Source organism: Cetorhinus maximus, chromosome 36, assembly GCF_964194155.1.
Source record: "Cetorhinus maximus chromosome 36, sCetMax3.hap1.1, whole genome shotgun sequence".
Taxonomy (NCBI): Eukaryota; Metazoa; Chordata; class Chondrichthyes; order Lamniformes; family Cetorhinidae; genus Cetorhinus; species Cetorhinus maximus.
In genome coordinates this window covers 5820011-5942301 of record NC_135914.1, presented here as the reverse complement: position 1 = coordinate 5942301, position 122291 = coordinate 5820011, and the positions used below count along the sequence as shown (strand labels likewise).

Genomic DNA, 122291 nt, shown 5'->3' with positions numbered 1-122291 from the left:
TGCCCTATCCCAGTCTCAGTCCTGCCCTATCCCAGTCCCAGTCCTGCCCTATCCCAGTCTCAGTCCTGCCCTATCCCAGTCTCAGTCCTGCCCTATCCCAGTCCCAGTCCTGCCCTATCCCAGTCTCAGTCCTGCCCTATCCCAGCCTCAGTCCCGCCCTATCCCAGCCTCAGTCCCGCCCTATCCCAGTCCCAATCCCGCCCTATTCCAGTGCCAGTCCCGCCCTATCCCAGATCCAGTCCCGCCCTATCCCAGTCTCAGTCCCGCCCTATCCCAGTCTCAGTCCCGCCCTATCCCAGTCCCAGTCCCGCCCTATCCCAGTCCCTGTCCTGCCCTATCCCAGTCTCAGTCCTGCCCTATCCCAGCCTCAGTCCCACCCTATCCCAGTCCCAGTCCCGCCCTATCCCAGTCCCAGTCCCGCCCTATCCCAGTCCCAGTCCCGCCCTATCCCAGTCTCAGTCCCGCCCTATCCCAGTCTCAGTCCCGCCCTATCCCAGTCCCAGTCCTGCCCTATCCCAGTCTCAGTCCCGCCCTATCCCTGTCCTGCCCTATCCCAGTCCCAGTCCTGCACTATCCCAGTCCCTGTCCTGCACTATCCCAGTCCCAGTCCTGCCCTATCCCAGTCCCAGTCCTGCCCTATCCCAGTCCCAGTCCTGCCCTATCCCAGTCCCAGTCCCGCCCTATCCCAGTCCCAGTCTCAGTCCTGCCCTATCCCAGTCCCAGTCCTGCCCTATCCCAGTCCCTGTCCTGTCCTATCCCAGTCCCTGTCCTGTCCTATCCCAGTCCCTGTCCTGTCCTATCCCAGTCCCAGTCCTGCCCTATCCCAGTCTCAGTCCTGCCCTATCCCAGTCTCAGTCCTGCCCTATCCCAGTCCCAGTCTCAGTCCTGCCCTATCCCAGTCCCTGTCCTGCCCTATCGCAGTCCCAGTCCTGCCCTATCCCAGTCCCAGTCTCAGTCCTGCCCTCTCCCAGTCCCTGTCCTGCCCTATCGCAGTCCCAGTCCTGCCCTATCCCAGTCCCAGTCCTGCCCTCTCCCAGTCCCTGTCCTGCCCTATCCCAGTCCCAGTCCTGCCCTATCCCAGTTCCTGCCCTATCCAAGTCCTGCCCTATCCCAGTTCCTGCCCTATCCCAGTCCCAGTCTCAGTCCTGCCCTATCCCAGTCCCAGTCTCAGTCCTGCCCTATCCCAGTCCCAGTCCTGCCCTATCCCAGTCTCAGTCCCGCCCTATCCCAGTTCCTGCCCTATCCCAGTCCCAGTCTCAGTCCTGCCCTATCCCAGTCTCAGTCCTGCCCTATCCCAGTCCCAGTCTCAGTCCTGCCCTATCCCAGTCTCAGTCCTGCCCTATCCCAGTCTCAGTCCTGCCCTATCCCAGTCCCTGTCCTGTCCTGTCCTATTCCAGTCCTATTCCCAATTCAGCCTCTATCCCAGTCCAGACTCTCTGTTGCTCTGTTTCAATCGGGAGCCTGTCTTGTCTTGTGTCCCAGATCCCCTCCGCTCCCGGGAAAACCCTCACCAACTGAGCAGAAGTAACGATTCTGCGAATAACACTTTGCCACAGGGAATGTCTCTTAAAGTTCCGGAAACAAAGTGGACGCAGCACCCCGGAGCGATGGGTGACTGTGGGGCTCCCCTCTCCCTGCTCCGCGATGCTGTTCCTCCCGCTGCTCCGAGCCTCTCCCGCTGCTCCCACTGCCCGGGCCACACACACTGCAGCCGCTTCCCTGCAACCGGCCAGAGTGACAAATCCAAACCAGGAGAGAGACTCAAAGCCACACGGAAGCAGGGGAAGGGGCTGGGTCCCAGCTTCTCCACAATCACATCCTGTGCTCGGCTCACAGGCAGCACACACAGGGCTCAGGGACAGCACACACAGGGCTCAGGGGCAGCACACACAGGGCTCAGGGACAGCACACACAGGGCTCAGAGACAGCACACACAGGGCTCAGGGACAGCACACACAGGGCTCAGGGACAGCACACACAGGGCTCAGGAGAGACAGCACACACAGGGCTCAGGGACAGCACACACAGGGCTCAGGGACAGCACACACAGGGCTCAGGGACAGCAGACACAGGGCTCAGGGACAGCACACACAGGGCTCAGGGACAGCACACACAGGGCTCAGGGACAGTACACACAGGGCTCAGAGACAGCACACACAGGGCTCAGGGACAGCACACACAGGGCTCAGAGGCAGCACACACAGGGCTCAAGGGCAGCACACACAGGGCTCAGGAGAGACAGCACACACAGGGCTCAGAGACAGCACACACAGGGCTCAGGGACAGCACACACAGGGCTCAGAGACAGCACACACAGGGCTCAGGGGCAGCACACACAGGGCTCAGGGGCAGCACACACAGGGCTCAGGGGCAGCACACACAGGGCTCAGGGACAGCACACACAGGGCTCAGGGACAGCACACACAGGGCTCAGGAGAGACAGCACACACAAGGCTCAGGGACAGCACACACAGGGCTCAGAGACAGCACACACAGGGCTCAGAGGCAGCACACACAGGGCTCAGAGGCAGCACACACAGGGCTCAGAGGCAGCACACACAGGGCTCGGAGGCAGCACACACAGGGCTCAGGGGCAGCACACACAGGGCTCAGGAGAGACAGCACACACAGGGCTCAGAGACAGCACACACAGGGCTCAGAGGCAGCACACACAGGGCTCAGAGGCAGCACACACAGGGCTCAGGGGCAGCACACACAGGGCTCAGGAGAGACAGCACACACAGGGCTCAGGGACAGCACACACAGGGCTCAGAGACAGCACACACAGGGCTCAGAGACAGCACACACAGGGCTCAGGGACAGCACACACAGGGCTCAGGGACAGCACACACAGGGCTCAGGGACAGCACACACAGGGCTCAGGGACAGCACACACAGGGCTCAGGGACAGCACACACAGGGCTCAGGGACAGCACACACAGGGCTCAGGAGAGACAGCACACACAGGGCTCAGAGGCAGCACACACAGGGCTCAGAGGCAGCACACACAGGGCTCAGGGGCAGCACACACAGGGCTCAGGGGCAGCACACACAGGGCTCAGGAGAGACAGCACACACAGGGCTCAGAGGCAGCACACACAGGGCTCAGGGACAGCACACACAGGGCTCAGGGACAGCACACACAGGGCTCAGGGACAGCACACACAGGGCTCAGGAGAGACAGCACACACAGGGCTCAGAGGCAGCACACACAGGGCTCAGAGGCAGCACACACAGGGCTCAGGGGCAGCACACACAGGGCTCAGGAGAGACAGCACACACAGGGCTCAGAGGCAGCACACACAGGGCTCAGGAGAGACAGCACACACAGGGCTCAGGAGAGACAGCACACACAGGGGTCAGGGACAGCACACACAGGGCTCAGAGGCAGCACACACAGGGCTCAGGAGAGACAGCACACACAGGGCTCAGAAGAGACAGCACACACAGGGCTCAGAGACAGCACACACAGGGCTCAGGGGCAGCACACACAGGGCTCAGGGGCAGCACACACAGGGCTCAGGAGAGACAGCACACACAGGGCTCAGGTACAACACACACAGGGCTCAGGGACAGCACACACAGGGCTCAGGGACAGCACACACAGGGCTCAGGGACAGCACACACAGGGCTCAGAGACAGTACACACAGGGCTCAGGAGAGGCAGCACACACAGGGCTCAGAGACAGCACACACAGGGCTCAGGGACAGCACACACAGGGCTCAGGGACAGCACACACAGGGCTCAGGGGCAGCACACACAGGGCTCAGAGGCAGCACACACAGGGCTCAGGGACAGCACACACAGGGCTCAGGGACAGCACACACAGGGCTCAGGAGAGACAGCACACACAGGGCTCAGGGGCAGCACACACAGGGCTCAGGGACAGCACACACAGGGCTCAGGGACAGCACACACAGGGCTCAGGGGCAGCACACACAGGGCTCAGGGGCAGCACACACAGGGCTCAGGAGAGACAGCACACACAGGGCTCAGGGACAACACACACAGGGCTCAGGGACAGCACACACAGGGCTCAGGGACAGCACACACAGGGCTCAGGGACAGCACACACAGGGCTCAGGGACAGCACACACAGGGCTCAGAGACAGCACACACAGGGCTCAGAGACAGCACACACAGGGCTCAGGAGAGGCAGCACACACAGGGCTCAGAGACAGCACACACAGGGCTCAGGGACAGCACACACAGGGCTCAGAGACAGCACACACAGGGCTCAGAGACAGCACACACAGGGCTCAGAGGCAGCACACACAGGGCTCAGAGGCAGCACACACAGGGCTCAGGGACAGCACACACAGGGCTCAGGGGCAGCACACACAGGGCTCAGGGGGAGCACACACAGGGCTCAGGGGGAGCACACACAGGGCTCAGGGGCAGCACACACAGGGCTCAGGAGAGGCAGCACACACAGGGCTCAGGGACAGCACACACAGGGCTCAGAGGCAGCACACACAGGGCTCAGGGGCAGCACACACAGGGCTCAGGGGCAGCACACACAGGGCTCAGGGGCAGCACACACAGGGCTCAGGGGCAGCACACACAGGGCTCAGGGACAGCACACACAGGGCTCAGGGGCAACACACAGGGCTCAGGGACAACACACAGGGCTCAGGGACAACACACACAGGGCTCAGGAGAGACAGCACACACAGGGCTCAGGAGAGACAGCACACACAGGGGTCAGGGACAGCACACACAGGGCTCAGAGGCAGCACACACAGGGCTCAGGAGAGACAGCACACACAGGGCTCAGAAGAGACAGCACACACAGGGCTCAGAGACAGCACACACAGGGCTCAGGGGCAGCACACACAGGGCTCAGGGGCAGCACACACAGGGCTCAGGAGAGACAGCACACACAGGGCTCAGGTACAACACACACAGGGCTCAGGGACAGCACACACAGGGCTCAGGGACAGCACACACAGGGCTCAGGGACAGCACACACAGGGCTCAGAGACAGTACACACAGGGCTCAGGAGAGGCAGCACACACAGGGCTCAGAGACAGCACACACAGGGCTCAGGGACAGCACACACAGGGCTCAGGGACAGCACACACAGGGCTCAGGGGCAGCACACACAGGGCTCAGAGGCAGCACACACAGGGCTCAGGGACAGCACACACAGGGCTCAGGGACAGCACACACAGGGCTCAGGAGAGACAGCACACACAGGGCTCAGGGGCAGCACACACAGGGCTCAGGGACAGCACACACAGGGCTCAGGGACAGCACACACAGGGCTCAGGGGCAGCACACACAGGGCTCAGGGGCAGCACACACAGGGCTCAGGAGAGACAGCACACACAGGGCTCAGGGACAACACACACAGGGCTCAGGGACAGCACACACAGGGCTCAGGGACAGCACACACAGGGCTCAGGGACAGCACACACAGGGCTCAGGGACAGCACACACAGGGCTCAGAGACAGCACACACAGGGCTCAGAGACAGCACACACAGGGCTCAGGAGAGGCAGCACACACAGGGCTCAGAGACAGCACACACAGGGCTCAGGGACAGCACACACAGGGCTCAGAGACAGCACACACAGGGCTCAGAGACAGCACACACAGGGCTCAGAGGCAGCACACACAGGGCTCAGAGGCAGCACACACAGGGCTCAGGGACAGCACACACAGGGCTCAGGGGCAGCACACACAGGGCTCAGGGGGAGCACACACAGGGCTCAGGGGGAGCACACACAGGGCTCAGGGGCAGCACACACAGGGCTCAGGGGCAGCACACACAGGGCTCAGGAGAGGCAGCACACACAGGGCTCAGGGACAGCACACACAGGGCTCAGAGGCAGCACACACAGGGCTCAGGGGCAGCACACACAGGGCTCAGGGGCAGCACACACAGGGCTCAGGGGCAGCACACACAGGGCTCAGGGGCAGCACACACAGGGCTCAGGGACAGCACACACAGGGCTCAGGGGCAACACACAGGGCTCAGGGACAACACACAGGGCTCAGGGACAACACACACAGGACTCAGGGGCAGCACACACATGGCTCAGGGGCAGCACACACAGGGCTCAGAGGCAGCACACACAGGGCTCAGGGGCAGCACACACAGGGCTCAGGGGCAGCACACACAGGGCTCAGGGGCAGCACACACAGGGCTCAGAGGCAGCACACACAGGGCTCAGAGACAGCACACACAGGGCTCAGAGACAGCACACACAGGGCTCAGGGGCAGCACACACAGGCCTCAGAGACAGCACACACAGGGCTCAGTGGCCTTGGAGGTTTATATGTCAGAGCTCCAGGAGCTGGGACAGTCAGACAAACTTACTCTCCTCTCTCTCCCGCCTCCTCCTCCTCCTCAGCTGGAACCTTGAATGTTTTCATCCAAAACCTCCAGCTCAGATTCCACATCCACTCTGCTGACCTCCGGTCCTCGCCCACCGCCCCCCACCCTCTCCGATGTGTCTGACTAGCCCACAGGCAGCACCAGGTGCGCACAAACTCCCTCCAACTATCAAAATCTCCAACCCGCCCGAATCCATCCCTCTCCCTGGCCACTGTCTGAGGCTGAACCAGGCCGTTTGCAGCCTTGCCAATTGATTTGACCCTCACATGAGCTTCTGAACACATATTCGTCCCCGGCACTGAGGCTGTCTGCTCTCTCCACACCCGCCTCGGCCCAGTTGCTGAAGCCCTCACCTGTTCCTCTGTGACCTCTAGACCTGACTATTCCAACACAATCCTGGCCTGCCTTCCATTTTCCACCCTCCATAAACTGGAGCTCATCCGAAACTCTGCTGCCCGTCTCCGAACTCACTCCAGTGCCCTTCACCCACTGTGCCCGACATTGGCTCCCGATCCAGCAACAACTCAAGTTTAACATTTTCATCCTTGTTTTCAAATCCCTACATGCCCCTCATCCCCTCCCTATCTCTGCAACCTTGTCCAGCCCTTCACCCCTCTGAGGTCTCTGCACTTCTCCAATTCTGGCCACTTACATAAGAACATATGAATTAGGAGCAGGAGTAGGCCATTTGGCCCCTTCAGCCTGCTCTCCCATTTGAGAACATCATGGCTGATCTGATTGTGGCCTCAGCTCTACTTTCCTGTCTATCCCCAATAATCTTTCACTCCCTTGTCTATCAAGGATCTATCTAATTCAGCCTTAAAAATATTCAATGACCCTGCCTCCACTTCTCTATAGAGGAGAGAATCCGACAGATTCATGACCCTCTGAAAGAAAAGTATTCTCCTCACCTTTGTCTTAAATGGAAGACCCCTTATTTTTAAACTGGATCCCCTAGTTCTAATCTCTCCCACAAGGGGAAACATCCTCTCAGCATCCACCCTGTCAAGCCCCCTCAGGATCTTATATGTTTCAATGAGATCACCTCTCATTCTTCTAAACTCCAATGGATACAGGCCCAATCTGTCCAACCTTTCCTCATAAGATAAGCCCTTCATCCCAGGAATCAGTCAGGTGAATCTTCTCTGAACTGCTTCTAATGCGATTATATCCTCTCTTAAGTAAGGAGACCAAAACTGTACATACTACTCCAGCTGTGGTCTGTCCAATGCCCTGTACAATAGTAGCAAAAATTCCCTACTTTTATATTCCATTCCCCTTGCAATAAATGACAACATTCCATTTGTCTTCCTAACCACTTGCTTCATACTAACCTTTTGTGATTCATGTACCAGGACACCCAGATCCCTCTGTACCTCAGAGTTCTGCAATCTCTCTCCATTTAAATAACATATTGCTTTTCTATTCTTCCTGCCAAAGTGGACAAGTTCATAATTTCCCACATTTTTTCCATCTGCCCACTCACTTAACTGATCTGTTTCCCATTGCAGACTCCTTATGTACACTTCACAATTTATTCTCCTACCTATCTTTGTATCATCACAAAATTTACCAACCATACATTCAGTCACTTCATCCAAGTCATTGATATAGATTGTAAATAGTTGAGGCCCCAGCACTGATCCCGGTGGCACTCCACTAGTTACAGCTTACCAACCTGAAATTGACCCATTTATCAGTACCCTGCTTCCTGTTGGATAACCGATCCTCTATCCATGCTAATATGTTACTCCCTACACCATGAGCTCTTATTTTGTGTAGTAACCTTTCATGTGGCACCTTGTCAAATGCCTTCTGGAAAACAGAGTATACCACATCTACAGGTTCCCCTTTATCCACGTTGCCCAGGACCCTATCCAAAGGGCTACCTATCCTCTCCAAAGGGCTACCATGGCTATCCATAAGAATCCACCAGGTTCAGACCTCTTCTTACCTGATCTAATCTACACACTATGAATTCCACACTCCTGTTCTTTCAAACTCCCACTTCAGTGGGGGCAGCTGGTGATTTAAGTGGCCAGCTGCCTCCACGATTGGCACATGCGTGAACCGTGGTCCAACTCCAGTCCTGTCCTGCGAAGATGGGAAATGCCAGGTTTGGGGGTGGGACCAGAAATTTCAGCCATTTGCGGGATTTTCACCATGACAAAGAGGCTCTCCAACGTGGCTAAAGTCCATGCCAAACTACCAATTAAATGCATCCATCATTTCCTTATTTTCCTCTATTAATTACCCAAACTCACTCTCTAGAGCACCAATGCTTACTTTACTTACTCTTATCCTTTTTAAATACTTGTAAAAACTCTTACTTCTGTTTTTATATTTCTAGCTAGTTTTCTCTCATACTCTAATTTCTCCCTCCTTATTACTTTTTTAGTCATTCCTTTCTGGTTCATCTGTCCAGGCCCAGTGTGATCTCAGCAGAGTGCAGCAGTACGAGGGTTGCCCTCACACACTCGACAAGAGTTAAAATAACAAGTGGATAGAGTACCTCAAATATTACAAGCAGTACAATCATTTGAGGGACTTCCTGATTCTCAAGGTGAGAATCATTGAGGTTGGTAACAGAAGTCAATGACTCTCTGTCACAGTGATAACTGAAGACAATGACTCTCTCTGAGGTTGGTAACTGAGGGCAGTGACTCTCTCTGAGGATGGTAACTGAAGACAGTGACTCTCTCTGAGGTTGGTAACTGAAGACAGTGATTCTCTCTGAGGTTGGTAACTGAAGGCAGTGACTCTCTCTGAGGTTGGTAACTGAAGGCAGTGACTCTCTCTGAGGTTGGTAACTGAAGGCAGTGACTCTCTCTGAGGTTGGTAACTGAAGGCAGTGACTCTCTCTGAGGTTGGTAACTGAAGACAATGACTCTCTCTGAGGTTGGTAACTGAAGGCAGTGACTCTGAGGTTGGTAACTGAAGTCAATGACTCGCTCTGAGGCTGGTAACTGAAGACAATGACTCTCTCTGAGGTTGGTAACTGAAGGCAGTGACTCTCTGAGGTTGGTAACTGAAGGCAGTGACTCTGAGGTTGGTAACCGAAGGCAGTGACTCTCTCTGAGGTTGGTAACTGAACACAATGACTCTCTCTGAGGTTGGTAACTGAAGGCAGTGACTCTCTCTGAGGTTGGTAACTGAAGGCAGTGACTCTCTCTGAGGTTTGTAACTGAACACAATGACTCTCTCTGAGGTTGGTAACTGAAGGCAGTGACTCTCTCTGAGGTTGGTAACTGAACACAATGACTCTCTCTGAGGTTGGTAACTGAAGGCAGTGACTCTCTCTGAGGTTGGTAACTGAAGGCAGTGACTCTCTCTGAGGTTTGTAACTAAAGGCAGTGACTCTGAGGTTGGTAACTGAAGGCAGTGACTCTGAGGTTGGTAACTGAAGGCAGTGACTCTGAGGTTGGTAACTAAAGGCAGTGACTCTGAGGTTGGTAACTGAAGGCAGTGACTCTGAGGTTGGTAACTAAAGGCAGTGACTCTGAGGTTGGTAACTGAAGGCAGTGACTCTGAGGTTGGTAACTGAAGGCAGTGACTCTGAGGTTGGTAACTGAAGGCAGTGACTCTGAGGTTGGTAACTGAAGACAGTGACTCTCTCCAATGATGGTAACTGAAGACAATGATTCTCTCTGAGGCTGGTAACTGAAGACAATGGCTCTCTCTGAGGTTGGTAACTGAAGATAGTGACTCTCACTGAGGTTGGTAACTGAAGATAGTGACTCTCTCTGAGGTTGGTAACTGAAGACAGTGACTCTCTCCAATGATGGTAACTGAAGACAATGACTCTCTCTGAGGCTGGTAACTGAAGACAATGACTCTCTCTGAGGTTGGTAACTGAAGATAGTGACTCTCACTGAGGTTGGTAACTGAAGATAGTGACTATCTCTGAGGTTGGTAACTGAAGACAGTGATCCTCTCAGTCGCTGACGACACTGAGTCTCGCTGAGGTCAGTTTCTGAAGACAATAACTGCCATGAGGTTGGTACCAAAATACAAGTCTTACTAAATACAGAACAGGATTAGTCCCTAGGAGGTTCCTGCATTGAATCTGTAAGAAATAGATTTGGAACTAAACCGTGACACAGCTTTGAACATGATATATTCTGTATAGATATTGATTATCACAGAAACCATATGGGTAGCTTCAGACAGACCTAAGTCCTACACACCAGGTATTAGTTATATTCACTCCTTTCTGGTACTGTGCAGTTCATGTGTGTGTGTCAGTGTTAGCTCCTAAGAATATACAGAGATATCAGGATAGCTGGCTAAAAGCTTGTTAAAAGTGATACCTTTTAAGAAACATCTAAAAGGGGGAGAGGTTTGTTGGGTGGGGGGCGAGGGGATTTCAGAGTCTAGGGCCCAGCTGGATGAAGGCTCAGCCACCAACGGTGGAGTCAAAGAAGTCAGAGTTGCACAGGGAACCAGGACTGGAGGAGCGCAGAGATCGCAAAGAGTTGTAGGCAGTTACGGAGATAGGGAGGGGCAAATCCATGGAGGGGTGAGGAAGAAAATGGGGGATGAGAATTTTAAAACCAGGACATTGAAGGATCAGAAGCCAACACAGATCAGTGAGCACAGGGGTGATGGGTGAACGAGACTTGGTACGGGCAGCAGAGTTTTAGATGAGCTCAAGTTTGAACAGGGTACAAGAGCACACACAGATCATGATTTAATAAATTATTCCAATCACCAATGCCTCCTTGGGATTCTTACAGTAAGATTTGCCAGGACTTTGACTTTTTTTAATTTGTTCATGAGATGTGGGTGTCACTGGCCAGGCCAGCATTTATTACCCATTCCTAGTTGCCCCCTGGTTCAGAGGGCATTTAAGAGTCAACCACATTCCTGAAGTCACATGTAGGCCAGACAAGGACGGCAGATTTCCTTCCCTAAAGGGGCATTAGTGAAGCAGTTGGGTTTTTACAACAATCGACAATGGTTCCATGGTCATCATTAGACTTTTAATTCCAGATTTTTATTGAATTCAAATTCCCCCATCTGCCGTGGTGGGATTTGAACCCAGGTCCCCAGAGCATTATGCTGGGTCTCTAGATTACTAGTCCAGCAACAATACCATGACACCATCACCTCCCCCGTACTGTCTCTATTAATAACTCCTCAGTCTGGGAAATGAAATGGCAGCATCTAGCAATTCTCATTTTTGCTGCAAAGAGGTATGGCTATGACTGGGGTAGGAATGCAAGGAAAGAAGATTCAATGCTCAAAAGTGTTCAAGTTGCATTTGAAGTGGCAGAACCACTCGTTTTTGACTGTGAGGATTGTTCAGCTACTTGCCACATTCACAATAGTGAATGAAGCTGGCCTTTCCACAATGCCGGAATTGCTTAGCACCTATGCACCTCGGTACCAGCCAAGCAGCAGCAGACAGGGGGGCACATGTATCTCCAGTCTTGATTAACTGGTCTGGCTGGCTTCCCATCTTACACCTAGTCTATGCAACCTGACCTTGTTATTTTATAAACGTAACCTTTCAGAGTCAGGTTGATTCACAACCAGGATTGTGATTCGCGTGATCCTGGTGAGTCTGCAGGTTGGGAGATACCAAGCACCTTTGTCAGAGACTCACGAGGATAATTATAGCCCAGTTATTCACTGGCAACTGAAGGGTTGCTGTGTGCGGTCAAGCCCTGCAGCCCGATTCTTCCCTCCTAACTCTCCCCCACAGAGCTCAACAATGACATCGATGATTCACGACAGACAACGTTTCCCAACAAGAGCTGGACCAGTCGACCGTGATGAGAAGCAGGAATTTCCGCTATACTTTCTGCACCTCCCCACCCCTCCCCACATCTTGAAGTTATTTCTTTCAGTTGCATGTTAGTTGCCGCAGCTTCCATTTCACATTGAGCAGAGTTCTAGGTTCCATAATGCTGCTCATACTCAAAGCAGCTGCTGGAGGGGGCATGTTTTAACAATGATTGTACAGCCTGCCCCTATAACATACATGAAACAATGATGCAATCTGTACATGGGCTTGCTGAAGGGTTTGATAGGGTAGACACAGAGATGTCTACTTGTTTCCCCTTGTGGGAGAGACCAACACTAGGAGCCATAAATATAAGAAATCATTAACAAATCCAATAAGCAATTCAGGAGAAACTTCTCTAACCAGTAAGTGGTCAGAATATGGTACTTGTTACCACAAGGTGATTGAAGCAAAAGGCATGGATGGATTTAAGGGGCAGCTAGCTAGCTAGGTACATGAGGGAGAAACAAACAAATATAACGTGGACAAGGCGAGATGAAGTAGGGTGGGAAGATGCTCATATGGAAGATGTGGAATATGAAAGACTGGCATAGTTAGGTCGAATGGCCTGTTTTTGCCTTGTACATGCCAGGTAATTCTATATAAGTAACAAGGCCCCACAGGAATCAGTTCACCTGGGAACCACTGTTCTAAGCAGAGCCCTCTCTGGAGTATCTTTCCCAATTGGGGGTCAGTGAATCAGCCATGGGGAGTGGGGTCCACACCTTGTGAAGGAAGGTCCACTTCCTAAATCAGCCATCACATGGTCTTTCTCAGTCAGATTGCCAGTTTACTGCTGAATCCGGGAGAGACTTGCTGCAGGAGCCCTGGCCCACTGGAGAGTGACAATGAGAAGTTGCATTTGGATAGCAGCGTGGATGGTCTGAGCTGGATGGAACACAAGTCCCAGAGGTGGTAGGTCAGTATGCACCTGTATCTCACAGTCAGGGATCTGGGCCTCGTTGGCATGGCTATGTGTGTTCACACTCTAGGTCTAGGTTCAGAAGACTTTGGCCTCAAGTTGAACAAGCAGAGGCCACATTGTCTTATGTGGTACTTGCTCATGATACCAGGGAGCTGCCAGAGGCGGTGGAATCAGGAGAGGAAGAGAGCACACTCGGAGAATTCTGGGTCGGCACAGAGAGTCCTGAAATAACTATCTCCACAGCACATCTGGGAACACTTTCCTTAACCCTGCTTGACCTTTTCCTAATGAAAATAGTGAGATCGGCTCAAGTAACACCAGCCTGCTTCATACTCCATCAGCCAGAGAATTCAGTGCAGATGATGAGTTTTGCAGCACTCTGACCTCCTGCCCCCATCTATAGAGGGAGGTCAGGTCTCAGTCAGAGGGGGGTTCACAAGCTGAGGCAGAAAAATGCAAGTCTTAAAACTTAGTAAACTACAAATCAGGGGCTGTGTTTCTCTCTCCCCCAAAATTCACATCTGATGGGACAGTGTAGAGGGAGCTTTACTCTGTATCTAACCCCGTGCTGTACCTGTCCTGGGAGTGTTTGACGGGGACAGTGTAGAGGGAGCTTTACTCTGTATCTAACCCCGTGCTGTACCTGCCTTGGGAGTGTTTGATGGGGACGGTGTAGAGGGAGCTTTACTCTGTATCTAACCCCGTGCTGTACCTGTCCTGGGAGTGTTTGATGGGGACAGTGTAGAGGGAGCTTTACTCTGTATCTAACCCCGTGCTGTACCTGTCCTGGGAGTATTTGATGGGGACAGTGTAGGGGGAGCTTTACTCTGTATCTAACCCCGTGCTGTACCTGTCCTGGGAGTGTTTGATGTGGACAGTGTAGAGGGACATTTACTCTGTATCTAACCCCGTGCTGTTCCTGTCCTGGGAGTGTTTGATGTGGACAGTGTAGAGGGACATTTACTTTGTATCTAACCCCGTGCTGTACCTGTCCTGGGAGTGTTTGATGCGGACAGTGTTGAGGGACATTTACTCTGTATCTAACCTGTGCTGTTGGCAATTGCACAAAAACTTAATACGCCTTCCAAAACCTAAAGTGCCTGCAATAAAAATGAGGTACCGTTTCATTGTAATGTTCACTACCTTTATCAGAAGCTGCAATATTTAGAAATAGTTCATATAACAGATTCCTCACACACATACTGGTTGGACGAACGAGAGCAGTCAGGTTGCACTCTACTAAAACCCATTCTTCTAAATTCCTACACACTCCTGTTCGCTGACCTCTGACATCTCCTCGTCAGTTGAAAGCGTGATGAAGTAATTTACCACACTCAGCACAAACACTGTCCAAAATCACTGCTCTGAAACCTATTTCAGTAGCCTTTCCTTGGGTTCCCTGCATTCCTCAATCCCAAGACCTGACCCTCTGCTAGCCCAGGTCACTGCTTTTTAACCTTCGCCCCAGAAGAACACAGCTTTCGTGGCCAATGTACAGCTGATGAATAATCAGCCTTCCTGAAAGGTCAGGAGAGGCTCCAAGCAACTGTGAACCATGCTCCAGGATCTCGAGTGCCTGACACCTCTCCTACTCAGCAGAGTCTGAACAAAGGCTCCTGCTGTGTACTGCGCTGAATGAGGTCAAAGGATAATGGGCAATGGCTCAAAACATCCATTTGAAAGGATTTGCTCTCAGGGCAGCACCGGACACAGAGAAGGGCTTTTCCGTTTGAGTTTATGTGTGTGTGCAAGAGGAAAAGATACAGTGGAATTGTCCCAGACGTGTACAATGTGCGTTAGCGGGCAGGAAAGAAGTCGTTTTACCTGCCAGTCGCAATGGTGGGTTTTCGCTCCGTGTCATCCCATTTCTACCTCATTAATTGTGCAGCCACAGGAAACACGCCAACTCACAGGTGGGCGGCCTCCAAGTTGCCCGCCAGACCGCTTCCTCTTGCATGGCGCCACATTTAAACTGCAGCCGTGCGCACACCTCTCAATGTTTGCAGCCCAGGGCTGTTCCAGTGAAGGCATGGCCCCAAAAGCCAAGAAGAGTGCAGCCCCCGATTCAGTGACATCTTCTGGATGCCGTGGAGGCCCGCTGTGATGTCCTCTGCCCCCGCTCTGGCCGCAGGAGGCCCAGCAGCCTCACCACTCCGGCTTGGCAGGCGGTGGCAGTGGTGGTCAGTGCCAACGCTGCACAGAAGAGGTCGGCCATCCAGTGCAGAAAACGGATGAGTGATCTCATCCGTGCCACCAGGGTAACGCAACCATCTCATCACTCTAATCTCACACACTAACAAGGCCATCTCATATTCACTGGCATCTCACTCACTGGATGGTCAAGAGACACCACCACTCACTTTCTCACACACACCCTCACATCTCCATCTGGCCTCATCTCCTCTGGAGACTGCCGCCTCAGCCCTCTTGATGTCACTTGCACTGGTCAACATGTGCCCCCATACACACCCTGGGATACCACCCTCCCCCCTACCCCAGTACAGCCCTCACCCTGCAGCCTCTTCCCTTGCCTGAGGCCACTTCTCCCCCTTCTCCAAGCAAGTCCTAGCCCTGCAGCTATTGAAAAGCCCCCCCCAACATTACGGCTGGTCTGGTAGGTAGAGACCTGCCTGTGAGCCCCCCCCCCAAAATGTGATGTGGTGCTGCCTGCGGAGCCTGGCACTGATGACCGCGAGTGATGCCCGAAGCCCTGAGTGAAGTGCAGCTCGCCAGGCGCACGTCGCTTTTGTACAGTTGTGAAACAGGTCGGCGTGGGCCTGGATGATCCAGCATTGGGGGGATGATTCCAGCCAGCTGGGCATATCATGAGATGCTAAAGTATTGAAATGAGGTTTCTGACAAGCAGTGGTGGGAAACACGGCCCGTCACTGATGGATGGAGCGGACCATCACAAACTGGTTTCATAACGACATGAAACTCATTTTTGGCCTTCTTACCATATTGTGTCCCCCCTCCCCAGTGCCCACCATACACCCGACGCCAATGGGGCCAGAAAATTCCAGCCATTGAGGGAGCACAAGAGCAGAGAGAGAGAGAGCCTATTCACTAGCACTGGAATGCTGGCAAATTTACTGTTAATATGGAATCAGCTGTCCTATCAGCTTTGTGCAGCACTCTGTCAAATCCCTTATACACTTAGCACCTTATCACATCCCACAATGTAGATGGGCTTTCAGTTAAAGAATCCCTGAAGCTGTAGGGCCATATCTGGTGACTGGGGCTATAACAGAGGGGCTCGGGAAAAGAGGTGATTCTTTTTAAGTGAAAATCCAGGGTTGGGGGCACCAGCAGGAGGAAGGAAGACAAACGGAGTGCAGATAAGTGACAGCAATGCTGGGTTTTAAAAGATTGTGGGAGGACTGAAGGAGGCGAGCAGAGAGGATGATCTAAGAGTAGGAGACAGTGTAGTGGGTTTTGATTTGAACACAAGTAAGGATGCAGTGGGGAGGCAGAGTGCCTCAGACAGGGAATAAGCAGCAGAGTTCACAATATTAGTAACAGAATAGAGAGAGAGACAAGATAAATTGGAAGGGAGTGGCAGGCAGTTTGGAGAGTCTGGTATAGAACTGTCTGCAGCTTCCAGGCTATCTGGGACTGTCTAATCTGAATCCTGTACACAGCCTATCACCGACTCTGATGGAGTTAATGCCCTGAAGCTCAGCCACTTTAGGAAAGGGCCATTTTCTCTCGATACACTTTAACTAATCTGATTTAATAATGGTCACAGCACTCAGGATCAAAGCCAGGTCCCACAGCTGTGGCCTCTCGAGACTCATAGGGTCAGATTTTGACCCTGCTGCTTTCCCATGCGAAACATAAGCCCAGACGAGATGTGCGCCCAGGCAGAAACTGCCACTCAGTGTCTCTCCGTGCAGCCCAGGCAAATCTGTGATTGAGTCTTAGAGGAGCCAAAAAGATTCACTGCTTCCATCTCAGGCCTGCTCTGGTGTCAATTCTCAACAGCTGTAGGGAAGTGTGCAACATTTTTGGAGTAGAGGGGACCCATATCCCAGTGAGAGTCAGCACCTTCAGGAGAGGAGGGGGACCCGTACCCCAGTGAGAGTCAGCACCTTTGGGAGAGGAGAGGGACCTGTACCCCAGTGAGAGTCAGCACCTTCAGGAGAGGAGGGGCACCTGTACCCCAGTGAGAGTCAGCACCTTCAGGAGAGGAGGGGGACCTGTACCCCAGTGAGAGTTAGCACCTTCAGGAGAGGAGGGGCACCTGTACCCCAGTGAGAGTCAGCACCTTCGGGAGAGGAGAGGGACCCGTACCCAGTGAGAGTCAGCACCTTCAGGAGAGGAAGGGACCCCGTACCCCAGTGAGAGTCAGCACCTTCAGGAGAGGAGGGGGACCCCATACCCCAGTGAGAGTCAGCACCTTCAGGAGAGGAGGGGGACCTGTACCCCAGTGAGAGTCAGCACCTTCAGGAGAGGAGGGGGACCTGTACACCAGTGAGAGTCAACCCTTCAGGAGAGGAGGGGGACCTGTACCCCAGTGAGAGTCAGCACCTTCAGTAGAGGAGGGAGACCTGTACCCCAGTAAGAGTCAGCACCTTCAGGAGAGGAGGGGGACCCATATCAAAGTGAGAGTCAGCACCTTCAGGAGAGGAGGGGGACCCGTACCCCAGTGAGAGTCAGCACCTTTGGGAGAGGAGAGGGACCTGTACCCCAGTGAGAGTCAGCACCTTCAGGTGAGGAGGAGGACCTGTACCCCAGTGAGAGTCAGCACCTTCGGGAGAGGAGAGGGACCCGTACCCAGTGAGAGTTAGCACCTTCAGGTGAGGAAGGGACCCCGTATCCCAGTGAGAGTCAGCACCTTCAGGAGATGAGGGGCACCTGTACCCCAGTGAGAGACAGCACCTTCAGGAGAGGAGGGGGACCCTGTACCCCAGTGAGAGTCAGCACCTTCAGGAGAGGAGGGGGACCCTGTACCCCAGTGAGAGTCAGCACCTTCAGGAGAGAAGAGGGACCCTGTACCCCAGTGAGAGTCAGCACCTTGAGGAGAGGAGGGGGACCTGTACCCCAGTGAGAGTCAGCACCTTCAGGAGAGGAGGAGGACCTGTACCCCAGTGAGAGTCAGCACCTTCAGGAGAGGAGGGGGACCCCGTACCCCAGTGAGAGTCAGCACCTTCAGGAGAGGAGGGGGACCCCGTACCCCAGTGAGAGTCAGCACCTTCAGGAGAGGAGGGGGACCCCGTACCCCAGTGAGAGTCAGCACCTTCAGGAGAGGAGGGGGACCCCGTACCCCAGTGAGAGTCAGCACCTTCAGGAGAGGAGGGGGACCCCGTACCCCAGTGAGAGTCATCACCTTCAGTAGAGGAGGGGGACCTGTACCCCAGTGAGAGTCAGCACCTTGAGGAGAGGAGGGGGACCTGTACCCCAGTGAGAGTCAGCACCTTGAGGAGAGGAGGGGGACCTGTACCCCAGTGAGAGTCAGCACCTTCAGGAGAGGAGGGGGACCTGTACCCCAGTGAGAGTCAGCACCTTCAGGAGAGGAGGGGGACCCCGTACCCCAGTGAGAGTCAGCACCTTCAGGAGAGGAGGGGGACCCCGTACCCCAGTGAGAGTCAGCACCTTCAGGAGAGGAGGGGGACCCCGTACCCCAGTGAGAGTCAGCACCTTCAGGAGAGGAGGGGGACCCCGTACCCCAGTGAGAGTCATCACCTTCAGTAGAGGAGGGGGACCTGTACCCCAGTGAGAGTCAGCACCTTGAGGAGAGGAGGGGGACCTGTACCCCAGTGAGAGTCAGCACCTTGAGGAGAGGAGGGGGACCTGTACCCCAGTGAGAGTCAGCACCTTCAGGAGAGGAGGGGGACCTGTACCCCAGTGAGAGTCAGCACCTTCAGGAGAGGAGGGGGACCTGTACCCTAGTGAGAGTCAGCACCTTCAGGAGAGGAGGGGGACCCCGTACCCCAGTGAGTCAGCACCTTCAGGAGAGGAGGGGGACCCCGTACCCCAGTGAGTCAGCACCTTGAGGAGAGGAGGGGGCCTAGGAGGGCTCAACTCAGGCTTTTGTAATAGCATTGTCAGAGAATGAAAGTGATTTTGGTGTTTGCTTATCCAGTTGTGATAAGAATTAGTGACTGAGAAAGTGGCTGTGAAGCATCTTTGATGTGATATCTGAGGCTGAAAGGAAGCACTCCCCTTCACCCGCTCTAACATGATGGAACAGGGCCCCTGACATCTGATCTCCAACAAGGTGACAACTGTGACCCTTGATCTAGCATCAACAGTCACTCGCTCGTAACCCACTTCTCCCCTGAAAATCTGCCTCACCAAGAACAATGTCAAATACTGTTCTGGCTTGCACACCTTCAGTTACTTTCTTCCCGTTCTGGAACTTTCCTTGATCCGCATCTGGAGGGTCCGTCGGGGGACAGGTGATCTGACAACATTGAGGGATGCCTGCAGGGTGGTGTGTGTGCCCAGGATGGAGGGGTACTCGGTCCGATTCTTGTTAGAGTGTAGGATTCACAAAGGCTGAGTGATCTCTGCTACCTCACTCCAATGACCTTTCTGAAGCGTGTGTACTGAGACAGTCCTGGTGGGAATATTTCACCTGGGTATATGGGCCACACCTTATGCATACCCAATCCCGATATTCACACAAACACACATACCAGCTGCAGTCTCCAGCTAGTGTGATCAGGAGCAGGAACACTCATCGTTTTGCTTGCCCCACTCCCCCCACCTGCCCTGTAAACCTTCCCTCTACGTGGTTCAACTCCCTGGGTCAGCTCATCCCCAGGGAACAAAACCTTCCCCCAGTGCCCCAGGGAGAGCTAGCTCGTGGGGCAGAAGTCGAACTTGAGTCCTCCCAAATTTATAATGAGAAACACTGAGTCACCTCTCCCCCCGTCACCAGCCCATCAGATACTGCTGTGTACTTCCATAATTCTCTGTTTTTATTTGGGACAGACTCTGGTCTCAGTGAGCCCCTCTGCCCCTACCCCAACATGCAAAGCCCTGCCTTCAGGAATAAGCTGTCGGAGCGTCTGCTACGTACATTCAGGTCAACAAATTCTTGGCACTTTAGATTATCACCTGATGATGGATGGTTAAGTTTGGCGGAGGTGGGGGTGGGGCACGTTTTGCCCCTGGGTGTTGCAAGGAGGATCTGTGACGGAGAAAAGGGAGCAAAATGTGCGCACGTCCTGTTTGGTGCCCCCACTCCTTCTCCCTGCGCCCCCCCACCTTGGTGCAGTGTCACATTCCGCACTGTACATTCATGGAGCCACAGGGTTGGAACAATCTGTTCAAAGCCCGATTCATGCTGGCGTAGCACAGGCAACTAAACAAATGCCAGGGCCTGCAGGCAGACCCAGGACTGACCCTCAACTCCAGTCCTTTGCTCATGATTCAACTTGACATTCATCATTAACTCCATTCACATCAAACACACACTCAGTGCTCATAACCTCCGGTCCTGTCATCACGCAATGTCCTAATCGAAGGTTCTGCTGATAGGATGTGGTGAAGTAGGGTGGGAGGAAGCTGCGTGTGGAACATAAACACTGGGACAGATCAGTCAGGCCCTATGGCCTGGTTCTGTGCTTCCATTCTCTATTATTTAAGTCACATCCTCAAGTCTGCAGATCCCTCCGCCAGGCAATGGAAACCCGGTGGCCAGAGCAGGTTTCCAGATCCCTGGCAGCACAGATGGTTGGCAGCTCTCTGGAGGGGGGTGAATGTACCGAGAAAAAAAGCTGTATGGGCCTCAGAGACAGCAGAAGTGACGCCCACATTAGGGAACCTCTCACCGCGGAAGACGGTGGTACAATCTGATGTTTCCAGTAGGCAGGAGGTAGGTTCCTCTATAACAGCCCTGCCCACTGACCCTGGTCACCAATGCTGTATTGCAAGGTCTCCGAGTGATGCAGATACCTGCCAATTCTGTGCAAGTAAGGTTACTCTCACTGTGCCACTGCTGGCCAGGATCCCAGTGTTGTGACTGAGTCCCTGGTGGTTGTTTGGACCCTGAGGCCTTTCTGTTCTTCTAAAAGCTCAGTATTTTCCTGTGTCTCACGTCAGCCCATGAACTCTCACTGGTGGCTCTGGTCCTAGAATCCTAGAAATTTACAGCATGGAAGGTGGCCATTCAGCCCATTGTGTCCATGCTGGCTGACAAGTAGCCAGCCAGCCAAATCCCACTTTCCAGCTCTTGGTCCAGAACCATGTAGGTTATGGCACTTCAAGTGAAATGGTTATGCTGTGGTGCTGTTCCCATTACACTTGCCTTCACCTCACCCCATAGGCACATCCTATGGACAAATCCTGCATCGGTGTCCTGTGGAGCGTCGGGGTTAACCTTCAACTGACTGGGTGCATTCCACATTCTCCCGACCACACACATCTATTCACAGATGAAGGAACAGACCAAAGGAAAAGGACCCAGGACAAGACAAGGCACTGAGGCAGCAAGACTGAGCCTAACTTAATGCATCAACTAGGGCATGTGCAATCAACTTGAATTTGGTGCAGATTGTGTGGAAATGACACCGCCAGTCTCCTCAAAGGTTGCCCTTTCTCCACATGTGTGTACACGGAGCATGAGGTGCCTGGGGTTCCCATTAACAAGAGGTGACTGCAGTCTGCCTGAGATCTTTGTAATGCTGGTGGTTTTCGGGGGGGAGGAGGGGGATGGGAGCCGGTACGAATGAACACATGAACGTCTGTCACAGAGTGACCCTGGGCACTGCAGCTTTGAGAAACAGCAGTCGAGAGAGCAGAATTATTTCTGTGCAGTGTTTTTTGCTGCGTTGCCAGACTGGATTAATCGGATGGGTGGGTGCAGACAAACTCTCACTCTCCAGGCCCACAAGGGGAAGGTCGCACTCGTGTTACACCAAAGCACTCTTCCTAATGAAATGTGCTGGCCTCTGTATCGCAGTGAGAGGTGATAGGCCTGAACTAACAGCCCTGGAATCACAAGCGCAAATCCCAGTTCACTGAGCTGTGAAACTCCATTTAATAAAAGGTCAGAAATGTCCTTCATGAAAAGGAACAAGGAGCCCCCGAGATGATCTGCGGCCATGAAGGAATCCAGTCCCACATGACATACTGACTCCAAATGGAAAGCAGGATGGGTATGAAACCCAGCACCATCAGGAAGATACAGACAGGGCAAAAACAGAGAATCAAACAACTGCTGCTGTTAGGGAGCCAAATATTAATGTGAAATTCACAGGAGTGCATCAAACCTGCAACAATCTGCTCCGGGAGTGAGTCACTCCGGGTACAAGCCGCTCCGGGAGTGAGTCACTCCATGTACAATCTGCTCCGGGAGTGAGTCACTCCGGGTACAATCTGCTCTGGGAGTGAGTCACTCCGGGTACAATCTGCTCTGGGAGTGAGACTGGCCGCGTACAATCTGCTCCGGGAGTGTGTCGCTCCGGGAGTGTGTCACTCCGGGTACAAGCCGCTCCGGGAGTGGGTCACTCCGTGTACAATCTGCTCCGGGAGTGAGTCACTCCAGGTATAATTTGTTCCGCGAGTGAGTCCGGCCGGGTACAATCTGCTCCGGGAGTGAGTCACTCCAGGTACAATCAGCTCCAGGAGTGAGTCTGGCAGGGTACAATTTTCTCCGGGAGTGAGTCACTCCGGGTACAATCTGCTCCGGGAGTGAGTCACTCCGGGTACAATCTGCTCTGGGAGTGAGTCACTCCAGGTACAATCTGCTCTGGGAGTGAGACCGGCCGCGTACAATCTGCTCCGGGAGTGAGTCACTCCGGGTACAAGCCGCTCCGGGAGTGAGTCACTCCGTGTACAATCTGCTCCGGGAGTGAGTCACTCCAGGTATAATTTGTTCCGCGAGTGAGTCCGGCCGGGTACAATCTGCTCCGGGAGTGAGTCACTCCAGGTACAATCAGCTCCAGGAGTGAGTCTGGCAGGGTACAATTTTCTCCGGGAGTGAGTCACTCCGGGTACAATCTGCTCCGGGAGTGAGTCACTCCGGGTACAATCTGCTCTGGGAGTGAGTCACTCCAGGTACAATCTGCTCTGGGAGTGAGACCGGCCGCGTACAATCTGCTCCGGGAGTGAGTCTGGCCGGGTACAATTTTCTCCGCAAGTGAGTCACTCCATGTACCATCTGCTCTGGGAGTGAGTCACTCTGGGTACAATCTGCTCCGGGAGTGAGTCACTCTGGGTACAATCTGCTCCGGAAGTGAGTAACTCCGGGTACAGTCTGCTCCGGGAGTGAGTCTGGCCGGGTACAATCTACTCCGAGGGTGAGTCACTCCATGTACAATCTGCTCCGGGAGTGAGTCACTCCGGGTACAATCTGCTTTGTGAGTGATTCACTCCGGGTACAATCCGCTCCGGGAGTGAGTCACTCCGGGTACAATCCGCTCCGGGAGTGATTCACTCCGGGTACAATCCGCTCCGGGAGTGAGTCACTCCGGGTACAATCTGTTCCGAGAGTGAGTCACTCCGGGTACAATCTGCTCCGAGAGTGAGTCACTCCGGGTACAAACTGCTCCGGGATTGAGTCACTCCGGGTACAAACTGCTCCGGGAGTCAGTCACTCCGGGTACAAACTGCTCCGGGAGTGAGTCACTCCGGGTACAAACTGCTCCGGGAGTGAGTCACTCCGGGTAGAAACTGCTCCGGGAGTGAGTCACTCCGTGTACAATCTGCTCCGGGAGTGAGTCTGGCCGGGTACAATCTACTCCGAGAGTGAGTCACTCCGTGTACAATCAGCTCCGGGAGTGAGTCACTCCGTGTACAATCTGCTCCGGGAGTGAGTCACTCCGGGTACAATCTGCTCCGGGAGTGAGTCACTCCGGGTACAATCTGCTCCGGGAGTGAGTCACTCCGGGTACAATCTGCTCCGGGAGTGAGTCACTCCGGGTACAATCTGCTCCGGGAGTGAGTCACTCCGGGTACAATCTGCTCCGGGAGTGAGTCACTCCGGGTACAGTCTGCTCCGGGAGTGAGTCTGGCCGGGTACAATCTACTCCGAGAGTGAGTCACTCCGTGTACAATCTGCTCCGAGAGTGAGTCACTCCGGGTACAATCTGCTCCGGGAGTGAGTCACTCCGGGTACAATCTGCTTCGTGAGTGATTCATTCCGGGTACAATCCTGCTCCGAGAGTGAGTCACTCCGTGTACAATCTGCTCCGGGAGTGAGTCACTCCGGGTACAATCTGCTCCGGGAGTGAGTCACTCCGGGTACAATCTGCTCCGGGAGTGATTCACTCCGGGTACAATCTGCTCCGGGAGTGAGTCACTCCGGGTACAATCTGCTCCGGGAGTGATTCACTCGGGTACAATCTGCTCCGGGAGTGAGTCACTCCGGTACAATCTGCTCCGGGAGTGAGTCACTCCGTGTACAATCTGCTCCGGGAGTGAGTCACTCCGGGTACAATCTGCTCCGGGAGTGAGTCACTCCTGGTACAATCTGCTCCGGGAGTGAGTCACTCCGGGTACAATCTGCTCCGGGAGTGATTCACTCCGGGTACAATCTGCTCCGGGAGTGAGTCACTCCGTGTACAATCTGCTCCGGGAGTGAGTCACTCCGGGTACAATCTGCTCCGGGAGTGAGTCACTCCTGGTACAATCTGCTCCGGGAGTGAGTCACTCCGGGTACAATCTGCTCCGGGAGTGAGTCTGGCCGGGTACAATCTGCTCCGGGAGTGAGTCACTCCGGGTACAATCTGCTCCGGGAGTGATTCACTCCGAGTACAATCTGCTCCGGGAGTGAGTCACTCCGTGTACAATCTGCTCCGGGAGTGAGTCACTCCGGGTACAATCTGCTCCGGGAGTGAGTCACTCCTGGTACAATCTGCTCCGGGAGTGAGTCACTCCGGGTACAATCTGCTCCGGGAGTGAGTCTGGCCGGGTACAATCTGCTCCGGGAGTGAATCCGGCTGGGTACAATCTGCTCCGAGAGTGGATCACTCTGGGTACAATCTGCTTCCAATTGAATGGTGAAAAACTGGTTCTATGAAAGAAAGCACTGACCACACTGCCACCCCATGGCCAGTGTGAAATTCAATGCCAAAAATCCAGCTGCCCAGCAATGATCCATCCTCTCTCAAACCTAAGCTGTTTTATTTAACCTCGGACTGAGTGTGGCAGTTGTCGCGTAAGAAAGTGTAAATTTTTGATTCGTAGGAACACAATGTAGTTTGTTGTTGGCATTAAACTGAAATCTACAGTGTAAATTCTGTAGTTGCCAGCCTTAAATGGGTTTTCTCAAGGGTTCCAGTGAAAGAGCAGCTTCATGAAGAGGTTGCTGAAACTGGATCCTCATTAAGTGACTCAGATAGGCCTTTTGCGTTAGGAGCATATACGTGTAGCCGACTTAGTGCGACTTACAATAGAGTGCCGGAGTTGAGCACTTTAGGGAGATGAGTGGAGGAAGGGAAAGAGGTGTTTGGCTGCTTTTGCCTAAAGTTTTTCAGCCTCCAGGAATTGATTCTTGCTATGCCTCCGGAGAAGATGCTGACTAATTGGTGAGTATCTGGTAAGCGATTAAGGTTTATTCTATTCCTAAGTCTCAAAATAGTATATTTTGAGTAGGAGGGGGGCGGGAGAGGATAAAAGCCGCGGATCGAGAGGCCTACCCGCAGTGAGACCAGCGGCGGAGTGAACCACAACGTGATGCGAGTGCAGGGAAAACAGCTGATTGGTGGGTAGGATTGGTGAGTATTTTTAGTCTTTAAAATAAAAGGTCTTTAGTGTGTGTCTAGGTCCCTAGTCCTTTTTCTCTCGTTTTCTTAAAAATAACTTGTTAAATATAAGATCGAAACTGGTGTAAAAAAAAAATTAATTACAATAAAGTGCGAAGAGCAGGGATACTAGAGTAGTTAATGAATAGATTAAATAAAATAAGATGGTGATGGCAGGTCGGGCGATGTGGTGCTGCTGGACACCAAGATGATCCAGAGCGAACACACCTGTATTAAGTGTTTGCAGCTCGAGGAACTTCGGATCTGAGTTGAGGAGCTGGAGTCCGAGCTGCAGACATTGAGCCACATCAGGGACGGGAAAAGTTACCTCGACACTTTGCTCCAGGGGGCGGTCACACCCCTCAGATTAGGTCATTCAAATTTGGTCTGTGATCAGAGACAGGAGTGTGCGGCTGCAGGTGAGGCAGGTATGGGGACCCAGGGGGTAGTGTTCAAGGAGGCTCAGACCCTGTAAATGTCCAACTGTTACAAGATTCTTGCAAGTTGTGTGGACGATGGTGGGGAATGCAGGGAAAGTGAGTGAACTGACCACGGCACTGTGGTACAGGGAGCCATTGATGGGGGCGGGGAATAGGAACGTAGTAGTGGTTGGGGACAGTATAATTAGGGGGGTAGATACTGTTCTCTGTAACTGTGAGCGTTAGTCCCAAAGGCTGTGTTGCCTGCTTGGTGCCAGGGTTAAGGACATCTCCTCAGGGCTGGAGAGGAACTTGGAGTGGGAGGGAAGGGATCCAGTTGTTGTCATCCACGTTGGTACCAACGACACTGATAGGACTAGAAAGGAGGTTCTGCTGAAAGAATTTGAACAGTTAGGAGCTAAAAAGCAGAACCTCCAAGGTAATAATCTCAGGATTACTACCTGAGCCAAGGGCAAACTGGCATAGGGTAAATAAAGTCAAGGAGTTAAATGCGTGTCTCAAAGATTGGCATGGGAGGAATGGGTTTCAGTTCATGGGGCACTATGATACCCAGAGTGTGACAGGAAGGGGCAGAATGTACAAACGTAAAAAAAAAAGCAGCAATTAGGGTCAAGGGGGGGGAAAAATGGTGAAAAGGCAAAATTAATGGCTCTTTACTTAAATGCACATAGTATTCGGAACAAAATAAATGAATTAATGGCACAAATAGAGGTTAAAGGGTATGACCTTATAGCCATCACGGAGATACGGTTACAAGGAGATCAAAGCTGGGAACTAAATATTCAGGGGTATGTGACTTTTCGAATGAACAGGCAGGAAGGAAAGGGTGGTGGGGTAGCTTTGTTAGTATGAGATGGATTAAGTATGATAGCAAGAAATGATCTTGGATCGGAAGATGTAAAATCCATATGGGTGGAGGTAAGAAATAACAAGGGGAAGAGGAGAATAAATCAGGACATGTAAAAAAGGCAGTACATTAATCATGGGTGACTTTAATCTACATGTAGGCTAGGAAAATCAAATTGACAGAGGTAGCCACGAGCAAGAATTCATAGTGTATTCGGGAGAGCTTCCTAGAACAATATGTTGTGGATCCAACCAGGGATCAGGCTATTTTGGATCTGGTAATGTGTCATGAGGCAGGCTTAATAAATGATCTCAGAGTAAGAGATCCTCTAGGAAATAGTGACTATAAAATGGTGGAATTTAGCATTCAGTTTGAGAGTGAGAAACTTGGGTCGGAAACAACTGTGCTAAACCTAAATAAGGGTAATTACAAAGGAATGAGAGCAGAGTTGGCTGGGGTGGACTGGGAAAGGAGTTTAGCAGAAAAGACAGTTGATGAACTATGGCAGATGTTTAAGAAAATAGTCCTAACTCACAACAAAGATATATCCCAGTGAGGGAGATAGACTCTAGGAAGGGGATAAACCAACCATGGTTAACCAAGGAAGTTAAGGATAATATCACATTAAAAGAAAAACATACAACATGCCAAAGATTAGTGGTAAGCCAGAGAATTGGGAAAGTTTTAAAATCCAACAAAAGATGACCAAAAAAATAATAAAGAGGGAGAAAATAAACTTTGAGGGTAAACTAGCAAGTAATATAAAAACTGACAGTAAGGGCTTCTTTAAATATGTAAAAAGGAAGAGAGAGGCCAAAGTGAACATTGGCCCCTTAGAGAATGAGGCTGGGGAAATAATAATGGAAAACCAGGATATGGCAGAGGAGTTAAGTAAATACTTTGCATTAGTCTTCACAGTAGAAGACACTAATAGCATTCCAATACTAAATAATTAGGGAGGGAGGAAATAAATACAATAACTATCACTAGAGAAAAGTATTAGGGAAACTAATGGGGCTAAAGGCCGATAAGTCCCCTGGACCTGGTGGGTTGCATCCTAGGATATTAAAGGAAGCAGCTACAGGGATAGTGGATGCACTGGTAGTAATCTTCCATGAATCCTTAGATTCTGGAGAAGTCCCAGAGGATTGGAAAACTGCCAATGTAACACCCTTATTGAAAAAGGGAGGGAGACAAACAACAGTTAACTATAAAAACAAAAAGCTAAAAGCTACTGCGGATGCTGGAAATCCAAAACAAAAACAGAATTACCTGGAAAAACTCAGCAGGTCTGGCAGCATCGGCGGAGAAGAAATCAGTCAACGTTTCGAGCCTTCATGGCCCTTCGGCAGAACTGAAGCATAGTTACAAGAAGGGAGAAATATAAATAATAACCCATTTATATTTCTCCCTTCTTCTAACTATGCTTCAGTTCTGCCGAAGGGCCATGAAGGCTCGAAACAGTTAACTATAGGCCAGTTAGCTTTGGCAAAATGTTAGAGTCTATTATAAAGGGTGTAATGTCAGAGCAATTTAGAAATGCATAATATAATTAAGCTTCATGAAGGTGAAATCATGCCTTACAAATTTATTAGAATTCTTTGAGCAGGGAACAAGCAGGATAGATAAAGGGGAACCAGTAGATGTAATGTATTTGGATCTTCAAAAGGCATTCAATAAAGTACCGCACATTAGGCTACTTAATAAGATAAGAGCCCATGGTGTTGGGGGTAGTGTATTAGCATGGATAAAGGATTGGCTAACTAATAGAAGACAGAGAGTTAGAATTAGGGGGGCATTTTCAGGATGTCAACCTGTAACTAGTGGAGTGCCACAGGGCTCAGTGCTGGGGCTGCAATTATATACAATATATATTAATACTTCATGAGGGAAGTGAATGTACCATTGCCAAGTTTGCACTTGACACAAAAATAGGTGGGAAGGCAAGTGGTGAGGATGACAGAGTCTACAAAGGGATATTGACAGGTTAAATGAGTGGGCAGATGGAATATAATGTGGGAAAATGTGAGGTTAGGCACTTTGGCAAGAAGAATAGAGGAGCTGAATATTATTTAAATGGAGAAAGACTGCAGAAAGCTGCAGCGCAGAGGGATTTGGGGGTCCTCGTGCATGAATCACAAAAAGCTGGTGTACATGTTCAGCCGGTGATAGGGAGGCAAATGGAATTTATTTCAAAGGGAATGGAGTACAAAAATAGGGAAATCTTGCTAAAACTATACAAGGCACTAGTTAGGCCACACCTAGAATACTGTGAACAGTTTTGGTCCCTTATCTAAGGAAAGATATACTAGCATTGGAGGCAGTCCAGAGAAGGTTCACTCGGTTAATCTTGGGAATGGAGGGATTTTCTTATGAGAGGTCGAGTAGGTTGGACCTGTACTCATGTGAGGTTATGCACTTTGGCAGGAAGAATAGAGGAGCTCTGGATTACTAGTCCATGACAGATGGTGGAATTTGAATTCAATAAAAATCTGGAATTAAAAGTCTAATGATGACCATGGAACCATTGTCGATTGTTGTAAAAACCCATCTGGTTCACTAATTTCCTTTAGGGAAGGAAACCTGTTGTCCTTACCAATTCTAGCCTAAATGTGACTCCAAGCCCACAGCAATGTGGTTGACTCTTAAATGCCCTCAGAAATGGCCTAGCAAGCCACTCAGTTGTAACAAACTGCTACAAAGTCACAAAAAAGGAATGAAACCGGACGGACCACCCGGCATCAACCTAGGCACCGGAAATGACAACGGCAATCTCAGCCCTGTGGCCCTGCAAAGTCCACCTTAATAACCCCTGGGAGAAAGCACCAAAATTGGGAGAGCTGTCTCACAGACTAGTCAAGCAACAGCCTGACATAGTCATCCTCACAGAATCATACCTTACAGATAATGTCCCAGACACCACCATCACCATCCCTGGGTATGTCCTATCCCACCGGCAGGACAGACCCAGCAGAGGTGGTGCCACAATGGTATACAGTCGGGAGACAGTTGCCCTGGGAGTCCTCAACATTGATTCCAGGCCCCATGAAGTCTCATGGCATCAGGTCAAACATGGGCAAGGAAACCTCCTGCTGATTACCATTGCCCCCCCTCAGCTGATGAATCAGTGCTCCTCCATATTTAACACCACTTGGAGGGAGCACTGAGGGTGGCAAGGGCGCAGAATATACTCTGGGTGGGGGACTTCAATGTCTATCACCAAGAGTTGCTCAGTAGCACCACTACTGGCCGAGTCCTAAAGGACATAGCTGCTTGACTGGGTCTGTGGCAGGTGGTGAGGGAACCAACAAGAGGGAGAAACATACTTGACCTCATCCTCACCAACCTGCCTGCCGCAGATGCATCTGTCCACCACAGTGTCGGTAGGAGTGACTACCGCACAGTCGTTGTGAAGACGAAGTCCCAACTTCATATTGAGGATACCCTCCACCGTGTTGTGTGGCACTACCACCGTGTTAAATGTGATGGATTTCAAACAGATCTAGCAGCTCAAGGCTGGGCATCCATGAGGCGCTGTGGGCCATCAGCAGCAGCAGAATTGTACTCAAACACAATCTGCAACCTCATAGCCCGGCATATCCCCCACTTTACCATTACCATCAGGCCAGGGGATCAACCCTGGTTCAATGGCAGGAGGACATGCCAGGAGCAGCACCAGGCATACCTAAACATGAGGTGTTAACCTGGTGAAACTATAACACAGGACTACTTGCGTGCCAAACAGCAAGTGATCTCACAACCAATGGATCAGATCTAACTCTGCAGTCCTGCCGCATCCAGTCGGGTGGACAATTAAGCAACTCACTGGAGGAGGAGGCTCCACAAATATCCCCATCCTCAATGATGGAGGAGCCCAGCACATCAGTGCAAAAGATAAGGCCGAAGCATTTGCTACAATCATCAGCCAGAAGTGCTGAGTGGATGATCCATCTTGGCCTCCTCCGGAGGTCCCCAGCATCACAGGTGCCAGTCTTCAGCCAATTCGATTCACTCCACATGATATCAAGGAACGGCTGAAGCCACTGGATACTGCAAAGGCTATGAGCCCTGACAATATTCTGGCAATAGTACTGAAGAGTTGAGCTCCAGAACTTGCTGCACCCATAACCAAGCTATTCCAGTACAGCTACAACACTGGCATCTACTTGGCTATGTGGAAGATTGCCCAGGTATGTCCTGTACACAAAAAGCAGGGCAAATCCAACCCGGACAATTACCGCCCCATCAGTCTACTCTCCATCAAGTGCTATCAAGCGGCACTTGCTTAGCAATAACCTGCTCACTGACGCCCAGTTTGGGTTCCACCAGGGCCACTTGGCTCCTGACTTCATTACAGCCTTGGTTCAAACATGGACAAAAGAGCTGAACTCCCGAGGTGAGATGAGAGTAACTGCCCTCGACATCGAGGCCGCATTTGACAGAGTGTGGCATCAAGGAGCCCTAGCAAAACTGGAGTCAATGGGAATCAGGGGGAAACCTCTCTGCTGGTTTGAGTCATACCTAGCACAGAGGAAGATGGTTATTGTCGCGGAAATCGGAGTGAACACTCAGACCCAGGAGGTTTGTCTCGGAAGCCTTTATTAATCGTGATATCATGGAGAGCCCAGCAGCATACAACGGAGCTAGCTGACACTCTGAGGAAGCATCAGAGCACACACGTATTTATAGTAGAAGTTGTACATATCAAAGAGCTTGAAGGTGATAAGGCTGTCTAACTTTCAATGATCAATTACATTGAGAATCATTGTCACACAATTAGTCTATTCTAAGTTTATGACTATACAGGATACTGGGGGAAGCTCACGTAGTAATAAAAGTGAGACAGAGAATAGATGACCATTGCTTGATCCTGGGGGCAGACATCCCGTCTCAAGGACTCCAGGAAGCCTGCCCATGACACTCCCCTTTCTCCCCTCCTGCTCCATTAGCTGGCAGCTGCAGGTGTGCCTGCTAGAATAAAAGAGGGAACTGCGCTGTAGTATTCCACCATGGTGCTAACGAATGAGGGAACTAGTATTCCACCATGGTGCTAACTGTTTAACCCTTAGTTGACCTGTAGATGTATTTTATTCTTCCACAGTTATGGTTGTGGTTGTGGGAGGTCAGTCATCCCAGCTCCAGGACATCACTGCAGGAGTTCCTCAGGGTAGTGTCCTCAGCCCAACCATCTTCAGCTGCTTCATCAATGACCTTCCTTCCATCATAAGGTCAGAAGTGGGGATGTTTGCTGATGAGTGCACAACGTTCAGCACCATCGTGATTCCTCAGATACTGAAGCAGTCCATGTCCAAATGCAGCAAGACCTGGACAATATCCAGGCTTGGGCTGACAAATGGCAAGTAACATTTGCACCACAGAAGTGTCGAGCAATGACCAACTCCAACAGGAGAGAATCCAACCATTGTCCCTTGTTGTTCAGTGGCATTAGCAAATCACTGAATCCCCCACTATCAACATTCTGGAGGTTACCATTGACCAGAAACTGACCGGACTAGCCATATAAATACTGTGGCTACAAGAGCAGGTCAGAGGCTGGGAATCATGCGATGGGTAACTCACCTCCTGACTCTCCAAAGCTTGTCCACCATCTACAAGGCACAAGTCAGGAGTGTGATGGAATACTCCCCACTTGCCTGGATGAGTGCTGCTCCCACACACTCAAGAAGCTCGACACCATCGGGACAAAGCAGCCCACTTGAATGACACCACATCCACAAATATTCACTCCCTCCACCACCAACGCACAGTAGCAGCAGTGCGTACCATCTACAAGATGCACTGCAGGAATTCACCAAGGCTCCTGAGACAGCACCTTCTAAACCCATGACCACTACCATCTGGAAGGACAAGGACAGCAGCCACATGAGAACACCGTCACCTGAAGTTTCCCTCCAAGTCACTCACCGTCCTGACTTGGAAATATATCGGCCGTTCCTTCACTGTCACTGGGTCAAAATCCTGGAACTCCCTTCCTATCAGCACTGTGGGTGTACCTACACCACATGGACTGCAGCGGTTCAAGAAGAGAGCTCACCACCACTTTCTCAAGGGCAACTAGGGCTGGGCAATAAATGCTGGCCTAGCCAGCGAAGCCCACATCCCATGAATGAATGTTAAAAAAAGCCCCATCCTCTCTCTTTTATTTCTCTCAGCTCCATCCCCTCTCTCTGTTTTATTTCTCTCAGCCCCATCCTCTCTCTCTCTCTGTTTTATTTATCTCAGCTCCATCCCCTCTCTCTGTTTTATTTCTCTCAGCCCCATCCTCTCTCTCTCTCTCTTTTATTTCTCTCAGCCCCATCCTCTCTCTCTCTCTGTTTTAATTCTCTCAGCTCCATCCCCTCTCTCTGTTTTATTTCTCTCAGCTCCACCCTCTCTCTCTCTTTTAATTCTCTCAGCTCCACCCTCTCTCTCTGTTTTATTTCTCTCAGCTCCACCCTCTCTCTGTTTTATTTCTCTCAGCTCCACCCTCTCTCTATGTTTTATTTCTCTCAGCTTCATCCCCTCTCTCTGTTTTAATTCTCTCAGTTCCATCCTCTCTCTCTCTCTGTTTTATTTCTCTCAGCTCCACCCTCTCTGTTTTATTTCTCTCAGCTCCATCTCTGCCTTTCAAGCGCCGCCCGCCCTCGCGCCTGCGCACAGATGCCCCGATGATCGTTATTGCGCAGGCGCACTCTCCCCCACCGGCGCGCGGAGCCGCCTCTCGCGGGTCACTGCGTGCTCCGGCGCAGGCGCGCTAGCGGCCTGCGGCTGTTGGGTGCGGATTGGTGTCGGTGTTGGGTTGAGTTGTGCAGGGCCTGAGGGGAGCCGGCAGCGGGACACATTGGGCTTTTACCAGGACTTCAGCGACTCCGTCTCCGCGGTCTCATCCAATGTCCAACGGAATCACGCTTCAGAACCGGATCATCCTGTAGCGAGTGGCCCAGGTAGGAGGGTCAGTACTGAGGGAGTGCCGCACTGTCGGAGGGTCAGTGCTGAGGGAGTGCCGCACTGTCGGAGGGTCAGTGCTGAGGGAGCGCCGCACTGTCGGAGGGTCAGTACTGAGGGAGCGCCGCACTGTCGGAGGGTCAGTACTGAGGGAGTGCCGCACTGTCGGAGGGTCAGTGCTGAGGGAGCGCCGCACTGTCGGAGGGTCAGTACTGAGGGAGTGCCGCACTGTCGGAGGGTCAGTACTGAGGGAGTGCCGCACTGTCGGAGGGTCAGTACTGAGGGAGCGCCGCACTGTCGGAGGGTCAGTACTGAGGGAGCGCCGCACTGTCGGAGGGTCAGTGCTGCGGGAGCGCCGCACTGTCGGAGGGTCAGTGCTGAGGGAGCGCCGCACTGTCGGAGGGTCAGTACTGAGGGAGTGCCGCACTGTCGGAGGGTCAGTACTGAGGGAGCGCCGCACTGTCGGAGGGTCAGTACTGAGGGAGCGCCGCACTGTCGGAGGGTCAGTGCTGCGGGAGCGCCGCACTGTCGGAGGGTCAGTGCTGAGGGAGCGCCGCACTGTCGGAGGGTCAGTACTGAGGGAGTGCCGCACTGTCGGAGGGTCAGTGCTGAGGGAGTGCCGCACTGTCGGTGGGTCAGAGCTGAGGGAGCGCCGCACTGTCGGAGGGTCAGTGCTGAGGGAGCGCCGCACTGTCGGAGGGTCAGTGCTGAGGGAGCGCCGCACTGTCGGAGGGTCAGTACTGAGGGAGTGCCGCACTGTCGGAGGGTCAGTGCTGAGGGAGTGCCGCACTGTCGGTGGGTCAGAGCTGAGGGAGTGCCGCACTGTCGGAGGGTCAGTACTGAGAGAGCGCCGCACTGTCGGAGGGTCAGAGCTGAGGGAGCGCCATTCAATTAGATCATGGCTGATCTGTTTGTGTTTTGAATTCCATATTCCCATTCCCCCCCGCAGCCCTGATGACCTTTCAATCCCTTGCCCAACAAGAATTTATCTCCGCACCTTCTGAGACAGAGAGTCCCAAAGTTGCACAACCCTCAAAGAAAAAAAAATTCTCCTCATCTCTGTCCTAAAAGGGTGACCCCTAATTTTAAAACTGTGGCCCCTAGTTCTGGACTCACCCACAAGAGGAAACATCCTTTACACATCCACCTAGTCAAGGCCGTTCAGGATCTTATATACTTCAATCAAGTCACCCCCTCACTCTTCTGACCTCCAGTGGAAACAAGCCCAGACTGTCCAACCTTTCCTCATCAGACAACCCACTCATTCCAAGTATCAATCTAGTAAACCTCCTCTGAAATGCCTCCAACGCATTTACATCCTTCCTTAAATAAGGAGACTAAAACTGCACACAGTATTTGAGGCACAGTCTCACCATTGCCCTCTATAACTGAAGCATAACATCCTTACTTTTATGTTCAATCCCTTTCCTAATAAAAGATAACATTCCATTAGCCTTCCTACTTACTTGCTGTACCTGCATACTAACTTTTTGTGACTCATGCACTAGGACACCTAGATTCCTCTGCACCTCAGAATTCTGCAGTTGTTCTCCATTTAAGTAATACTCTGCTTTTTTATTCTTTCTGCCAAAATGAACAACTTCATATTTTCCCACATTATACTCCATCTGCCAGATCTTTGCCCAGTCACTCAACCCATCTATATCCTTCTGCAACCTCCTTATGTCCTCTTCACAACATACTTTCCGACCTATCTTTGTGTCATCTGCAAATTTAGCTACCATGTCTTCACTCCCCTCACCTAAGTCATTGATGTAAATTGTAAAAAGTTGAGGCCCCAACACAGACCCCTGCAGGACTCCACGTGTCACATCCTGCCAATCAGACAAAGACCCATTTATGCACACTGTCTGCTTTCTGCCAGCCAGCCAATCTTCTATCCATGCTAATATGTCACTCCCTACACCATGAGCATGTATTTTCTGTAATAACCTTTGATGTGGCAACTTATCAAATGCCTTCTGGAAATCCAAGTTCAGTAGGTCTACAGGCTCCCCTTTATCCACCGAGCATGTTACTCCTTCAAAGAACTCCAATAAATTGGTTAAACATGATTTCCCTTTCACAAAACCATGTTGATTCTTCCTGATTGCCTTGAGTTTCTCTAAGTGCCCAGCTATAACCTCCTTAATGATCAATTCGAACACCTTCCCCATGACAGATGTCAAGCTAACTGGCCTATAGTTTCCTGTTTTCTGCCTCCCTCCTTTCTTGAATACAGGGGTTATAGTTGCTGCTTTCCAGTCTGATGGAACCTTTCCAGAATGTGGCGCATTTTGGAAAATTAACACCAACACATCTACCACCTCATCAGCCACCTCTTTTAAGACCCTAGGATCATCAGGATCCAGAGACTTGTCAGCCCGCAGCTCCATCAGTTTGTTCAGTCCCGCTTCCCTGGCAATTGTAATTTCACCAAGTTCCCCTCCCCCTTCTACCTCCTGATTTATAGCTGCTCAGGGAGAAGTATTTGAAGCACCCAGTTATTTTCCTTCATGAGTTTTTGGCCTGAGTAGTGTCTTGGAGTTTTTAACTCTTTCACAGGATATGGGCATTGTCGGCAAGGCTGGCATTTATTGCCCATCCCTCCAAGGTGATGGTGGGGTCTGTAGTCAGCTGAATTCCTGGAGACTGCAGGAAATGATCATGGAGGGTTAGCAATCTAAGGAGACAGTAATGTTGGTTGTGGGTGGTGGGGTTGCGGGGGGGAGGTGGGATGTAGGGGAGGTGGGATGTAGGGGAGGTGGTATAATGAGTACACTTTGCGTACGTGCTACACTCGCATCCTTGGATTGCTAACCATACTTACTGCTTCAGTCAGCAGGTAGTGCAGGCAGCTTGGATGAGTTTCTTGGTGAAGCTGCTTCGTTCTGTGCCGGTCCTCAGCTCAAGAGCAGTGACGACGACACCAGCAGCCTGTGCCATGGAGAGGCCAGTGGAGAGCGCCATCCACACCAAGCTGGAGCAGTGCCTGGCACCCACGTACCTGCAAGTCATTAATGAGAGCCACATGCATGCAGTACCCAGAGGCTCAGAGACCCACTTCAAAGTGGTGGTGGTCAGCAAACGGTTTGAGGGAGTGCCCCTACTCCAGCGGCATCGGTTGGTCAATGAGGCCCTAAAGCAGGAATTGGAGACCAGGGTGCATGCCCTCTCCATCCAGGCCAAGACCCCCCAGCAGTGGGGAGCCGAGCCGCACGTTGACAGGAGCCCGGCCTGTCTGGGAGGATCCAAACATGACCGGCACATGGCAGTCAAACAGGGAACACTTTCAAAAGACTGAGTGGTGCTGGGCTAGCTATGCTGGCCCCTAGAGAACAACCTACAGAACAGATATATAGACAGCGGGAATTACTGTCACATTATGAACCTGTAGAATGTCTGACAAGACAAAGCTTTGTCGGGTGCTGCTTTTTAAAATGGCACTTTGATCAAGAAAATAAATCCGATTGCTCTGCAGTTTCAATATTTATCACATGGAATGATAGAGAACAGGAAGTGGTCATTTGGCCCATCGCACTTGTACTGGTTGTTTGAAAGAGCTATTCAATTAACTCCCACTCCCCTCTGCTCTTTCCTTGTAGCCCTGCAAACTTACCATTCTGATTATTTCTCCGATTCCTTTTAAATGTTATTATTGAATCTGCTTCTGCTGCCTGTTCAGGCAGCACATTCCAAATCACAGCAACTCGGTGTAAAAAAATCATCTCCCCTCAGGCTGTTTTGTGCATCACCTTAGATCTGTGTCCTCTGATTACCGACCCTTCTACCAGTTTTTCCCCATTTACTCTATCAAAATCTTTTATAATTTAGAATACCTCTTAAATCTCAATGCGAAGGAGAACAATCCCAACTTCTGTAGCCTCTCCACGTAACACGAGCCGGCCCCTTGTTGAAGAATTTTCTTCAGCATTGAATTTCTCCGATGGATGATTTTTATTTTTGTGCTTCGTGTACCAGGACACCCAGATCGTTCTGTACCACCATCTTCTACAATCTCTCTCCATTTCAAGAGTGTACTGCTTTTCTATTCTTCCTGTCAAAATGGACGAGTTCACATTTTCCCACATTATACTCCATTCGCCAATTTTTGCCCACTCGCTCAAACAGTCTATATCCCTTTTCAGACTTTCTACCTTCTCTCGACAACTCGCTTTCCTACCTGTCTTGGTGTCATCAGCAAATTTGGCTACTATACATTCGGTCCCTTCATCCAAATCATTGATGTAGATTGTAAATAGTTGAGGCCTCAGCACTGATCCTTGTGGCACTCCACTAGTTGGAGCTTGCCAACCTGAAAATGACCCATTTATCCCTACTTTGTTTCCTGTTAGTTAACCAATTATTTATCCATGCCAACATGTTACACCCTACACCATGTTCTCATCTTGTGTAGTCGCCTTTGATGTGGCACCTTATCAGATTCCATACCTACAGGTTCCCTTTTATCCACCTTGCTTGCTACTCCCTCTAAAAGCTGTCTATTTCATATTTTTATATTTCATATATTTCAGCCATGATCTTACTGAATGGTTCGAAGGACTAAATGACCTACCCCTGCTCCTAACTCCTATGTTTTAATGTGTGTATCGAGACGGATTGTGTCAGTAAGATATTTGACTGTAGGACATACAGTCGTTCTTTATCCTGTCTTCACCCAGTGATCAATAGGGGTTACAGGAGGCAGAATCTGATTCTTCCCTTAGAGACCCTGGGTAGTGAGGTCCACTGTAGCTCCCCCTCTCCCAGGGCAAGACAAAGACACTCCAGGAAGATTGATATATTGAGCATGCCCAGTGACAGATGGTCCACAGTTCATTTTATTTATTTTGTTACAGCTTGGAGTAGTTTTTCGCCAATGATAGGTCTCTTTTTCTTTTAATATAATACAAAACAGCTAAAATTCAGACACGCTACAATTATACTCTATTAAATCTGAAACTATACAGATAACCTCCATCTATCACAGGACTTTACACAGACAGACAAGGCAGCATCCAGGTACAAGGAATAGTGGTACAACTGCACAAAACCATTTATACACACACACACACACACATTCTAAATCTACAGCATTCACAAGTCTGAACAAACCTCTCACCAGAGAATTAAAACGAGACACAGTAGAAAAATATTTGGCGATTGACAATGTTTCACTCCGTACAACCGCCACAGTGCCACTGATTGTCACCACATTGGCCGACAGTCGCTTAAGTGAGCACCATGTATGGGGGAGAGGTGCAGGAGAGGAGGTTTGACTTAGGATTGCATCAATAGGATTCTGATTTTGAAATTTTCATTCGTAAATGATTATTTTTCTCTCCTGCCCTCAAGAAACAAACATCCGTAGCAGGACGGTCGGTGCTGGTGCAGGGCTGTCTCCAAACCAGACTAGAGGCTTAATGTGTGTGCTTAGGTTCATTCGTTGTGTCTGGTTCAGAATTGATCAGTGACTGCATTCCCACCCCCCACCACCACCCCACCACTCCCTCACCCACCTTACCAAGTCATAGTAACCACCAATTAGAAATGGAGGGGAACTGATTCTCACTCTGCTCCCCACCGCACTCAGCTGGCCCTGTGCTTCACTCTCAGACTGGATTATTGGACTGAATCTAACAGGAAAATGTCACTCTGGATACCTACACCTAAAAATTGCACAAAATTTGTCTGATACCAGAAAATGGAAAGGTTGGGTCACTGTACAGATCACATGATCAGGGCCTAGCAAACTCTGCCTCAGAATTGGACCTGGATCCTCAGCCATATTTGACTGTAACATGCTGTATTTACAGTTAGAGAATGGTTCAGGAAAGACGTACAAACTGAGACTGCTGCCGTTGCTGGGATGACACACTAGATGATTTGTGCAGTAGATTTGTGCTCTAGAGGTGGTTGGGTCACTATAGTCTATGGAACCTGTGCTCCTGAGGGTCCTGACTTATGTTGGACTCACTGTGGTCTGTACAGTGAGACTCATTATACAATACCAGAAGGGTTTATTTACATCTGCATAATGAGTGCAATAGAATTTCATTTCTTTTCCACACGGGAAGACATACAAGAACAATATGAAAAAAAGGGGAGAAAGATGAGTCACAGTGTCTACTACTACAGGGGCTCAGCTGGAGCCAGACTCACTGCAGCACCTGGCCGCGAGTCTCTGGGAGTTTTAGAGCCAGGTAGCTGCCCACTGCCAGGGCGACGGAGGCCAGCATGATGGGCACCGCTCGCGTCACTCCCACAAAGGACTGGAATATACTGATGCCCAGCACAGCCGCCAGCTTACACAGAGCATTGAGGAATCCAAAGGCCGTGGTCCTGCCAGGATGAAAAAGAAACACTGGTTACCGATTTAAACAACACCATAGAGACCAGCAGCACTGGAAAACAGAGTGGCAAGGGACCAAGAGCACCATAAACAGCAAGACACAGAGCACTGGAACAAACAAGAAAATGGAGCGGAGCGAGACTAAGAATACCAGGAAAACAGAGTAGCAAAAGACTGGGAGCACCTGAAAAAGGAGGAAACTGGAGCAGTGAGACCGGCAGCGCTGGAAACAGCTCGAAAACAGAGTGGGGAGACACCGGGGGGCACGAGAAAGAAGCAGGAAAACTGAGCAGGGAGAAACCAGAACAGCAGGAAAACTGAGCAGTAAAAAGCTGAGGGCACTGGAAACCGTAGGAAACCAGGGAGCACCAGAAACAGGAAAACTGAACGCCGGAGTGACTGGGAGCGCCAGAAACAGGAAAACTGAGCACCGGAGTGACTGGGTGTGCCTGAAACAGCAGGAAAACTGAATGCCGGAGTGACTGGAAGCGCCAGAAACAGCAGGAAAACTGAACACCTGAGTGACCTGGAGCGCCGGAAGCAGCAGGAAAACTGAACGCCGGAGTGACTGGGAGCATCGGAAACAGCAGGAATTGAACGCTGGAGTGACTGGGAGCGCCGGAAACAGCAGGAAAACTGAACGCCGGAGTGACTGGGAGCGCCGGAAACAGCAGGAAAACTGAACGCCGGAGTGACTGGGAGCGCCTGAAACAGCAGGAAAACTGAACGCTGGAGTGACAGGGAGCGCCCGAAACAGGAAAACTGAACGCCGGAGTGACTGGGAGCACCAGAAACAGCAGGAAAACAACGCAGAGTGACAGGGAGCGCCCGAAACAGGAAAACTGAACGCGGAGTGATTGGGAGCGCCGGAAACAGCAGGAAAACTGAACGCCGGAGTGACTGGGAGTGCCAGAAACAGCAGGAAAACAACGCCGAGTGACAGGAAGCGCCCAAAACAGGAAAACTGAACGCGGAGTGATTGGGAGCGCCGGAAACAGCAGGAAAACTGAACACCAGAGTGACTGGGAGCACTAGAAATAGCAGGAAAACTGAACACCGGAGTGACTTGGAGCATCGGAAACAGCAGGAAAACTGAACGCGGAGTGACTGGGAGCGCTAGAAACAGGACAACTGAACGCCAAATGAGTGGGAGCAGCGAGAGACTAGGATGCTCGGCCGCATGTTAACCTGGAGCATAGCGCCTGTGCCTAACGGAGAAAAGTTAAAGGAACAGGGCTGGGCAACCAGAACCCCTGAGAGAGGCTCACTCATACCGTTTATCAGATGGATACAGTTCCACCGTTATGACGTCTAGTGCGTTCCATGAAGCGATGCTTACTCCCCCGAATAGACAGAGCAGTGCAATCATCGCAGACTCATTGTTACCGAAAGACACAAAGAAGCAGCTGATACAGGAGAGCGTGCTGGAGCCGGCTGGTGGGGGGCGGGGGGAAGAGAGAAAGAGAGGGAAAGGTAGTTACGCACAATAGAACACTGAAAAATCTCCAGCCTTCTGGATTACATTGTATAATTCAAGCAGCCCAGTACAAGGCCAGCGACAAGATATGGGCAGGAATTTCCACGTCCATTCCCAATCAAAACTCCTAGATCCCTGAAGAATCAGACACGTTCCCCAGACCCCCATTCACTGCTGCTGCCACTCACCCAGCATCCTAAGTCGTCCAATCTTGTCCAGGAGGAGGGCAGACACAATGTTTCCAGGCAGCACAGCCAGAGATCCCAGGAAGCTAACGAAGTAGATCATGTAGGCGTTGTTATCATCACTGAAGTCAAGCTGACAGCCCTCCTTACTGTGTAGGAAGGTGCTGTTTACCAGACGGCAGCCCATCAACTTATAGTCAAAGAAATCTGTACACAGACAGTGACACAGTTCATCACCACAACATTGAAATGACACCTCACCTCCCTGTTCAACCACAGGTCCACTGACACGCACACTCCCACATTCAACCACAGGTCCACTGACACGCACACACACACTCCCGCATTCAACCACAGGTCCACTGACACACACACACACACTCCCGCATTCAACCACAGGTCCACTGACACACACACACTCCCGCATTCAACCACAGGTCCACTGTCACTCTCACACACACTCCCGCATTCAACCACAGGTCCACTCTCACACACACTCCCGCATTCAACCACAGGTCCATTGACACACACACACACTTCCGCGTTCAACCACAGGTCCACTGACAGTCACACACTCCCGCATTCAACCACAGGTCCATTAACACACACACACACACACTCCCGCATTCAACCACAGGTCCACTGACACACACACGCTCCAGCATTCAACCACAGGTCCGTTGACACACATACACACACTCCCGCGTTCAACCACAGGTCCATTGACACACATACACTCCCGCGTTCAACCACAGGTCCATTGACACACATACACACTCCCGCATTCAACCACAGGTCCACTGACACACACTCCCGCATTCAACCACAGGTCCACTGACTCTCACACATGTCTGCTAGCACTTATGCACGCTCCCCCATTTAACAGTAAGGACAACCCTAGACCATTATCTTTCCCACCGCGTGCGTGCACATATGCATATGTTGCTGCAGATAAAAAAACAAACACAATCAGACCCTCATGCTCACAGCCTCCCACCATCCGCTAAGACATTGAAGGGGAGGGATAAAAAGAGAGCAGGTGATGGAGACAGGAAGTGGGAAACCAAGCTGGTGAACCTGTATTGTAGAAGAGTGTTGAGATAAAGGTGCAGTTCTTGAAGAAACTATTACTGGAGGTAATGTCTTCAAAATAACATTCTTCAAAAAGAGAATCCTCAAATATCACTGATTTCAGCTTCATCCCAATAAACCTGCCCAGAACAAAAAGGAGATTGGATCTTAACAACAGGGACCAAAAACATAGCCCAAGGAAGATCATATCTTTACTGCGCCTTAAAAGGGACCATGCTAAAAATCGTCACAAGAAACCAAGAGCAGACAGCTAGATAATGACCGCAATGTGTAACTGAGTTTATACACACCACACTGACTGGCAACTGCCTGTTCCCTAATCTCAGCAACAAGTAGACATCAGCTCTCAGAGAGCAAGAGATCAACCAGGATTCCCTGAACTGATCACCAGCCTAAGAGGTCTGCCGAGTCAAGGATCCAACAAGGAAGTAATGCCCATTCACCCCTCCCCCTCATGGTGGAACTCCGTTAAGAGGGCAACCAGAGCCCACAGCTGGAGGGCAGGTCATGTATCCTTAGTGACCCAATAATATCACTCCTCGAAACCCCATCCTCTTTTATGTAATTCCCTGGACACTCACTTGTCATTGTAGTAATCCCCATTCTTGTGAATTTGATTTTCCAGTGTGAAGTTGAAGGTGAAATGTTCAACCTTCTCCTTGTAGAAGACTTTAGTGCGCGAGGAATACTCCATCATCTGCAAATATTTGATCATATCCGGGAACCACACAGTCAGCCCGTAGTAACTGAGGAATAGAGAGCTTAGATCAGCAGGGTATGGGGGCAGTCACTCTGAGTTTTCATTTCAAAAACATCAGCAGGTTAGATACAGAGTAAAGCTCTCTTTACGCTGTCCCTTTAATCACTCCCAGGGCAGGTACAGCACGGGGTTAGATACAGAGTAAAGCTCCCTCTACACCGTCCCCATCAAACACTCCCAGGACAGGTACAGCACGGGGTTAGATACAGAGTAAAGCTCCCTCTACACCGTCCCCATCAAACACTCCCAGGGCAGGTACAGCACGGGGTTAGATACAGAGTAAAGCTCCCTCTACACTGTCCCCATCAAACACTCCCAGGACAGGTACAGCACGGGGTTAGATACAGAGTAAAGCTCCCTCTACACTGTCCCCATCAAACACTCCCAGGGCAGGTACAGCACGGGGTTAGATACAGAGTAAAGCTCCCTCTACACTGTCCCCATCAAACACTCCCAGGACAGATACAGCACGGGGTTAGATACAGAGTAAAGCTCCTTCTACACTGTCCCCATCAAACACTCCCAGGACAGGTACAGCACGGGGTTAGATACAGAGTAAAGCTCCCTCTACACTGTCCCCATCAAACACTCCCAGGACAGGTACAGCACAGGGTTAGATACAGAGTAAAGCTCCCTCTACACTGTCCCCATCAAACACTCCCAGGGCAGGTACAGCACGGGGTTAGATACAGAGTAAACCTCCCTCTACACTGTCCCCATCAAACACTCCCAGGGCAGGTACAGCATGGGGTTAGATACAGAGTAAAGCTCTCTTTACGCTGTCCCTTTAAACACTCCCAGGACAGGTACAGCACGGGGTTAGATACAGAGTAAAGCTCCCTCTACACTGTCCCCATCAAACACTCCCAGGGCAGGAGTGAGAAATTTGAGAGTCAGCACAGGGCTGAGTTCTTTGTTTTCCTGAGAGACGTTAATGATCTAGACCTCGGTGTCCAGGGCACAATTTCAACGTTTGTGGATGATACAAAACTTGGAAGCATTGTGAACTGCGGGGAGGACAGTGTTGAACTTCAAAAGGACAGGAACAAGTTGGTGGTATGGGCAGACAGGTGGCAGATGAAGCTCAATGTGGAGAAATATAAGGTGATTCATTTTGGTAGGAAGAACATGGAGAGACAATATAAAATAAAGGGTACAATTTTAAAGAGGCTGCAGGAGCAGTGGGGCCTAAGTGTCTATGTTATTAAATATTGAAGATGACAGGACAGGTTGAGAGAGTGGTTATTAAAGCCTAGAGTATCGTCAGCTTTATTAATAGAGGCCTATTAGCGTACAAGTTCCAAACCCACAACCTCTAGAAGGACAAGAGCAGCAGATACATGGGAACACTACCACCTGCAAGTTTCCCTCCAAGCCACTCACTATCCTGATTTGGAAACATATTGCCGTTCCTTCACTGTCACTGGGTCATAATCCTGGAACTCCCTCCCTAACAGCAATGTGGATGTACCTACACTACATGGACTGCAGCGGTTCAAGAAGGCAGCTCACCACCACCTTCTCAAGGGTCAATTAGGGATGGGCAATAAATACTCACCTAGCCAGCAATGCCCACATCCATTGAATGAATTAAAGAAAGTGCAAGGAGGTTATGTTGATCATGTATAGGACACTAGTTGGGCCTCAACTGAAGTATTGCATCAAGTTCTGGGCACCGCACTTTAGGAAAGATGTGAAGGCATTGGAGAAGATGCAGAAAAGATTCACAAGAATGGTTCCAGGGATGAGGAACTTCAGTTATGAAGATAGATTGGAGAAGTTAGGACTGTTTTCCTCGGAGAAGAGAAGGCTGAGAGGAGAGTTGATAGAGGTGTACAAAATCATGAGGGGTCAGGACAGAGTAGATAGGGAGAAACTGATTCCACTCCTAAAGGGATCGAGAATGAGAGGGCACAGATTTAAAGTAATTAGTAAAAGATGCAAAAGCGAGATGAGAAAAAGTTTTTCATGCAGCTAATGGTTAAGGTCTGAAATCCACTGCCTGAAAGTGATGGAGGCAGCTTCAACTGAAACATTCAAAAGGAAATTAGATAATGATCTGAAAAGGAAGAACATGCAGGGTTACAGGGGGAAAGCGGGTGAATGGCACTAAGTGAATTGCTCATTCACTGGACAGCAAGTGCAGACACAATGGGCCAAATGGCCTCCTTCTACACTGTGACAATTCTGTAACTGTGATGGAAAGGGGTAACTTTGATGTGTTTGGGGAAAGTGAGTCAGCGACAATCTATGCCATCTACCAACTCTAGGTTAATGAACGAGTTACTTGGCTGCGTAGCAAACATACCTGAAGGCCATCGTGAACCAGACTGCCATCATGAGCAATGTTGTGCGACGGTACTGCATGGAGAAACACTGCAGGAAGTTGTTCCGAACCTGCAAGAACAGAAAACAGATGTTAGCTGAATGCAATACACTCAGTCCTACACTAGGTCTGTGTCCATGCTGCTCCTTTACACACCCCATAGGAGAAAAGTTTTAATGATGCACATTCTTCCCCATCATTTGATGTATAATGTCTGTACCTGTTGAAAGATATTGGTGAAGCGGACTAGCCAGCGTCGGTACCAGGTGCCTGTATCTGACTGGATTTCGATCAGCTCGTCCATCTGTTTGGGGGTTTTAATGTGAGTTACCTGCGGAAACACAAACAGCTTCTAGAGGAAACATGATCCAGCTCAATGGAACACTGACTTATCATTACCTCTACTTCAACTCATGCCCTTTGCAGCTCAGCCTGCAGCGTCCAACCTGTTCTCTGAATGCACTGAATGTGTAAAAGATGCAGAAGAGCAGATCAATGGCTGAACAGATCCTGCACAGTTGGCATGCACCATAAGATAATTAACCATGGTACAATCTTCGTCGTCCAAAGTGTATGGAAAGATTATGAAGCTTGAGAAAAATAATCAAACTCAATTTATTGTAAGAAGTATCACTATAAATGAGTAAATCTGCAGATCAGGCATCAATCAGCAGTTCATTTTCAAACTGTTCGCTGAGCCTCTCCACCACCTACAAGACAAAGTCAGAAGTGTAGTGCAATACTCTCCCTTTCCCGAGATGAGTGTAGCTGGCATAACACTGAGAAACTTTGACATCATCCAGGACAAGGCAACCTCTTTGATCAGCAACCCCTGTCTTAGACATCCACTCCTTCCACCACCAGCGCACTGTTGCTGCAGTGTGTACCATCCACAGGAAGCTCTGTCCTGACACATTAGTTAGGCAGAGGGGAAACCAGCCAGGGTTCCTGCTCCTGATCACTGTTCAGAGACCCCTGGGTTAGAGAGACAGGGAAATCAGCCAGGGTTCCTGCTCCTGATCACTGTCCAGTGATCCTGGGTTAGAGAGAGAGGTGAAATAATCCAGGGTTCCTGCTCCTGATCATTGTCCAGTGACTCCCGGGTTAGGGAGTGGGGGAATCTAATACTGGGTCAGTGAAGATAGTCAGCTTTGTCATGACTTTACAAGACTGATCATTGAGTCAGGAGTTCAGTGAAAAGAATTGTGACCAAATTAAGATACTCACAGAGAAGACCCTCTCCGGGAAACCTTTGGCTCTCATGTTGGTGTCATGAACCTGTTTAAGAATCATCCAGCCTTCATCGTGTTTCCCATTCTGTCAGAAGAAAATTCTCCATTACACACACCTCTCTTCAGACCGTTCAGGTTGATCACTATCTCTGCCTGGTAGTTCCTTCAACAGGAGCTCTGCAGACTCCTCTCCAGGGCTGCACCACTTAGGGCCTAATTACCATCCGCTCCAGTGACAGCATGTCCAGTGCTACCCAGCTATAAAACCAAGACCGACATCAACACATAATATCACTCAAGACTCTTCAGGATAGAAACAGAATCCTCTTCTTCTATTTCTATTCTTCAGTCCCTTCAATACAGAATAAGGCTCTCTCTAGACTCTACGCTGTCCCCATCAAACACTCCCAAGACAGGTACAGCACGGGGTTAGATACAGAGTAAAGCACCCTCTACACTGTCCCCATCAAACACTCCATGACAGGTACAGCACAGGGTTAGATACAGAGTAAAGCTCCCTCCACACTGTCCCCATCAAACACTCCCAGGACAGGTACAGCACAGGGTTAGATACAGAGTAAAGCTCCCTCTACACTGTCCCCATCAAACACTCCCAGGACAGGTACAGCACAGGGTTAGATACAGAGTAAAGCTCCCTCTACACTGTCCCCATCAAACACTCCCAGGACAGGTACAGCACAGGGTTAGATACAGAGTAAAGCTCCATCTACACTGTCTCCATCAAACACTCCCAGGACAGGTACAGCACAGGGTTAGATACAGAGTAAAGCTCCCTCCACACTGTCCCCATCAAACACTCCCAGGACAGGTACAGCACGGGGTTAGATACAGAGTAAAGCTCCCTCTACACTGTCCCCATCAAACACTCCCAGGACAGGTACAGCACAGGGTTAGATACAGAGTAAAGCTCCCTCTACACTGTCCCCATCAAACACTCCCAGGACAGGTACAGCACGGGGTTAGATACAGAGTAAAGCTCCCTCTACACTGTCCCCATCAAACACTCCCAGGACAGGTACAGCACGGGGTTAGATACAGAGTAAAGCTCCCTCTACACTGTCCCCATCAAACACTCCCAGGACAGGTACAGCACGGGGTTAAATACAGAGTAAAGCTCCCTCTACACTGTCCCCATCAAACACTCCCAGGATAGGTACAGCACGAGGTTAGATACAGAGTAAAGCTCCCTCTACACTGTCCCCATCAAACACTCCCAGGACAGATACAGCACAGGGTTAGATACAGAGTAAAGCTCCCTCTACACTGTCCCCATCAAACACTTCCAGGACAGGCACAGCACGGGGTTAGATACAGAGTAAAACTCTCTATACTACTATAAGCCTGCCAAGACTCATGCCTCATAGCGGTTCTGAGGAATGCAAGCAAGTGTGTACTGAAGCAGGGGAAACAGCGGGCAGTTACCTCTAGGTAGAAGCGAGGACTTTCAGGCATAAAGTTGAGGGCCACAATCGCAGAGACGGAGGGAAAGGCACAGACAAGGACAAAGACTCGCCAGCTGTGGAACTGGTATGCTGATCCCATCTGGAAACTCCAGCCTGGAGGGAAAGGGGAAGCAAGAGAGGGGTAGGGAGGCAGGAGAATGGTGGAGGGGAAGTGGTGAAGGAGATGGGGAAGAGGGAGGGAGGAGTTGGGAAGGTGGGAGTGAGGGGATTGAGTGGATGAGGGGGTGAAATGGAGAAGGGGAGGAGGTAGAAATGGGGTGACAGATGAAGGGATGGGGAGGCAGGGAGGTGGTGTGAATGGGGATGGAGGGGAGTCAATGCGGGAACAGGAGTGAGGGCAGGGGAGTGATTAAGGCAGGAGTGATATTAAAATGGGATAAAGGAGAACAGAAATGTTGATATGAGAATGAAAAGCCAGTGGAAAGGAAGATGGTAGCAGTAAAATAAGCAGAAAAGTAGATCAGAGAGGAGAGAGCAATGGATGGAGAACGTTCAGAGAAAGGAGAGACAAAGGGTTACAGAAATACCAATAGAGTTACAATGTCATCACATTTTACAAGGGATCTTGTGTTACAACAGTGCAAACCTGTACTTACCATAATCGAACAAAACTCAGGCTGCAGTGATTCAGTCTCAGATATCCCAACGCCAATTAGCAGCCCAGGACAGGTACATTGCAGGGTTAGATACAGAGTAAAGCTCCTTCTACACTGTCCCTATCAAACGTTCCCAGGGCAGGTACAGTGGAAAGCAAGATACAGAGTAAAGCTCCCTCTACACTGTCCCCGTCAAACACTCCCAGGACAGGTACAGCACAGGGTTAGATACAGAGTAAAGCTCCCTCTACACTGTCCCCATCAAACACTCCCAGGGCAGATACAGAGTAAAGTGCCCACTACACTGTCCCATTAAACACACCCAGGGCAGGTACAACACAGGGTTAGATACAGAGTAAAGCGCCCTCTACACTGACCCCATCAAACACGTCCAGGACAGGTACAGCACGGGGTTAGATACAGAGTAAAGCTCCCTCTACGCTGTCCCCATCAAACACTACCAGGGCAAATACAGAGTAAAGTACCCACTACACTGTCCCATCAAACACACCCAGGGCAGGTACAGCACAGGGTTAGATACAGAGTAAAGCTCCCTCTACACTGTCTCCATCAAACACTCCCAGGGCAGACTCATTAACTCATTGATGTTTACAGTACAGAAGGAAGCCATTCGGCCCATTGTGCCTGCACCGGTCAACAAAGATCTGACTACACTAATCCCATTTCCCAGCGCCTGGCCCATAGCCCTGGAGGCTATGGCAACACAAGTGAATATCTAAATACTCCTTAAATGTTACAAGAGTTTCTGACTCATCCACCCTTTCAGGCAGTGAGTTCCAGACTCCCACCACTCTCTGGGTGAAAATAATTTCTCCTCAACTCTCCTCTTAGCCTTCCAACTCTTACCTTAAATCTATGCCCCCTGGTTATTGACCCCTCTACTAATGGAAAAAATGCCTTCCTATCCACCATATCTATGCCCCTCACAATCTTATACGCCTCTATCAGGTCCCCTCTCAACCTTAGCTGTTCCAAGGAAAACAACCCCAGCCTATCCAATCTTTCCTCATAGCTCAGACCCTCCAGTCCAGGCAGTATCCTGGTAAATCTCCTCTTCACTCTCTCCAGTGCATAACATCCTTCCTATAGTGTGGTGACCAGAACTGCACGCAGTACTCCAGTTCTGGCCTAACCAGTGTTTTATACAATTCCAGCATAACCTCCCTGCCCTTGTATTATATGCCTCGGCTAATAAAGGCAAGTATCCCATATGCCTTCTTAACCACCTTAGCTACCTGTCCTGCTACCTTCAGGGATCCGTGGATATGCACAGCAAGGTCACTCTGATCTTCAGCAATTTCCAGGGTCCTACCGTTCATATTGTAATCCCTTGCCTTGTTAACCCTCCCCAAATGCGTTACCTCACACTTTTCCGGGTTGAATTCCATTTGCCACTGCTCTGCCTGCCTAACCAGTCCATTGATATCCTCCTGCAGTTTACGACAGTTCACTATTTACCACCCGACCAATTTTCGTGTCATCCACAAACTTCTTGATCATACCCCCTACATTTAATTCCAAATCATTTATGTACACCACAAACAGCAAGGGCCCCAGCACCTGAGCCCTGCGGAACCCCACTGGAAACAGACTTCCAGTCACAGTAACATCCCTCTACCATCACCCTCTGCTTCCTGCTTCTCAGCCAATTTTGGATCCAACGTGCCACTTTGCCTTGGACCCCATGGGCTCTTACTTTCTTGACCAGTCTGCCATGAGGGACCTTATCAAAAGCCTTGCTAAAGTCCATGTAGACCACATCAAATGCATTACCCTCATCAACACTCCTGGTCACCTCCTCAAAAAATTTGATTCAATTTGTCAGACACGACCTTCCTTTAACAAATCCATGCTGACTGTCCCTGATTGATCTGTGTGTCGCCAAGATATATTTTGACCCTCAGAATTCTTTCTAGTAACTTCTCACCACTGAGGTTAGACTGACTGGCCTGTAATTTCCTGGTCTATTCCTTCCTCCCTTTTTTAATAATGGGACAATATTAGCAGTCCTCCATTCCTCTAGCACCTCACCTGTGGCCAGATAGGATTTGAAAATTACTGCCAGGGCCCCTGATATCTCTTCCCTTGCCTCCCTCAACAGCCTGAGAAACATCTCATTCGGGGCTGAGGATTTATCCACTTTTAAGGCTGCTAAACCTCCTCTCCTCTACTTTCCTCTAATATTTCACAGTCTTCCACCCTGATGTCTATACCTGCGTCGTCCTTCTCCATTGTGAAGACCGATGCAAAGTATTCATTGAGGACTGAACCCATGTCTTCCGTGTCCACACACACATTACCTCTATGGTCCCTAATTGGCCCTACTCTTTCTCTCATTATTCTCTTGCTCTTTATATATTTAAAAAACCCCTTTGGGTTTTCTTTTATTCTACCCACCAATGCTTTCTCATGCACTCTCTTAGTTTTCCTAATTTCCTTTTTAAGTTCCCCTCTGCACTTTTTATACTCCCCTAGGGACTCTGCCGTATTGAGCCCTTGGTATCTGCCATAAACCTTTTTTTCTTAATCCTAGCCTATATGTCCCTTGATATCCAGGGTTCTCCAGGCTTGGTCCCTGCCTTTGTCTTTACGGGAACATATTTGCCGTGTACTCTCGCTATTTCCTCCTTGAATGCCTCCCACTGCTCTGACACAGTTTTATCTGCAAGTAGCTGCTCCCAGTCCACTTGGGCCAAATCGTATCTCATCTTAGTAAAATTAATCTTTCCCCAGTTTAGAACTTTTACTCCCAGCCCAACCTTATGGTTTTCCATAACTATCCTAACTCTAACTTAGTTATGGTCACTATCTCCACAATGTTCCCCTCCTGATACGCCTTCCACCTGCTCGGGCTCATTTTCGAATATTATGTCCAGAACTTTCCCCTCCCTTGATGGGCTTTCTATATATGAGTTAAAAAAGTTCTCCTGGATGCAATTTAAGAATTTTGCTCCCCCCCTACCTTCACACCAAAACTATCCCAGTTAATATTTGGGTAGTTAAAACCCACTACTATTATTCTTACACTTCTCTGAAATTTGATTACATATTTGATCCTGAATCTCTCCCTGAGTATTTGGGGGCCTATAGCACACACCCAACAGCGTGTTTGCCACTTTTATGTTTTTTATGTCTACCCATATGGCCTCATTTGATGATCCTTCCAGGATATCATCCCTCCTCACTGCTATAATGATTCCTTGATCAATATTGCAACCCCCCGCACCCTCTCCTCTTCTATCCCCCTCTCTATCTCGTCTGAATGTCCTATAACCAGGAACGTTGAGCTGACAATCCTGCCCTTTTAGCCAAGACTCGGTCATAGCTATGGTATCATACTCCCACATACCTATCAGTGCCCTCAGCTCATCTGCCTTATTCCTCAGGCTCCTTGCATTAAAATATATTCAATTTAGCCTTGCCAAACTCACTTCTTTCTTATCTAGCCTATGTTTCCTCTGCCTTCCAGACTCACTAGTGTTTTAACTTCTAATTCCATCTCAGCTTCTCTCCCCTCTGAACTACTTTTCAGGATCCCATCCCCTGCCAATTTAATTTAAATCCCCCCAACAGCATTAGCAAACCTCCCTGCGAGGATGTTGGTCCCGTTCCTGTTCAGATGTAACCCGTCCAACCTCCCCCAGAAACGGTCCCAATGCCCCAGAAACCTAAAACCCTCGCTCCTGCACCACATCTCCGGCCACGCATTCGTCTGCTCTATCCTTCTGTTCCTATACTCACTACTGCGTGGCACCGGGAGTAATCCGGAGATTACTACCTTTGAAGTCCTGCTTTTCAATTTCCTACCTAACTCCCTAAAGACTGCTTGCAGGACCTCATTTCTCGTTCTTCCTGTTATTGGTCCCAACATGGACCTCTGGCTGTTCACCCTCCCCCTTCAGAATGCCCTGCAGCTTATCCGTGAAATCCTTGACCCAGGCACCCGGGAGGCAACTGACCAACCTGGAGTCACATCTACAGCTGCAGAATCGCCTGTCTACTCCCCTCACTAACGAATCCCTTACCACCATTGCCCTTCCTCATTTCTTCCTTCCTCCCCCCCACCCCACGTGGTGGCTCTGGTTGGCCTCAACAGAGGAACCGTCACTCTCACCGTTTTCCAAGGCCAAGAAACGATTTGCAAGCGAGATGCACTTGGGGGAATCCCTCACGACCTGCCTGGTCCCCTTCTTCTGTCTGGCGGTCACCCATTCCCTCTCTTGCACTTCTATAAGCTGCAGGGTAACTACATCCTGAAACGTGCTATCCACGAACCTCTCAGCCTTGTGAATGCATCGTAGTGACCACAGCTGCTGCTCAAGCTCCAAAACCCAGAGCTTGAATTGCTCCAGTCAGAGGCACCTCCTGCATACATGGTCATCCAGGCCACCAGGAGCGTCTAGGATTTCCCACATAGCGCAGAATGTGCAAATCACGGAACTGAGCTCCCCAGACATATCTTAACTAAATAGAATATGGACTCTTGTTTTTATTTTACTCTTACCCCTACTTGAGTATAGATGAGGTGCTAGATCCTCTAGATAGCCTAGATCATCTAGGTGCTGCTGACTGCCTATACCAGGGTCCTACTCTCACACTCTCCTGGAGTAAAGCTCCCTCTACACCGCCCCCATCAAACACTCCCAGTACAGATACAGCACGGGTTAGATACAGTGTAAAGCTACCTCTACACTGTCCCCATTAAACACTCCCAGGACAGGTACAGCACGGGGTTAGATACAGAGTAAAGCTCCCTCTACACTGTCCCCATCAAACAGTCCCAGGACAGGTACAGCACAGGGTTAGATACAGAGTAAAGCTCCCTCTACACCGTCCCCGTCAAACACTCCCAGGACAGGTACAGCATGGGGTTGGATACAGAGTAAAGCTCCCTCTACACTGTCCCCATCAAACACTCCCAGGACAGGTACAGCACGGGGTTAGATACAGAGTAAAGCTCCCTCTACACCGTCCCTGTCAAACATTCCCAGGGCAGGTACAGCATGGGTTAGATACAGAGTAAAGCTCCCTCTACACTGTCCCCATCAAACACTCCCAGGACAGGTACAGCACGGGGTTAGATACAGAGTAAAGCTCCCTCTACACTGTTCCCGTCAAACACTCCCAGGACAGGTACAGCAAGGGGTTAGATACAGAGTAAAGCTCCCTCTACACTCTCCCCATCAAACATTCCCAGCACAGGTACAGCACAGTTCACCTGTATTGAACACGCTGGTCGCATGTCTGATACCCATGAACTGCTGCTGGGTTTCTAAGCTTCGTTTTCAAACTGTGACTGCTACATTGCCCTTGACGTCCCTTTATTATCAGGCTCTTGACCCCTTCTCAATGCTTCCTCTTGAGCATTGCAGTCTGGTATCCCAGGCCTCATGTTGATGTCCTTACCATAGTGTGGGATGATGGCCCAGGCCATTGCTGAGGCATAGATGCCTCCGATCATCCAGAACAGGCAAAGCCAACTCAGGTGCTCCCCTCGCTTCTCCTGGGCCAGGAACTCCGAGAAGTAAGAAAATACAATGGGAATGGAACCTCCGATTCTGGAGCGAGTGAGAAAAAGGCCTGGTTACAAAACAATCTACTCTGCCTCTTCAGGCTTGTCATGACATCATACAATCTTAGAATGATACAGTCCAGAAGGAGGCCATTCAACCCATTGTACCTGTGGTAGATATCACAGGATCTATTCAACTCCTTCAAGGACTTTGCACTCAAACATGAACCTGCCCTGTCCTCAGCAGACGTACACACAGACATACATACATAGATGGTGTCCTAGTGGTAATGTCATTCGACTAGTAATTCAGAGACCCAGGCTAATGCCCTGGGGACATGGTTCAAATCCCACCAAGGCATGTGGTGGAATTTAAATTCAGTTACAAAAAAAATCTGAAGTTGAAAGCTGTTCTCAATAATGTTAACTATGAAACTATCATTGATTATCAAAAAACCCATCTGGCTATTTTATGGGCCTACCTTCAGGGAAGGAAAGAATTCTGATAGACAGAATATCTCTGCACTTGGAGAGACACAGATTAATCAGGGATAGTCAGCATGGGTTTGTTAAGGGAAGGTCGTGTTTGACAAATTTGATCGAATCTTTTGAGGAGGTGACCAGGAGTGTTGATGAGGGTAATGCATTTGATGTGGTCTACATGGACTTTAGCAAGGCTTTTGATAAGGTGCCTCATGGAAGACTGGTCAAGAAAGTAAGGGCCCATGGGATCCAAGGTAAATTGGCACGTTGGATCCAAAAGTGGCTGAGAGGCAGGAAGCAAAGAAAGTGATGGTAGAGGGATGTTACTGTGACTGGAAGTCTGTTTCCATTGGGGTTCTGCAGGGCTCAGTGGTGGGGCCCTTCTGTTTGTGGTGTACATAAAAGATTTGGACTTAAATGTAGGGGGTATGATCCAGAAATTCACGGATGACACGAGAATTGGTAGGGTGGTAAATAGTGAGGAGGATAGCCATAAACTGCAGGAGGATATCAATGGACTGGTCAGGTGGGCAGAGCAGTGGCAAATGGAATTCAACCTGGAAAAGTATGAGGTAATGCGCTTGGGGAGGGTTAACAAGGCAAGAGATTACACTATGAATGGTAGGACCCTGGAAAGTACTGAAGATCAGAGGGACCTTGGTGCACATATCCACAGATCCCTGAAGGCAGCAGATAAGGCGGTTAAGAAGGCATATGGGATACTTGCCTTTATTAGCCGAGGCATAGAATACAAAAGCAGGGAGTTATGCTGGAACTGTATAAAACACTGGTTAGACCACAACTGGAGTACTGTGCGCAGTTCTGGTCACCACATTATAGGAAGGATGTGATTGCATTGGAGAGGGTGCAGAGGAGATTTACCTGGATGTTGCCTGGGCTAGAGGGTCAGAGCTATGAGGAAAGGCTGGGGTTGGTTTCCTTGGAGCAGTAAAGGTTGAGAGGGGACCTGATAGAGGTGTATAAGATTATGAGAGGCATAAATCGGGTGGATAGGAAGGCACTTTTTCCATTAGTAGAGGGGTCAAAAACCAGGGGGCATAGATTTAAGGTAAGAGGTAGAAGGCTAAGAGGGGAGTTGAGGAGAAATTTTTTTACCCAGAGAGTGGTGGGAATCTGGAACTCACTGCCTGAAAGGGTAGTTCAGTCAGAAACTCTTGTGACATTTAAGGAGTATTTAGATATTCACTTGTGTTGCCATAGCCTCCAGGGCTATGGGCCAAGTGCTGGAAAATGGGATTAGTGTAGTCAGATCTTTGACCAGCGTGGACATGATGGGCCGAATGGTCTCCTTCTGTGCTGTAAACGTCTATGAGTCTATGAAATCTGCCAGCTCGACCCAGTCTGGCCTACATGTGACTGCAGACCCAATTGAACTTTAACAGCCCTCTGAAATGGCCTAGCACGGCACTCAGTTGAAGGGCAGTTAGGAACAGGCAACAGTGACACCCGCGTCCCATGAAAGAATAACAAAAAACATGGAGACAGAGAGGCACATTCAGATAGGGGAGGCGGTGGCCTATTTGTAATGTCACTGGGCTGGTGATCCAGAGACCCTGGCTAATGTTCCAGGGAATGGGTTCGAATCCTAGCACAACAGCTGGTGGAATTTAAATTAAATTAATAAATTTAGAATTAAAAGCTAGTCTAATGATGATCACGAAATCATTGACGATTCTTTAATTCGTTCATGGGATGTGGGCATCGCTGGCTGGCAATTATTGCCCATCCCTAATTGCCCTTGAGAAGGTGGTGGTGAGCTGCCTTCTTGAGCCGCTGCAGTCCACGTGGTGTAGGTACACCCACAGGACTTTTAGGGAGGGAATTCCACGATTTTGACACAGCGACTGTGAAGGAACGGTGATATATTTCCAAGTCAGGATGGTGAGTGACTTGGAGGAGAACTTTCAGGTGGTGGTGTTCCCATGTGTCTGCTGCCCTTGTCTTTCTGGGCGGTAGAGGTTGCGGGTTTGGAAGGTGCTGTCTAAGGAGGCGTTTTCAAGATTGTCGTAAAAACCCATCTGGTTCACTAATGCCCTTTAGGGAAGAAAATCTGCCATCCAGCGGTCTGGTTTATATGTGACTCCAGACCAACAGCAATGTGGTTGATTCTCAAATGCCCTCTGAAATGGTCTAGCAAACCATTGTATCAAACCGCTAAAAAGTCCAAAAGGAATGAAACCGGATGGACCACCTGGCATCGACTAGGCACCGGGAATGACAATGGCAAACCCAAGCCTGTCAGCCCTGCATAGTCCTCCTAACTAACATCTGGGGGCTTGTGCCAAAATTGGGAGAGCTGTCTCACAGACTAGTTAAGCAACAGCCTGATATAGTCACCCTCACGGAATCATATCTTACAGATAATGTTCCAGACTCCACCATCACCATCCCCATCCTTGGGTATGTCCTGTCCCACCAGCAGGACAGACCCAGCAGAGGTGGCGGTACAGCAGTATACAGTCGGGAGGGAGTTGCCCTGGGAGTCCTCAACATTGACTCTGGATCCCATGAAGTCTCATGGCATCAGGTCAAACATGGGCAAGGAAACCTCCTGCTGATTATTACATACTGCCCCCCATTCAGCTGATGAATCAGTGCTCCTCCATGTTGAACACCACTTGGAGGAAGCACTGAGGGTGGCAAGGGCACAGAATGTACTCTGGGTTGGGGACTTCAATGTCCACCATGAAGTGTGGCTCAGCAGCACTATTACTGACCGAGCTGGCCGAGTCCTAAATGACACAGCTGCTAGACTGGGTCTGCAGCAGGTAGTGAGGGAACCAACAAGAGGGAAAAACATACTTGACCTCATCCTCACCAATCTGCCTGCTGCAGATGCATCTGTCCATCACAGTGTCGGTAGGAGTGACCACCGCACAGTCGCTGTGGAGACAAAAGTCCTGCCTTCACATTAAGGATACCCTCCATCATGTGTGGCACTACCACCTTGCTAAATGGGATAGATTTCGAACAGATCTAATAATTCAGAACTGGGCATCCTTGAGGCATTGTAGACCATCAGCAGCAGCAGAATCATATACAACAATAATCTGTAACCTCATGGCCCGGCATATCCCCCACTCTACCATTACCATCAAGCCAAGAGATCAACCCTGGTTCGATGAAGATTGCAGGAGGGCATGCCAGGAGCAGCACCAGGCATACCTAAACGTGAGGTGCCAACCTGGTGAAGCTATAACACAGGACTACTTGCGTGCCAAACAGCATAAGCAGCAAGTGATAGAGCTAAGTGATCCCTCATCCAATGGATCAGATCTAAGCTCTGCAGTCCTACCACATCCAGTCGTGAATGGTGGTGGACAATTAAACAACTCACTGGAGGAGGAGGCTCCACAAATATCCCCATCCTCAATGATGGAGGAGCCCAGCACATCAGTGCAAAAGACAAGGCTGAAGCATTTGCTACAATCTTCAGCCAGAAGTGCCGAGTGGATGACCTATCTCGGCCTCCTCCGGAGGTTCCCAGCATCACAGATGCCAGTCTTCAGCCAAGTTGATTTACTCCACGTGATATCAAGAAACGGCTACAGGCACTGGATGCTGCAAAGACTACGGGCCCTGACAATATTCCGGCAATAGTACTGAGGACTTGTGTTCCAGAACTAGCCGTGCCCCTAGCCAAGCTGTTCCAGTACAGCAACAACACTGGCATCTACCTGGGAATGTGGAAAATTGCCCAGGTATGTCTTGTACACAAAAAGCAGGACAAGCTCAACTCAGCAATGACCATCCCATCAGTTTACTCTCAATCATCAGCAAAGTAATGGAAGGGGTCATCAAAACTGCTAGAAAGCAGCACTTACTCAGTAATAACCTGTTCACTGATGCTCACTTTGTGTTCTGCCAGGGCCACTCAACTCCTGACCTCATTACAGCCTTAGTCCAAACATGGACAAAAGAGCTGAACTCCAGGGGTGAGATGAGAGTAACTGCCCTTGACATCAAGGCCGCATTTGACAGAGTGTGGCATCAAGGAGCCCTAGCAAAACTGGAGTCAATGGGAATCAGGGGGAAAACTCTCTGCTGGTTGGAGTCATACCTAGCACAAAGGAAGATGGTTGTGGTTGTTGGGGGTCAGTCATCTCAGCTCCAGGACATCACTGTAGGAGTTCCTCAGGGTAGTGTCCTCAGCCCAACCGTCTTCAGCTGCTTCATCAATGACCTTCCTTCCATCATAAGATCAGAAGTGGGGATGTTCACTGATCATTGCACAATGTTCAGCACCATTCACGACTCCTCAGAGATTGAAGCAGTCCATGTCTAAATGCAGCAAGACCTGGACAATATCCAGGCTTGGGCTGACAAGTGGCAAGTAACATTTGTGCCACACAAGTGCCAGGCAATGACCATCTTCAACAAGAGAGAATCTAACCATCTCCCCTTGACATTCAGTGGCATTACCATCACTGAATCCCCCAATATCAACATCCTGGGGGTTAACATTGACCAGAAACTGAACTGGACTAGCCATATAAATACTGTGGCTACAAGGGCAGGTCAGAGGCTGGGAATCATGCGACGAGTATTTCACCTCCTGACTCCTCAAAGCCTGTCCACCATCTACAAGGCATAAGTCAGGAGTGTGATGAAATACTCCCCACTTGCCTGGATGAGTGCAGCTCCCACAACACTCAAGAAACTCCACATCATCCAGGACAATGCAGCCCGCTTGATTGGCACCACATCCACCACCTTCAACATTCACTCCCTCCACCACCGACATGCATATGATCCACAGCAGCAACTTGCCAAGGATCCTTCAACAGCACCTTCCACCACCTAGAAGGACAAGGGCAGCAGATGCATGGGAACACCACCAACTGCAAGTTCCTCTCAAAGCCACACACCTTCCTAACTTGGAAATATATCGCCGTTCCTTCACTGTCGCTGGGTCAAAAACCTGGAACTCCTCCCCTAACAGCACTGTGGGTGTACCTACACCACATGGACTGCTACGTTCAAGAAGGCAGCTCACCATCACCTCCTCAAGGGCAGTTAGGGATGAGCAAGAAATGCTGACTTAGCCAGTGATGCCCACATACCATGAAAGAATTTTAAAAAAGGATAGGTTTGCACGCAGATACACGAGCAGATGTACAAACAGAAAGACATGGATGCCAAGACAAATATACACACAAGCACACCTAGACACACACACGCTTTTTTGTAGGGGGTGACTGGACAATAATCAGGAGCAGGAATCCTGGCTGATTTCCCCTCTCTCTAACCCAGGGTCTCTGGACAGTGATCAGGAGCAGGAGCCCTGGGTGATTTCTCCTCTCCCTCTAACCCAGGGGTCACTGGACATTGTTCAGGAGCAGGAGCCCTGGGTGATTTTCCCTCCTCCCTAACCCAGGGATCACTGGACAGTGATCAGGAGCAGGAGCCCTGGCTGATTTCCCTTCTCTCTCTAACCCAGGGATCACTGGACAGTGATCAGGAGCAGGAGCCCTGGGTGATTTCTCCTCTCCCTCTAACCCAGGGGTCACTGGACAATGATCAGGAGCAGGAACCCTGGCTGATTTCCCCTCTCTCTCTAACCCAGGGATCACTGGACAGTGATCAGGAGCAGGAACCCTGGCTGATTTCCCCTCTCTCTAACCCAGGGATCACTGGACAGTGATCAGGAGCAGGAGCCCTGGCTGATTTCTCCTCTCTCTCTAACCCAGGGATCACTGGACAGTGATCAGGAGCAGGAACCCTGTCTGATTTCCCCTCTCTCTAACCCAGGGATCACTGGACAGTGATCAGGAGCAGGAACCCTGGCTGATTTCCCCTCTCTCTCTAACCCAGGGGTCACTGGACAGTGATCAGGAGCCATGGCTGATTTCTCGTCTCTGTAACTCAAGGTACAGAGACTAAGTGTAGACACAAGAGCTGTTCTTGGCTGGAACCTGCCCCCTCCCCCCACCCCACAGCAGCTGTGGCGGTGAATTTGTGGAGTCACTGGGATTGACCATTAACTTTGTAAACCAATTATGAACCTTCAAAGTGCCACTGCAAGGAATAGTCCATTCACCTCACCTCAGCCTGCGTTCTCCCGGAAGTTAATTCCCAGAGAAAGCAGGCTAGCACAACACAGCTTTCAGCTCGAGGAACGGAGCGAGGAAGCAGAGCAAATCTACCTTACCCAACACCAGAGAGAAGCCTGCAGAAGAGAAAGGTCCCATATCCTTGCACAAAGGATGAGAAGAAAGCGCAGACACTGTTTACCGAGAGAGAGATGAGCAGACACTGCCTGCGGCCCATTCTGTCTGCGAGACCTCCCCAAAGGAAGGCCCCCACCATCATCCCCAAATACACAATTAACCCTGTAACAGAAGCAGAGTGAAGGTCTAGTGAAACACTTGGTGCACACCCAGCCACCCAATTAGATAAACCTCTTCACACCCTGTGCTCTAACCTACTCACACAGGGGTGACCTGTCCGACCGACCAACCCCACCCTTTACTATTCTTCCACCTAACTTGGTGACCAGTGCCCATTTGCCTTTCACTCACCACCCTGTCTTTACTGACCTACATTGACTATTAGTCCCAACGCCTCCAAATTAAGTTGGGTCTTAAAGGAAAGGAGGACAGAGAGTTTTGGGCACATGGTCAGATGGGCAAGGGAAGGGTAAGATGCAGCAGAGGCCAATGTTAGAAGGGTGTCAAGATCTCAGAGGGCTGTAAGGCTGCAGGAACCAGAGTCATTAGGGCACAGAAGGAAGCCATTCAGTTCTCTGTGGAGCAATCCAGTCACTCTCCTGCTGCTCTCTATCCCTGTAGCCCTGCAAGTTTATTTCCCTCAATTTCCATTTGAGATCATTGATCATCTCCGCTCCCATCACCCTCGCAGGCAGAGTGTTTCAGATCATCACCATTCACCACATCCCCCACATCTCTTATCCAAACCTTCAATCTGTGTTCCCTAATCAGCTAATGGGAACAGTTTCTCTTTGTCTACCTTATCTAAACCTCTCATAATCTTGTTCACCTCTATCAAATCTCCCCTCAACCTCCTTTGCTCCAATTTGTCCAACCTAACCTTCCAGCTAACATGTCCCATCTCTGGGACCATTCTGGTAAATCTCCTCTGCATCCTCTCAAGGAGCCTCACATCCTTCCCAAAGCGTAGTGACCAGAACTGGATGTAGAACTCTAACTGGGGCCTAACCAGAGCTTTATACAGGTTCAACATAACTTCCCTGCTTTGGTATTCAATGCCACTATTTATGAAGCTCAAGATCCCATATACTTGCTAATTAACCTCTCACTATGTCCTGCCACCTTCAAAGATCTATACACAGGAACCCCCAGGTCCCTCTGTTCCTGCACTTTCTTTAGAACTATGTCATTAGGTTTATATTGCCTCTCCCCACCCCTCCTGCCAAAACATATCACCTCACACTTCTTTGTATTAAATTCCATATGTCACTTGCCTGCCAATTCTGCTGGCCTATCTATGAACATATGAATTAGGAGCAGGAGTAAGCCATTAAGCCCCATTAGTTTGCCCCACTGTTCAATAAGATCATGGTTGATCTGACTGTGGCCTCGACTCCAAATTCTGCCTACCCCCATAACCTGTGACTCTTTGTTAGTCAAGAATCTATCTACCGCTACCTTAAAAATATTCAATGACCTTACCTCCACTGCTCTCCAGGGAAGAGTGTTCCAAAGACTTCCAACCCTCATAGAAAATATTTCTTCTCATCTCCATCTTAAAGACCCCTTATTTTTAAACTGTGTCCCCTGGTTCTAATCTCTCCCACAAGGGGAAACATCTTCTCAGCATCCACCCTGTCAAGTGCCCTCAGGATCTTATATGTTTCAATAAGATCACCTCTCATTCTTCTAAACTCCAATGGATACAAGCCCAGCCCATCCAGCCTTTCCTCATAAGATAACTACCTCCCCCCAACCCGTCCCCCCGCCAATCCCAAGCATCAGTCAAGTGAGCCTTCTCTGAACTGCTTGTAATGCATTTATATCCTTTCTTAAAAAAGGAGATCAAAACTGTTCACGGTACCCCAGATGTGGTCTCACCAACACCTTGTACAACTGTAGCAAAACATTCCCCTTGCAATAAATGACAACATTCCATTTGCCTTCCTAATCTCTTGCTGTACCTGCATACTAACCTTTCTGATCCATGACTCTTTGTTAGTCCCCTTTCATATGGGGAACTGGTGGCACAGTGGTATTGCCACTGGACTAGTATTTTAGAAAGCCAGTGTAATACTCTGGGGACCCAGGTTTGAATCCCGCCATGGCAGATGGTGAAATTTGAATTCAATAAAAATCTGTAATTAAAAGTCTAATGAAACCATTGCTGATTGTATTAAAAAAAAACCCATCTGGTTCACTAATGCCCTTTGGGGAAGGAAATCTGCCATCCTTACCATGTGACTCCAGACACCCAGCAATGTGGTGACTCTTAAAAATGCCCTCTGAATGAGGCCAGCCAGCAATGTCCACATCCCATGAATGAATTTTTAAAAATGTACCAGGACGCCCAGATCCCTCTGTACCTGCAATCTCTCTCCATTTAAATAATATGTTTTTCTATTCTTTCTGCCAAAGTGGACAAGTTCATTTTTCCATTTGCCAAATTTTTACTATCTATGTCCCTTTGCAGACTCTTTATGTCCTTTTAACACCTTACTTTTCTACCTATCTTTGTCTCATCAGCAAATTTTGCATCCATACATTCATCTAAGTCATTGATATAAATTGTAAAAAGTTGAGGCCCCAGCACTGATCCCTGTACTCCACTCATCACATCTTGCCAACCCAAAAGTGACCCATTTATACCTACTCCTTGTTTCTTGTTATCTAACCAATCCTCTATCCATGCTAATATGTTACCCCTACACCATGAGCTCTTATTTTGCGTAGTACCCTTTGATGTGGCACCTTGTCAAATACCTTCTGGAAATCTAAATACAGCACATCCACAGGTTCTCCTTTATCCACTTTGCTTATTACTTCCTCAACACCAATAAATTAGACAAACATGATTTCCCTTTCACAAAACAATGTGCCTGATTGCATTGAGATTTTCTAAGTGCCCTGCTATAACCTCTTTAATAATAGAATCCAGCATTTTGCCTATGACAGATGTTAAGCTGACTGGCCTGTAGCTTCCTGCTTTCTGTCTTACTCCTTTCTTGAATAGAGGAGTATCGTTTGTTATTTTCCAATGTAATGGGACCTTTCCAGATCTAGGGAATTTTGAAAAATTAAAACCAATGCATCTACTATTTCAGCAGCCACTTATTTAAGACTCTGGAATGAAGTCCACCAGGACCTGGGACTTGTTAGCTTTTAGTTCTAATAATTTTCTTAGTACTCTTTCCCTGGTGATATTTTTAAAGCTCTTCTCTCCTTTTCACCTCACTTTCACCTCTGATTCACAATTATTTCTGGGATGTTATTTGTATTCTCTACAGTGAAAACAGATGCAAAATATCTGTTCAATTCATCTGCCATTTCCTTATTTTCCATTATTGATTCCCCACATTCACACACTGGAGGATCAACACTCACTTTACTTAGTCTTTTCCTTTTTAAATAACTGTAGAAATTCTTACTGTTTTTATATTTCTAGCTCGCTTACTCTCATACTGTAATTTCTCCCTCTTTATTAATCTTTTAGTCATTCTTTGCTGTTCTTTACATTCTGTCCAATTACCTGACCTGCCACTCATCTTTGTGCTTTTTCTTTCACTTTGATATTATCTTTAATTTCCTAGTCAGCCACGGATGATGTGCCTTCCATTACTATCTTTCTTTCTCACTGGAATGCATCTTTGTGTATTCTGAAATATGTCCTTAAGTGTCTGCCACTGCATCTCTACTGGCCTATTCCTCAACTAATTTCCCAGTTCACTTTAGCCAGCTCTGTCTTCATGCCCTCATAATTGCCCTTATTTAAGTTCAAAACACCAGTCTTAAATCCACTCCCCTCTCCCTCAAATTGAATGTGAAATTCAATCATATGATCACTGCTACCTGGGGGCCCCCTCACTATGAGGTCATTATTTTATCCTGTCTCATTGTACATTACCAGCTCTGGTATAGCCTGCTCTCTGACTGGTGCTAGAATGTTCTGCTCTAAGAAACTGTCCTGAATACATTGTGAACACATCATCCAGGCTATCTTTGCCAATCTGATTCGTCCAATCTATATGGAAATTAAAATCACCAATGATTATCGCTGTAACTTTCTCACAAGCCCCCATTATTTCTCCATGTATGGTATGGTTACTGTTATGGGGCCTATAAATCGCTCCCATAAGTGACTTCTTAGCTTTACTATTTCTCAAATCTACCCAAACTGATTCTACATCTTGATCTCCAGAACCAAGGTCACCTCTCTCTTTATTGTACCAATGTCACCCTTAATTAACAGAGATACCTCTCCACCTTTTCTTAGCTTCCTGTACTTCCTAAATGTCATGTACCCTGGAATATTCAGGTCCCAGGCTTTGTCATCCTGCAGCCATGTTTCTGTAATGCCCATCAGATCATACATATGTATTTCTATTTGTGCTGTCAATTCATCTGTTTTGTTACAAATGCTACATGCAGATACAGATACAGAGCCTTTAGTTCTGTCTTTTGACTATTTTTGAAGCCTCTAGCCTTATCTGGACACGTCCCTTCCTGCCACACTCTGAACATCATTTCCCTTATTCCTACCTTTTTCTTTTGCCTTGTCTTTTCTATTTATTTATCACATCTTCCCAAATTTGATTCCTTGCCCCCTCTATTTAATTTAAAGCCTTCTCTACCCCCCCACCCCTTAGTTATACGACCCGCCAGACATGTGTCCCAGCATGGTTCAGGTGAAGATTGTACGGGTCCCACTTTCCCCAGTGCTGGTGCCAGTGCCCTATGAATTGAAACTCATCTATCCCATACCAATCTTTAAGCCACGCATGTAACTTTCTAATCTGATTTATCGTATGCCAATTTTCTCATGGCTGAGGTAGTAATCCAGAGATCATTACTTTGAGGTTCTGCTTTTTAATTTAGCCCCCTAGCTGCACATACTCTCTAAGCAGAACCTCGTTCCTAGTTCTACCTATCTCATTGGTACGTACGTGGACCGCGACCACTGAATCCTTCTTCTCCTCCCACTGTAAGTTTCTCTCCAGCCCAGAGCAGATGTCCTGAACCCTGGCAACACAGCCACCTGGACTCCTGCTCTTGGCTGCAGAAAATGGTGTCTAACCCTATGACTATACTGTCCCCGACTACCACTACATTCCTATTAACTATCCCCTCCCCTCACTCAAATTACTTCCTTTACCATTATGATAGACAAGAGTTATGGGGATCAGATGGCAAAGCGGAGTTGAGACCTCAACCAGATCAGCCATGGTCTTATTGAATGGCAGGGCAGGCTTGAAGGGCCGAATGGCCTACTGCTGCTGCTCCTAAGTCCTATGTTCCTACCATGGCGCCATGGTCAGTTTGCTTATCTACGCTGCAGCCACTGTTTTAATCCATAAAGGATTAACCCATTGAGAAACTCAAAACTGTTGGACAATTGCAATGGCTGAGGCTGCTCCACCTTCTGGGTCCCCGATGCTGCCTCACTCACTGTCACACCTGGATTAGGTCATTGTCCTATGCTCTGTGTTGGTTTCAAGCTGAATGAGGTTCCTCTTACACTATGTGACTTGGACATGGGCTGTATTAAATTTTTCTTAAACTACTTATTTACAACTATTTACAACCAAGGCCGCATGGTAAGAAATATTACTCTCTTCACACAGCCTGTTCTGTGACCTGCTCCTTCAGAGTCCCTTGGTCATCTGATCTGATGTCATGCTCACATCATCATTAACATCATTATCTAATTAACATAAACCTTAACCCTTTACAACACCCTCCTATTCCTGACCACTGACCAAATCAGAAGACCCTATCTTAAGGAGTGTGATTGCCTCCTGGTACAAAGTATCCAGGTAACTTTCTCCCTCCCTGATGCCTCACATTGTCTGCAGCTCGGCCTCCTGCTCAATGACTCTGAGCCAAATCTCTTCAAGCCACAGACACTTACAGCAAATGTATTTGCCCTGGATCACACAGGTGACCAGGAGCTCCCATATTCTGCAGTCACAACACATTGCCTGCACTGCCATCTTTATTATGTGTTAATTAATTTATAATTAATAAACACTGCTACTCCCATCCATGTCCTGTTGCAGTCAAATAGATCCATCCTCACTGCCATACCTTCAAGTTTGGTATCATTGGCAAATTTTGAAATTTTACTCTGTATTCCAATATCTAAGACATTTAAGTATATAAATGGGCACTTAGGGATGGGCAATAAATGCCGGCCTGGCCAGCGATGCCCACATCCCATAAATGATTTTTAAAAATCTAAAAAGGCTGTGGTGCCAGCACTGACCCGAGGGAAGATTGGAAGATTATGACAAGCCCTTTTGTTATCTTCACCCCCATTTCCTTTAGCAACTGGGATGCAAGCCATCCGGACCAGGTGACTTATCCACTCAAAACATAACCAGCCTTTCCAGTACCTCCTCCCTATCAATTTTCACCCTATCCATTACCTCTGCCATCTCTGTTTCTATCTTCCTTAATAAGCACTGATACAAAGTGCTCATTTAGTATTCCAGCCTTGTCCTGTGGCTCTAAGCATATGTCACCCTCTTTGTCCTGAATAGGACCCACCTCATCTGCTTACATCGCACTAGAAGATTTTTGGGTTCCCTTTTATTTGAACTGCTATTCTGTTGTCAAATTCTCTCCTTGCCCATCTTATTTTCCTCTTCACTTCCTCTATTAACTTATTGTATTTGGCCTGGCTCTCATTTGAAGAATTCACCTGATATGCATCATACAATCTCTTTTTTTGTTTCATCATATTCTTTTTCCCCTTGTCATGCAAGAAGCCCTGGCTTTGGTTCCTCTACTGGATGGAGAGAGTCTTCCTTCAATTAAATATTGGAAAGACTGAAACCATTGTCTTTGGTCACCAGCACAAACTTTGCTGTCTAACCCCCACCTCCATCCCTCTCCCAGGCAAGTGAGGCTGAACCAGACTATTTGAAACATTACATCATATTTGACCCCGAGACGAGCATCTAATCACTGATCAATGGGAGGCTGAACTATGTGTGGGTGCCATTGGATTGCTCTGATTTGGTGTGTCCCCTATTATTGTAGTTCCCTGAAGAGTGGGTCACTCTGTCTTTGTGAGATGTAATACAGCTGTTTGCAATCTGCAACACCAACAACCTCTAAAACACCTTGAGAATCTGCATAGCCTCAATCAGTGCTGCAGTGCCATTTCCCTCTACAATTACACCCACCCAGAATAACTAGAAGCTCAGTTTGGACTCCTGTGTCTTTGTGAAAGGGAATCATTTTAAAATAATGCCTGAGGGAGCAGTGAAAATAATAGACAAGGAGGGGGCCTAGCACCAGTAGACACAGAGCGGGACACACAGGACCTGGGGTAGCATGAATGCAGAGCGGGACACACAGGGCCTGGGGTAGCAACGCAGAGTGGGACACACAGGGCCTGGGGTAGCAACGCAGAGCGGGACACACAGGGCCTGGGCTAGCACGCAGAGTGGGACACACAGGGCCTGGGGTAGCAACGCAGAGCGGGACAGGACAGGGCCTGGGGTACCAACGCAGAGCGGGACAGGACAGGGCCTGGGGTAGCAACGCAGAGCGGGACAGGACAGGGCCTGGGGTAGCACGAATGCAGAGCGGGGCACACAGGGCCTGGGGTAGCAACACAGAGCGGGACACACAGGGCCTGGGGCAGTACACAGAACGGGACAGGGCCTGGGGCAGCAACACAGACCGGGACAGGGCCTGGGGCAGCAACACAGAGCGGGACAGGGCCTGGGGCAGTATGCAGAACGGGACAGGGCCTGGGGCAGCAACACAGAGCGGGACAGGGCCTGGGGCAGTATGCAGAACGGGACAGGGCCTGGGGCAGCTACACAGAGCGGGACAGGGCCTGGGGCAGTATGCAGAGCGGGGCAGGGCCTGGGGCAGTATGCAGAGCGGGACAGGGCCTGGGGCAGCAATGCAGAGCGGGGCAGGGCCTGGGGCAGCTACACAGAGCGGGACAGGGCCTGGGGCAGCAACACAGAGCGGAACAGGGCCTGGGGCTGCAGGCAGAGCGGGACAGGGCCTGGAGCTGCAGGCAGAGCGGGACAGGGCCTGGGGCAGCAACACAGAGCGGGACAGGGCCTGGGGCAGCAACACAGAGCGGGACAGGGCCTGGGGCTGCAGGCAGAGCGGGACAGGGCCTGGGGCAGCAACACAGAGCGGGACAGGGCCTGGGGCAGCAAGACAGAGCGGGACAGGGCCTGGGGCAGCAAGACAGAGCGGGACAGGGCCTGGGGCAGCAAGACAGAGTGGGACAGGGCCTGGGGCAGTATGCAGCCGTGAATCCTTAGGCCCCAGTTATTATTTAATGGTTTGTGCGTTGAATGTTCCCAACACTTACCGAGCATGCCCTTGTTGGAGTCAGATAAACACATGTCCTTCTCAGCACTGGGCAGTACAAACCCAACCACAAAGACCTCGACCCCGTCTGCCATGAGAGCCAGGCCCAGGACAAAATAGAGTGTCCACTGGAAGCGGCCGTGCCCACACTCCTGCAGGATGAGCTCATACTGCTGAGCAAGCTGCTCTTTCTCTTTCTCCCAATCATCTTCCATCTCCTCGTAGTCCCTGAACTCATCCACCATGGGCTGCGTGCTTGCCATATGGTCGTCCACCATCTTGTTAGCATGGGGGATGCCCTGATATTCCCCCTCATATATCTCATCCTCCTCGTCATGGCCCTCAGTGGCATCGCTTGAGCCTCCCTCTTCGTCATTTCCACGTGAGTAGCTATGTTGTGGCTGGAAGTCATCATCATCGTCGTCCTCCTGGAATCGTGTGTAGGATCGCCGGCTGTACTCGTCCTGGATCCGGTCTGTACCTTTGGCTACCTTCTTGGCCGCCTGCCGCTTCACCTCCTTGGCGATGTCCTTAGCTCCTCTGATGAAGGCCGTCCGGTCTTTGAAGTTGTCGTCCATGGCGTCCTGGCTCAGGGGCTGGGCGGAGATTGTCAGGGGAGATTGGCAATCTATCACATCCAGGAGTGGAACCCAGAGGTGTAGTCCCAGAGCACACAGGCTCCAGACGGAGAGTCGCAGCAGAAATCAGACAGGGACTGAGCAGGGAGAGCGAGTGGAGAGTTCTGCTGGAAAGAGCAAGCGGGGTGTGCTCATGGGAATTGAGCGGGGAGATGGCGTGGGAATCAAGTGCAGACAGCACGAGTGGTGTTCAGATGGGGAAAGGGAGATATCTGCAGGCAGGAGATTAGGAAGTAGAGCAGGATGGTGGCTTTGTGATATACCCAATCATGCCCACAGCCAGGAGCACTCAATCGCTGGTTCGGCAAAGCCTGAAAGAGAAAAAGCAGTCAGTCAGTCTCATTGGTGCACAGTGAAAGCAGTACAGGGTTCGAAGAGTTTGTCTGCAGAACCGTTTAGCTAAACGAGGCAGGAGTTGCTGAGCCATGTCAGGTAAGGGTTCACATTGAGTAGTCCATCATACTCTCATACAGGTCCCTGTGAACAGCTCCATCACACCAGAGTGAATGACACTCTGGAAAAGTGAGGGGTGGAACGATTCACAAACATCTGTCATGTCTAAAGATTAGACTCTTTAGATAGTTAACAAGTTCACTGCACTAGACAAGCAGTCAATGGGTGAGTTAGGGACAATGTGCTGGTAGCTATCCAGAACTTCTGGAATTTCTACTAGCTTGTTCTCATGAGCTGGATGGTAGACCAAGGTGACTGCCTTCACCATACTGTGATCTCAGTCCCACACTGGGGGACAGAGTCAGGGAGAGAGAATCATTGAATAGTTACATTCAGCCTTTCACATCGGTGCTGATTTCCTGCAAGAGCAACTCAGACCCACCCCCCTCTGCCCCTGGCCTTGCCCTGTGGCCAGACACATTTTCTCTCTTTAGGTGTTTATCCAATTCCCTTTTGAAAGCCACAATTGAGTTTCCTCCACCACACTCTCAGACAGTGCATCCCAGACCCTAACCACTCGCTGCATTAAAAAGCTTCATTTCACTGTAGGCTCTTTTGCCATTTGCCTTAAATTGGTCTCATCTCATTCTCAGCCCTTCTGCCAACAGAGACAGTTTCTCTCTATCTGCTCTGTCCAGACCCTTCATCGTTTTGAACGCCTCTATCAAATCTCCTCCCAACCTTCTCCGAGGATAACCCCAGCTTCGCCAATCTATCCATGTAACTGAAAGATTCTCGTAAAACTTTTCCACTCTCTAAAACCTTCACCTTCTGCCTAAAGGAAAGGGCCCAGAATTGGAAACAAAACTCCAGTGAAGACTGAACCAGTGTTTTAGAAAAGTTCGTCTTCACTTCCTTGCTTTTGTGCTCTATGACTCTATTTTAAAGCCCAGGATCCCATTTGCCTTTTTAATCACAGCGAGGGAGACGGGGGCGGGGACGGCGAGGGAGACGGGGGGCGGAGACGGCGAGGGAGACGGGGGGCGGAGACGGCGAGGGAGACGAGGGCGGAGACGGCGAGGGAGACGGGGGCGGAGACGGCGAGGGAGACGGGGGGAGCAGAGACAGGTACAGAGATGAGGCAGAGAGAAGGGGGCAGAGAGAGAGATGGGGAGAAAGAGAGGGGCAGAGAGATGGCAGAGACCGAGAGAGGAGGGGGGGGGAACCGGGAGAGGGAGCAGGGAACTGGGGGAGGGGTGGGGGGATGGGGGAGGACAGTGTGGGTAGGGTCAGGGGGAGAGACGGCGACAGTGGGAGAGGCTGAGGTGCAGTGGGAGAGGGGGAGGGACTGGGAAAGGCCGAGGGACTGGGAAAGGCCGAGGGACGGGGAAGGGCCGAGGGACGGGGAGGGGCCGAGGGACGGGGAGGGGCCGAGGGATGGGGAGGGGCCGAGGGAGGGGCCGAGGGAGGGGGAGGGGCCGAGGGAGGGGGAGGGGCCGAGGGAGGGGGAGGGGCCGAGGGAGGGGGAGGGAGGGGCCGAGGGAGGGGGAGGGGCCGAGGGAGGGGGAGGGGCCGAGGGAGGGGGAGGGGCCGAGGGAGGGGAGGGGCCGAGGGAGGGGGAGGGGCCGAGGGAGGGGGAGGGGCCGAGGGAGGGGCCGAGGGGCCGAGGGAGGGGCCGAGGGAGGGGGAGGGGCCGAGGGAGGGGGAGGGGCCGAGGGAGGGGGAGGGGCCGAGGGAGGGGGAGGGGCCGAGGGAGGGGGAGGGGCCGAGGGAGGGGGAGGGGCCGAGGGAGGGGGAGGGGCCGAGGGAGGGGGAGGGGCCGAGGGAGGGGGAGGGGCCGAGGGAGGGGGAGGGGCCGAGGGAGGGGGAGGGGCCGAGGGAGGGGGAGGGGGCGAGGGAGGGGGAGGGGGAGGGGGACGGGGTGGGTCAGGGGGAGGGGGACGGGGTGGGTCAGGGGGAGGGGGACGGGGTGGGTCAGGGGGAGGGGGACGGGGTGGGTCAGGGGGAGGGGGACGGGGTGGGTCAGGGGGAGGGGGACGGGGTGGGTCAGGGGGAGGGGGACGGGGTGGGTCAGGGGGAGGGGGACGGGGTGGGTCAGGGGGAGGGGGACGGGGTGGGTCAGGGGGAGGGGGACGGGGTGGGTCAGGGGGAGGGGGACGGGGTGGGTCAGGGGGAGGGGGACGGGGTGGGTCAGGGGGAGGGGGACGGGGTGGGTCAGGGGGAGGGGGACGGGGTGGGTCGGGGGAGGGGGACGGGGTGGGTCGGGGGAGGGGGACGGGGTGGGTCGGGGGAGGGGGACGGGGTGGGTCGGGGGAGGGGGACGGGGTGGGTCAGGGGGAGGGGGACGGGGTGGGTCAGGGGGAGGGGGACGGGGTGGGTCAGGGGGAGGGGGACGGGGTGGGTCAGGGGGAGGGGGACGGGGTGGGTCAGGGGGAGGGGGACGGGGTGGGTCAGGGGGAGGGGGACGGGGTGGGTCAGGGGGAGGGGGACGGGGTGGGTCAGGGGGAGGGGGACGGGGTGGGTCAGGGGGAGGGGGACGGGGTGGGTCAGGGGGAGGGGGACGGGGTGGGTCAGGGGGAGGGGGACGGGGTGGGTCAGGGGGAGGGGGACGGGGTGGGTCAGGGGGAGGGGGACGGGGTGGGTCAGGGGGAGGGGGACGGGGTGGGTCAGGGGGAGGGGGACGGGGTGGGTCAGGGGGAGGGGGACGGGGTGGGTCAGGGGGAGGGGGACGGGGTGGGTCAGGGGGAGGGGGACGGGGTGGGTCAGGGGGAGGGGGACGGGGTGGGTCAGGGGGAGGGGGACGGGGTGGGTCAGGGGGAGGGGGACGGGGTGGGTCAGGGGGAGGGGGACGGGGTGGGTCAGGGGGAGGGGGACGGGGTGGGTCAGGGGGAGGGGGACGGGGTGGGTCAGGGGGAGGGGGACGGGGTGGGTCAGGGGGAGGGGGACGGGGTGGGTCAGGGGGAGGGGGACGGGGTGGGTCAGGGGGAGGGGGACGGGGTGGGTCAGGGGGAGGGGGACGGGGTGGGTCAGGGGGAGGGGGACGGGGTGGGTCAGGGGGAGGGGGACGGGGTGGGTCAGGGGGAGGGGGAAGGGGTGGGTCAGGGGGAGGGGGAAGGGGTGGGTCAGGAGGAGGGGGACGGGGTGGGTCAGGAAGGGGACAGGGTGGGTCAGGAGGGGGACGGGGTGGGTCAGGGGGAGGGCGGGGTGGGTCAGGAGGGGGACGGGGTGGGTCAGGGGGAGGGCGGGGTGGGTCAGGAGGGGGACGGGGTGGGTCAGGAGGGGGACGGGGTGGGTCAGGAGGGGGACGGTGTGGGTCAGGAGGGAGACGGGGTGGGTCAGGAGGGAGATGGGGTGGGTCAGGGGGAGTGGGGAAGGTGAGACAGAGACTGGGAAAAAGGGGCAGAGAGCGTGAGGGAGGGTCAGAAACACCACCTTTCAGGCAGTGCATTCCACACCACAAAATTCACCCTGTAAAATGAACGTCCTTATCTCACCTTTGATTCTTTTGCCAAGCATTTTAAATATAAGTTTTCCGGTTACCGACTCTCTGCCCATGGAGAAAGATTCTCTTTATCTACTTGATCATGAAGCAGTAGTACCCATACCCAGCAAGCCCTGGACATCATTCAGGCTTGGGCTGATAACTGGCAAGTAACATTCGTGTCACACAAGTTCCTGGCAATGACCTCACAGAGTTTGATATCATCAAAGATAGAGCAGTCCTGACACCAAGTTTACTGTCCACCCACTCTAATACCAGCACAATGTGGCTGGAATATGTATAAACTGCAACAGCACAAGGTTACTTGGACAACAATTCCCTCCCCATCCCAGAAGGACAAAAGAATGTCAAGTTCCCCTTCAAGCCACACCACCTTGAATTGGACGTATACCATAAGATCCTTCATCATCACTCGGTCAAAATCCAGGAATTCCCCACCTAATACTATCAGCAAGGACTGCAGCAGTTCCAATAGAAGGCCCACCATCACCTCCTCCTTCATGTCAGTCCAGCTGTGTACTCATGATGCACACATCGCTGCCCTGTAACCTGCCATAGCTTACAAAGTGGCAAGTTTTAAAGTAGGAACTCAGCGCATCTCGGATCCTGCTCCAAATTCCTCTCTCCGTTGCAGATACTGACTTCTGCACTTCCCAACTATCAATTCAAGGTCTTTTGTCCTTAGTGTTAGCCCTTGTTTTGGTTTCTGTTGCTCCCTGTCTAAGAAATAACAAGTGTAATGCAGGGTCCCCTTTAAGCATCATGAAATTGTAACCTGGCCATTAAAATTCTTGCAGACGTCTCCATTTAATTACCTGCTTGTTATTACGCTTAGCATAAGGTCAAAATGCCCAACTTTGTTTTTTTATAGAAATGTGTGGAGAAGGCGGGAGAAAGATATTGAGTGCGTTGCTCATTCAGAGAGCTGGTGCAGACATGATGGGCCAAATGGCCTCCCTCTGCTCTGTAACAATTCTGCTATCTCCAAAAGAGACAATCTAACCAAAGATAAAGTACTGCAGATGCGGGAAATCTGAAATAAAAACAAAAGGTGCTGGAAATGAGGAGAGAAACAGAGTTAATGTTTCCAGTCAATGACCTTCCATCAGAACTGAAGATAGAAAGAAATGAGAGAGTTTTTAAGCCAGTAAAAGGCAGGAAGAAGAAAGAAGTCCTGTGATGGGGTGGAGGGCAGGGAGGGTATTAAAAGACACGAGATCTTCTCATGAAACAGCCAAAGAGAGTGGGAATGGATTTACTAACGAAACAAAGTTGTGTCCAAATGAGGTGTGAATGGCAACAATCTGAATGCAACATGAAGGGGATAAATACAGAAACGAGACAAGACCAACCCAGGAAACAAATAAAAAGGAAGAAAAATACACATTGAAACAAGATGGAGCCGGAGGTTATGATCTAAAGCTGTTGAACTCAATATCGAGTCCAGAAGGCTGTAGAGTGCCAACTTGGAAAAGAAGATGCTGTTCCTCGAGCTGGTATTGATCCTCACTGGAACACTGTAGCAGGCCATGGACAGAAAGGTCAGAGTGGGACCCGTGGTGGAGAATTCCAATGACAAGAAACCGAGAGCTCGGGCTCATTCTTGCGGACTGAACGGAGGTGTTCCGCAAAGTGCTTACCCAGCCTGGGTTAGATCCCCCCCTGCAGAGGAGACCACATTGTGAGCAGCGAATGCGGCGCACGAAATTGAAAGTACAAGTAAATTGCTGTTTCACTTGGAAAGAGCGTCAGGGGTCTTGGACAATGAGAAGGGAAGAGGTAAAAGGGCAGGTGTTGCATCTCCTGTGCTTGGACAGAAAGGTGCCGTAGGGAAGGGAATCAGGGATCAGGGATGACTGAAGACTGGACTAGGGTGCCATGGAGGGAACAGTCCCTACGGAATGCTGAGAGGGAGGGCAGGGGAAGATGGGTTTGGTGGTTGAATCATGCTGGAGGTTATGGAAACTGCAGAGAATCATTTGTTGAATACAGAAGTTGGTGAGGTAGAAGGCAAGGACAAGGGAAACCCTATCGTGGTTCTGGGAGGGAGGGGGGGGGTGGGTGAGGGCACAGGTGCGTGAAACGGATTGCACACATTGGAGGGCCCTGTCGACCACGCTGGGTGGGAATCTTCAGCTGAGGAAAAAGAAGGACATGTGGAAAGTGCTGGTGTGGAAGGTTCCATCATAACAGAGGAGATGGGGAAACCCGGAGAACAGGATGCAGTCCTGACAGGAAGCAGCAGGTGAAGAACTCTCACATTTCTATCTTTCTCCAGTTCTGAAGAAAGGTCATCGACCTGAAATGTTAACTCTGTTTCTCGCCATGGATGCTGCCTGACCTACCCAGAATCTAAGGATGGAACTTTCCGCTCTGGAGACTAAGTCTGGTGGTGGGAGCAGAAGTCAAAGTGGCTTCCGCTGGAGGATGGGGCAGCTGAACGTGTGAGATCTTTGCACTGTTCAGCTCCTTCATTATACATCCACGAGGAGAACGATGAATCTTATGGTGGGGCGGGCAGGAAGTGGCTCACCCCATTGTCACTTCATAAGCTCCAACATCAGGGTGCCATATTTAACTGGCAACCAGACAGCCATTCACTCTTCCACTCTGCTTTTTGACTGCCCCACAAGTCCAATCTCAGCCTCTGCCCTCACCTGTTGGGCAGCTGATATCTCGCAGTGGCATCGACTGATCTCAAAGGCGAGGAAGTAGTCTACATCGCCAGGTGCATGCCACCTGTGTACAGTCATGAACGTGAACATTTGAAATTCCCGCAGCGGGGGTGCTTAATTTGGAGGGGGAACAAGACTCTAGTGTGTTGGCCTTTTAATGAGCGTTCATGAGATGCAAATGGGGTTCCAGACATAGCTCCGCGGGACACCCAACCCGCCTTTAAGCCTCCATGAAAATCGGAGGACAAGATTCCAAACTAATTTCCCACCGTTGGGAAACTGATTTTTGGCCTCCCACCAAATCTTGTTCCCCTGCCTGTTACAATTCCCACCAGTGGCGGGAGTGGAAGATTCCACCCTAACTATCTCCCCTTGACATTCAATGGTATCACCATCACCAAATCCCTGACTATCAACATCCTGGGGTTACCACTATGCCACTGGCTCCTCTAGGAAAGGTGGTGTAGGTACACCCACAGTGCTGCCAGGGAGTTTGAGAATTTTAACCCAGCAACAGTGAAGGAACGGCCTATATATTTCCAAGTCAGGATGATGAGTGGCTAGCCCAAGAACCTAGCTCCAAGAGCAGGTCAGAGGCAGGGAATTCTGTGGCGAGTAACTCACCTCCTGACTCTCCAAAGCCTGTTCACCATCTACAAGGCACAAGTCAGGAGTGTGATGGAATACTCTCCACTTGTCTGGATGAGTGCAGCTCCAGCAACACTCAAGCTCAACACCATCCAGGGCAAAGCAGCCCCGCTTGATTGGCACCCCATCCACAAACATTCACTCCCTCCAACACCGACGCACAGTGGCAGCAGTGTGTGTACCATCTACAAGATGCACTGCAGGAACTCACCAAGGCTCCTTAGACAGCACCTTCCAAACCCACAACCTTTACCATCTAGAAGGACAAGGGCAGCAGACACATGGGAACACCACCACCTGGAAGTTCCCCTCCAAGCCACTCACCATCCTGACTTGCAAATATATCGGCTGTTCCTGCACTGTTGCTGGATCAAAATCCTGGAACTCCCTCCCGAACAGCAGTATATGTGTACCTACACCACCTTCTCTAGAGGAGCCAGTGGTGTGGTGGTAATATTATTGGCCTCGTAATCCAGAGGCCCTGCCTAATGCGCTGGGGATGTGGGCTCAAGTCCCATTATGGCAGCTAGTGGAATTTAAATTCAATAAGCAAAATCTGGAATTGAAAGCTAGTCTTGTGGATTTCGGTAAAAACCTATCGGCTATCCTTACCTGGTCTGGCCTCTATGTGACTCCAGATCCACAACAATGTGGTTGTTTCTTAACTGCTCTCTGAATCTTAAATGCCCTCTAAACAGGGCAAGTGGGATGGACAACAAATGCTGGCCTAGCCTGTGAAGCCCATACCCTGATTAAATGTCCACTTAAACCTCTGCTCTGAGAACAACCACTTAAATAAAAGTAACAATTCCATATTGTTCTTTCAATAGAAACAGCCTCCTCATTGTGCCCTGTCACCGTCAAAGATTTCTCTACATGTACCTCCATATGTTGCTGTTCCTGTACCCACTTTGAAATCATACAATTTAGTTTATATATAAACAAGTGAACGATTGGATTAGATTCCAATCTGTAACTCATTTCCGGGTTTCTGTTATTCGATATATAAACCACCCTGAACCACTTGATCAGATTCTAGTCTGTAACTCACTGCCAGGTTTCTGTTATTTTATATATAAACCAACCCGAATCCCCCGATTAGATTCCAGTCTGTAACTCACTCCCGGGTATCTGTTATTCTATATATATATATATATATATATATATGAACCACCCCGAACCCCTCAATTAGATTCCAGTCTGTAACTCACTCCTGGGTATCTGTTATTCTATATATAAACCAGTCCAAATCCCTCGATTAGATTCCAGTCTGTAACACACTCCCAGGTATCTGTTATTCTATATATAAACCAACCCGAACCCCTCGATTAGATTCTAGTCCATAACTCACTCCCGGGTATCTGTTATTCTATATACGAAACACCCTGAAACCCTTGATTAGATTCCAGTCTGTAACTCACTCCCGGGTTTCTGTTATTCTATATATGGACCACCCTAAAACCCTTGATTAGATTCCAATCTTGTAACTCACTCCTGGGTATCTGTTATTCTATATATAAACCACCCCAAACCCCTCAATTAGATTCCAGTCTGTAACTCACTCCCGGGGACCTGTTACTCAATATATAAACCAACCCGAACCCCGCGATTAGATTTCAATCTGTAACTCACTCCCAAGTATCTGTTATTTTATATATAAATCACCCCGAACCCCTCGATTAGATTTCAGTCTGTAACTCACTACTGGGTATCTGTTATTCTACATATAATCCAACCCGAATCCCCCGATTAGATTCCAGTCTGTAACTCACTCCCGGGTATCTGTTATTTTATATATAAACCACCCCGAACCCCTCGATTAGATTTCAGTCTGTAACTCACTCCTGGGTATCTGTTATTCTATATATAAACCAACCCGAACCCCTCGATTAGATTCCAGTCTGTAACTCACTCCCGGGTTTCTGTTATTCTATATATAAACCACACCGAACCCCTCGATTAGATTTCAGCCTGTAACTCACTCCCGGGTATCTGTTATTCTATATATAAACCGCCCCAAACCCCTCAATTAAGATTCCAGTCTGTAACTCACTCCTGGGTATCTGTTATTCTATATGTAAACCCCCTGAACCCATCAATTAGATTCCAGTCTGTAACTCACTCCTGTATATCTGTTATTCAATATATAAACCACCCCGAACCCCTCGATTAGATTCCAGTCTGTAACTCACTCCCGGGTATCTGTTATTCTATATATAAACCACCCTGAAACCCTTGATTAGATTCTAGTCTGTAACTCACTCCCGGGGACCTGTTACTCAATATATAAACCACCCCGAACCCCGCGATTAGATTCCAATCTGTAACTCACTCCCAAATATCTGTTATTCTATATATAAATCACCCCGAACTTCACGATTAGATTCCAGTGTGTAACTCACTCCCGGGTATCTGTTATTCTATATATAAATCGCCCCAAACCCCACGATTATATTTCGGTCTATAGCTCACTCCCGGGTATCTGTTATTCTATATATAAACCAACCCGAACCCCTCGATTAGATTCCAGTCTGTAACTCACTCCCGGGTATCTGTTATTCTATATATAAACCACCCTGAAACCCTTGATTAGATTCTAGTCTGTAACTTACTCCTGGGTGACTGTTATTCTATATATAAACCACCCCGAACCCCTCGATTAGATTCCAATCTGTAACTCACTCCTGGGTGTCTGTTATTCTATATATAAACCACTCCAAATCCCTCGATTAGATTCCAGTCTGTAACTCACTCCTGGGTTTCTGTTATTCTATATATGGACCACCCTAAAACCCTTGATTAGATTCCAACCTGTAACTCACTCCTGGGTATCTGTTATTCTATATATAAACCACACCAAACCCCTCGATTAGATTCCAGTCTGTAACTCACTCCCGGGGACCTGTTACTCAATATATAAACCACCCCGAAACCCGCGATTAGATTCCAATCTGTAATTCACTCCCAAGTATCTGTTATTCTATATATAAAAAACCCCGAACCCCTCGATTAGATTCCAGTCTGTAACTCACTCCCGGGGACCTGTTACTCAATATATAAACCACCCCGAAACCCGCGATTAGATTCCAATCTGTAATTCACTCCCAAGTATCTGTTATTCTATATATAAATCACCCCGAACCCCACGATTAGATTCCAGTGTGTAACTCACTCCCGGGTATCTGTTATTCTATATATAAATCACCCCAAACCCCACGATTAGATTTCAGTCTGTAGCTCACTCCCGGGTATCCGTTATTCTATATATAAACCAACCCGAACCCCTCGATTAGATTCCAGTCTGTAACTCATTCCCGGGTATCTGTTATTCTATATATAAACCACCCTGAAACCCTTGATTAGATTCCAGTCTGTAACTCACCCCCGGGTTTCTGTTATTCTATATATAAACCACCCCAAACCCCTCGATTAGATTCCAGCCTGTAACTCACTCCCGAGATAGCTGTTATTCTATATATAAACCACCCCGAACCCCTCGATTAGATTCCAATCTGTAACTCACTCCCAGGTATCTGTTATTCTTTATATAAGCCACTCCAAACTCCTCGATTAGATTCCAGTCTGTAACTCACTCCCGGGTATCTGTTATTCTATATATAATCCAACCCGAACCCCTCGATTAGATTGCAATCTGTAACTCACTCCCGTGTATCTGTTATTCTATATATAAACCACCCTGAAACCCTTGATTAGATTCCAGTCTGTAACTCACTCCCGGGTTTCTGCTATTCTATCTATAAACCACCCCGAACCTCTCGATTAGATTCCAGTCTGTAACTCAAACCTGGGTTTCTGTTATTGTATAAATAAACCAGCCCGAACCCCTCGATTAGAATCCAGTCTGTAAACTCACTACTGGGTATCTGTTATTCTGTATAAAAACACCTACAAACCCCTCGATTAGATTCCAGTCTGTAAGCTCACTCCCAGGTATCTGTTATTCTATATATAAACCACCCCGAACCCCTCGATTAGATTCCAGTCTGTAACTCACTCCCAGGTATCTGTTATTCTATATATAAACGACTCGAGCCCCTCGATTAGATTCCAGTCTGTAACTCACTCCCGGGTATCTGTTATTCTATATATAAACCACCTAAACGCTTCGATTAGATTCCAGTCTGTAACTCACTCCCGGGTGTCTGTTATTCTATATATAAAACCCCCCTGAACCCCGCCATTAAACTCCAGTCCGTAACTCACTCCCGGGTATCTGTTATTCTATATATAAACCATCTAAACGCCTCGATTAGATTCCAGTCTGTAACTCATTCCAGGGTATCGGTAATTGTATATATAAACCACACAAAAACCCCACGATTAGATTCCAGTCTGTAGTTCACTCCCGGGTATCTGTTATTCTACATATAAACCCCCCGAAATCCCTTGATTAGATACCAGCCTAACACACTCCCTTTTATCTGTTATTCTATATATAAACCCCAACAAACCCCTCCATTAGTTTCCGGTCTGTAACTCACTCCCAGGTATCTGTTATTCTATATATAAACCACCCCAAACCCCTCGATTAGATTCTAGTCCATAACTCACTCCCGGGTATCTGTTATTCTATATATGAACCACCCTGAAACCCTTGATTAGATTCCAATCTGTAACTCACTCCGGGGTATCTGTTATTCTATATATAAACCACCCCAAACTCCTCAATTTGATTCCAGTCTGAAACTCATTCCCAAGTATCTGTTATTATATCAATAAACCACCACGAACCCCACGATTAGATTCCAGTCTGTAACTCACTCCTGGGTATCTGTTATTCTAAATATAATGAACCCCAAACCCCTCGATTAGATTCCAGACTGTAACTCACTCCTGGGTAACTGTTATTCTATATATAAACCCCCCCGAACCCCTCAATTAGATTCCAGTCTGTAACTCACTCCCGGGTATCTGTTAATCTATATATAAACCACACCGTACCCCTCGATTAGATTCCAGTCTGTAACTCACTCCCAGGTATCTGTTATTCTATATATAAACCACCCCGAACCCCTCAATTATATTTCAGTCTGTAACTCACTCCTGGGTATCTGTTATTCTATATATAAACCACCCCAAACCCCTCAATTAAGATTCCAGTCTGTAACTCACTCCTGGGTATCTGTTATTCTATATGTAAACCCCCTGAACCCATCAATTAGATTCCAGTCTGTAACTCACTCCCGTATATCTGTTATTCAATATATAAACCACCCCGAACCCCTCGATTAGATTCCAGTCTGTAACTCACTCCCGGGTATCTGTTATTCTATATATAAACCACCCTGAAACCCTTGATTAGATTCCAGTCTGTAACTCACCCCCGGGTTTCTGTTATTCTATATATAAACCACCCCGAACCCCTCGATTAGATTCCAGCCTGTAACTCACTCCCGGGATAGCTGTTATTCTATATGTAAACCACCCCGAACCCCTCGATTAGATTCCAGTCTGTAACTCACTCCCGGGTATCTGTTATTCTATATATAAACCACCCTGAAACCCTTGATTAGATTCTAGTCTGTAACTCACTCCCGGGGACCTGTTACTCAATATATAAACCACCCCGAACCCCGCAATTAGATTCCAATCTGTAACTCACTCCCAAATATCTGTTATTCTATATATAAATCACCCCGAACCCCACGATTAGATTCCAGTGTGTAACTCACTCCCGGGTTTCTGTTATTCTATATATGGACCACCCTAAAACCCTTGATTAGATTCCAACCTGTAACTCACTCCTGGGTATCTGTTATTCTATATATAAACCACACCAAACCCCTCGATTAGATTCCAGTCTGTAACTCACTCCCGGGGACCTGTTACTCAATATATAAACCACCCCGAAACCCGCGATTAGATTCCACCTGTAATTCACTCCCAAGTATCAGTTATTCTATATATAAATCACCCCGAACCCCTCGATTAGATTCCAGTCTGTAACTCACTCCCGGGGACCTGTTACTCAATATATAAACCACCCCGAAACCCGCGATTAGATTCCAATCTGTAATTCACTGCCAAGTATCTGTTATTCTATATATAAATCACCCCGAACCCCACGATTAGATTCCAGTGTGTAACTCACTCCCGGGTATCTGTTATTCTATATATAAATCACCCCAAACCCCACGATTAGATTTCAGTCTGTAGCTCACTCCCGGGTATCTGTTATTCTATATATAAACCAACCCAAACCCCTCGATTAGATTCCAGTCTGTAACTCATTCCCGGGTATCTGTTATTCTATATATAAACCACCCTGAAACCCTTGATTAGATTCCAGTCTGTAACTCACCCCCGGGTTTCTGTTATTCTATATATAAACCACCCCGAACCCCTCGATTAGATTCCAGCCTGTAACTCACTCCCGGGATAGCTGTTATTCTATATGTAAACCACCCCGAACCCCTCGATTAGATTCCAGTCTGTAACTCACTCCCGGGTATCTGTTATTCTATATATAAACCACCCTGAAACCCTTGATTAGATTCTAGTCTGTAACTCACTCCCGGGGACCTGTTACTCAATATATAAACCACCCCGAACCCCGCAATTAGATTCCAATCTGTAACTCACTCCCAAATATCTGTTATTCTATATATAAATCACCCCGAAACCCACGATTAGATTCCAGTGTGTAACTCACTCCCGGGTTTCTGTTATTCTATATATGGACCACCCTAAAACCCTTGATTAGATTCCAACCTGTAACTCACTCCTGGGTATCTGTTATTCTATATATAAACCACACCAAACCCCTCGATTAGATTCCAGTCTGTAACTCACTCCCGGGGACCTGTTACTCAATATATAAACCACCCCGAAACCCGCGATTAGATTCCACCTGTAATTCACTCCCAAGTATCAGTTATTCTATATATAAATCACCCCGAACCCCTCGATTAGATTCCAGTCTGTAACTCACTCCCGGGGACCTGTTACTCAATATATAAACCACCCCGAAACCCGCGATTAGATTCCAATCTGTAATTCACTGCCAAGTATCTGTTATTCTATATATAAATCACCCCGAACCCCACGATTAGATTCCAGTGTGTAACTCACTCCCGGGTATCTGTTATTCTATATATAAATCACCCCAAACCCCACGATTAGATTTCAGTCTGTAGCTCACTCCCGGGTATCTGTTATTCTATATATAAACCAACCCAAACCCCTCGATTAGATTCCAGTCTGTAACTCATTCCCGGGTATCTGTTATTCTATATATAAACCACCCTGAAACCCTTGATTAGATTCCAGTCTGTAACTCACCCCCGGGTTTCTGTTATTCTATATATAAACCACCCCGAACCCCTCGATTAGATTCCAGCCTGTAACTCACTCCCGGGATAGCTGTTATTCTATATGTAAACCACCCCGAACCCCTCGATTAGATTCCAGTCTGTAACTCACTCCTGGGTATCTGTTATTCTATATATAAACCCCCCGAACCCATCGATTAGATTCCAGTCTGTAACTCACTCCCAGGTATCTGTTATTCTATATATAATCCAACCCGAACCCCTCGATTAGATTGCAATCTGTAACTCACTCCCGTGTATCTGTTATTCTATATATAAACCACCCTGAAACCCTTGATTAGATTCCAGTCTGTAACTCACTCCCGGGATAGCTGTTATTCTATATATAAACCACCCCGAACCCCTCGATTAGATTCCAGTCTGTAACTCACTCCCGGGTATCTGTTATTCTATATATAAACCCCCCGAACCCATCGATTAGATTCCAGTCTGTAACTCACTCCCAGGTATCTGTTATTCTTTATATAAGCCACTCCAAACTCCTCGATTAGATTCCAGTTTGTAACTCACTCCCGGGTATCTGTTATTCTATATATAATCCAACCCGAACCCCTCGATTAGATTGCAATCTGTAACTCACTCCCGTGTATCTGTTATTCTATATATAAACCACCCTGAAACCCTTGATTAGATTCCAGTCTGTAACTCACTCCCGGGTTTCTGCTATTCTATCTATAAACCACCCCGAATCCCTCGATTAGATTCCAGTCTGTAACTCAAACCTGGGTTTCTGTTATTGTATAAATAAACCAGCCCGAACCCCTCGATTAGAATCCAGTCTGTAAACTCACTACTGGGTATCTGTTATTCTGTATAAAAACACCTACAAACCCCTCGATTAGATTCCAGTCTGTAAACTCACTACTGGGTATCTGTTATTCTGTATAAAAATACCTACAAACCCCTCGATTAGATTCCAGTCTGTAACTCACTCCCAGGTATCTGTTATTCTATATATAAACCACCCCGAACCCCTCGATTAGATTCCAGTCTGTAACTCACTCCCAGGTATCTGTTATTCTATATATAAACGACTCGAACCCCTCGATTAGGTTCCAGTCTGTAACTCACTCCCGGGTATCTGTTATTCTATATTTAAACCACCTAAACGCCTTGATCAGATTCCAACCTGTAACTCACTCCCGGGTGTCTGTTATTCTATATATAAAACCCCCCTGAACCCCGCCATTAAACTCCAGTCCGTAACTCACTCCCGGGTATCTGTTATTCTATATATAAACCATCTAAACGCCTCGATTAGATTCCAGTCTGTAACTCATTCCAGGGTATCGGTAATTCTATATATAAACCACACAAAAACCCCACGATTAGATTCCAGTCTGTAGTTCACGCCCGGGTATCTGTTATTCTACATATAAACCCCCCGAAATCCCTTGATTAGATACCAGCCTAACACACTCCCTTTTATCTGTTATTCTATATATAAACCCCAACAAACCCCTCCATTAGTTTCCGGTCTGTAACTCACTCCCAGGTATCTGTTATTCTATATATAAACCACCCCAAACCCTTCGATTAGATTCTAGTCCATAACTCACTCCCGGGTATCTGTTATTCTATATATGAACCACCCTGAAACCCTTGATTAGATTCCAATCTGTAACTCACTCTGGGGTATCTGTTATTCTATATATAAACCACCCCAAACTCCTCAATTTGATTCCAGTCTGTAACTCATTCCGGGGACCTGTTACTCAATATGTAAACCACCCCGAACCCCTCGATTAGATTCTAATCTGTAACTCACTCCCAAGTATCTGTTATTATATCAATAAACCACCACGAACCCCACGATTAGATTCCAGTCTGTAACTCACTCCTGGGTATCTGTTATTCTAAATATAATGAACCCCAAACCCCTCGATTAGATTCCAGACTGTAACTCACTCCTGGGTAACTGTTATTCTATATATAAACCCCCCCGAACCCCTCAATTAGATTCCAGTCTGTAACTCACTCCCGGGTATCTGTTAATCTATATATAAACCACACCGAACCCCTCGATTAAATTTCAGTCTGTAACTCACTCCCGGGTATCTGTTATTCTATATATAAACCAACCCAAACCCCTCGATTAGATTCCAGTCTGTAACTCATTCCCGGGTATCTGTTATTCTATATATAAACCACCCTGAAACCCTTGATTAGATTCCAGTCTGTAACTCACCCCCGGGTTTCTGTTATTCTATATATAAACCACCCCGAACCCCTCGATTAGATTCCAGCCTGTAACTCACTCCCGGGATAGCTGTTATTCTATATGTAAACCACCCCGAACCCCTCGATTAGATTCCAGTCTGTAACTCACTCCTGGGTATCTGTTATTCTATATATAAACCCCCCGAACCCATCGATTAGATTCCAGTCTGTAACTCACTCCCAGGTATCTGTTATTCTATATATAATCCAACCCGAACCCCTCGATTAGATTGCAATCTGTAACTCACTCCCGTGTATCTGTTATTCTATATATAAACCACCCTGAAACCCTTGATTAGATTCCAGTCTGTAACTCACTCCCGGGATAGCTGTTATTCTATATATAAACCACCCCGAACCCCTCGATTAGATTCCAGTCTGTAACTCACTCCCGGGTATCTGTTATTCTATATATAAACCCCCCGAACCCATCGATTAGATTCCAGTCTGTAACTCACTCCCAGGTATCTGTTATTCTTTATATAAGCCACTCCAAACTCCTCGATTAGATTCCAGTTTGTAACTCACTCCCGGGTATCTGTTATTCTATATATAATCCAACCCGAACCCCTCGATTAGATTGCAATCTGTAACTCACTCCCGTGTATCTGTTATTCTATATATAAACCACCCTGAAACCCTTGATTAGATTCCAGTCTGTAACTCACTCCCGGGTTTCTGCTATTCTATCTATAAACCACCCCGAATCCCTTGATTAGATTCCAGTCTGTAACTCAAACCTGGGTTTCTGTTATTGTATAAATAAACCAGCCCGAACCCCTCGATTAGAATCCAGTCTGTAAACTCACTACTGGGTATCTGTTATTCTGTATAAAAACACCTACAAACCCCTCGATTAGATTCCAGTCTGTAAACTCACTACTGGGTATCTGTTATTCTGTATAAAAATACCTACAAACCCCTCGATTAGATTCCAGTCTGTAACTCACTCCCAGGTATCTGTTATTCTATATATAAACCACCCCGAACCCCTCGATTAGATTCCAGTCTGTAACTCACTCCCAGGTATCTGTTATTCTATATATAAACGACTCGAACCCCTCGATTAGGTTCCAGTCTGTAACTCACTCCCGGGTATCTGTTATTCTATATATAAACCACCTAAACGCTTCGATTAGATTCCAGTCTGTAACTCACTCCCGGGTATCTGTTATTCTATATTTAAACCACCTAAACGCCTTGATCAGATTCCAACCTGTAACTCACTCCCGGGTGTCTGTTATTCTATATATAAAACCCCCCTGAACCCCGCCATTAAACTCCAGTCCGTAACTCACTCCCGGGTATCTGTTATTCTATATATAAACCATCTAAACGCCTCGATTAGATTCCAGTCTGTAACTCATTCCAGGGTATCGGTAATTCTATATATAAACCACACAAAAACCCCACGATTAGATTCCAGTCTGTAGTTCACGCCCGGGTATCTGTTATTCTACATATAAACCCCCCGAAATCCCTTGATTAGATACCAGCCTAACACACTCCCTTTTATCTGTTATTCTATATATAAACCCCAACAAACCCCTCCATTAGTTTCCGGTCTGTAACTCACTCCCAGGTATCTGTTATTCTATATATAAACCACCCCAAACCCTTCGATTAGATTCTAGTCCATAACTCACTCCCGGGTATCTGTTATTCTATATATGAACCACCCTGAAACCCTTGATTAGATTCCAATCTGTAACTCACTCTGGGGTATCTGTTATTCTATATATAAACCACCCCAAACTCCTCAATTTGATTCCAGTCTGTAACTCATTCCGGGGACCTGTTACTCAATATGTAAACCACCCCGAACCCCTCGATTAGATTCTAATCTGTAACTCACTCCCAAGTATCTGTTATTATATCAATAAACCACCACGAACCCCACGATTAGATTCCAGTCTGTAACTCACTCCTGGGTATCTGTTATTCTAAATATAATGAACCCCAAACCCCTCGATTAGATTCCAGACTGTAACTCACTCCTGGGTAACTGTTATTCTATATATAAACCCCCCCCGAACCCCTCAATTAGATTCCAGTCTGTAACTCACTCCCGGGTATCTGTTAATCTATATATAAACCACACCAAACCCCTCGATTAAATTTCAGTCTGTAACTCACTCCCGGGTATCTGTTATTCTATATATAAACCACCCCGAACCCCTCGATTAGATTCCAGTCTGTAACTCACTCCCGGGTATCTGTTATTCTATATATAAACCACCCCGAACTCCTCAATTATATTTCAGTCTGTAACTCACTCCTGGGTATCTGTTATTCTATATATAAACCACCCCGAACCCCTCAATTAGATTCCAGTCTGTAACTCACTCTCGTGTATCTGTTATTCTATATATAAACCCCCCGAACCCCTCGATTAGATTCCAGTCTGTAACTCACTCCCGGGTATCTGTTATTCTACATATAAACCACCTAAATGCTTCGATTAGATTCCAGTCTGTAACTCACTCCCGGGTATCTGTTATTCTATATATAAACCACCCGAACCCCTCGATTAGATTCCCGTCTCTAACTCACTCCCGGGTGTCTGTTATTCTATACATAAACCCCCCCACGAATCCCGCCATTAAACTCCAGTCCGTAACTCACTCCCGGGTATCTGTAATTCTATATATAAACCACGCAAAAATCCCTCGATTAGATTCCAGTCTTTAACCTTCTCCTGGGTGTCTGTTATTCTATATATAAACCACACAAAAACCCCTCAATTAGATTTCAGTCTGTAACTCACTCCCGGGGATCTGTTATTCCCTATATAATCCACCCCGAGCCCCTCGATTAGATTCCAGTCTGTAACTCACTCCCGGGTATCTGTTATTCTACATATAAACCCCCCGAAATCCCTTGATTATATACCAGCCTAACACACTCCCTTTTATCTGTTATTCTATACATAAACCACCTCGAACCTCTCGATTAGATTCCAGTATGTAACTCACTCCCGTTATCTGTTATTCTATATATAAACCCCACCAAACCCCTCCATTACTTTCCGGTCTGTAACTCACTCCCGGGTATCTGTTATTCTATATATAAACCACCCGAACCCCTCGATTAGATTCCCGTCTGTAACTCACTCCCGGGTGTCTGTTATTCTATACATAAACCCCCCCACGAATCCCGCCATTAAACTCCAGTCCGTAACTCACTCCCGGGTATCTGTAATTTTATATATAAACCACGCAAAAATCCCTCGATTAGATTCCAGTCTTTAACCTTCTCCTGGGTGTCTGTTATTCTATATATAAACCACACAAAAACCCCTCAATTAGATTTCAGTCTGTAACTCACTCCCGGGGATCTGTTATTCCCTATATAATCCACCCCGAACCCCTCGATTAGATTCCAGTCTGTAACTCACTCCCGGGTATCTGTTATTCTACATATAAACCCCCCGAAATCCCTTGATTATATACCAGCCTAACACACTCCCTTTTATCTGTTATTCTATACATAAACCACCTCGAACCTCTCGATTAGATTCCAGTATGTAACTCACTCCCATTATCTGTTATTTTATATATAAACCCCACCAAACCCCTCCATTACTTTCCGGTCTGTAACTCACTCCCGGGTATCTGTTATTCTACATATAAACCACCCCAAACCTCTCGATTAGATTCCAGTCTGTAACTCACTCCCGGGTATCTGTTATTCTCTATGTAAACCACCCCGAACCCCTCGATTAGATTCCAGTCTGTAACTCACTCCCAGGTATCTGTTATTCTATATATAAACCAAAATCCCTCAATTAGATTCCAGTCTGTAACTAAGTCCCAGGTATCTGTTATTCTATATATAAACCCCCCCCCCGAACCCCTCCATTAAACTCCAGTCTGTAACTCACTCCCGGGTATCTGTTATTCTATATATAAACCACCTAAACACTTCAATTAGATTCCAGTCTGTAAATCACTCCAAGGTATCTGTTATTCTATATATAAACCACACAAGAACCCGTCGAATAGATTCCAATCTGTAACTCGCTCCTGGGTGTCTGTTATTCTATATATAAACCACCCCGAAACCCTCGATTAGATTCCCGTCTGTAAGTCGCTGTTATTCATTATATAAACCATTCGAACACTCAATTGGATTCCAGCCTGTAACTCACTCCCGGGTATCTGTAATTCTATATATAAACCACCCCGAACCCCTCGATTAGATTCCAGTCTGTAACTCACTCCCGGGTATCTGTTATTCTATATATAAACCCCACCAAACCCCTCCATTAGATTCCGGTCTGTAACTCACTCCATGGCATCTATTACTCTATGTATAAATCACCCAAACTCCTCAATTAGGTTCCAAGCTGTAATTCACTCCTGGGTATCTGTTATTCTATACATAAAACATCCCAAAACCCTCCATTAGATCCCAGTCTGTAACTCACTCCCGGGTATCTGTTATTCTATACATAAACCATCCCAAAACCCTCCATTAGATTCCAGTCTGTAACTCACTCCCGGGTATCTGTTATTCTATATATAAACCACCCCGAACCCCTCGATTAGATTCCAGTCTGTAACTCACTGCCGGGTATCTGTTATTCTATACATAAACCACCCCGAACCCCTCGATTAGATTCCAGTCTGTAAGTCGCTGTTATATTTTATATAAACCATTCGAACACTCAATTGGATTCTAGCCTGTAACTCACTCCCGGGTATCTGATATTCTATATATAAGCCATTTGAACCCCTCGATTAGATTCCAGTCTGTAACTCACTCCCTGTATATCTGATATTTTATATATAAACCACCCGAACCCCTCGATTATATCTCAGATGTAACTTACTGATGTCCATGGGACCTGTACCTCTGCGCAATTCGATGCCTTCAATCTGTGTGGACCGGGACGTGGAGAAGGCAGAATGAAACTATTGATAATCTGATTGTCCTGATGGATTTGCAGAGGGGAATGATGTGGTCTTTCAATGATAGTGTTCCCTCTCACAGCCCTCTGTGTACAAGGATATTCCTCTCAGCACATTATTGGAGGCATGTTAAAGCCAGGCACCATTTCTCTTGGTATGATATCTCAGTCCCAGGTCTGTCGTAACCACTAGTGATTGCTCTAGTATATTCCAAGCTGCAGAGGGATCTGGGTGTTCTGGTGCATGAGTCAGAAAAGGTTAGTGTGCAGGTACAGCAAGTAATTAAGGAGGCTAACGGAATGTTATCCTTTATTACGAGAGGGATTGAACATTAAAGTAAGGATGTGCTTCAGTTATACAGGGCACTGGTGAGACCACATCTTGAATACTGTGTGCAGTTTTAGTCTCCTTATTTAAGGAAGGATGTAAATGCGTTGGAGGCGGTTCACAGGAGGTTTACTAGATTAATACCTGGAATGAGTGGGTTGTCTGATGAGGAAAGGTTGGATAGACTGGGCTTGTTTCCACTGGAGTTTAGAAGAGTGAGGGGTGACTTGATTGAAGTATATAAGATCCTGAACGGTTTTGACAAGGTGAACGTGGATGAGTCCAGAACTAGGGGGCACTGTTTTAAAATTAGGGGTCGTCCTTGTAGGACAGAGATGAGGAAATCTTTTTCTCTCAGAGGGTTGTGCGACTTTGGAACTCTCTGCCTCCGAAGGTGGTGGAGGCGGGGTCACTGAATATTTTTAATGCGGAGGTAGATAGATTCTTGCAAGGCAAGAGAATCAGAGGTTATCAGGGGTTAGACGGGAATGTGGAAATCAAAACACAAACAGATCAGCCATGATCTTATTGAATGTTGGAGCAGGCTCACGGGACCAAATGGCCTACTTCTGCTCCTATTTTGCATGTTTGTATATTCGTAACTGGGATTGAAATGAAAGGGGAATATGCTGGTGCTGAGGAATTCACCAGGACCTCAGGCTCTGTATGGAATTTCCCTCCCTCGACCTTCTATACATCTGTCTGATGCTTCTCCATTTTAATTCCATCTCTCCTACTCCCTGCTCAGTTCTCCTTCCCTTCACCCCTGTTGTACTCCATTCAACCTCCTTGCATATCCTTTAGTTTCTTTCTCTCCCCCTCTCCATCCCTCTGTCGACCTTTTCCCTTTCTGTATCTCTGCCTCTCCATTTCTCTGTCTTTCTCCCTCCATCTCCCCCTGGTGCATTTCTTTTACTCCTGCCATTTTTCTCGCTCTCCCCTCCGTCGTTTCTCTTTGCTCCATTTCCCTTTACATCTCTCCACATTCCCCATTTCTCAGTCTCCACCCTCCACTCTTTTGCTCCTTGCCTTTCCATCTGCAAGCTCCTGCATTCCTCCTTGTTGCCCAGGACTCTGGTCACACTGTGTAATGTCGCATTATGCTCAGCAGCCCCATGTCCACTGAAGTGCCTGGGGGCAATTTTCTTGAATCGCATGACAGAGACAGTTGGCGATGAGGATCCACCATGCCAGCTGTACCTGGATATCTAACGCTTGCCCTATCCAACTGCATGGCCACCACCACCACAGCAGTTTGATCAGTCAGGACGAATCTTCAAATCAACACACACAAAAACAGCAGCACAGTTCGAAGCATGTCGTGTGTCACTTCAGCATAAGCCCAGCTCCCTTTCCCACCTCAGCCCACAGCTTTGTCACAGCCTCTCCTTCTCAAACTGTCCCTGAAATTCATATATTGAGGAACAAGAAGAATTTTTCAAATATTTCAGAAGCCAGACATTAACAAGGAGAGCCCTCAAAGCACAGCATGTCTGACGATCCTCTGCACGACACAATCAGATTAAATATTAAAAACATTCGTCATATTAGCAGAGCAAATCTTTAAAATCTCTCTGTGCAAATGCTCCAGGACCGAGTGTGCTCAGAGTACGCAGGGTGACAATTATCAGCATTGACAAGGTCAAATCGACAACCCATTCCATCAATCCCATTCTATACATATCCCCAGATCACAGCTTCACATTTCATTCCATAGCAGACCACACGGCTGCTGTTACGTTTTTTCAATTAACCCAAGAACCAAAATCGCAGGGTTGTTAAAATCAATCCTTTCACAAAATGTCAAGCACAGGGGAAAACAAAATATCATCCAAGGATGCTCAGGACAAAATGGCCACACGAACAAACAGGCAAGAGAGGTTTTTGGAAATAACTCCCTCTGATAATCCCAAAAACAAAAACCATCACTGCTTTTTTTATATACATATTTATATATATATATAAATGGAAAGGTAGATGAATTGCAATGAGGCTGTTTACCTGATGGTTGAGAGAGGGGTTGGTCCCACAGTCAGTGCTAGATGCAGGTTACAGCTCTTGCAGGGATGCAGACTCAGAGAGCTGGGTACCACAGTCACTTTCCTCTCTCTCTCTCTCTCTCTCACACACACACCATCCTATAGGGAGAGTCCACATGGAAAGTGGGGGGAGTCAAGGGTTATCCAGCTGCTGTGGTAGCATTCTGTGTCAGAGATGGGAGGATACAGCTCTGCTGAGCTGTCAGAGACATTTTAATGAAAATATTTTCAGTTATTAAAACCAGGATTTCACCATTATTTGAGAGTAAAAAGCTGGTCCTTCCCATTTTCCCTCCCCTCCGCCAATGATTCCCAGCTCGCTTTTCCCTCATTCAACAGTTTCCCCTCTTTGTTGTTAAATGGCTCCTTTTCCCTTCTCCTCTTCCCGAATTCCCTGTCGGGGATTTGGTCCAGTATCAGTTGCCCTTAGAAATAAACAAGCTCAGTTCAACTGTCAATCCCCCCCCACCCCCCTGGTTCTGGGGAGGGTGGGGGGGGGTGCGGGTTTTGTTCTCGAACCCGTGAGATACCTGGGATCCTGAGCTGTCCCCGGGATCAGTCAATCGCCCTGACACCGAGAGATGTCTGTGGAATCAGGAGCTGACCCTCGGATCGGGAGCTGTCGCTGGGTTCAGGAGATGTCTGGGGTTCCTGGGGTCGGGAGTTGTTTCTGGGACGGGGAGAATTTTCTGGGGATTGGACAATATCCCTGAGATCGGGAGATTTCTGTGGGGGATCAGGCTATCCCTGGGGTTGGGAGACTTCGCTGGGATCGGGCGATATCCCCAGCGTCAGGCAGTCCCTGGGATTTCTAGATTCGAGAGATGTCGCCCCGAGTTCAGGAGCGGACCCTGGGATTGGAAAACATCTCTCGAATCGGGAGCTGCTCCTAGGATTGGGAGCTGACGTTAGGTTCGGGAAATATCCCTGGGATCGGGAGCTGACCGTGGGATCGGGAATTAGCTCTGGAATTGAGAGCTCTCCCTGGGATCGGGAGCTGTCCCTGGGATCGGGAGCTGTCCCTGGGATCGGGAGCTGTCTCTGGGATTGAGAATCAGGATGCGGAGACATCTAGCAACTCATCTCTGGGGTTTTAGTCCAAGATCTCTTTGGTACTAATGTACTTTGCAGCCCATTAGCTTGACTGGATACCAGTCCTTTTGTGTGAGGCCACGGAATACACATCAAGCAGGATATTGAACCATGAGAGGATCACATTCCTGCTCCATCCAATTCTCATCTGATACAGACAAGCTATGAAGCAGGAGTCACCCAATCATTTACATCTGGAGCCCTCGTTAATTCGCTCCCTTTCCTTAACCCAGCGGTGCTGAGATCAGCTGACCCAACACAAAGCAGGAGTGGGAGCTTTGTGCTGCCCCTCCTGATCGAATATCCCTCCCGGTCTGTCTGTGCACACAGGTACAGGGTCGGTGCCTGTGGAGAAGCGGAGGTTTGACCAGGGTTGAATGGCTGATGGTACCGGTGGTTCAGTGCAGCTGGGAGGGGACTCTCACTGAAACTCTAACACCATCGTTGGCAAAGCCAGCCAGCACAGATGGGGAGCTGCGGACGGGTGGGGAGGTGTTGCCATGGAAGCCAAGGGTAAATCCCAAACTGGCAGTAGACAGAAAGCAGGAAATAATCTGCATGACTCTTTGCAAATGAACGTTTTTTTTAAATGCTGCAGAATCCAGCGGATTGAGGAAAAACAGCCCAACAATTATCGTGACAAAGTCATTCCCAGCATCTCAGCGTCAACATTAATTCATTTTAAACCACAGGACAAGGATTGAGAGGTGATAATTCAGGGTTGGCAGCTGATTCCAGAGACACACACGGTTGCTGAACATTTCACCCCCCTCTCCAACTGAGAGGCTGTGCCAGTGGAACATTCCGGGCTATTCCCAGGAGCATCACCGAGGAGACAACAGTTGCCCATACCTCCTCCGTGACATCACACAAGACCAGACAACAGATGGAGGTTAGGGTGAAACGGAATGGGGAGAGGGCGACACAGTCAGGGGTCAGGTCAGTCAGTGTAAAGCCCTGAAGATGGACAGCAGTTAAACAGTTTCTCCGCTCAGCTCATTCTCTCCTTGCACTGCTTCTATACATGTGCCAGAACCCATCTTCCTCACAGCAAGAGCTCCGATCTGTATAGTGCCTGACAGCAACAGCTCCCATTTATACAGTGCCTGACAGCAACAGCTCCCATTTATACAGCGCCTGACAGCAACAGCTCCCATCTGTACAGTGCCTGACAGCAACAGCTCCCATTTATACAGCGCCTGACAGCAACAGCTCCCATTTATACAGCGCCTGACAGCAACAGCTCCCATTTATACAGCGCCTGACAGCAACAGCTCCCATTTATACAGTGCCTGACAGCAACAGCTCCCATTTATACAGTGCCTGACAGCAACAACTCTCATTTATACAGTGCCTGACAGCAACAGCTCCCATTTATACAACGCCTGACAGCAACAACTCTCATTTATACAGCGCCTGACAGCAACAGCTCTCATTTATACAGTGCCTGACAGCAACAGCTCCCATTTATACAACGCCTGACAGCAACAGCTCCCATTTATACAGCGCCTGACAGCAACAGCTCCCATTTATACAGCGCCTGACAGCAACAGCTCCCATTTATACAGCACCTGACAGCAACAGCTCCCATTTATACAGTGCCTGACAGCAACAGCTCCCATTTATACAGTGCCTGACAGCAACAACTCTCATTTATATAGTGCCTGACAGCAACAGCTCTCAATTATACAGTGCCTGACAGCAACAACTCTCATTTATACAGTGCCTGACAGCAACAGCTCCCATTTATACAACGCCTGACAGCAACAGCTCTCATTTATACAGCGCCTGACAGCAACAGCTCCCATTTATACAGCGCCTGACAGCAACAGCTCCCATTTATACAGCGCCTGACAGCAACAGCTCCCATTTATACAGCGCCTGACAGCAACAACTCCCATTTGTACAGCGCCTGACAACAACAGCTCCCATCTGTACAGCGCCTGACAGCAACAGCTCCCATTTATACAGCGCCTGACAGCAACAGCTCCCATTTATACAGCGCCTGACAGCAACAGCTCCCATTTATACAGCGCCTGACAGCAACAGCTCCCATTTATACAGCGCCTGACAGCAACAACTCCCATTTATACAGCGCCTGACAACAACAGCTCCCATCTGTACAGCGCCTGACAACAGCTCCCATTTATACAGCGCCTGACAACAACAGCTCCCATTTATACAGCGCCTGACAGCAACAGCTCCCATTTATACAGAGCCTGACAGCAACAGCTCCCATTTATACAGTGCCTGACAGCAACAGCTCCCACTTTTACTACAGTTTGCCATGGTAATTCTGACAGTGAACTATGTAAGGAAATATTTGGACAGGTAATCAAAGGCCTTTTTTTGGTTCATTCATGGGATGCCAGTCATTCCAGCAATTTGTTTCACACCGCCAATTAACCTTGATACAGAAGTAGGTTTTAAGGATGAAGGAGGGAGAGCCGGAGAAGGTTAGCGGGGAATTCCAGAGATTAGACTCTAAGCAATGAAGTCACAGCGGCCATTATGGAACCAACGGAGCTGGAGATTGCTCGAGGTCATCTACAGTGTGTAGCCTGTTGCCCTAAATGAGAGGAACCGTAACAAGGTCAGGGAGTGAGAGAGGAACCGTAACAAGGTCAGGGGGTGAGAGAGGAACCGTAACAAGGTCAGGGAGTGAGAGAGGAACCGTAACAAGGTCAGGGAGTGAGAGAGGAACCGTAACAAGGTCAGGGAGTGAGAGAGGAACCGTAACAAGGTCAGGGAGTGAGGGAGGAACCGTAACAAGGTCAGGGAGTGAGAGAGGAACCGCAACAAGGTCAGGGAGTGAGAGAGGAACCGCAACAAGGTCAGGGAGTGAGAGAGGAACCGCAACAAGGTCAGGGAGTGAGAGAGGAACCGCAACAAGGTCAGGGAGTGAGAGAGGAACCGCAACAAGGTCAGGGAGTGAGAGAGGAACCGCAACAAGGTCAGGGAGTGAGAGAGGAACCGCAACAAGGTCAGGGAGTGAGAGAGGAACCGTAACAAGGTCAGGGAGTGAGAGAGGAACCGTAACAAGGTCAGGGAGTGAGAGAGGAACCGTAACAAGGTCAGGGAGTGAGAGAGGAACCGTAACAAGGTCAGGGAGTGAGAGAGGAACCGTAACAAGGTCAGGGAGTGAGAGAGGAACCGTAACAAGGTCAGGGAGTGAGAGAGGAACCGTAACAAGGTCAGGGAGTGAGAGAGGAACCGTAACAAGGTCAGGGAGTGAGAGAGGAACCGTAACAAGGTCAGGGAGTGAGAGAGGAACCGTAACAAGGTCAGGGAGTGAGAGAGGAACCGTAACAAGGTCAGGGAGTGAGAGAGGAACCGTAACAAGGTCAGGGAGTGAGAGAGGAACCGTAACAAGGTCAGGGAGTGAGAGAGGAACCGTAACAAGGTCAGGGAGTGAGAGAGGAACCGTAACAAGGTCAGGGAGTGAGAGAGGAACCGTAACAAGGTCAGGGAGTGAGAGAGGAACCGTAACAAGGTCAGGGAGTGAGAGAGGAACCGTAACAAGGTCAGGGAGTGAGAGAGGAACCGTAACAAGGTCAGGGAGTGAGAGAGGAACCGTAACAAGGTCAGGGAGTGAGAGAGGAACCGTAACAAGGTCAGAGAGAGGAACCGTAACGGGGACAGAGAGAGGAACCGTAACGGGGACAGAGAGAGGAACCGTAACGGGGACAGAGAGAGGAACCGTAACGGGGACAGAGAGAGGAACCGTAACGGGGACAGAGAGAGGAACAGCTGGGACAAGGGTGTAAAAAAGGAACTGCAACGAGGGTTGAAAAGCAATTGAAAGAAAATGTTTGTTCCAGGCAGTGGCTGAACCAGGAAGAATGAACATTGTTAATTGTGCCACAATTAAATATTCGATATGATCTGCCTCGCTGTCTCTGGTGGTATTCACACTCCCACCTCACACCTCCCCCGTCTATGCTGCAATTTGGGTCTCAGCTTCTGAACAACCAGAATCACAACCATGGGGACCGATTTTCCGATTAACGCTTGGCTGTGTCCAAGCTTAGACACAAGAACACAATATATATCACAGGCTGCTAATGCAGGACTAAGCACCAACTCTACCATCATCGGAATCTGGGTCTGAAAGGGGAATTTGAACGATGCAGTCCATATTGCCAAGGATTTGAAAATATCACACTTCAGTTGTAGTCTTCCATCTTGATTCTCGTTTGTAACTTTCTCATTCAAATCTAATATTCTAATATTGCTGCCTCTAGTACTTCCCGCCGTGGGAGTTCAAATTGGGCGTTTCTGATCAAGTCGCCCGAAACAATCACATCAATGAACACCCTCGCCAGCCTTGGCTTAAAGGGTCCTACACTCGCCTCTTGAATCAGAAGATCGTGGGTTCAAGTCCCACTCCAGAGACCTGAGCACATAATCCAGGCTGACACTCTCAACGCAATACTGAGGGAGCGCCGCACTGTCGGAGGGTCAGTACTGAGGGAGCGCCGCGCTGTCGGAGGGTCAGTACTGAGGGAGCGCCGCGCTGTCGGAGGGTCAGTACTGAGGGAGCGCCGCGCTGTCGGAGGGTCAGTACTGAGGGAGCGCCGCGCTGTCGGAGGGTCAGTACTGAGGGAGCGCCGCGCTGTCGGAGGGTCAGTACTGAGGGAGCGCCGCGCTGTCGGAGGGTCAGTACTGAGGGAGCGCCGCGCTGTCGGAGGGTCAGTACTGAGGGAGCGCCGCGCTGTCGGAGGGTCAGTACTGAGGGAGCGCCGCGCTGTCGGAGGGTCAGTACTGAGGGAGCGCCGCGCTGTCGGAGGGTCAGTACTGAGGGAGCGCCGCGCTGTCGGAGGGTCAGTACTGAGGGAGCGCCGCGCTGTCGGAGGGTCAGTACTGAGGGAGCGCCGCGCTGTCGGAGGGTCAGTACTGAGGGAGCGCCGCGCTGTCGGAGGGTCAGTACTGAGGGAGCGCCGCGCTGTCGGAGGGTCAGTACTGAGGGAGCGCCGCGCTGTCGGAGGGTCAGTACTGAGGGAGCGCCGCGCTGTCGGAGGGTCAGTACTGAGGGAGCGCCGCGCTGTCGGAGGGTCAGTACTGAGGGAGCGCCGCGCTGTCGGAGGGTCAGTGCTGAGGGAGCGCCGCGCTGTCGGAGGGTCAGTACTGAGGGAGCGCCGCGCTGTCGGAGGGTCAGTGCTGAGGGAGCGCCGCGCTGTCGGAGGGTCAGTGCTGAGGGAGCGCCGCGCTGTCGGAGGGTCAGTGCTGAGGGAGCGCCGCGCTGTCGGAGGGTCAGTGCTGAGGGAGCGCCGCGCTGTCGGAGGGTCAGTGCTGAGGGAGCGCCGCGCTGTCGGAGGGTCAGTGCTGAGGGAGCGCCGCGCTGTCGGAGGGTCAGTGCTGAGGGAGCGCCGCGCTGTCGGAGGGTCAGTGCTGAGGGAGCGCCGCGCTGTCGGAGGGTCAGTGCTGAGGGAGCGCCGCGCTGTCGGAGGGTCAGTGCTGAGGGAGCGCCGCGCTGTCGGAGGGTCAGTGCTGAGGGAGCGCCGCGCTGTCGGAGGGTCAGTGCTGAGGGAGCGCCGCGCTGTCGGAGGGTCAGTGCTGAGGGAGCGCCGCGCTGTCGGAGGGTCAGTACTGAGGGAGCTCCGCACTGTCGGAGGGTCAGTGCTGAGGGAGCTCCGCACTGTCGGAGGGTCAGTACTGAGGGAGCTCCGCACTGTCGGAGGGTCAGTGAAAGTCACTGTAAAAATGGAAATATCTCTTCATTGACAATGTTTCGTCGCATTGAGCAGGGTTCTATGGATTTAGAGAACTGTTCAGGAGCTGCTCAGACAGCCTTTGAGCAGCAAAACTCAAATTCTGGTGCCTCCTGTTCACATTTGTGATGTGAAGTATCGAGCGAGTCAGAGACTCCAGTCCAGGTTGGGAATCAGTGAATCACTCTGGGGAAAGCGGCCTAGTCCTGAACTCAGGAATAACAGATCATGCAGGCAGAGCCTGAGCAACCTGCTACACGATCAAATCAGATCATCGCAGGATCTCTTCAGCATATTTCAAGAAGCTGATTGGATGACTTGACCAAGAGGTCTGGACGAATCCAAAAGATTGGAAAATCCAGCCATGGCTTCAGCACCTATAACCAGAAAGGGACACAGCTGAGACCCTGTGGGAGAGTCCGTGCCCGGTGCGGGAGAGTCCGTGCCCGGTGCGGGAGAGTCCGTGCCCGGTGCGGGAGAGTCCGTGCCCGGTGCGGGAGAGTCCGTGCCCGGTGCGGGAGAGTCCGTGCCCGGTGCGGGAGAGTCCGTGCCCGGTGCGGGAGAGTCCGTGCCCGGTGCGGGAGAGTCCGTGCCCGGTGCGGGAGAGTCCGTGCCCGGTGCGGGAGAGTCCGTGCCCGGTGCGGGAGAGTCCGTGCCCGGTGCGGGGGAGTCCGTGCCCGGTGCGGGGGAGTCCGTGCCCGGTGCGGGGGAGTCCGTGCCCGGTGCGGGGGAGTCCGTGCCCGGTGCGGGGGAGTCCGTGCCCGGTGCGGGGGAGTCCGTGCCCGGTGCGGGGGAGTCCGTGCCCGGTGCGGGGGAGTCCGTGCCCGGTGCGGGGGAGTCCGTGCCCGGTGCGGGGGAGACCGTGCCCGGTGCGGGGGAGACCGTGCCCGGTGCGGGGGAGACCGTGCCCGCTGCGGGAGAGACCGTACCCGGTGCGGGAGAGTCCGTACCCGGTGCGGGAGAGTCCGTACCCGGTGCGGGAGAGTCCGTACCCGGTGCGGGAGAGACCGTACCCGGTGCGGGAGAGACCGTACCCGGTGCGGGAGAGACCGTACCCGGTGCGGGAGAGACCGTACCCGGTGCGGGAGAGACCGTACCCGGTGCGGGAGAGTCCGTACCCGGTGCGGGAGAGTCCGTACCCGGTGCGGGAGAGACCGTACCCGGTGCGGGAGAGACCGTACCCGGTGTGGGACACGGCCGGGATTGCGAGGCGGAGACTTGCCTCATCAGCAGCTGAGGTGGCCGTGGCTGCTGGCAAGTCAGGGGCAGAGATCCCGCGCTGCAAGAGAGCCCAATGGAGGAGACACCTCCTGGAGGTTACCCCCGAAACCCCCCGGAACACCCCAAAACCAACCTGATCCCAAGATCAGTGAGGACACCAGCTTGGGGGAGGAGACCCCATCGGGCCCGGGCATTATGTCCGTGTGAGGGGGAGGGGGAGGAGACACCATCGGGCCCGGCCCTGCGGTCAGTGTACGATGTGAGGAAGGGCGCGCTGCGGGACCTGGAGACACGTCTCTGTCAGCCTGATGTGGACCCGGCCCTGCGGTCAGTGCACGATGCGGACCCGGCCCTGCGGTCAGTGCACGATGCGGACCCGGCCCTGCGGTCAGTGCACGATGCGGAACCGGCCCTGCGGTCAGTGCACGATGCGGAACCGGCCCTGCGGTCAGTGCACGATGCGGACCCGGCCCTGCGGTCAGTGCACGATGCGGACCCGGCCCTGCGGTCAGTGCACGATGCGGACCCGGCCCTGCGGTCAGTGCACGATGCGGACCCGGCCCTGCGGTCAGTGCACGATGCGGACCCGGCCCTGCGGTCAGTGCACGATGCGGACCCGGCCCTGCGGTCAGTGCACGATGCGGACCCGGCCCTGCGGTCAGTGCACGATGCGGACCCGGCCCTGCGGTCAGTGCACGATGCGGACCCGGCCCTGCGGTCAGTGCACGATGCGGACCCGGCCCTGCGGTCAGTGCACGATGCGGACCCGGCCCTGCGGTCAGTGCACGATGCGGACCCGGCCCTGCGGTCAGTGCACGATGCGGACCCGGCCCTGCGGTCAGTGCACGATGCGGACCCGGCCCTGCGGTCAGTGCACGATGCGGACCCGGCCCTGCGGTCAGTGCACGATGCGGACCCGGCCCTGCGGTCAGTGCACGATGCGGACCCGGCCCTGCGGTCAGTGCACGATGCGGACCCGGCCCTGCGGTCAGTGCACGATGCGGACCCGGCCCTGCGGTCAGTGCACGATGCGGACCCGGCCCTGCGGTCAGTGCACGATGCGGACCCGGCCCTGCGGTCAGTGTACGATGTGAGGAAGGGCGCGTTGCGGGACCTGCAACTCGCCGGGTCGCGCGTACTGGCCCTTTAACAATCTGCTGCTGGAGGATGAGTGGTATATGAGGTTAGGGATCCGGTTCCTTTGGGACCTGGACCGCCGCTCCTTCTTCTACTCGCTGGAAAAAAAGCACGGGGTCCGTCAGCAGCTCCTTACGCTGCTGGGCCGACGATGGATCCCTTGTCTCAGATCCGGAGAGCATCAGGGCCATTGCCCGAGATTATTACACTGCCCTGTTCTCTCCGGATCAGTCCAGCGAGGATGCTCGCAGAGTTTTATGGGAGGACCTGCCACAGGTCGGCCCGGAGGGTTCCGGAAAGCTCGACTCCCCGATAAGTCTGGGGGAGCTGACCGGCGCCCTTGACAGTCTCTCCAGGGGCAAATCTCCGGGACTGGACGGGCTGACCATGGAGTTCTTCAGGGTGTTCTGGGACGTCCTGGGGAGCGACTTCGCGAGGGTCCTGGGGGAGAGTATCGCTCCCGGGGAGATGTCCCTCTCGTGGTGCAGGGCAGTCATTGCCCTGCTCCCTAGGGGGGGATCTCTGACTCCATAAAAACTGGCGCCCAGTCTCCCTCCTCAGCACCGATTACAAGATCTTTGCCAGGGCCATATCTTCTCGCCTTGGCACCGTGCTGGACCACATGGTCCACCCTGACCAGTCCTACACCGTCCTGGGCTGGACCATCTTCGATAAATATCCATCTGGTCCGGGACAACATCCACTTTTCCCCAGAGGGCTGGTCTGTCTTGACCAGGAGAAGGCGTTCGACAGGGTGGATCATGAATATTTATTCGGGCCTGTGCGAGTATTCGGGTTCGGGACGCATTTCGTCACCATGAACCGACCTGTGTACACTGCCGCAGAGAGTCTAGTGAAGGTTAACGAGTCCCTGACGGTGCCCCTTCGCTTTGGGAGAGGGGTACGTCAGGGCTGCCCCCTGTCTGGCCAGTTGTATTCTATCTGTGTGGAGCCTTTCCTGTGCCTCTTGCGGAAGAGGTTGTCGGGATTGGTTCTGCGCAGGCCGGGCATCGGGGTGGTCCTGTCGGCCTACGCTGATGACGTGTTCCTCATGTTCACTGACCCGGCTGACCTGTGGAGGATGCTAGGAGGTTTACTCTGCCCCGTCCTCTGCCAGGATCAATGAGGGTAAATATTCTGGACTCCTGGTTGGTCCGTGGCAGATGGATCCCCTACCCGAGGAGCTCAGGCCTTTCACCTGGAGCAGGACCAGCCTCCTCTACCTGGGGGTCCATCTCTGCCCTGCCGAGGAATCCTGGCCGGCGAACTGGCAGGAACTGGAGACAAAAGTCACCGCTCGCCTGCGGCACTGGACAGGACTGCTCCGAGTGCTGTCTTACTGGGGTCGTTCTGGTCATAAACCAGCTGATCGCCGCCATGTTGTGGTACCGACTGGTCACTTTCACCCTCACCCGGACATTGTCACAAAAATTCAGAGAATGCTCGTCGACTTCTTCTGGGACAAAAGACTGCGCTGGGTCGCTGCTGAGGTTCTGAGTCTCCCGCTTATGGAGGGCGGTCAGGTGCTAGTGTGCCTATGCACCCAGGTGGTGACTTTCCACCTTCAGGCCCTGCAGCGATACCTTTATGTTGAGCCCCCTCCAAGATGGTTGCCCTGGCGAAATATTTCTTCCACCAGGTGCGCGGCCTGAATTATGACATGCAGCTCCTGTTTGTAGAGCTGAGGGGTCTTCATGGCTCCTAGCAGGCGTTGCCTGTCTTTTACCAGGACCCAATCAAAGTCTGGAACGTGGTCGCCTTGCGACGCAGCTCTCCCCAGTCTGGAGTAGCGGCTATCGTCAAAGAGCCACTGCTCAGGAATCCGCCCCTCCGTCCTTTTCAGTGGCTGGCGGAGAGGAGGGCTGTGGCTGCCGGGGTGACCAGGATCGGGGACGTGCTGGGTGGTGGAGGAGTGGGCTAGATGCTTCTACAGGAGTTGGCGCGTTGCGTGTCCGTGAACGTCCAGCTCGCAGCCAATGCCATTCAAGACTTTAGGATGGTTGGGTTCGGCCCCGATGTCATTCTGGGCCTCGAGGTGGTGCAGGTGTGCAGTGGTCTACTGTCCGAGCTTACCCGCTCAGTCGGAATTCCACACTGGCCCTGAACCCTCCCTCGGGAGCTGGTGCCCCGCAACCTGAGCCGCCTCGCGGAAATGCCCTCCGTGTCGTTTAGCACGGCACGGAGGGGTTTCCTGTACGGGCTGCTGCTGCTGCACATCCTTCACTTCCTCACCCTCGCCCGCCGCCCGGGCACACCCTGGCTGCCTTGTTGCCGTCCGGCGGCGGAGGTCCCCGTTGGGGGTCCCTCTACGGGGGTGACCACCCACTTTCCATTGGGGACCTGGGGTGGAGGGTGGTGCATGCAGCCGTCCCCTACAATCGGAGAATGTGTGGGGTAACGGACTCCCAAGACACCGGGCCGAGTTGGCTATTAACAGATCCAGGCAGCGGGCGAGTGAGGGGATGGTCCCACCCGACTGTCTGCCCCTCTCCCCCGGCTACGTTCACAGCTGGGTGTCCCTGGAGAGGGAGCACACGGTGTCTTCCGGCACTAACCAGGCCATCCATGCTCAGTGAGCACCGCAGGGGCTGGGGTGCTTTATAGACCCTTTTGATCAGACTTTGATTTAATGTTGGTAAGTTTCCTTTGAAGTTTGCCTTTAAGGGGTGGCTTTTAACTTATCCCCGATTTTGTTAATTTAGTGTAATTGTTTGACTCAAAAGAGTTGCAAGAGCATAACATCCTGGCTCAACATCTCATCCAGGACACGTCACCCAGCAGAGCAGTGCTCAGTACTGACCCTCCGACAGTGCGGCGCTCCCTCAGTACTGACCCTCCGACAGTGCGGCGCTCCCTCAGTACTGACCCTCCGACAGTGCGGCGCTCCCTCAGCACTCACCCTCCGACAGTGCGGCGCTCCCTCAGCACTCACCCTCCGACAGTGCGGCGCTCCCTCAGTACTGACCCTCCGACAGTGCGGCGCTCCCTCAGTACTGACCCTCCGACAGTGCGGCGCTCCCTCAGCACTCACCCTCCGACAGTGCGGCGCTCCCTCAGCACTCACCCTCCGACAGTGCGGCGTTCCCTCAGCACTCACCCTCCGACAGTGCGCCGCTCCCTCAGTACTGACCCTCCGACAGTGCGGCGCTCCCTCAGCACTGACCCTCCGACAGTGCGGCGCTCCCTCAGTAATGACCCTCCGACAGTGCGGCGCTCCCTCAGTAATGACCCTCCGACAGTGCGGCGCTCCCTCAGTAATGACCCTCCGACAGTGCGGCACTCCCTCGGTACTGACCTTCCGACAGTGCGGCACTCCCTCGGTACTGACCCTCCGACAGTGCGGCACTCCCTCAGCACTGACCCTCCGACAGTTCGGCACACCCTTAGCACTGACCCTCCGACAGTGCGGCACTCCCTCAGCACTGACCCTCCGACAGTGCTGCCCTCCCTCAGTACTGACCCTCCGACAGTGTGGCACTCCCTCAGTACTGACCCTCCGACAGTGCGGCTTTCCCTCAGTACTAACTATGAGTGAGGCAAAGATCTTATCCTCAAGTGTCTGGACTTCAGCCTCTGCTGCTTCTCGATAACACAACCCAAATTATAATCAAAAACAAGTTTTATTAAAAACTTTTCAGATCACATGGAAAAAAGTACAAGGAATGAGTAGCAGCGATGGGAGTGATTTTAGAATGGAGCTTAATACTAACTGGACACAGAGTGAGTGTTTCCCCCGGCCTGACACTGACCCCCCGCAGCCCACCCCAACCCACGAACCCCCACTGTGAGCACCCCCACCCCCGCAGTGAACACATCCCCCCCCAGAGTGAACGCCCCTCACCCACCCCCAGTGAACACCTCCCTCCCAGAGTGAACGCCCCTCACCACCCCCCCAGTGAACACCTCCCTCCCCCCCAGTGTACACCTCCCCCACCCCCAGTGAACACCTCCCCCCCCCCTCTCCAGTGAACACCTCCCCCCCCCTCCCAGTGAACACCTCCCTCCCCCCCCCCGCCCAGTGAACACCTCTCCCCCACCCCACAGTGAACACCCCCCACCCGACTGCAGACGGATTCCAGGTTCTGGTTGAAGATCCCATGTTCCAGTTGCTGTGATCCGGTTAAAATAATCAGCTCCTGCTAACCAGTGACCAGATTGTCCTGTGAGCACTGGCTGCTGCTACTAACAAACTCAGGCAGCTCCGCAGCTGACAATGTCTCTGTGCCGCCCGCCACCTCTACTGGGGCTGGAGGGGGCCACGCGGGGGTCCTCGGGGGGGCATCGGCAACCGGGCACCTCCACGTGGTGGCATGAGCGGACCCCTAGCAAATCCAAAGTGGGGCGGGCGAGGAGGGCCGTTGAAACCAGGCGGTGGCATCGGAGGAGGGGGTCCACGCATTCCGTGTGGTGGAGGCCCTAGACCGAATGGAGAGATGGGCATCAGTTACAACAGCAACTCCACAGAGCAGTCACCACCCACCCCAAACGGCAAACTCCGCTTCTGCACCCACCCCAGCCCTGCGCAGACACACACCACCCGCAAACGCAGTCCCGCGCAGACACGCACCACCCCCAAACGCAGTCCCGCGCAGACACGCACCACCCCCAAACGCAGTCCCGTGCAGACACGCACCACCCCAAACGCAGTCCCGCGCCACCCCAAACGCAGTCCCGCGCAGACACGCACCACCCCAAACGCAGTCCCGCGCAGACACGCACCACCCCAAGCCACAGTCCCGCACAAAGACAGGCCACCCACCGCAGTCCTGCGCAGGGATGCCCATTGCCCGTCCCATGCAGCCCGCCCACACCCTCCCCCTCGTTCTTGGCACACTCGTGCCCCCATCCCTGAGTCCTGCGCAGGCATGACCCCCTCCCTCTCAACTAACGTCACGTGCAGGCACACACCACCCCCCCATCTGTCCCCTGCTGACACGTCCCTGTCCCACATAGACATGTTCACCCTCCACGGTCCCAGGCAGAGACACACAAACAGGAAGGAACTTTTCCCCTTGGTGGAGGGATCAATAACCAGGGGGAGTAGATTTAAGGCAAGGGGCAGGAGGTTTAGAGGGGATGTGAGGAAGAATTTTTTCACCCAGAGGGTGGTGGGAATCTGGAACTCACTGCCTGAAAGGGTGGTAGAGGCAGAAACCCTCAAAACATTTAAGCAGTATTTGGATGTGCACTTGCGATGCCATGGCATACAAGGCTATGGGCCTAGTGCTGGAAAATGGGATTAGAATAGTTAGGTACTTGTTTGACCAGCACAGACTTGATGGGCCGAAGGGCCTTTTTCTGTGCTGTAGACCTCGATGACTCTATGAGAAAACCACCCCCCACCCTACCAACTACAAAGAGGGCAAGATACCAACCCAGTCCTGTGCTCACTAGATTCATAAATTTTTACAGGTCAGAAGGAGGCTATTCAGCCCATGATGCTTGTGCTATCTCTTTGAAAGAGATATCCAGTTAGTCCCACTCCTTCCCCGACCCCCACTCATTCCCCACAGCCCCTGCAAACGTCATGTTTCATTTCAACTATTTACCCAATTCTCCATTTGAAAGTTCCTATTGAATCTGCTTCCAGGTCACAAGTCGCTGTGTAAGAAAAACTCTCCATTGGCCTCTAGTCCTTCTGCCAATCATTTTAACCCTGTCTCCCTCTAGTTACCGCTCCTCCTGCCATTGCAAACAGTGTCGCCTTTACTTGAGCAATAATCAGGGTTCTGAATGCCTCGATTTAAATCCCCCTCCTTAACCTTCTCTGCTCCAAGGGGAACAAGCCCAGCTTCTGAAAACGCCCCCCGTTATCTGGAGCCCCTCATCCCTGCAGCCATTCCTGGTAAATCCCCCCCCGGCACCCTCGACATCCTCCCCAGAGTGCGGTGCTCAAACCTGCTCCAGCTGAACCAGTGATTTACAAAGGGATTAGTATAACTCAGGGATTTTCGCATTCTGTTCCTCAGGCTTCCTGGCTTTAACAGCTCCCTCCCCTTGTTTTGCCACTTTCAAACCTGCCAAACACAGACTGTTTCCCCCACACACTTTAATGTGAAGCTGACCAGCAGCCTCTGTCAATCTGTTGTGACGCCCCCCCCACCCCACCCCACCCCTCCTTACCCATATGATGTCCAAACGGGGGTCCGCGAGGAGGCATGACCATGGGAGGGGGGTTGTGATGCTGCATTCCAGGAGGGGGAGGTCGGTGAGGAGCGTTCTGTGCAGGCCCACCAGACAGGGGAGCCATGTTGTGTGGTCCATGATGTGGCACCTGCATCGGGTGCATTCCTAAAGAGAGAGAGAGAGAGAGAGATGCACACATTATATCAGCAACACTCACACCCCCGCAGGCTCAGGAGGCAGCAGCGAACAGTAACACTGGAGCCCTGTGGGGTCACCGGCACAATAACTGAGCTGGCTAGCTTCTCATACTCACCGTGTGGGGGCATAGCCCCTGGGGGGAAGGGAGGTCCCACGTGGTGAGGTGTTGTACCGGGTGGGCCAGATGACGGTGGTCCAGGTGCAGACGTACTGGGTGGCATTGGAGGCGGCATCGCTGGAGGCATCCCCGGGGGCATCGCTCCTGGTGGGGGCACTGGAGGCGGGAATGATCCTGGATGAGGCATACCTGCGAGAGAGTGGGCGAGACAAGAGAGACAGCTGTGAGGGGAGGGAGGACTGTCACACAGAGCACCAGAGCCATCAACCAGCCACATGTGGGCCCACACAGGCAATAGACCACTGGTCCTGGGCTGGGAGGCGAAGAAGGGGCCAGGGGGCGCAAGGTGCCAGTCTCCTCGACTCCATTTGTACACACTCTCAGGCTGTAACATTTGGAGATAAAAACACTGGCAGGTAGCAATGCTGCAAGCTGCACTCGCAGTCCCTGCTGGAACAGGAACCAGCGCAGGATCCTCTACCCCACCTTGTATCGCACTGCTGGGCCTGAGGGGCCAACTGCTCCCCACCCCACCTCACCAGAACCAGTGGCTGGTACAGCCCAACACCCACTGACTACCTACCGACTTCCCACCTGGAACTGGCCCTCCGCAGGCCCAGCTCTCAACCCAACACTCCCCCACCCCCCAATCCTCACCCATGTCCCGAGAGGCAATTTGACTGTCGGGGGCATCACAGTCACAGAATCTCTCAGGGCAGAAGAGGCCCTTCGGCCCATCGAGTCTGCACCGACACGTGAGAAACACCTGACCTACCGACCTAATCCCATTTACCAGCACTTGGCCTATAGTCTTGAATGTTATGATGTGCCAAGTGCTCATCCAGGTACTTTTTAAAGGATGTGAGGCAACCCGCCTCCACCACCCGCCCAGGCAGCGCATTCCAAATCCTCACCACCCTCTGGGTAAAAAAGTTTTTCCTCACATACCCCCTAAACCTCCTGCCCCTCACCTTGAACTTATGTCCCCTTGTGACTGACCCTTCAACTGAGGGGAACAGCTGCTCCCTATCCAATCTGTCCAGGCCCCTCATAATCTTGTACACCTCGATCAGGTCACCCCTCAGTCTTCTCTGCTCCAACAAAAACAACCCAAGTCTATCCAACCTTTCTTCATAACTTAAATGTTTCATCCCAGGCAACATCCTGGTGAATCTCCTCTGCACCACCTCCAGTGCAATCACATCCTTCCTATAATGTGGCGACCAGAACTGCACACAGTACTCCAGCTGTGCCTTCACCAAGGTTCTATACAACTCCAACATGACCTCCCTACTTTTGTAATCTATGCCTCGATTGATAAAGGCAAGTGTCCCATATGCCTTTTTCACCACCCCACTAAAATGCCCCTCCGCCTTCAGAGATCTATGGACACATACGCCAAAGTCCCTTTGTTCCTCAGAACTTCCTAGTGTCATGCCGTTTATTGAATACTTCGTTGTCAAATTACTCCTTCCAAAGTGCATCACATCACACTTTTCAGGGTTAAATTCCATCTGCCACTTATCTGCCCATTTGACCATCCCATCTATATCTTCCTGTAGCCCAAGACACTCAACCACACTGTTAACCACCCGGCCAATCTTTGTGTCATCCACAAACTTACTAATCCTACCCCTCACATAGTCATCTATGTCGTTTATATAAATGACAAATAATAGGGGACCCAGCACAGATCCCTGTGGTACGCCACTGGACACTGGCTTCCAGTCACTAAAGCATCCTTCTGTCGTCACTCTCTGTCTCCTACAACTAAGCCAATTTTGAATCCACCTTATCAAATTACCCTGTGCATTTACCTTCTTTATAAGTCTCCCATGTGGGGCCTTGTCAAAGGCTTTGCTGAAATCCATATAAACTACATCAACTGCACTACCCTCATCTACACACCTGGTCACCTCCTCAAAAAATTCAATCAAATTTGTTAGGCATGACCTCCCTCTGACAAAGCCATGCTGACTATCCCTGATCAAACCTTGCCTCTCCAAGTGGAGATAGATTCTCTCCTTCAGAATTTTCTCCAATAGTTTCCCTACCACTGACGTGAGACTCACTGGCCTGTCGTTCCCTGGCTTATCTCTACAACCCTTCTTAAACAGCGGAACCACATTAGCTGTTCTCCAGTCCCCTGGCACCTCCCCCGTGACCAGAGAGGAATTAAAAATTTGGGTCAGAGCCCCTGCGATCTCCTCCCTTGCCTCTCTCAGCAGTCTGGGACACAAATCATCCGGAGCTGGAGATTTGTCCACTTTTAAGCCTGCCAACACCTCCAATACCTTGTCACTCCCTATATCAATTTGCTCAGGAACCTCGCTGTCTCTCTCCCCGAGTTCGATACCTTCATCCTCATTCTCTTGGGTGAAGACGGACGTGAAGTATTTGTTCAACACTCTAGCGATGTCCTCTAGCTCCACCCATAGATTGCCCCCTTGATCCCTTATGGGCCCTACTCTTTCCCTGGTTATCCTCTTCCCATTGATATACTTATAGGATATCTTGGGATTTTCCCTACTTTTACCAGCCAGAGCTTTCTCCTATCCCCTCTATGCTGTCTGAGACAAAGTCAGCCCTGAACTGCAGCTGGCACTGCTGCTCTATTCAGCAGCAGCCCGGAGACAGGATGGTTACCTGGAGGGGGCACTCCTGATGCCAGGCCGGACACAACGTTGCTCTGAGAGGCCTGAGGAGGGGGAGCATCGGCGAACAGCTGGTGTGGGCGGTCTGCCTGTGACAGGGGGTTTTGCGCAGCCAGCAGGCGCTCAGCCGCTGAGCCGTGACGCTCGCCCTTGGAATCCTTCTTAAAGGCGTAGGAGACAGTGATGGGCCTGTTGCACAGGTACTGCCCGTTCATCGCTTCAATGGCAGCATCGGACGCATCAAAACTGGCAAAGTTGATGAAGGCATAGCCTTTGGAATTGCCCGTGTCGGGGTCCCGCATGATCTTGGGGGTCTGCAGGATTACCCCAAAGGCACTGAAGGTATCGTACAGCAGCTTCTCGTCAATCTCAGGATCCAGGTTGCCGATGAAAATGTTTGCCCCAACGTCCAGGTTCTTGTTGTGAGCAGAGGCCTTGTTGACACGGATGGGCTTCCCGTACAGTTTGATCATGTTCATGATCTTGATGGCGTAATCAGCATCTTCCTCACTCAGGAACTCCACAAAGCCATATCCTGGAACACATAAGGGGGTCAGTCAATGAACGGGCAAGAGTGCGGCCAACACCAAGAACAGCACCGAGGCCTGGCGCTGCTGCACTGAGACACAGGGAGCAGGAGCACACTGCCCAGTGCGGCACTGACGTACACGGAGCAGGAGCACACCGCCCAGTGCGGCACAGAGACACTGGGAGCAGGAGCACACTGCCCAGTGCGGCACTGAGACACAGGGAGCAGGAGCACACCGCCCAGTGCGGCACTGAGAGCAGGAGCACACCGCCCAGTGCGGCACTGAGACACTGGGAGCAGGAGCACACCGCCCAGTGCGGCACTGACACACACGGAGCAGGAGCACACCGCCCAGTGCGGCACTGAGACACTGGGAGCAGGAGCACACTGCCCAGTGCGGCACTGAGACACAGGGAGCAGGAGCACACCGCCCAGTGCGGCACTGACACACACAGAGCAGGAGCACACCGCCCAGTGCGGCACTGACACACACGGAGCAGGAGCACACCGCCCAGTGCGGCACTGAGACACACGGAGCAGGAGCACACCGCCCAGTGCGGCACTGAGAGCAGGAGCACACCGCCCAGTGCGGCACTGAGACACTGGGAGCAGGAGCACACTGCCCAGTGCGGCACTGAGACACACAGAGCAGGAGCACACTGCCCAGTGCGGCACTGAGACACAGGGAGCAGGAGCACACTGACAGTCCCCTAAAGCAGAAAATGGCTGTTATATTTCTGCACAATAACAGCAATGTATTGGAGGTGTTAAATGTTCCATTTACTGAGGCCTTGTTTTAAATCCTTGCAATTCTCACCTTGGTGCTGCCCAGTCACTCTGTCCTTGGGCATGTGAGTGTTGACCACTGGCCCTGCCTGCAGGAATAGTTCCCACAACAACGGCTCATTCACCTTTTCATCCAGACCACCCACATATACTGTCGCATCTAGGACACAAAACATGAAATAGAGATGGTTAATAAAGAGATGGTTGTTAAGGTGCTGTTCTCTCTCCCACTCCTCAGCAGTGTCAGAGTGAAACTAGCTGTGTTATACTCCATGCTCCTGTGTCCTAACATCCAGCAGACGTGACAAGTGATTGTATGATTACCGAGGCTGTAAGATGGTCAGGACTGGGAAATTAGACAAACACAAAATGCTGGAAATACTCAGAATGCCAGCAACATCTGTGGAGAGAGAAACAGAGAAATCATGTGGAACCCAGTTCTGAAAAAGAGACACATTGGACTCATCAGAGAGAGAGAGAGAGAGAGAGATGGGGGAGATGGTGGGGTGGGGGGGGGTGAAGAGAGGGAAAGGGGGAGGGGGGGGAAAGGAGGGGGAGGGGGGAGAGGGGGGGAGAGAGGGGGAGGGGTGGGGGGGGAAAAGAGGGAAAGGGGGAGAGAGGGAAGGGGGCGAGAGAGGGAAGGAGGGGAGAGGGGGAAGGGTGAGAGGGGGAGGGGGAGAGAGGGAAGGGGGGGAGAGGGGGAAGGGGGGAGAGGGGGAAGGGGGGAGAGGGGGAAGGGGGGAGAGAGGGAAGGGGGAGAGAGGGAAGGGGGGAGAGAGGGGGGGTAGAGGGGGAAGGGGGAGAGAGGGAAGGGGGGAGAGAGGGAAGGGGGGAGAGAGGGAAGGGGGAGAGAGGGAAGGGGGAGAGAGGGAAGGGGGAGAGAGGGAAGGGGGAGAGAGGGAAGGGGGGAGAGGGGGAGGGGGAGGGGGGAAGGGGGGAGAGGGGGAGGGGGAGGGGGGAGCGGGGGAAGGGGGGGAGGGGAGAGGGAAGGGGGGAGAGGGGGAGGGGGAGGGGGAGAGGGAAGGGGGGAGAGGGGGAGGGAAGGGGGGAGAGGGGGAAGGGGGGAGAGGGGGAGAGGGAAGGGGGGGAGAGGGGGAGGGGGAGTGGGAAGGGGGAGAGGGGGAGGGGGAGAGGGAAGGGGGGAGAGGGGGAAGGGGGGAGAGGGGGAGAGGAAGGGGGGGAGAGGGGGAGGGGGAGAGGGAGAGGGAAGGGGGGGAGGGGGAGAGGGAAGGGGGAGGGGGGAGAGGGGGAGGGGGGGAGAGGGGGAAGGGGGGAGAGGGGGAGAGGGAAGGGGGGAGAGGGGGAGGGGGAGAGGGGGAGGGGGAGAGGGAGAGGGAAGGGGGGGAGGGGGAGAGGGAAGGGGGAGGGGGGGAGAGGGGGAGGGGGGAGAGGGGAGGGGGAGGGGGGGCGCGCGTGGGGTGGGGGGGGCGCGCGTGGGGGTGGGGGGGGACGCGCGGGGGGGACGCGCGGGGGGCCCTCCCGCCCTCCCTCCCTCCCTCCCTCCCTCCCCGGTTCCGGGCCCCGGGTCCTCACCCTGGTTCTTTCACTGATCGGTCCGGCCGCCATTCCGCTCTCATAGAGCCGGAACCAACAAGATGCATGAAGGACAAGAGAGTCCCACCAGCTATCCAATCACAGCGCCCCCTGGCCTGGAGGACTTAGCACAGCGCCCCCCCTGGACCGGAGGACCAATCACAGCGCCCCCTGGCCCGGAGGACCAATCACAGCGCCCCTGGCCCGGAGGACCAATCACAGCACCCCCCCTGGCCTAGAGGACCAATCACAGCGCCCCCTGGACCGGAGGACCAATCACAGCACCCCCTGGCCTGGAGGACCAATCACAGCGTCCCCTGGACCGGAAGACCAATCACAGCGCCACCTGGCCCGGAGGACCAATCACGACGCCTCCCTGGTCTCGTCGCAGGTCAGTTGGGTAAACTCCCCGTGACCCTCTGTAACTTTGGGATCTTGTTCAGGAAAGTCAAGGTCCTGGTCCCGTGTCTGATGTGGGTGGAATGAGAAGGTCCTTCAGGATCCCCGCCCTGTCGCCCAGGACCAACCTGGACACAGGTTTCATATTAAACAATGTCCATTCTGCAGATGCACCTGTTCAGCGTGAGGGCCAGGTCAGGTCAGGCTAGGCCAGGCCAATCAGGTCACATCAGGCCAGGCCAGGTCAGGTCAGGTCAGTCAGGTCACATCAGCCAGGTCAGTCAGGTCACATCAGGCCAGGCCAGGTCAGGTCAGGCTAGGCCAGGCCAATCAGGTCACATCAGGTCAGGTCAGTCAGGTCACATCAGGCCAGGCCAGGTCAGGTCAGGCTAGGCCAGGCCAATCAGGTCACATCAGGCCAGGCCAGGTCAGGTCAGGTCAGTCAGGTCACATCAGCCAGGTCAGTCAGGTCACATCAGGCCAGGCCAGGTCAGGTCAGGCTAGGCCAGGCCAATCAGGTCACATCAGGTCAGGTCAGTCAGGTCACATCAGGCCAGGCCAGGTCAGGTCAGGCTAGGCCAGGCCAATCAGGTCACATCAGGCCAGGTCAGTCAGGTCAGGCCAGGTCAGTCAGGTCAGGCCAGGTCAGGTCAGGTCAGGCCAGGCCAGGCCAGGTCACATCAGGCCAGGCTAGGCCAGGTCAGGTCAGGTCAGGCCAGGCCAGGCCAGGTTAGGTCAGGTCAGGCCAGGTCAGGTCACATCAGGCCAGGTCAGGTCAGGCCAGGCCAGGTTAGGTCAGGTCAGGCCAGGTCAGGTCACATCAGGCCAGGTCAGGTCAGGCCAGGCCAGGTCAGGTCACATCAGGCCAGGTCAGGTCAGGCCAGGCCAGGTTAGGTCAGGTCAGGTCACATCAGGCCAGGTCAGGCCAGGCCAGGTCAGGTCACATCAGGCCAGGCCAGGTCAGGTCAGGCCAGGTCTCATCTCTCTATACAGTCAGTCACGTTGTGACAAAGGGATTTATTCACACTTTCCTCACCCACATCAACCCCAAAGGAAATGAACCCTTTTCCTGTGAACAGTAGATTCTTGTCAACCCCATTTGTTCAGATCTGGCAGCCATTGTTTGTGCTGCAATATCTCAGAACAAAAATCAGACGAGAGAGAGCATCAACCGTACTGGCAATATTCAATGTTTCATCGAGAGCCTCACAGTGACAAGGCTGAAGGCTCCATTTGGAGGGAATGAACCTTGCTTTATGCCTCCTCAGTTTAGTGGAATGCATGGCTGGTTCCTGATTAAGGGAACATATGGATTAGGTGGTGCCCTGAATCTGCTTCCAGTGGCTGGTTTCAACATCTCCATGACCTTCATGCCCCTAAGAGGACGCTGAAAATCTACTTTCATTTCTTCATCTCAACGAGTACAAGCACCAGCTCCTCCCTTCTTCATCTAATGAATATTCTTGGTCTCACTCTCTCCTCTAACACCTCCCAGTCCTCCACCGTTAAATCTTCTTCCAAGGAACTCAATGAATCTGTTCAGATGGAACTGAACAAGTCCTTTCCCCTCAGCACTGTAAGTTTTCATTGTGCCCATTGCATCCAATGATTAAGTTCTCCTCCAATATCCAGTGAGACACAACTAATCCTCCTTTCTCATCCTCAAACCTACTTTTAAGATCAGTAACCAAGGCTATAAATTTAGCAGTCTCGGTGCAGCTTTGCAGGCAGAGTGAGCTGATATGAGTTTGCTGAATGGGGAGCTTGGTGAAGGGGAGGAGTTGCTTTCCTTTCCTACTTTTTTCTTACAGCGGTGCAGTGGAAGTAGTTGGTTGGTGAGTAACTAGCAAACCAATTAGGAATTAAGAAATATATAACTTTTAGTTGTAGGTGATACCAGCACAGGGCAGCACAGTGATTAGTGCTGCTGCCTCACAGCTCCAGGAACCCGGGTTCAATTCTGGCCTCGGGTGTCTGTCTGTGTGGAGTTTGGACCTTCTCCCCATGTCTCCCGGGTGCTCTGGTTTCCTCTCACTGTCCAAAGACGCGCTGGTTAGATGGATTAGCTCCGGTTAAATCACGTGCACATAGCGCCAGATGGGCTCCATCTCCCCTCGACCCTGAATTGGATAAAGCGCTCACGAGAAAAGTGAGTAATACTAGCATTTAAAGAGCACAGTCAATTATAGTATACTTAAGAATTATAGAAATTAACTAAATAACATAAGTAACAATGGCAGAACAGGTGTTATATTGCAGCTGTCCTTCTGGATGCCAACTCAATCCATGACAAACACATCTGCAGAAAGCGTAAGCAGCTAAAGGAATTCCGGATCAGAATTGTCGATCTGGAAGCTGAACTGCAGACGCTGCGCAACATCAGGGAGGGGGAAAAGATACCTGGACACTTTGTACCAGAAGATGGTCACACCCCTTAGAATAGGGTCACCTGCTTTGATCAGCAGTGAGGGACAGGAGGCTGTGACCATGAGTGAGGCAGGTAAAGGGACTGAGCAGACAGTAGTGGAGGAGCTTCAGCCTTTGCAATTGTCAAAAAGATTTGAGGCGCTTGCAACCTGTGTGGATGAGCAGACTGGCTACGGCACTGTGGTATAGGAAGCCATTCAAGTGGGGAGAGCAAGCAAGAGTGTAGTGGTAGTAGGTGGAGGGGGATTGACACTGTTCGCTGCAGCAAAGAGTGACAGTCCAGACGGCTGTGTTGCCTGCCCAGTGCCAGGGTTCAGGACATTTGCTCAGGGCTGGAGAGGAACTTGCAGTGGGAGGGGGAGGATCCAGTTGTCGTGGTCCATGTAGGTACCAATGACATAGGCAGGACAAGGAAGGAGGTTCAGTATGAGAAGCTAGGCACCAAATTAAGCAGAACTTCAACGTTAATAATCTCTGGATTATTACCTGAGCCATGTGCAAATTGGCATAGGGCTAATCAAATTAGAGAGATGAATGTGTGGTTTAAAGACTATCAACATCCTGGGGGTTACCATTGATCAGAAACGGAGCTGAGTTGTTTATTGACATGTTAATATATTCAAGACTATGGAACTGGTCTAGGCCTGTGGTAATATGGCCCCCTCCCTCTGTCCACACTGGGACCAGTTTGGTTGGCTCAGGGAGCCATGACAATTTAAATAATAACAATTTAAGATCCCTTCACCACCCAGTCCCCACCCTAGTCCCCATTAGACACCATGAGTAACCACAGTCGGTCAAGCGTGGCAGCCATTTTTTGCATAGCAGGATCCCACACGCCGCCCCAAGATGAGCAATCAGTATTTGCACTGTCACTCGAGGAACATTGGCAAGGGGAGCCCCAACCTGAACACTCTTCCCCCATGTGTCTTCCCCTCACGCCCCACCACCATCCCGTCCACTCCCAACTCTTCTGACTGCGCCCATGCCATCTCGTGCCTTCCAGCGGCCCCCTGGCCTCGGTTCAATGCCTCATCCGAAAGACGAGTGTCGTCCGGGGTCACGGGGCTTTGAGTCCTGGAGTCAGTTCCGGAACCGACTTTCTAGCCCCCCAACAACTACAGCAACTACAGGCCGGTCAGTTTAACTTCGGTGGTGGGGAATTTTCTAGAAACAATAATTTGGGAAAAAATTAATAGCCACGTGGACAAATGTGGGTTAATTAAGGAAAGCCAGCATGGATTCCTGAATCATGTTTGACTAACTTGTTGGAGTTTTTTTGAGGAGGTAACAGAGAGGGTTGATGAGGGTGATGCTGTTAATGTGGAGTATGTGGCCTTTCAAAAGGCGCTTGATACAATGTCACACAACAGACTTGTGAACAAAGTGATAGCTCATGGAACAAAAGGGACAGTGGTAACCTGGAAATGGAACTGGCTTTGTGACAGGCAATAGAGGGTAGTGTTAATGGATGTTTTTTTTCTGCTGGAGGAAGGTTTGTAGTGGAGTTCCCCAGGGGTCAGTGATGGGACCCTTGCTTTGCTTGATGTATATTAATGACCTAGACCTTGGTGTACAGGGCACAATTTCAAAACTTGGAGGCATTGTGAACTGTGAGTAAGGTAGTGTAGAACTTCAAAGGGACATAGACAAGTTGGTAGAATGGCAGATGAAGTTCAATACAGGTGATTCATTTTGGTAGGAAGAACATGGAGTGACAGTTTAAAATAAGGGGTACAACTCTAAAGGGGGTGCAGAAGCAGAGGGACCAGGGTGTATGCGTGTATAAGTCATTGAAGGTGGCAGGTCAGGTTGAGAGAGTGTGGTTAATAAAGCATACAGTATTTATTTAATTTATTTAAGCTTTATTAATAGAGGCATAGAGGACAAGAGCAAGGAGGTCATGTTGAGTTTGTATAAGTGACTAGTTCGGCCTCAGCTGGTGTATTGTGTCCAGTTCTGGACGCTACATGTTAGTAAAGATGTGAAGGTATTGGAGAGAGTGCAGAAATTATTCACAAGAATGGTTCCTGCTGTGAGGAACTTCAGTTATGCAGATAGATTGGAGAAGTTAAGACTGTTTTCCTTAGAGAAAAGAGGGTTAACAGGAGATTTGATATTAAAAAGCATGCGGAGCCTGGACAAAGTACATAGGGAGAAACTGTTCCCACTCGTGAAAAGATCAAGAACGAGAGGTCAAAGATTTAAAGTAATTAGTCAAATAAGATATGAGGAGAAATTATTTTAAGCAGCAAGTGGTTAGGATCTGGAATGCAGTGTTTGAGAGTGTGGAGGAGACAGGGTCAATCGAGTGGTTAGGGTCTGGAATGCACTGTCTGAGAGTGTGGTGGAGACAGGGTCAATCGAGTGGTTAGGATCTGGAATGCACTGTCTGAGAGTGTGGTGGAGACAGGGTCAATCGAGTGGTTAGGAACTGGAATGCACTGTCTGAGAGTGTGGAGGAGACAGGGTCAATCGAGTGGTTAGGATCTGGAATGCACTGTCTGAGAGTGTGGTGGAGACAGGGTCAATCGAGTGGTTAGGGTCTGGAATGCAGTGTTTGAGAGTGTGGAGGAGACAGGGTCAATCGAGTGGTTAGGATCTGGAATGCACTGTCTGAGAGTGTGGGGGAGACAGGGTCAATCGAGTGGTTAGGAACTGGAATGCACTGTCTGAGGGTGTGATGGAGACAGGGTCAATCGAGTGGTTAGGGTCTGGAATGCACTGTCTGAGAGTGTGGTGGAGACAGGGTCAATCGAGTGGTTAGGGTCTGGAATGCACTGTCTGAGAGTGTGGTGGAGACAGGGTCAATCGAGTGGTTAGGAACTGGAATGCACTGTCTGAGGGTGTGATGGAGACAGGGTCAATCGAGTGGTTAGGATCTGGAATGCATTGTCTGAGAGTGTGGTGGAGACAGGGTCAATCGAGTGGTTAGGGTCTGGAATGCACTGTCTGAGAGTGTGGTGGAGACAGGTTCAATCGAGTGGTTAGGATCTGGAATGCACTGTCTGAGGGTGTGGTGGAGACAGGGTCAATCGAGTGGTTAGGGTCTGGAATGCATTGTCTGAGAGTGTGGTGGAGACAGGGTCAATCGAGTGGTTAGGGTCTGGAATGCATTGTCTGAGAGTGTGGTGGAGACAGGGTCAATCGAGTGGTTAGGATCTGGAATGCACTGTCTGAGAGTGTGATGGAGACAGGGTCAATCGAGTGGTTAGGGTCTGGAATGCATTGTCTGAGAGTGTGGTGGAGACAGGGTCAATCGAGTGGTTAGGGTCTGGAATGCATTGTCTGAGAGTGTGGTGGAGACAGGGTCAATCGAGTGGTTAGGGTCTGGAATGCACTGTCTGAGAGTGTGGTGGAGACAGGGTCAATCGAGTGGTTAGGTTCTGGAATGCACTGTCTGAGAGTGTGGTGGAGACAGGGTCAATCGAGTGGTTAGGATCTGGAATGCACTGTCTGAGAGTGTGGTGGAGACAGGGTCAATTGAAGCGTTCAAAAGGGAATGAGTTATTTGAAAAGGTAGAATATGCAGCGTTATGGGAGATGGTGGGGGAATTGTACTACGGGACTTGCTCATTCGGAGAGCCGGTGAAGGTACGATGGGCTGAATGGCC

At 50.7% G+C, this 122291-nt stretch overlaps 3 protein-coding genes across 9 annotated transcripts; 1 reads left to right on the top strand and 2 right to left on the bottom strand.

Annotated features, from left to right (window-relative positions):
• Positions 1 to 25143: 25143 nt before the first annotated feature.
• Positions 25144 to 37483, top strand: bola1 (bolA family member 1). 7 transcript variants are annotated; one of them, XM_078534141.1, is made up of 3 exons: positions 33788 to 33984; positions 36551 to 36659; positions 36828 to 37483. In XM_078534141.1, the coding sequence occupies exon 3, from the start codon at positions 36849 to 36851 to the stop codon at positions 37287 to 37289; it is 441 nt and encodes a 146-aa protein (XP_078390267.1). In that variant the 5' UTR covers positions 33788 to 33984; positions 36551 to 36659; positions 36828 to 36848; the 3' UTR covers positions 37290 to 37483. The 7 variants fall into 7 exon arrangements, with proteins under 7 accessions (XP_078390268.1, XP_078390269.1, XP_078390267.1 ...); XM_078534145.1 differs by having other exon boundaries at positions 33789 to 33984; positions 36824 to 37482; XM_078534142.1 differs by lacking the exons at positions 33788 to 33984; positions 36551 to 36659 and adding an exon at positions 25144 to 25167 and having other exon boundaries at positions 36824 to 37482.
• A 1309-nt stretch (positions 37484 to 38792) lies between these two features.
• On the bottom strand, positions 38793 to 94841 carry sv2a (synaptic vesicle glycoprotein 2A). Its single transcript, XM_078534079.1, has 13 exons — positions 94709 to 94841; positions 70041 to 70988; positions 61678 to 61858; positions 54917 to 55068; positions 48853 to 48986; positions 47405 to 47494; positions 46398 to 46508; positions 46160 to 46248; positions 43673 to 43837; positions 43077 to 43210; positions 42003 to 42206; positions 41612 to 41771; positions 38793 to 40327 (listed from the first exon to the last, which is right to left on the bottom strand). Exons 2-13 carry the CDS (start codon positions 70615 to 70617, stop codon positions 40144 to 40146), a joined length of 2181 nt encoding a protein of 726 aa, XP_078390205.1. The 5' UTR covers positions 70618 to 70988; positions 94709 to 94841; the 3' UTR covers positions 38793 to 40143.
• Positions 94842 to 107985: 13144 nt separating this feature from the next.
• Positions 107986 to 114509, bottom strand: sf3b4 (splicing factor 3b, subunit 4). Its single transcript, XM_078533997.1, has 5 exons — positions 114350 to 114509; positions 112996 to 113538; positions 110347 to 110538; positions 110031 to 110198; positions 107986 to 108323 (listed from the first exon to the last, which is right to left on the bottom strand). Exons 1-5 carry the CDS (start codon positions 114492 to 114494, stop codon positions 108145 to 108147), a joined length of 1227 nt encoding a protein of 408 aa, XP_078390123.1. The 5' UTR covers positions 114495 to 114509; the 3' UTR covers positions 107986 to 108144.
• Positions 114510 to 122291: the final 7782 nt, after the last annotated feature.

Bases quoted from the DNA above. Each gene is read 5' to 3' on its own strand.
- bola1 (XM_078534143.1), top strand. From the start codon at position 36,849: ATGAGTTTCTTGGTGAAGCTGCTTCGTTCTGTGCCGGTCCTCAGCTCA.
- sv2a (XM_078534079.1), bottom strand. From the start codon at position 70,617: ATGGACGACAACTTCAAAGACCGGACGGCCTTCATCAGAGGAGCTAAG. The intron at 46,509-47,404 runs GTGAGTATCTTA...GTGTTTCCGCAG, and splicing joins TCCCGGAGAGGGTCTTCTCT to GTAACTCACATTAAAACCCC. The intron at 40,328-41,611 runs GTATGAGTGAGC...TCATCCTGGCAG, and splicing joins CTGTATCCATCTGATAAACG to GACCACGGCCTTTGGATTCC.
- sf3b4 (XM_078533997.1), bottom strand. From the start codon at position 114,494: ATGTTTTGTGTCCTAGATGCGACAGTATATGTGGGTGGTCTGGATGAA. The intron at 113,539-114,349 runs GTGAGAATTGCA...TATGTGTTCCAG, and splicing joins AGTGACTGGGCAGCACCAAG to GATATGGCTTTGTGGAGTTC. The intron at 110,539-112,995 runs GTAACCATCCTG...ACTCTCTCGCAG, and splicing joins ATCAGGAGTGCCCCCTCCAG to GTATGCCTCATCCAGGATCA.